General features: G+C 49.1%; 5 protein-coding genes across 14 annotated transcripts in view; 4 read left to right on the top strand and 1 right to left on the bottom strand.

Annotated features, from left to right (window-relative positions):
• ZNF10 (zinc finger protein 10) overlaps positions 1-53061 on the top strand; it is a 55514-nt gene extending 2453 nt beyond the window's left edge. For 4 of the 9 annotated variants that reach the window (XM_062182358.1, XM_062182357.1, XM_062182355.1 and 1 more), the window contains 4 exons: positions 34691-34782; positions 42465-42591; positions 43260-43355; positions 47630-53061. In XM_062182358.1, the coding sequence (XP_062038342.1) occupies positions 34691-34782; positions 42465-42591; positions 43260-43355; positions 47630-49116 (1802 nt within the window). In that variant the 3' untranslated portion in view covers positions 49117-53061. Of the gene's footprint in view, positions 1-16019; positions 16099-26318; positions 26402-27276; positions 27379-32879; positions 32999-34690; positions 34783-41663; positions 41820-42464; positions 42592-43259; positions 43356-47629 lie in introns of those variants that run through there. The other 5 variants (XM_062182364.1, XM_062182363.1, XM_062182362.1 and 2 more) reach the window with 5 other exon arrangements.
• Positions 53062-61693: 8632 nt separating this feature from the next.
• LOC133752080 (zinc finger protein 268-like) lies at positions 61694-74718 on the top strand. The gene is made up of 3 exons (XM_062182369.1): positions 61694-61734; positions 66041-66241; positions 74454-74718. Exons 1-3 carry the CDS (start codon positions 61702-61704, stop codon positions 74613-74615), a joined length of 396 nt encoding a protein of 131 aa, XP_062038353.1. The 5' UTR covers positions 61694-61701; the 3' UTR covers positions 74616-74718.
• Positions 74719-74740: 22 nt separating this feature from the next.
• Positions 74741-76211, top strand: LOC133752330 (zinc finger protein 268-like). Its single transcript, XM_062182823.1, has 4 exons — positions 74741-75154; positions 75205-75360; positions 75456-75890; positions 76044-76211. The coding sequence occupies exons 1-4, from the start codon at positions 74741-74743 to the stop codon at positions 76209-76211; spliced, it is 1173 nt and encodes a 390-aa protein (XP_062038807.1).
• A 9565-nt stretch (positions 76212-85776) lies between these two features.
• ANHX (anomalous homeobox) lies at positions 85777-100789 on the top strand. 2 transcript variants are annotated; one of them, XM_062182643.1, is made up of 9 exons: positions 85777-86025; positions 87726-87853; positions 91264-91387; positions 91928-92120; positions 92603-92723; positions 94056-94348; positions 98374-98518; positions 100259-100343; positions 100628-100789. In XM_062182643.1, the coding sequence occupies exons 1-9, from the start codon at positions 85777-85779 to the stop codon at positions 100712-100714; spliced, it is 1425 nt and encodes a 474-aa protein (XP_062038627.1). In that variant the 3' UTR covers positions 100715-100789. The 2 variants fall into 2 exon arrangements, with proteins under 2 accessions (XP_062038627.1, XP_062038628.1); XM_062182644.1 differs by lacking the exon at positions 94056-94348 and having other exon boundaries at positions 98393-98518.
• Positions 100790-123550: 22761 nt separating this feature from the next.
• Positions 123551-137704, bottom strand: PRDM7 (PR/SET domain 7). Its single transcript, XM_062182822.1, is given in 9 exon segments — positions 123551-123880; positions 126629-126908; positions 128631-128698; positions 129085-129356; positions 129900-130001; positions 131110-131266; positions 134053-134102; positions 137026-137133; positions 137356-137704. Coding segments are annotated over 9 exon segments (1716 nt in total).
• Between the last annotated feature and the right edge of the window lie 2938 nt (positions 137705-140642).

Below are 140642 nucleotides of genomic sequence, written 5' to 3'. Positions count from 1 at the left end.
GAAGATTTCCAATAAGCTGTTGGATATATTCTGTACAAGAAAAATGAGGTTAGGGGCCAGCGCCATGGCTCACTTGGTTAATCCTCCGCCTGTGGCGCTGGATCCCATATGGGTGCCAAGTTCTAGTCCCGGTTGCTCCTCTTCCAGTCCAGCTCTCTGCTGTGGCCCGGGAAGGCAGTGGAGGATGGCCCAAGTGCTTGGGCCCCTGCACCCGCGTGGGAGGACCAGGAGGAGGCACCTGGCTCCTGGCTTCAGATCAGCATAGCTCCGGCTGTAGCGGTCATTTGGGGGGGTGAACCAATGGAAAGAAGACCTTTCTCTCTGTCTCTTTCTCTCACTGTCTAACTCTATCTGTCAAATAAATTTAAAAAATGAGGTTAGAGATGCAGATATGAGACTTTTTAAAATATTTATTTGAAAGTCAGAGTTACACAGAGAGAGGAGAAGCAGAGAGAGAGAGAGGTCTTCCATCCACTGGTTCACTCCCCAGTTGGCCTCAATGGCCGGAGCTGTGCCGATCTGGAGCCAGGAGCCAGGATCTTCTTCCGGATCTCCCATGTGGGTGCAGGGGCCCAAGGACTTGGGCCATCTTCTACTGTTTTCCCAGGCCACAGCAGAGAGCTGGATCAGAAGTAGAGCAGCTGTTACTTGAACCAGCACCCACATGGGATGCTGGCACTACAGACAGCAGCTTTACCTGCTACGCCACGGCGCTGACCCCAGTGAGACTCTTATATTAAAAACCAAAAATTTAAACCATGAGAGTGAATGAGAAAAATCTCTGAAAGCCTTCTTCACCTTTGATTAACAAGGGAATTGTGGTGAAATTCTTTAGAAATAAATGACTGTGTTCCACCCTTGGAGATTCTGATATGGAAGCCCTAAGGAAGCCAATGAGCATTTCTGTAAGTCTCATGTAGTTGATTCTGAAGCAATTGTCCAGTGGTGATCCTCTGACCCTTAGAGAGAGCCTGTTGAGAAAAGGAGAAATATCTCTTTAAAACGTTGCAGCTTTAAAAGGACTTCCAAGGGAACAGGTGACAGGTCCCACTGGGCTCTGGCCTTAGAAGAGCGGTGGTAGTTAATGTCACATGCTACTAAGACTTCTAAGAGGATGCAGAGAGGGATTTGGAAAGAAGGTAATGATGTGGGCTGAAGTCAGGTAGAGCAAATACAAGGAGATTTCATTAAAGTGTGAGTGTAAGTTAAAGAAGAAAGATGTTATTTTCTAAAAATAAAAAATAGAAGAAAACCAGTGTATAAAACCCAGGCACAGGAGGCTGGTGCTGTGGCATGGTGGGTAGAACTGCTGCCTGCAGTTCCAGCCTCCCATGTGGGTGCCAGTTCAAGTCCTGGCTGTTCCACTTCTGATCCAGCTCACTGACACCGCCTGGGAGGGAATGGAGGATGGCCCAAGTCCTTGGCCCCCCTGTGGGAGCCTGGAGGGGGCTTCAGGTTCCTGCCTTCATATTGGCCCAGCTCTGGGCCATTGTGGCCATTTGGGGAGTGAGCTGGCAGAGGAAAGACTTCTCTGTCTCTCTGCTTCTGTAACTCCTCCTTTTGCATAAACAAATAAATCTTTAAAAAATGTACAAGATAAGTGAAGAAAAGGGAATACATGGAAAAATTGTCTCTAACTCCACTACTTTAATATAGCTCTTGGAATTTTTGTGTTCCTTCTAACGTCTTTTCTGGAAAACTCCTCTTGTTGTGAACTATCACAGATAGATACAAGTAACATAAACATAGAGTTCAACAAATTGCTATCATGCCAAACACATGTGTCCAAGGTCAGTAAACACAACAGTTCTTGGTCTCTGAGAGCTTTCTAGATGCTCAAGCCTATCCCCCTGTGCCCCTCCAAATAAAGGTTAAAAAAAAAAAGTAAGCTTTTCTTATGGGACAGGTTGAATATTCCTTACCTGAAATGGCTGTGACAAGAAACATTTCAGATTTTAGATTTTTTGGATTTTTGTAATGTTTCTATATACTTTACTGGTTGAACAGCACTAATTTGAAAATCTGAAATTCACCATAATTTGACACTTTTAAGATTAGGACATTTCAGGGGCTTGCGCTGTGGTGTAGTGGGTAAAGCTGGTGCCTGCAGTGCTGGCACTCTATAATGGGTGGCTGCTTGGAGTCCCAGCTGCTCCACTTCCAATCCAGCTCCCTGCTAATGTACCTGGGAAAGCAGCAAAGGATAGCCCAAGTGCTTGGGCCCCTGCACCCACTTGGGAGACCCAGAAGAAGCACCTGGCTCTGCACCTCTGGCCTGGCCCAGCCCTGGCTGTTGCAGCCATTTGAGGAGTGAACCAGTGGATGGGAGACTTCTCTCTCTGTGTTTCTCTGTCTATCTCTGTGTTACTCTGCCTTGCAAATAAATAAAATAAATCACTGTTTTTAAAAACAAAGAACATTTCAGTTTTGGATTTTGGAAAGAGGGTTGGTCAACCTCTAGTAACTCCCTTTTTTCTTTATCAGATGTTTGAGTCTTTGTTCCCAGTAGTTAAGCCCTGTATGTCTGTGGACTTCATATAAAAGGACTTATAATGTATGTATAAGTTTCTTATCTTTCAAAGTTACTTTTTAAAGATTAGTGCATTTTGCCTGTTATAGTAGTTTATTCCGTCGTGCCTGTAAGTATACCACAATTATCAATCCTGTTTCCTCTTGGTTGTTTGCAGTATAAGAGATATAGCAAACCATGTTGCTCTTGTACCTGTATTATGGTCCGTATTGGCACAGGTTTATTTGTGGTACATACTTAGGACTGGAATTGCTGGATTAAAGGATAATGTACCTTTTCCAAACTATTAAGTAATGCCAAAATGTTTTCCAAAGTGTTTTTACTAATTTACCTTCCTATAACCATAATAAATGAGTTTCTGTGAGGCTTCATAAATCGTAATTTATGTTAGGCATAATAATTTTATGTATCTTGAGGGTGTGGAGTGATAGATAGCTCATGGTTTAAACTTTTTATTTCTCTGATTATTGGTGGGGCTGAGCACCTTTTCATATGTTTATTGGACATTTAGTTATCCTCATCTGTGAAGTACAAATGCGAACAGTGTTAACACCTTTATGGTTTTTTTTTTCCTAAAATTTATTTATTTACGTGAAAGAGTTACAGACAAAGATCTTCCATCCACTAGTTCACTCCCCAGATGACAGCAATGGTTGGAGCTGGGGCACCAGGATCGTCAGGCTGAAGCTAGGCACCAGGATCATCATCTGTGTCTTCCACATGGGTGGCAAGGGCCAAGCACTTGGGCCATTTTCACTGCTTTTCCCAGACCATTAGCAGGGAGCTGGATCCGAAATGAAATAGCTGGGGCCAGCGCTGTGGCTAAGCCTCTACCTGCGGCACCAGCATCCCATATGGGCACCAGTTTGTGTCCCAGCTGTTCCTCTTCTGATCCAGCTGTCTGCCTATGGCTTGGGAAAGCAGTGGAGGATGTCCCAAATGTTCAGGCCCCTGAACCTGCATAGCTTCTGGCTCCTGACTTTTCACTGGCCCAGCTCTGGCTGTTGCGGCCATTTGGGGAGTGAACCAGCAGATGGAAGACCTCTCTATCTGTCCTCTCTGTCTGTAGCTCTACCTCTCAAGTAAATAAAAGTCTTTAAAAAAAATAAAGAAAAAAATGAATCAGCTGAGACTCGAAATGGCACCCGTATGGGATGCTGCCTTTGCAAGTGGCAGCTTTACCTGCCATGCCATAACACTGGCCCCCTTATCATTCCTAATGCAAGGTAAATGCTATGTAAATATTTCTTATACTAAATTGTTTAGGGAATAAAAACAAGGAAAAAAAGTTAGTACAGGTTCAATACAGGTGTTTATTTCCTGATATTTTTTTTTATTTTTATTTTATTTTATTTATTTTTATTTATTTATTTATTTATTTTTTTGACAGGCAGAGTGGACAGTGAGAGAGAGAGAGACAGAGAGAAAGGTCTTCCTTTTTGCCGTTGGTTCACCCTCCAATGGCCGCCGCGGTAGCGCGCTGCGGCCGGCGCACCGCGCTGATCCAATGGCAGGAGCCAGGTGCTTATCCTGGTCTCCCATGGGGTGCAGGGCCCAAGGACTTGGGCCATCCTCCACTGCACTCCCTGGCCACAGCAGAGAGCTGGCCTGGAAGAGGGGCAACCGGGACAGGATCGGTGCCCCGACCGGGACTAGAACCCGGTGTGCCGGCGCCGCAAGGCGGAGGATTAGCCTAGTGAGCCGCGGCGCGGGCCTATTTCCTGATATTTTTGATACATGGTAAATTGAATCCATGGATGCAGAATCCATGGATATGGAGGGTTGGCTGTGTTTTGTTTTTGAATTTTTTAAAAAGTTTTATTTATTTATTTGATAGAGTTACACAGAGAGAGGAGAGGCAGAGAGGAGTCTTCCATCTGCTGGTTCACTCCCCAGTTGGCCGCAATGGCTGGAGCTGCGCCGATCCAAAGCCAGGAGCCAGGAGGTTCTTCCAGGTCTCCCATGCAGGTGCAGGGCCCCAAGGACTTGGGCCATCTTCTACTGTTTTCCCAGGTCATAGCAGAGAGTTGGATCGGAGGTGGAGCAGCCAGGACTTGGAACTGGTGCCCATGTGGGATGTTGGCACTGCGGGTGGTAGCTTTACCTGCTATGCCACAGTGCCAGCCCAACTGTGTTTTGTTGAGACTTTTTACAGTTATGTTCATGAGAGATAGTGGCCTGCAGTTTTCTTTTCTGGTAGTATCTTTGGTTTTGGTATTAGGGTAATGCTTGCCTCATGGAATGGAATAGGAAGTATTCCTTCTGCGTCTGTCTTCTGAAAGAGATGGTAGAGAGTTGGTATAGATTCTTCTTTAAGTATTAGCTAGAAATCACCAGCAAACACATCTAGGTTTGGTTCTTTCTGTTTTGGAAAGTTACTGATTATTGATTTGATTGTTTAATTGCTATGAGCCTATTAAAATTGTTTCTTGTATATTTTGGCAGTTTGTATTTCAATAAATTGGTCCATTTTATCTAGGTTATCAAATTCTTGTGCATACAGTTTTTCATAGTATTCCTTAATATGTCCATGGGATCTGTAGTGAATACTCTTTTATTAATTTCATTGATTTCTGATCTAATTTTTTTATCTTTTCTTCTACTTAGTTGGATTTTTTCCTTTTTTCTGTTTTCCTAAGGTATAAGCTGGATGAATGATTTGAAAACTCCTTTTCTAATACAGTTCATATATTCATTCGATACTATAAATGTCCCTTTAGGCACTGCTGCATCCCATGAATTTTGATAAATGTTCATTTTCGTTTAGTTCAAAATAATTTTACTCTTTTTTAGGGAGAGAGATTTATTTATTTATTTGAAGGACAGAGTTACAGAGAGGCAGTGAGGGAGAGATGGAGAGAGAAGGGTCTTCTATCCACTAGTTCACTCCCCAGATGGCCTCAGTGGCCGGAACTACGCCGATCTGAAGCCAGGAGCCAGGTGCTTCCTCCTGGTCTCCCACGCGGGTGCAGGGGCCCAAGCACTTAGGCCATCTTCCACTGCTTTCCCAGGCTACAGCAGGGAGCTGGATTGGAAGAGGAGCAGCAGGGACTTGAACTGGCACCCATATGGGATGCTGGCACTGCAGGCAGCAGCCTTACCTGCTGCACCACAGTGCACCCCTACATTTTTGTTGATATTTCTTCTTTGATCTTGTTAGTGTTTTTTTTTTGTTTGTTTGTTTGTTTTTTTTTTTTTTTTTTTTGACAGGCAGAGTGGACAGTGAAAGAGAGAGAGAGACAGAGAGAAAGGTCTTCCTTTGCCGTTGGTTCACCCTCCAATGGCCGCCGCGGTAGCGCGCTGCGGCCGGCGCACCGCGCTGATCCGATGGCAGGAGCCAGGTGCTTATCCTGGTCTCCCATGGGGTGCAGAGCCCAAACACTTGGGCCATCCTCCACTGCACTCCCTGGCCACAGCAGAGAGCTGGCCTGGAAGAGGGGCAACCGGGACAGGATCGGTGCCCCGACCGGGACTAGAACCCGGTGTGCCGGCGCCGCAAGGCGGAGGATTAGCCTAGTGAGCCGGCGCCGCGGCTAATGTCTGCTGGTTTTTTTAATTTTTATTTTATTTATTTATTTTTATTTTTTGACAGGCAGAGTGGATAGTGTCTTTCATTTTATTTAAAAGCCAGAGTTACAGACAGCTAGGCAGCAGTGGGTATAGGATGGGGGAGGGGCTGAGCTCTTCAGTCTGCTGGTTCACTCCCAAAATGGCCTCCAAGGCTGGTCCAGGCCAAAGTCAGGAGTCTGTGGTGGCAGGGACTGAAGCACTTGGGCCATCTTCCACTGCTCTCCCAGCTCCATTAGCAAGGAGCTGGATTGGAAACAGAGACTTGAACCAGAGCTCCAATATAGGATGCCAATTTTGCAAGTGGTGGTTTTACCCACTGTACCACAACACCAACCCCTGAGGTTTGTTTTATAGCCCAGAATGTGGTCTATCTTGGTGACTATTCTGTGTGAATTTGAGAAAAATGAGTAATGTGTTGTTGGATGAAGTAAGTTATAGAAGTCAGTTATGGGGCCAGCGCTGTGGTGCAGTAGGCTAAGCCTCTGCCTGCAGCACTGGGCAGCCCATATGGCCCCGGTTTGTGTCTTGGCTGTTCAACTTCCAATCCAGCTCTCTACCAAGGCCTGGGAAAGCAGTGGAAGATGGCCCAAGTGCTTGGGCCTCTTCTCCTCTGTGGGAGACCTGCAGGAAGCTCCTGGCTCCTGACTTCAGATCAGCCTAACTCCAGCCATTGTGGCCATTGAGGGTGTGAACCAGTGGATGGAAGATCTTTCTCTCTGTCTCTCCCTCTCCCTGTCTGTAATTCTACCTCTCAAATAAGTAAATATTTTTTTTTAAAAATCAGTTAGGGCTGGCGCCGTGGCTTAACAGGCTAATCCTCTGCCTTGCGGCGCCGGCACACCGGGTTCTAGTCCCGGTTGGGGCACTGGATTCTATCCCGGTTGCCCCTCTTCCAGGCCAGCTCTCTGCTATGGCCCGGGAAGGCAGTGGAGGATGGCCCAAGTGCTTGGGCCCTGCACCCGCATGGGAGACCAGGAGAAGCACCTGGCTCCTAGCTTCGGATCAGCGAGATGCGCCAGCCGTAGCGGCCATTGGAGGGTGAACCAACGGCAAATAGGAAGACCTTTCTCTCTGTCTCTCTCTCTCACTACCCACTCTGCCTGTCAAAAAAAAAAAAAAAAAAAAAAATCAGTTAGATCCAGTTGATTAATGGTGCTATTGAACCCAACTATTTTGATGGATTTTCTGCCTGCTGGATTTTTTCTTAAGATTTATTACTTAATTTTTATTTATTTATTTATTTGAAAGTCAGAGTTACACAGAGAGAAGGAGAGGCAGAGAGAGAGAGAGAGAGGGAGAGAGAGAGAGAGAGAGAGAGAGAGGTCTTCCGTCTGCTGGTTCACTCCCCAATTGGCCGCAATGGCTGAAGCTGTGCCTATCCAAAGCCAGGAGCCAGGAGCTTCTTCTGGGTCTCCCACGTGGGTGCAGGGGCCCAAGGACCTGGGCCATCTTCTGCTGCTTTCCCAGCCCATAGCAGAGAGCTGGATGGGAAGTGGAGCAGCCAGGACATGAACCAGCGCCCATATAGGATGCCGGCACTGCAGGCGGTGGCCTTACCCGCTATGCCACAGCACCGGCCACAAGATTTATTACTTAATTGAAAGGCAAGAGATTCAGAGGGAGAGAGGCAGATTTCCCATCTATTAGTTTACTCTCCAAATGGCTGAAAAAGCTAAGCCTGGACAAGGCTGAAGCCAGGAGCCTGAAACTCCATCCTGGCCTCCATGTGGGTGGCAGGGGCTGAAATACATGGGCCATCTTCTGCTGCCTTCCCAGGTGCATTAGCAGGGAGCTGGATTAGAAGCCAAGAAGCTGGAACTGTAACTAGTACTCATATGGGATATGGGTGCTGCAGGCCGTGAACCCACTATGCCACAAGGCAGCCTCCTTTTAGTTCTTTGTACAGTATATAATAATTGTTGTGAACTATGATCATCCCACTGTGCTGTGGACTAGAACTTCTGTGTTTCGTGCCTGTTATCTACCTTCCCTCTTCCCCCATCCTTCCCAGCCTGTAGTAATCGTTATTTTAAGTTCCAATTGACTATTTTCTTAAAAAAGTTTTATTTACTTGTTTTAGAGGCAGAGTGAGAGAGAGAGAGAGAGAGAGGGAGACAGAGAGGTCTGACATTTGCTGGTTCATTCCCCAAGTGGCTACAACGGCTGGAGCTGGGCTGCGGATCCAAAGCCAGGAGCCAAGAGCTTCCTCTGGGTCTCACATGTAGGTGCAGGGGCCCAAGTACTTGGACCATCTTCTGCTTTCCTAGGCACGTTAGCAGGGAGCTGGATCAGAAGTGGAGCAGCCAGGACTTGAACTGGCCCCCATATGGGAGGCTGGAGCTGCAGGTGGAGGCTTAACCTAATGTGCCTCAGCGCTGGCCCCCAGCTTGACTGTTAAACTTCACGTAGGAGGGAGAACATGTGGTATTTGTCTTTCTGTATCTGGGCTATTTCACTTCATTTCTGTTTCCATCCATTTACCTACAAATGTCAGAATTTCATTTTTTAATGGCTGAAAAATATTCCATTTGTGCATGTATTACCTTTTCTTTACCCCTTCATCAAGGGACACCACCTAGGTTGACTGTATTTCTGCTGTTATGAGTAGAGCTGCAGTGAGGTACACAGAACTCAGTGAGCATGGAGTGCAAGTGTCTGTTTCATGTGCTGATTTAAATTCCTTCTGGGGCATCCCTGAGCGGGGCTAGCCGGGTCGTGTTGTAGATCTACACTTGATTTCTTTGCGGAACCTGCATGCTGTTCTCCATAATAGCTGTACTGATTTATATTCCCATCAACAACGTAAAAGGGTTCGTTTTCCCTATCTCTTCACCTGCATTTGTTGTTTTTTTTATCTTTTTGATAGTAGCTGTTCTCACTGGAGTGAGATAATTCCTCATTGTGTGTTTTTTTTAATGTGTATTTATTTGAAAGTCAGAGTTACAGAGAGAGAGAGAGATCCTCCATCTGCTGGTTCACTCCCCAGTTGGCTGCAGCTGGAGCTGAGCCAATCCAAAGCTAGGAGCCAGGAGCCTATTCCAGGTCTCCCACTTGGGCGCAGGGGCCCAAGGACTTGGGTCATTTTCCACTGCTTTCCCAGGCCATGCCAGAGAGTTGGATTGGAAGTGGAGCAGCTGGGACTCAAACTGGTGCCCACATGGGATGTCAGCACTGCAGGTGGCGGCTTTACCCACTGTGTCACAGCGCTGGCCCCTCATTGTGCTTTTGATTTGTGTTGCTCTGATAGGTGATTTTACACATTCATATCCTTTGCCTATTTCTTAACTGTATTGCTTTGTTGTTGCTATTGTTTTTTAAAAATTCCTGGGGGCTGGTGCTGTGGCATAGCATGTAAAGCTGCCGCCTGCAGTGCTGGCATTCCATATGGTCACCGGTTCAAGACCCAGCTGCTCCACTTCCAATGCAGCTCTCTGCTATGGCCTGGGAAAGCAACAGAAGATGACTCAGGTCCTTGGACCTCTGCACCCGCATAGAAAGACCCAGAGGAGGCTCCTGGCTCCGGGCTTCCGATTGGCACAGCACCAGGTGTTGCGGCCAGTTGGGGAGTGAACCAGAGGATGGAAGACCTCTCTCTCTCTCTCTCTCCTCTTTCTGTGTAACTCTTTCAGATAAATAAATCTTCAAAAAAAATTCCTTATAAATTTAGGATATTAATCCTTTATCAGATGAGCAGTTTGCATATATTTTCTCCCATTTTGTCAGTTGTCTCTTCACTGTTGATTGTCTTCTTTGTTGTGCAGAAGTTTCTCAGTCCTAAAGAGAATTACTCAGTTAATATCCCCAGGGCTCTTATTCAAGCACTCAGTAGATAAAGAATTCCTTTAGAAGAGATAAGAAGGGAATTTAAGATTTTCCCTTTATTAGCTATTTCACTGTTTCTCCATCTTAATCTTTCTTTCTTTCTTTCTTTCTTTTTTTTTTTTTTACAGGCAGAGTGGACAGTGAGAGAGAGAGAGACAGAGAGAAAGGTCTTCCTTTACCATTGGTTCACCCCCCAATGGCCACTAGGGCTGGTGCGCTGCGGCCGGCGCACCACGCTGATCCGAAGCCAGGAGCCAGGTGCTTCTCCTGGTCTCCCATGCGGGTGCAGGGCCCAAGGACTTGGGCCATCCTCCACTGCACTCCTGGGCCACAACAGAGAGCTGGACTGGAAGAGGAGCAACTGGGACAGAATCCGGCGCTCCAACTGGGACTAGAACCTGTGTGCCGGCGCCGCAGGCGGAGGATTAGCCTATTGAGCCGCGGCACTAGCCATGTTTTTTTTTCTTTTGCCTGCTATATAGATTTAGATCTTGATTATTTTCTGAGACAGATATTAAAGAAATATGAAGTCTGTTTACTTCTACGTAAAAACGTACAAAATGAAAATAAAAGATAATACACCCTCTAAGTGAAATAAGCATCAAAGCATGTTTTAGGGGAAAAAAATTTTAAATGTGCTATTGGAAGTAATTATAAGGCTGGTGCCGCGGCTCACTAGGCTAATCCTCCACCTGTGGCGCCGGCATACCGGGTTCTAGTCCTGGTTGGAGTGCTGGATTCTGTCCTGGTTGCTCCTCTTCCAGTCCAGCTCTCTGCTGTGGCCCGGGAGTGCAGTGGAGGATGGCCCAAGTCCTTGGGCCCTGCACCCGCATGGGAGACCAGGAGGAAGCACCTGCCTCCTGGCTTCGGATCAACACAATGCGCTGGCTGCAGCGCGTCGGCCATAGCGGCCATTTGGGGAGTGAACCAACAGAAGGAAGACCTTTCTCTCTGTCTCTCTCTCTCACTATCCACTCTGCCTGTCAAAAAAAAAAAAGTAATTATAAACTTAAAGAAAAATTACAAGAATATTACTGTTGCTGAAACAGAATGTTACAGAAGCTAGTAACAGCCACATGCTAAAATTTATTTGAGATGCAAGGCAGCTGATCAGGATCGACACCCCTTACCAGAGTGCAGTCCCCAGCAGCGAGTTAGACAGCTTTTATAGAATTCTGTCCACTAGGGCCCACAGTTTTGAAACTTGTCATGCAGTTACCGGGCCCAGGATTAGTTGTAAGATAAACGTGGTGAGGCACATTTATCTTATCTAAGGCAGAACACTGGGATGGGCCTTTTCTTGGTTCTTGGAATTGGCCCCATACATCAGTCCCTGGAATTTGCCCCAGTTTCACAAGATAGCCATTAGCAAGCAAGCAAGCCAGCAAAACTGGTCTTCACAGAAGTGGGAAATCATGCAGTTAGCTTTTAGCCACACTTACTCCATTTTGATTTTAACTCTGTACTGCAAATAATGCCCTTTGTCCACTTTCACCTTTGCTAGCATTTTATTCCATTTACCTTCTTGTTTGGTATATGAGTTTCTCTGAAACATTTGATATATATAGATTATGTATCTCATATATATGTATAAGTAAAAAGCAATATATATATATATATAACCTTTTACCTCTACATACTTATGCTAACTTACTAAGAATAAGAATTTATTATGTTTATTTATATATTTATTATATTTTTAAAAATCCTTAAAATACTGCCTGGGGAAAATTAGGAACCATGCTTATACTGTGAGGGTAGGCAATTGGCACAGTGGTTAAGTTGCCCACACCCTACAACTGAGTGCCTGGATTTGAGTCCTGACGCAGCTTCCTACTCAGGTGCACCCTGAGAGGCAGTAGGTGATGGCACAATTATTTAGGTTCCTGCCACCCACATGGGAGACCTGGATTGAGTTCTGGGTTTTAGGCTGGCTCAGACCTGGCTGTTATGGGCATTTGGGGTGAACCATCAGCAAGAAAGAACTCAGACATGAGACAGCAGTGGTAAGCTCGCTAGCAAGGTTTAATGGGGTCGGGCATCTCCAGACGGAATCTGAGAGAGAGCGTCCAGTCATTCAGACTGGGGAGAGCAAAGTGACATGGTTTAATGGAGAGCACACAGCTGACAGGCCAGGTGGGCAGCTCAGGAAAGAGCTGGGAGCTGAGTGTGCGGTCCGTGTTCAGACTGGGACTTATAAGGGAATGGGGTCTACTTCTTCCTGCCGTTTCTCCTTCCCCTCCCTCTTCTCCAGGACAGAGGGTTTGCTGAGTGTGAATTAGGTGACATTCACCCAAGGTTTCACTACGCAGTGCTATCATACTGGGTGGCCCGCCTGGCGCTGGGCAGAGGGGCTTCCCTTAGGTGCCTTCACGGGGGATGGCTGTGAAGGTTTGATTGTGCAGTGTTGTCAGGCCAGGGACCCAGCTTGGTGCTGAGAAGAGAGGGTTCTCCTGGGAGCTTTCCTGGGGGGAGGCTGAGCCCCCTGTGGTTACTGGGGTGTGAGCAGGACCTGGAAGTGGGAAACACTGCCCTGCTTCCCAGCCTCTGCTGATGCTCTGTTTCCCTCAGGCCCCTCTCACACCCATGGGCTAATTTCTAACTTCCTGCCTAACACTATAAGATGTCTCTCTCTGTCTCACTTTCTCTTTCAAATAAATCTTTTGAAAATTTTTATTCAGACTTACATTGTACCAGTGCTAAGCTGCATACAGTTCAGAAGGTAGAGTTAGACTGAGGATCATAGAAAATAGTTTTCAGAGAAGCTCCCTCCCCCACTTTTAATAAGTCGTTCTAAGATGTTTCAGGGCCCGATGCCTTGGCATAGAGGGTAAAACCGCCTGCCTGCAGTGCCGGTATCCCATATGGGTGCCAGTTCGAATCCTGGCTGTTCGACTTTGATCCATCTCTCTGCTCTGGCCTGAGAAAGCAGTAGAAGTGGCCCAAATCCTTGGGCCCTTGTACTGGTGTGGGAAGACCTAGAGGAAGATCCTGGCTTCTGATCCACACAGCTCTGGCCGTTGTGGTCATCTAGAGAGTGAGCCAGCAGATGGAAGGCCTCTCTCTGTCTCACTGCCTCTCCTTCTCTCTCTGTATAACTTTGACTGTCAAATAAATAAATCTTTAAAAAAAATGTTTCAAAGGTACTAAGTTAACAGAGTCTGATGTTTTTGTGGTATCTGATAGCTTGCAGTGTCTATTTTCAATATGCAGTTGCACTCTCTTATAGTGTTTATTAGCAGTATTATGAAATTGTCATTTTCCGTTAATTCTTTAGCAAATGCAGTTTGAGTGGAGGTGAGGAAAACTAACAACCTAACCCTCACAACTACTTCTCTTCTTGATAGTTCTATATTTCTTCCTATCGAAGTTATTTACATTTCATTTTTCTGCTTATTCACTCACATCTCTATTTGATCTATTCTGAACTTCCGGGCCTAGTACTCAAATTTCATAGTCATATATGACAGCTATGAAAGCTGAGAAATAGATAAGATTGTTTTCCTCAGTGCGAGTCTCTCTCTCTCTTTTTTTTTTTCTTTTTTTTTATTTGACAGGTAGAGTTATAGGCAGTGAGAGAGAGAGACAGAGAGAAAGGTCTTCCTTCCGTTGGTTCACCCCCAGAATGGCCACTATGGCCAGCACTGCGCCGATCCAAAGCCAGGAGCCAGGTGCTTCTTCCTGGTCTCCGATGTGGGTGCAGGGGCCCAAGTGTTTGGGCCATCCTCCACTACCTTTCTGGGCCACAGCAGAGAGCTGGACTGGAAGAAGAGCAACGGGACTAGAACCAGCGCCCATATGGGATGGCAGCACCGCAGGCGGAGGATTAACCAAGTGAGCCATAGCACCGGCCCCCCAGGTCTCTCATTTTAAAGAAAAAGAATGGCTTTTGTTTTATACAATATAGAAAAAGGAAACCTTTTTTTTTTCCCCCCAGTGTCGGAGCCAACTGATGAGATCAAGTTTTCTCCAGAAAATGTGATTTATGAAGGTGACTCATCCCAGTGTTTGATAATGGAAAGAATTCTAAGCCAAAACTCTGTGCATTCCAGTTTTCAAAGAGGCTGGAAATGTGAGGATGCTGAAATGACGCAAGGGAATCGGGGATGTATCAGGCAAGTGACAGTCTCCCATCAAGAAGCCCTGGCTCAACATATAAGTATTAGTACTGTAGAGAGGCCCTATGGATGCCATGAATGTGGAAAATCTTTCAGCCGACGCTTTTCCCTTGTGTTACATCAGAGAACTCATACTGGAGAGAAACCGTATGCATGTAAGGAATGTGGCAAAACCTTTAGCCAGATCTCAAACCTCGTGAAACATCAGATGATACATACTGGAAAGAAACCCCACGAGTGTAAGGACTGTAACAAAACATTCAGTTATCTTTCATTTCTCATTGAACACCAGAGAACACATACTGGTGAGAAACCCTATCAATGTACCGAGTGTGGAAGGGCCTTTAGTCGTGCCTCAAACCTCACTAGACATCAGAAAATTCATATGGGAAAGAAACAGTATCTGTGTAGGAAGTGTGGAAAAGCCTTTACCAGTGGCGCAGAACTCATTCGCCATCAGATTACCCATACTGGAGAGAAACCTTATGAATGCATTGAGTGTGGGAAGGCGTTTCATCGACCCTCACACCTAACTCGTCATCAGAGTATCCATACATTCAAAACTCCCTATGAATGTAATGAGTGTAGGAAGACTTTCCGTTGCCACTCCTTCCTTATTAAACATCAGAGGATTCATGCTGGAGAAAAGCTCCATGAATGCGATGAGTGTGGTAAAGTTTTCACTTGGCATGCATCCCTTATTCAACATATGAAAATTCATACTGGAGAGAAACCCTATGCGTGTGCTGAATGTCACAAAACCTTCAATAGGAGTTTTTCCCTCATTCTACACCAGATAACTCACACTGGCGAGAAACCCTATGTATGTAAAATATGCAACAAATCCTTCAGCTGGAGTTCAAACCTTGCTAAACATCAGAGAATACACGCTGTAGAGAATCCATATAATTGTGAAAATTCATTCAATTACCACTCATACCTTATGGAACACCAGTGAATTTGTACTGTAAAGAATATCTGTGAATGTATGGATTGGAAAAACGTAATGCCTTATTTGATCTCAGAGAACTCTTGGAAAGAAGCCTATATGAATGTGCTGGATGCAGAATTGTAGCCCATACCCTATCCAACATCCTGCAGAAAAATCCTAGGATTGTGTGAGGAGTGCCATAGTAGCCACTCATTTTTTTCTAATACCAGAAGATGAAACCAATATGGAGAAAATTCTTCATTATGTAGAATTCTCTTACTTTTGTCAGTTTCTCCCAGGAAAGAGTACATATCCAATAGATGTGAGAAAACTTTTATTTAGAGATCATTCCCTGATTCTGTTTCTGTTAGATCAACCAGGACAAAATGCATGGGTAAGGAAGACCTTTACAAAGGTGTGCTTTGTCTTGACATCAGAAAAATCATACATAAACAAAGTGGTATCAACACAGTGACTTGGGAATGCCTTCATTTACCATGCAATACTTATTAAATTTCAAAATACTCTTGTAGGAGGGAAAGCAACTCTAAATGAACCAACTTTCTACATTATATACAAGCTATGTCAGAGAATTATATTGGGGAAAAGCTACCATTGTTGAGTGCAACAAAATCTTAGACTTCTGAGAAGTCATCTTGGACAGAATCAGTGTGGAAAAAAGTTTCAGTTTAGAGGGAGAGGTTATTTTCAGTTAATTCAGAAAAAGTTTAAATAAATCTTTAGGTTTATATTAAGTTAATCTTGCTGATTTTTTCCCCCACAGTATATATGGTTCTAAAAATGGAATTATACAGTATAAGATAAACAATGAAGAGTAATATGCTTTATACTAACATAATTATAGAATATTTATAGATATTTTATGGTTTTCACTGTGAGACAAAGTTTGCATTTAAGGCTATGCTATGCTCACTCCTGTTTATCCTTGACTCTGAGTACAGACTTTTTTATTATGAAATAAATGTAAATAAGATGTATTAAAGGAAGATGTCAAGGTAGTTTTCCTCTTTTGTTCCATTTACAGTGAGAACAGTTCTTTTGTAAGCACATATTTAAAACTGTTCTGGCATTATCAGCTGCCCAGCTGGCTAAGTCACATCAGCAGGGTAAGTTTGCTCTGATTGGAAGGTAAGCAAATCTATTTTATAGAAAGAGAAGTGGAGAATGAAGAGGAGTGACTTTATTGGGCATTAATGTAGTGGCTGCATTGAAGGCACATCTATAGAAGATATTACTAAATAAATGTGAGTCATTTTGTAGGAGATGGAGCTTAGAAGAGTTTTAGAGTTTACTTTTTAAAAAAATATTTATTTTTAAATTGTATACCTTTTTTTAAAGATTATTTATTTATTTGAGAGGTAGAGTTACAGACAGTGAGAGGGAGAGACAGAGAGAAAGGTCTTCTTTCTGTTGGTTCACTCTAAATGGCCGCAACGGCCGGAGCTGCACCAATCTGAAGCCAGGAGCCAGGTGCTTCTTCCCAGTCTCCCAGATGGGTGCAGGGGCCCATTCTACTGCTTTCCCAGGCCACAGCAGCGAGCTGGATTGGAAGAAGAGCAGCCAGGACTAGAACCTGCGCCCATATGGGATGCTGCCACCACAGGTGGAGGATTAACCTACTGTGCCACAGTGCCGGCCCCCAAAAATATTTATTTTAAAAGCAGATTGACAAAGAAGAAACAGAGAGGGAGAGAATCATCCATCTGCTGATTCACTCCCCAAAGGTCTATAACAGCTGGGACTGGTACACGTTGAAGCCAGGAGCCCAGAACTCCCATCAGGGTTCCTCATGTGGGTGGCAGGGCCCAGGTACTTGGCCCATCTTCCACTGCTTTCCTAGGCACATTAACAGGGTGCTAGATTAGAAGCAGAGCAGCTAGGACTCAAACCGGCGCTCTGATATGGGACACACCAACCCTGGTAGTAAAATTTTAAATGCATCATCAGAAGGGTTGTATTTTCCCTCAGACATGCCATTCTTGGACACTCATTTTGAAGCTTCTCAACTTTCCATAGGAGTTTGAAAGAGGCTGGCTTATCTTAAAACAGCATAGTCTGACTGAAACACTGATTTGGTTTTCTAAGGTGACAATGGTGTGCATCAGGATGGAAATCAGGTTATCTTGTGTTGTCAGCTATATTATGGAAAACATGAAAATTCATTATTTATTTAAACTGATATTTACTGGGGCTGGCACTGTGGTGTAGTGGGTAAAACTGCTGCCCAGTGCTGGCATCCCATATGGGCGCCATTTGGAGTCCCGGCTGCTCCACTTCTGATCCAGCTCTCTGCTATGGCCCAGTGTTGCTGTGGATTCGTTCTGAGTGGAGGAGCGTGGTGGGGGCAAGAGGTGCTGAGTCACGACACAGACACCCAGATTCGGGTGAAAGCAGGCCACAGGCGAGCAGTCTGCACACCTGTTTATTTCAGTTGGTACAGCAGCTTATATTGCCAAGGCAACCAATCCAGTCAAGGGGTGCTTTATGCCTTAACCAATCACAGCCTGTTGCCAGGCAGGCTCCTTTGCCAGGTGGGTTCCAAAGCTATCCAATCACAGCCTGTTGCCAGGCAGGCTCCTTTGCCAGGTGGGTTCCAAAGCTATCCAATCACAGCCTGTTGCCAGGCAGGTTCTGTTGCCATGTGGTTTCCAAAGCCATTCCTGAGTAACTGACGCTTGCCAGCGGCTATCTTGGCATGGCCTCATTCCACCACAGCCTGGGAAAGCAGAAGATGGCCCGGGTCCTTGGGCCCCTGTGCCTGCGTGGGAGACCCAGAGGAAGCTCCTGGCTCCTGGCTTTGGATAGGTGCAGCTCTGGCCATTGCGGCCAATTGGGGAGTGAACCAACAGATGGAAGACCCCCCTCTCTCTGCCTCTCCTTCTCTCTCTGTGTAACTCTGACTTTCAAATAAATGAATAAATCTTTAAAAAAAAATAAACTGATATTTACTTAAGGGTAAATTGGATATCTTTCATTTTCTGCTGCAGATATGGTCTCTACTCCATTTTCTATAGGGTTTGACCTCTGAACTATACTAATCCCCATTTACCCATTTGGGCTACATTCCAAGACCTACACATCAGAAACCACTCAGTCCCATATCTAAGCACTGCAATTCCATGATAGCTGATCTGAATTACTAATAGGTAGGTAGCATATACAATGTGGTTACTCTAGACAAAGGGATGATTTACATCTTACACGTGGGATGGAGTGGAACAGTGTGAGATTTTATCACACTACTCAGAACAGCATGCAATTAAAAAATTATGGGGCTGGCACTGTGGCTTAGTAGGTTAAGCCTCCTACTGTGGTGCCAGTTTGAGTCCTAGCTGCTCCATTTCCGATCCAGCTCCCTGCTAATGGCCTGGGAAAGCAGTGGAAGTTGGTCCAAGTGCTTGAGCCCCTGCACTCACATGGCAGATCTGGAAGAAGCTCCTGGCTATTGGCTTTGGATTGGCTCAGCTCTGGCCGTTGCAGCCATTTGGAGAATGAACTAGAGGGTGGAAGACCTCTTTCTCCCACTCTGTCTGTTACTCTGCCTCTCAAATAAATCAGTCTTTTAAAAATTTATAAATATTTATTTCTGGAACTTTCCACATTTTTTTTTTTTACTTCACTGCAGGTAACTAAAACTGTGGAAGGTGAAAGTACACATATATGGGACTCCCTGTGTCATCAAACTACAACCCTTGGGCCAGATATCCATTTACATATTTCTGTAGCTGTTTACCATCTAAATATAAGATTTGAGTATATTGCCATCAAGACTAAAATATTTACTGTCTAGCTTTGCACAGAAAAATGTTTGCCAACCCCTGATTACCTCAATGGGCTCCTTTGTCTTCTAAATTTTGGTTAAGTGCAACTGATGTTTAGAAAACTTACTTTAGAGGGGTATTGGAATATCACAGTGGATATGCTTTGTGGATGGAGGTCATACATCTCCTGGCCTAGGAAAGGCCAGAAGATAACTCCTTCCAAGAAACTAAGAAACACATTGGTGAGGAATTATCATCCTTCAGCTCTGTGGTACCTGCCCTTCTTGGCTGTAAATGATGTTAAGAGATTCTATAATGAAAGTAGTTTCCCAATTTCAATGAAGATACTGGAATCTTGGCATAGTAGATGCAAGGCATAAATATAAGAATCCAAGAGATGGAATGGTAATCAGACTTTCAGACACAAGTGTATGGGAATGGAAAAATGAGCATGGAGTTCCTAGAGATAAAATATATGGATGGAGGGCCAGCCTTATGGCATAGCCGGTAAAGTTGTTGCCATCCCATGTGGGCACTGATTTGAGTCCCAGCTGCTCCACTTCCAGTACAGCTCCCTGCTAATGGCCTGAGGAAAGCAGCAGAAGAAGGCCCAAATACTTGAGCCCTGCCACCCACTTGGGAGACCCAGAAGAAGCTCCTTACTTGGGCCTGGCACAGCCCCTCGCCATTGTGGTCAACTGGGGAGTGAATCAATAGATGGTAGATCTCAGTCTCTCTCTCTCTCTCTCTCTCTCTCTCTCTCTCTCTCTCTCTCTCTCTGTGTATGTATAACTGTGACTTTCAAATAAATAAATACAAAGGTACTACTTGATGTACACAAGTGGAAAATTCTACAGTCTACTGGGTTGAGACCTACTGAAATCGCTAGAGTAAGGATTCACACCTTGACTTAGTTCCCAAACTATAGCTGATTCATAGTGCTAAAGCGTCTCAACTGAGGGAGAGGCCAAGTCCCTTTGAGGAAAATTGCTGCATTTGAGCACATATTATGTGTGAAAAGACTGCCCATCTCGGTTTCTATACCTAGCTAATCTATTAGAAAACTTGTTTCAAGAGTGGATATTTTGTGTAGTGATAAAGCACTACTTGGGACATAGCATTCTGTATTGGCGTGGCTTGTTGAGTCCTGGCTACTCCACTTCTGATCCAGCTCCCTGCTAATGGCCTTGGAAAAGCAGCTGAAGATGGCTCAAGTGTGGACCTTAAGGTAAGAGCTTGTGTTGGAGGCTTTTCCCCTGTCTCTGCATTCAGAGACTCTCTCCAGTGTGTGTTCTCTTGTGCACTGTAAGATAAGAGCTTGTGCCAAAGTATTTCCCACACTGGTTGCATTCATGGGGCTTCTCTCCAGTGTGAGTTCATATATGAGCCTTAAGAGTTGTTTTTTGATTGAAGGATTTCCTACACTGATTACATGCATAGGATTTCTCTCCAGTGTTTTTTTTTTTTTTGATAGGCAGAGTGGATAGTGAGAGAGAGAGACAGAGAGAAAGGTCTTCCTTTTTGCCATTGGTTCACCCTCCAATGGCCGCCGTGGCCGGTGCACCGTGCTGATCCGAAGGCAGGAGCCAGGTGCTTCTCCTGGTCTCCCATGCGGGTGCAGGGCCCAAGGACTTGGGCCATCCTCCACTGCACTCCCGGGCCATAGCAGAGAGCTGGCCTGGAAGAGGGGCAACCGGGACAGAATCCAGTGCCCCGACCGGGACTAGAATCCGGTGTGCCGGTGCCACAAGGCGGAGGATTAGCCTGTGGAGCCACGGCGCCGGCTAGCTTTCGTGAATCTTATTTTCACTCCAGTGCATGGTTTTTCACCCAAAATTTCCTGCTTAGAGGTTGATTCTTTGTTGTATTTTTTTTTTTTTTGACAGAGTTAGACAGTGAGATAGAGAGAGTGGTCTTCCTTTTCTATTGGTTCACCCCTAAATGGCCGCTATGGCCGGCACACTGCACCGATCCAAAGCCAGGAGCCAGGTGCTTCTCCTGGTCTCCTATGTGGGTGCAGGGCCCAAGGACTTGGGCCATCCTCCATTGCCTTCCTGGGCCACAGCAGAGAGCTGGACTGGAAGAGGAGCAGCCAGGACAGAATCTGGCACCCCAACCGGGACTAGAACCCGGGGTGCCAGCGCTGCAGGCGGAGGATTAGCCAAGCACCAGCGATTCTTTGGTTTTAAGTTGAATCTTCTATCTGGACAGGTGGCTTGGGAATTTTTTTTATCATAGTTATCTCTTCTTGATTCAATTGGGAGATCACAGTAGGCCTCCATAACTGATACTGCACTGAAGTGAGAAGCTCTTGGCTCCTGCCATCGGAACAGCGCGGTGCGCCGGCCGCAGCGCGCCTACTGCGGCGGCCATTGGAGGGTGAACCAACGGCAAAAAGGAAGACCTTTCTCTCTGTCTCCCTCTACTGTCCACTCTGCCTGTCAAAACAACAACAACAACAACCACAAAAACACTAACTGAAGTTTGAAAAACATGTTAAGCATTAAGGAGATATATTTTTCCCAAGTTAAAATATTAGAAGTTTATAGTTTTTCTTAAGTGTGTAACATGCTTATTTAAAGCATTTTTAGCTAGAAATTTATAAAACCAAAGGAAAGCCTCATTTGTAACTTCTGTGGTTTTAAAAAAAAATGTGTTTTGGGGCCGGCGTTGTTGTGTTGTGCTTTAAAGCCCTGAACTGCAGCACCGGCATCCCATATGGGAGCTGGTTTGAATCCTGGCTGATCCTCTTCTGATCCAGCTTCCTGCTAATATGCCTGGGAAAGCAGTGGAAGATGGCGCAAATGCTAAGGTCCCTGCACCCATGTGGGAGATCTGGAAAAAGCTCCTGGCTCTTAGCTTTGGATCGGCTCAGCCTCAGTCATTGCAACCATTTAGGGAGTGAACCAGTGGATGGAAGACGACCTCTCTCTCTGTGCTTCTCTCTATAACTCTATCTTACAAATAAATAAAAAATAAATCTAAAAAACCCATGTTTTTCAAATTGTGATGGCATTAAAATTCTATTCTAGAAATTCTAGATCTTAAAATGTTAAGAAATATACTGCCGGGGCCGGCACTGTGGCATAGCAGGTAAAGCCCCTGCCTGAAGTGCCAGCTTCCTATATGGGCACCAGTTCAAGTCCTGGGCACTCCACTTCCGATCCAGCTCTCTGCTATGGCCTGGGAAAGCAGTAGAAGATGGCTCAAGTGCTCAAGTGCTCCCACCTGTGTGGGAGACCTGGAAGAAACTCCTGGCTCCTGGCTTCATATCGGCGCAGCTCTAGCCATTGCAGCCAATTGGGGAGTGAACCAGCGGATGGAAGATCTCTCTCTCTCTGCCCCTCATTCTCTCTGTGTAGCTCTGTATTTCAAATAAATAAAGAAATCTTAAAAATATATATACTGACTGTTATATCTAGAGGATCTTATTAATCTAATCAATTATTTTTAAATTGATCTGAGTTGCACCACAATGCCTGCTCAATGTGCTTGGGGTTTTTAAGACTCGCAACAAATCACAAGATACTGCACTACTCTTGTATTTGTAAAGGTCTCATTTTTTTAAAAAAGATTTTTTTATTTGAAAGTCAGAGTTACACAGAGAGAGGAGAGGAGAGGCAGAAAGAGAGAGAGAGAGGTCTTCCATCTGCTGGTTCACTCCCCAGTTGGCTGCAACAGCCGGAGATGCGCTGATCTGAGGCCAGGAGCCAGGAGCTTCTTCTGGGTCTCTCACGTGGGTGCAGGGGCCCAAGGACTTGGGCCATCTTCCACTGCTTTCCCAGGCCACAGCAGAGAGCTGGATCGGAAGAGGAGCAGCCGGGACTAGAACCGGTGCCCATAGGGGATGCCGGCGCTTCAGGCCAGGGCGTTAACACGCTGCACCACAGTGCTGGCCCCAATTAAAAGCAATTTCACATTGAATGAACTGGATTTGGATTATGAGTTACCGAAGTTCTTTAAAAAAAATAAATAAAACATTGGGGTCAGTATTGTGGTGCAGCAGGTAAAGCTGTCACTAGCAATGCCACCATCCCATATGGGTACCATTTTGAGTGTCCCAGCTGCTAATGGCCTGGGAAAAGCAGTGAAATTGCTTGGACCCTACCACCCACATGGAAGATATGGATGAAGCTCTGGGCTCCTGGCTTCAGCCTGGCCCAGCCTCAACTGTTGCTGTCATCTGGTGAGTGAACCAGCAGATGGAAGATCATTCTCTTTCTGTAACACTTTCATATAAATAAATATAAGTCATAAAAAACCCATAAAGGTGTGAACAGTCCCTGTGTATAAAGGGAGGAAATATTGTTGGGGTCCAGCATTGTGGTGTAGCAGGTAAAGCTGCTGCCTGAGAAGCTGAGCTGGCATTCTGTATTGGCACCGATTCCTGTCCTGGCTGCTCCACTTCTGATCCAGCTCCCTGGGGATGACCTGGGAAAAGAGTGGAGGGTGGTCCAAGTGTTTGGGTCCCTATTCCCATGTTGGAGACACTGATGAGGCTCCTGGCTCCTGGCTTTGGCCTGGCCCAGTGCCAGCCATTGCAGCTATCTAGGGAGTGAACCAGTGGATCTGTCTCTCCCTCTCTCTAACTCTTTCAAATGAATAAATCTTTTTTTTTTTTTAAAAGAAACCACTGTTAATTTCGTAGCTATGGTTATATCCTGCTTACAATTTTTTAAAGGCGCTTTTACCAACCAGAGATAAATCTAATATATTTATAAATAATGTAAGTAAGATTTGCTTCAAAACAGTATTGTGTAGAAGGACTCATTATACTACTCCATTTGGGTATGCATTTGATTTACTTATTTGAAAAGCAGAGTTACAGAGAGGGAGAGCCAGGGGTGTTGGGGAGAGGGTGGCATTTTATTATAATGGGTTAATGAGCCACCTGCAATGCCAGCCTCTCATATCAGAAACTGCCTGCTCTACTTTTCATCCAATTCCCAGCTAATGCAATTGGCAAAACCCAGCAGAAGGTCTAAGTTTGTGGGCCCCTGCATCTATGTGGGAAACCTGGATGGAGTTCCAGGCTCCTGGTTTCAGCCTGGTTTTGCCCCAGTTGTTGCAACCATCTGGGGAGTGACCCAGCAGATGGAAGATATTTCTCTCTCTTTTTTACTTTTTCAAAGACTTATTTATTTATTTGAAAGGCAGAATTACAGAGAGAGAGAGGCCAACGCAGGAGCCAGGAACTCTGTCTTGGTCTCCCACATGGGTTTAGGGACCCAAACACTCAGGCTATTTTCTGCTGCTTTCCCAGGTGCGTTATTAGGGAGCCGGATCACAAGTGGGGCAGCCAGGACCCGAACCAGCTCTCACACGGGATACCAGCTTGTAAGGGGTGGCTTAACCCACTGTGTCACAGCGCCAGCCCAACTTCCATAAATTTAAGGATCGTAAAAGGTATTTCATCTATGAAGCAAAAATAGGATGTATGGGGGTTTTTGTTTATGAAATCATAAAATAAGAGGTTTTAGGAAATTAAAAAATTATAGCAACTTCCCTCCCCAACAAAGGTAAATGGCTTAAAAAATAGCTTTTCCAGAAAGTAAATTCAAAAGAAGTACATAAGCAATGAGTGGAAATTGTAAGCAAATTAATACAATTAATTTCCAAAATCCAACACCAGATTATTCAGACCTTCAGAAAGAAAAGTGTGTGTGTAGGGAGGAGGCAGTGCTGGTGTAGTGGGTAAAGCCTCTGAGGAAAGTGCTGGCATCCCACATAGGTGCTGTTTGAAGTCCCAGCTGCTCCACTTCCTATCCAGCTCCCTGCTAATGTGCCTTGGAAACGGTGGAAGATGGCCTAAGTGCTGGGGCCCCTGCCACCCATGAAGGAGACCAGGATGGGGCTCCTGGCTCCTGGCTTCGGCCTAGCTCAGCTCCAGCCATTGTGGCCATTTGGGGAGTGATGGAGGATACCTCTCTCTCTTTCTGTAATTCTGCATTTCAGATAAATAAGTTTTTAAAAAAGAAAATGGAAAATAAAGTCTTAATACTTAAAATCTAACAAAAACCTAAAAATTACAGTATCTAAGGACTGATCCATTAAATAGTTTTTTTAAATGTTTATTTTCATCAACTTGAAGTGGAGGGGAAGAAAAGGAGAGGGAGGGAAGAGAGGGAGGGGGAGAGAGAGAGAGAGAGAGAGAGAATCTTCCATCTGCTGGGTTATTCTCCAAATGCCCACAATAGCCAACAGTAACATCTGCCACTTGCAATGCCAGCATCCCATATGGGTGCGATTTCCAGCTGTTTCATTTCTGATCCAGCTTCCTGGCCAGGTCAAAGCTAGGAGTCTGGTGCGGACACATCCTGTGAGGTTCACACTGCCGGGATGGTAGCACCGGGGAGAAGTTTCGATGAACATGTTTGTTTATTAATAATCAGGCAGGTAGAGGGGACATAGCTAATTCAGGCAACACTAACTCTATAGGATAAAGGCGGTATTGGTGCCGCTATGCTTCTCCAATCAGCTTGAAGGCTTCCTGCTGGGCCTGGCCCATACTGGGAGCAGTTTACCTGGCGCTTCAACAGAAGGCAGGGGTGCGGGAGGTGTGCCTGGCTCCTGCGGCTGTCAGCAGTCAGGTTAACCTGCGTGGGCTAGGCAAGCAGTCTCCTAGCCAGGCACGGGATCACTCCCAGCCCGGAATTCCATCCCACATGGGTAGCAGAGACCAAAGCACTTGAGCCACGCTGGATCAGAAGCAGAGTAGCTGGGACTCTGATATGGGATGTAGGCATTCCAAGCAACAGCTTATCGTGCTGCAATGCCATGTCCACCCTGTGGGTGATTTCTTAAAATGGAACCGAGAGTGATGTGGGATGCAGGCATCCTAATGGATGTCAGTCTATGTCAGCATCCCCCCCCCCCCTTTTAAGATTTATTTATTTGCAAGTCAGAGTTACAGAGAGAGGAAAGGCAGAGAGAGAGAGAGAGAGAGAGGTCTTCCATCCTATGGATCACTCCCCAGTTGGCCTCAACAGCTGGAGCTGCGCAGATCTGAAGCCAGGAGCCAGGAGCCTCTTCCGGGTCTCCCACGCGGGTGCAGGGGCCCAAGGATTGGGCCATGTTCTGCTGCTTTCCCAGGCCATAGCAGAGAGCTGGATCGGAAGTGGAGCAGCCAGGTCTCGAACTGGCACCCATATGGGATGCCGGCGCTTCATGCCAGGGCATTAACCCGCTGTACCACAGCGCCAGGCCCAACCCCCGTTCTTTTTACTGAAATCACAATTCGCCAAAAATGGAATAGAAGTTTCCAAGAATTAGGAGATCTTAGCACAAAGATGAGATGAACAAATGGAGGAGGGGTACGGGTAGTCCTGGATGCCGGCATGGCGCACGTCTGCCTGTAACAGCTACCAAAGCCAAACCAGTCAGAACACGGGCAGGCTGGTTTGGCGAGGCCGCCAGTCCATCCGGAGCTCGGCGCCTGGATTCTGGAAGCTCCAGCCCCCGCCGGCCGGGGCAGTCCGGGGGCGGGGGTCACTGCAGGGCGCCGTTCTCGCCACAGGGAAGCGAACCTGCGGAGAGTGGAGAGGAGGCTCTTCTCAGACAAGTCAGTCAATGTTTGATACCAGGTGGTGCGAGCGGAGTTCTGCAGCCGTTTCAAGAGGAACTTTCCTGGAAGAACGCGCCCCTGAAGGTTGGGACCCTGCGGCGGACAGGCGGGACGGCGCAGCCTCCCGCAGCGGCGGACGGGGCGCGGAGGGCCGGGGGCCCTGACGCCGCACGGCCTCGCCCTGGGCCCCGCGCCCCGGCGGGACCGTGTCCGGGCCAGGCCGCCCTCCCCGCAGAAGCCCGCGTCCCCCGGAGCCCCCGTCAGGCGCCCGCACTACACTTCCCAGGAGACCCCGCGGCCTCGCTCGCGGGCGGGGCTGGCGCCGGCGGGCAGTGGTCGCCGCCCGAGGGCCGCGGCTCTGGCGTGGGCGGCGTGGGCGAAGACTGCGTGTGCGCGCGGCCGGCTGAGGGCGGGGCCGCGGCTCTGGCGTGGGCGGCGAGGGCGAAGACTGCGTGTGCGCGCGGCCGGCTGAGGGCGGGGCCGCGGCTCTGGCGTGGGCGGCGTGGGCGAAGACTGCGTGTGCGCGCGCGGCCGGCTGGGGGCGGGGCCGCGGCTCTGGCGTGGGCGGCGTGGGCGGCGAGGGCGAAGACTGCGTGTGCGCGCGCGGCCGGCTGAGGGCGGGGCCGCGGCTCTGGCGTGGGCGGCGTGGGCGAAGACTGCGTGTGCGCGCGGCCGGCTGAGGGCGGGACCGCGGCGCGCGCGTGGGCGGCGTGGGCGAAGACTGCGTGTGCGCGCGCGGCCGGCTGGGGGCGGGGCCGCGGCCCTGGCGTGGGCGGCGTGGGCGAAGGCTGCGTGTGCGCGCGCGGCCGGCTGAGGGCGGGGCCGCGGCTCTGGCGTGGGCGGCGTGGGCGAAGGCTGCGTGTGCGCGCGCGGCCGGCTGGGGGCGGGGCCGCGGCGCGCGCGTGACGTCAGGAGCGGCGCCGGCGGCGGCGTGGGCGGCGGCGTGGGCGGGCCCGCGGAGGCGCTGTGGGCCCGGGCTGGTGCCCCGCGGGCTCTGCGCTCCCTGCTGCCTTTGTGACGGGAGCGGTTTTCCGGCCGGACCTTCTGCTGGCTTGCTGCAGGTATAGACGATAGCGGCGGGTTGTGTGCGCGCCTCGTATCGGACTCGTGGCTGTGCTGACAGGACGCGGCCGTGCGTGCGCGCCGTCTTCGTGGGCAGCAGTGCGCGTCCGCGAGCGGCTTCGTCTCTGCCCCGCAGGAGCAGCTGCCACTAGGCACGGGTCCGAGCCGCCGGTGGGGTCGGGGCCGGGCAGGGGTCCGGGCCGCCCGGTGGGGTCGGGGTCGGGGCCGGGCAGGGGTCCGGGCCGCCCGGTGGGGTCGGGGTCGGGGCCGGGCAGGGGTCCGGGCCGCCCGGTGGGGTCGGGGCCGGGCCGCTCGGTGGGGTCGGGGTCGGGGCCGGGCAGGGGTCCGGGCCGCCCGGTGGGGTCGGGGTCGGGGCCGGGCAGGGGTCCGGGCCTCCCGGTGGGGTCGGGGCCGGGCCGCTCGGTGGGGTCGGGGTCGGGGCCGGGCAGGGGTCCGGGCCGCCCGGTGGGGTCGGGGTCGGGGCCGGGCAGGGGTCCGGGCCTCCCGGTGGGGTCGGGGTCGGGGCCGGGCAGGGGTCCGGGCCGCCCGGTGGGGTCGGGGCGAGGCAGGGGTCCGAGCCCCCTCATGGATTTGGAGCCGGGCAGGGGTCCGGGCCGCCCGGTGGGGTCGGGGCCGGGCAGGGGTCCGAGCCCCCTCATGGATTTGGAGCCGGGCAGGGGTCCGAGCCCCCTCATGGATTTGGAGCCGGGCAGGGGTCCGGGCCGCCCGGTGGGGTCGGGGCCGGGCAGGGGTCCGAGCCCCCTCATGGGTTTGGAGCTGGGCAGGGGTCCGAGCCCCCTCATGGATTTGGAGCCGGGCAGGGGTCCGAGCCGTCCGGTGAGGTCGGACCGGGCAGGGGTCCAAGCCGCCCGGTGGCTTTAGAACCGGCAGGGGTCTGAGTCCCCTGGTGGGGCTGGGAGGTGTTGGGAGTGCGGACGTGCAGGTGGAACCCGCGGCGCGTGCTGTCGGCGTTGGAGGCATTGGCAAGGTTGTCGTCCAGCTTCCCGGCGGCCGTGGGAGCGGCCGTGCCCCTGGTTCCGGACTCTAGTACGGAGTCCTGGGTTCGTGGGAGTCCACAGCACTCGCGCGGCTTCCAAAACGTGGCTTTTGCGTTCTGTTTACTGTTGTGTGACACATTCGTGGATGAAGTGGGTCTGCTTCTAACAAGTTTGTGGCAGAATGGACAGGAGAGTTTTTTTTTTTTTTTTTAACATTATTTATTTGAAAGCCAGTTATAGAGAGAGGATGAGAGCGAGCGAGTGAGCGAGCTGGCTTCCATTCGCTGATTTACTCCCAAACGGCCTCAAAGCCCGGAGCTGGGCCAGGCGAATCCAGGAACCTCGAACTGCACCTGGTTTCCCCCGGGGGTACAGGGGCCCAGGGACTGGGACCAGTGTCCACTGCTTTCCCAGGCACATTAGCAGGGACATGGGCGGGAAGTGGAGCAGCTGAACCGGCGCCAAATGCCAGCCCCAGCCTAGATTTCAGTTTCTTACCCTAATCTGAAAACATTCGTTAAGAAACTGCGTTTCTTCTTATTGAAGTTGTCTTTACAGGCTTTTTTCCTCAAAACTACCTATGTCATTAATATTTTTAGTTAATGTGAAGAAGGTTTGTGTGTGATCTTTTTTAAAAAGTCTGCGTCTTTAACTCTTAGCGTCCTCATTTTTTTTTAAATCTAATAATTAACTGAAGGTATTTGTGTATGTATGTGTTCTCGTATTTTCAAGGACATCTCGTAAGTTTAACTTTTTAATTTTTATTTTCCATTGTTACTGTGTTTAGTTAATCTAGTATGAGTGTCAAAGATAAGGTTAACATCGAAGTTGAATATGTGGTTCCCACTTCGAGTGTATGAAGAAGCTGGGCACTGGTTCGTGTCCCTGCTGCTCCTCTTCCGATTTAGCACTCTGCTTATGGCCTGGGAAAGCAGAACTCAAGACATACAGGATGAGAGACGGAATGAAGACAAATGAGTTATTTTCAAGACGAGACAACCGTGTGTGCAAGTCACGATCTGGGCGGTTTTGCAGAGGTAGACACAATTTTAATGGGAACAGAAGAGGAGCAGCTGGGACTTGAACCAGCACCCATATAGGATGCCGGCTCTGCAGGTGGTGGCCTTCCCAGTTACACTGCAGTGGCAACCCGCTCCCTATCCCTTTCAAAACCACCTCAACAGTACACTAACTTTTCTTTGTGTTATAACTAACATGCTCCTCTTCTGTTTTTGTTTGTTTGTTTGTTTGTTTTTAAACAGGCAGAGTTAGAGAGACAGAAAGAAAGGTCTTCATTCCGTTGGTTAATCCTCCAAATGGCCGCCACTGCCGGCACACTGCACCAATCCGAAGCCAGGAGCCAGGTGCTTCCTCCTGGTCTCCATATGGGTGCAGGGCCCAAGGACTTGGGCCATCCTCCACTGCCTTCCTGGGCCACAGCAGGGAGCTGGACTGGAAGAGGGGCAACCGGGACAGAATCCAGCGCCCCTACCGGGACTAGAAGCCGGTGTGCTGGCACCGCAGGTGGAGGATTAGCCTAGTGAGCCGTGGCGCTGGCCTAGAACATTCTTTTGCTTTCAGCTGCAGTACTCTGCAAGGTCTGGACTGAGCGTGGTAAAAGACTTCCTTTGTCTGTGTTAAATGTTTCTCTCACACTAACATCCAAGAACATAATTTTTGCCTTTTCCCACAGAACACCTCTTTGCTGCCTCATCTAACATTTTATCATGAGTTTTTGAGCATAAAGGCAAATTTAAAAACTATGCAGTGAATATTTAACACATCACCCATCTGGACTCTACTGTTAACATTTCACAATACTTAATTGTAATATATCTATCTGCCCGTCTTTACATCAGTCTGTCGTGTCTGCTCTGATGCATTTCAGAGTAAATTGTGGATGTCTATATATTTTCCCTAAAGCCTTCCAGATACGTAAGTATTACTATCTGGAATTTGATAGCAGGTTTTTCTTTGATGTAAAACTAATGTAACATGAAATGCATGATTCTTAACGTTGCATTTTCTGAGACACCATATCTTGAAAATTGCCATCTCTGCTGGCCCAGAATTTTAACTTTGTGGTTCTGGATCCTTTTTACTGATCATTTCTTGCCCTTTACACATGCCAAATACTCTTAAACTTGGAATTTGAAGAGATCCCATTTTTTATTTAAAATCATATGCTCCATGTGTCTGAGAGAAACACTTTCCCTGATGAGATTTTGTTCAAATCTAAATGCTGACCCTCAGGTACCGAGTCTGAAACAGATTCCTTAGAAAGCAGAGAAGTTAACTTTGTAGGTGTGAAGTATTGACAAATGCTGGAATGAATGAGTGTGAAGTACAAAGTAACTTGATTAGCTACGTTCTAGGATTTAGAGATCAATCCTAATTCTCTAGTGGTTCATTGTCTTAGAAGGGAGACAGATAGTTATAGTGCAGGAAAGTGTTGAAGTGCTGGAACAGAGGGAGTGCAGAGTGCTGTGTGACACTAACAAAGAGCCACTGATTGACAGGAGGACAACAGGAAGGATCATGGCCAAGGGGGCATTGAGTGAGTCTTGGAGAGTATGGAGCAAGGGCAGTGGGAATTCAGTTGAAGAGTTGTCAGGGCCCGGAAAGCCGTGAAGCCTGTACACTAAGTGATTTGATCAGGCTGGTTTGTGCTGAGTGCATGTGACTTGGAGAGTGACATTCATAGCTTTTCTGCTGATACTTGACGCTTCTTTTAGCCTATCTGTGCCCAGGGGGTAGATGAAAGATCCCCAGAACCTATCAATAGTTTACCTTAACTTGTACAAGGGAATTTGCGCTTGTGCTTCAACCAAGGACTTTAAGGGGGGGAAGAGATCGGACAGTTCTGGGAGGCTTAGGGCAAGCAGGTGAGAATCAGGGAGATGAGCAGGGGCACAGCCAAGGAATGCAGCAGCTGGAAAGGGCAAGGGAAGTGGGCCCTCCCCCAGGGGCTCCAGGAGGACCAGCCCTGCCAGCACCTGGGTTTTAGCCCACTGAGACCCATGGTGGACTTCTGAACTCGAGAGCTGTGTTGATGACAGCCATAGACAACCAGTGCATCTCTCCTTACTCTTGAATTTACCAAGGCAAAAATGATCTCCTGTCTCCTTGACTCTTTTGACTTTACCTTAGGAGAATAACAGAATGATGACAAAACAGTACTTTTTTTGGGTGGCCACATCTAGTAGAAGACACCCACTTTATTGTGATGTAGTGTTCACATGTTGAGTTAATGTGTTTCTCTACTGTAGGTTTTACCATGTGGAGTTTAAAAAACGGAACAAAAATCCCCCCCCCCTTTTTTTTTCTTTTTTAAGATTTATTTTATTTAATTGAAAGAGTTACAGAGAGAGATAGAGGCAGAGAGAGAGGTATCCCATCTGCTGGTTCACTCCCCAGATGGCTGCAACGGCTGGAGTGGTGCCGATCTGAAACTAGGAGCTAGGGAGCTTCTTCCAGGTCTCCCACGTGGGTGCAGGGACCTAAGGACTTGGGCCATCTTCTACTGCTATCCCAGGCCATAGCAGAGAGCTGGATTGGAAGAGGAGCAGCTGGGACTAGAACCGGCACCCATATGGGATACTGGCACTTCAGGCCAGGACGTTAACACGTTGTACCACAGCACTGGCCCCCAAAATTCCCTCTTAAACTTAATGATCATGATGTGGAATGACTTTTGTACTTTCTGATGCTTAACATTAGACCTCTTCTTGTATTATATGCCTTACCACTAAAAAAAAGGAGACAGTCATTCTTTTTTTTTTTTTTTAATTTTTTTAGACAGGCAGAGTGGATAGTGAGAGAGAGAGACAGAGAGAAAGGTCTTCCTTTACCGTTGGTTCACCCCCCAATGGCTGCTGCGGCCGGCGCATCATGCTGATCCGAAGCCAGGAGCCAGGTTCTTTTCCTGGTCTCCCATGCGGGTGCAGGGCCCAAGGACTTGGGCCATCCTCCACTGCCTTCCCGGGCCATAGCAGAGAGCTGGCCTGGAAGAGGGGCAACCGGGACAGAATCCAGCGCCCCAACCGGGACTAGAACCCGGTGTGCCGGCGCCGCAAGGCGGAGGATTAGCCTGTTAAGCTATGGCGCCGGCCGAGACAGTCATTCTTAGTTGCTCCTTGAATGTCTTTTTTTTTTTTTTTTCTTAGAAATCTCTCATCTGCTGCTGCATTTCCCAAATGCTTACAATAGCTCGTCTCTCCCTGCTGTCTCCCAGGGTATACATTAACAGGAAGCTGGAATTTAGGAGCAGAGCTGGGGCTTGAACCCAGGTACTCTGGTGTGGAATGCAGGTGTTCCAAGTAGTCTCTTGGAACATTAAATCATTAGGCCAAACACCTGCCCCTGAATGCCTTTGATCTTGTATACATCATAGAATTGTCCTGCCTTTCTTAGATGTGCCTTGTCTTACTGGGAAGGTTATTGGATTTGATAGCCCCAGGAATGCCATCTCTCTTCCTTTTGTTTCCAACACAGCAGTGACCAAATAGGAAGATGGGGTCTGAGCTCTCCATTTGACCCAGGAAAAGGGCACTGATCCCTAAAGGCCAAGATTGATGATGTTGCTGTGCCCAGCACAGGAAGAAGCGCTGGATGTCATTTGGTGGAGAATCTGAAATAGCTTTCCTTTGTGGAGTTGCTTTTTTCTGTTACCATTAAGTGAACTGAACCCACCTTAAGGCTCACAGTCTCTTAACATTCTCGCCTCTGGGGGCTGTCATATCACGGTGTTCCTGCCCTCTCTGAAACTCTCCTGCCTTCTGTTACTTCCTGTCCTGCTGGCTCTTTTGTATCCATAGTCTCCATACACTTTTGAAGTTCCCCTCAAATCAGCCCTTCCCTTCAGAGACTCTGCCCTGTGTCCAAAACTAGATCCTGTTGCTGACTGGATGCATCTCTTAGAAGCCTTGCTCACTTTCCTCGCTATGGAGTGCCCACATACAGAAATCCCAAACCAGGCTTTTGTTCCACTCACTGTAGTCCTGTTCCTCTGTCTCCCTCAATAGGGAGTGTTGCTGAAGAAAATCACAGCTGACAGATGCTCTGTCCACAGCCTCCACCTGTCTTTGTCAGCTGCTTTCGCTAATCCGTTGCTGCATGACTCAGTCGTTTATCACTGTCCTCAAAGATCACAACAGCTGTTGTTCCTCTCACCGTTAGCATACAGCCTTGCTTTCTATCTTGGGAATATTTTTGTTGAAATGCCTATTGACTTGGCATTGCAACTGTCTGTCTTCCAGGAGGAGGTGAGAGAGAATGAGTATCCTCCTCCTCGTGTACAAGCTGATCCCTTAATTGCAGCTTCTGACCCATCCCCTCCCTCTCTCCTCCTTGTGCTCCAACCTTCCGGGCTGTTCTTCCTTCCTCCGCCCACAGACACACACAGATCTCCACTTTGACCCCACCATCTCTTCTAGCTCTGCCCTGTTTTTCCTTCTTTCTCTACCTCCAAACTTTTCATCCTTATCATGGAGTTTGTTTCTTGTCTTCACCAGTGTATTGAAATTGGTCTCCCTAAATCATTAGTGAACCCTTATCTAACCAGCCCAATAAATGTCAACACTTAATTGATTAACTATTTTGATCATGCTCACCTTGAAATTCCCTCTACTACATATGTTCATTGTCCAGTCATTCTTTCTCTGCTGCCTTTGTTGGCATCTGTTTCTCTTCCATTTGAAAGAGTTAGAGAGGTCTTCCATCCGCTGTTCACTCACAAATGGCCACAAAGACCAGGGCTGAGCTGATCCAAAACTAGGAGCAAGGAGCTTCTTCCAGGTCTCCCATGTAGGTGCAGAGGCTGGAGCACTTGAGCTGTTCTCTGCTGCCAGGTACATTAGCATGGAACTGGATTGGAAGTGGAGCAGCTGGGACTGGAGCCAATGCCCACATGGGATTTCAGCATTGTGGGCTGCGGTTTAACCCACTTTGCCACAGTTCTGGCAGAGCACTTGTTTTCTTATCTCTAGTGTAAGGATAGTACATAATGACAAGTTTGTTTCTTCAAAGACGGGGAGTGGGACGGGGTGGGTATTTGTAGTGGTGGGTGTACCTCCATTAAATTCCAAGTGGAATTCAGCCTGGAAGCCTAGAGATTAAGGGGAGAGGTATAATTTCTGTACTCTTTTCTTCCTGGTCTTGGGGGGTTTCAGACATTGTGGGTTTATTTGAGGAATATCTCTGATGTTCTGTGTGGTGGGTATCTGTGTCATACACAGCTGGTCTGAGAGTTCATGCTGCCAGTTTAGAGCATCTCCCCTCATCACAAACTTCTCTCCTGTTTCTTTTTCCCCAGCTTCACCTTCTCAGGATTCTCTTGTTATTCAAGAAAGTGCCATCGAGGACAAGAAGGGCATGGAAGCTGAATGGCTAAGTGCCCGGTCCCAGGTAAGTTGGGCAGCTCTCTTTGTTTTCCAACTAAGAATCCCATTGCTTACAGCTTCAGGAATTTTATCTCTGATTCTTTCTTTTGAGAGATTGGGACCATTTTGTTTACTGTATTTATAGTTTCATTTCCTTTACTGCAAAAGAAACAACCCAGGTTTAACACTAATATGGGTGGGAGTCAAGTGAAGTGGTATCAAGGCCTCTTAGTGAAATGTTGCTTCATCCACAAAAAGAAATTGTATCAGATTTCTTCCAAAGAAGATAAGAGAACTGGGGATACTGGTGCCTTTTGAGAGTTTTTCTGGTCCCTGGCTGTGGTGCCATCTGTGCTAATTCCTCCACAGGGAGCCTCTGTTTGGAGGAGCTTAGGGATAGATTATGTCATTACCAAAAGGTTAACTCCTACCAAGAGGAAGGAGCTCCAACAGAACCTCTGGGAGCAGAGTGACTTGGGCGCATCAAGAGTGGCAAGCTTTGCCCCCTTGTGCCCTGTTCAGCTCCTCCTCCTGCAGGGTCTTTCCTGCAGGTCTGGGTAGGTGGGTTGAGTGCAGCTGAGATTCCCTGGCCTGATGTTCCTTGGTCTGTCTGAAGGGCTTGGCCTCACACTGGAGTTTCTGGACAGGTGTTTGGTGTGTGCCTTTAACACAAGGAGATTTAAATATTTTTAAGATTCGGGAGAAAACTTTGTCTAATGACATTTCATGCTGGGGCTGATGTTGTGGCATAATGGGTTAAGCCACTGCCTGCAACACTGCATCCCATGTGGGCGCTGGTTCAAGTCCTGGCTGTTCCACTTCCCATCCAGCTCCCTGCTAATGCACCTGGGAAAGCAGCAGAAGATGGCCAAAGTCTCTGGGCCCCTGCACTCACGTGGGAGATCCAGAAGAAGCTCTTGGTTCCTGACTTTGGCCTGGCCCAGCCCTGGCTGTTGCAGCCATTGCGGGAGTGAACCAGCAGATGGAATGTCATGCGCTCGCTCTTTCTCTCCTTCTCTCTGTAACTTTGCCTTTCAGTTAAATAAAAGAAATCATTAAACATTAAGATGACTTGGGATTGTCCAAATGAATTTTAGAGAAGTGGGTTTGTGAAGGCCCAGAATATTTTTGTTTGTTTTTAAGATCGAAAGGCAGAACAACAGAGAGAGTCGGGGGCGGAGAGAGATCTTTCCATCCACTGGTTCACTCCCCAAATGGCCACAGCAGCCGGAGCTGGGGCAAGCTGAAGCCAGGAGCCTAAAACCTTCATCCTGGTCTTCCACATGGGTGGCAGGGAAGCAAGTATTGAGGCATCTTCTGACGCCTTCCCAGTCATATTAACAGGAAGTTGATTGGAAATGGAGCAGCCAGGACTCCAGAATGTGATGCCAGCATTGCAAGTGACAGCTCAACCCTCTGCACCGTAGCACTGGCCCAAAGACCCAGATTTTTATTTGAAGAATCAGTTCCTCACTGGTAACAGGGCTGAGCAGAACTGAAACAAATACCAAGAAATAATTGGCAAGGTAGAGCTGATGAGCTTGCCAAGGAGGTGAGCAAGTTTTCTGGCTTCTGCACTGTGTGAATGTATGTATAAGACTCTGAGGTGGATGGTGCGTTACAGTTAAAGGGACTAACGTGGTGAAGTTGAAGAAACAAGCATCATTCAACACAAAATCTAATGTGTCCGAGCTAAGTTCAGGTCTGCCTGGTTTCAAACCAAGTTCTTAACTGGTGTCTCACACTTCAGTGGTGACACTGTTCACTGCTTTGTCTCTGTTTCTGCTAAAGGTACAGTGTATTTCCTACAGGAATGCTAAATGCACCAGTCCATAAATCAGATGACCAGTTATGTTAAAAATGGTAGCTTTCAGCGAGAGACAAGACGGTGAATGTGTCAAGAACCCTAGAGGAGAGCAATGGGGACACTTGAGTAATATGAGAATCAGGTGGGTGAATGGTTCCATTGCCACCAGGTCATAAGGGACAGGGTAAGTCCTGGGAGCAGACACATGATTCATGGAGACTGTTAACTGTCCATCATGGGAATGCACCTCTCACCACCGCCACATTTGGCATATCCAGCAGGCCATCTCCCTTAGTGAAATAAAGGCAGAGGTAAAGGAACCCTTCCTGGAAAAAGAACAAGCAGAAGATATCTTGGAAGTAAAAGAAAAGATACCTAGTTTGTAAAAATCTGAAAATTCCTTCAAAAATGTTTTGTGTTTGGCAGTTCTTTCCTTCTAGTATACAGCTGTGTGATTTCTGATAAATGCACTTAGTTGGGTAACCCCCATTTGAATCAACATAGAGAGTAGATCCATTCCCCCCAGACTCCCCACATGTGACCTCTCTATTGTTGGGCTTCTTTGCCCCTCGTCTCTGGTGACCACTCATTCCTCTCCAATCCGCTGGTTCACTCTGCAAATGGCTGCAATAGACAGGGCAGAGGCAGGCTGAAACCAAGAGCCGGGAGCTTCCTCCAGGTCCTCCACATGAGTGCAGGGGCCCAAACATTTGGGCCATCCTCTACTGCTTTACCCAGAAATCTACTTAGCAGCAAAAAGGGCCACCATTGTGGCATGCAAGGTAAAGCTGCTGACCACGATGCTGGGATCCCATATGGGCACCAGTTTGTGTCCTGGCTGCTCCACTTGAGATCCAGCTCCCTGCTAGTGTGCCGAGGAGAGCAGGAGACCTCTCTAACTCAGAGAAATGGGGAGAGAGAGGTATTCCATCCACTGGTTTACTCCCCAAATGGCCACAGTAGCTGGTGCTACACCAGGCTGAAGCCAGGAGCCAGAAGCTTCATTTGGGTCCCACACTTGGGCCATTCTCTGTTGCTTTCCCAGGTGTGTTAGCAGGGATCTGGATCAGAAGAGGAGCAGCCAGGGTGTGAACCAGTGCCTCTATGGAATGCAGGTGCTGCAGGTGGCGGGTTAACCCGCTATGCCACAGCACCAGCGCCAATTAAACAAATCTTAAAAAAATAATTAAAAATGCTTATGATAGTTCTTTTTATTTATTTATTTATTTTGACAGGCAGAGAGTGAGAGAGAGAGACAGACAGAAAGAAAGGTATTCCTTTTTGCTATTGGTTCACCCTCCAATGGCCACTGCGGCCGGCGCATCACGCTGATCCGAAGCAAGGAGCCAGGTGCTTCTCCTTGTCTCCCATGCGGGTGCAGGGCCCAAGGACCTGGGCCATCCTCCACTGCCTTCCCGGGCCATAGCAGAGAGCTGGCCTGGAAGAGGGGCAACCGAGATAGAATCTGGTGCCCCAACTGGGACTAGAACCCGGTGTGCCGGCGCCGCAAGGCAGAGGATTAGCCTGTTAAGCCACGGCGCCGGCCTATGATAGTTCTTTTTTTTTTTTTTAACCTGAGATTGAGATGTATCTTTTTTTTTTTTTTTTTGACAGGCAGAGTGGACAGTGAGAGAGAGACAGAGCGAAAGGTCTTTCTTTTGCCGTTGGTTCACCCTTCAATGGCCGTCGCGGTAGCGCGCTGTGGCCAGCGCACTGCGTTGAGCCGATGGCAGGAGCCAGGTGCTTCTCCTGGTCTCCCATGGGGTGCAGGGCCCAAGTACTTGGGCCATCCTCCACTGCACTCCCGGGCCACAGCAGAGAGCTGGCCTGGAAGAGGGGCAACCGGGACAGGATCGGTGCCCCGACCGGGACTAGAACCCGGTGTGCCGGCGCCGCAAGGCGGAGGATTAGCCTAGTGAGCCGCAGCGCCGGCCCTATGATAGTTCTTAACCTAAGATTTCACATTGGACTTGTTTTTGAATAGACCAGATCCCACAAAAGAAATACTCCTAGAATAAATTCTCAACTGTCCTCTTGCATTGCTGCAGTGCTGTTAACCTAAACTCCCTTGGTTTTGATTTTTGTTTGTTTGTTTTGAAAGAATAGAGATTTGCCTGACTCATGGCTGTGGAGCCCGGGAAGTCCAAGAGTGTGACGCTGACATCTATTCCACATTGGATAGGCGCCTGCCTGGGAGCAGTGGTCCAGTCAGCATTTGGTACCCACTCTGTCTCCTCTGCTCTGCCCCCGCCCCCAGAGTTTCTGCCCCCGGTGCAGCCAGCCATTCATGATGAGAGATTCTGGGGCATTTCTCTCTCCTCTGTGTAGGTGACGGTTTGAGTGGTGAAGAGATAGCTGACAGTGCCAAAACCTTTCTCCTGGACCTTGCCAGGGGTATCAGAGGCTCCATTTGGGGTATCTGTACCATCTCAAAGCTAGATGTTCAAATCCCGCAAAAGAGGTGCAGCACTTAAGAAGGGTAAGCAGCGTCCTAGCACAGCGGAGAGCCCAGAGTATGGGACGGAAGTCGGAGTGAGCACTTACTGTTAGAATTTTCCAGTGATGTGCTTGGAATGGTGGAGGATTCTGGTTCAGTCTCCTCCTGTCTGATCGAGTGTTGATTCCTGTGCATCAGTCAGAACAGCCTGCATCACTGGTGATCCATCACTACATGGAGATGTTTGATCATGTGGTGGAATTCTTTCTCATGTCAATTTTCAGGACTCTTTGGGTGCTCCCCTGTTCGTGCTCAGCAAAGTTATGAATGCCGTTTGGTTTCAGAATATAGCTGACCGGCATTTGAGGTGTCAGGGAGAAGTCTCACCACTTTCCTAGTGTGAGCGCAGTCATTGCTGACATGCCCTTCAAGCTGTAGCTGCACGCTCCTCTCCTCATCCAGGGATGTTTGTGAGTCTCTTTCCCATCTTTCTGGGATTTTTTTTTTCCCAAGATTTTATTTATTTGAGAGGTAGACTTACAGGCAGAGAGAAAGGTCTTCCTTCTGATGGTTCATTCCCCTAACGGCCATAACTGCTGGAGCTGGGCTGATCAGAAGCCAAGAGCTTCCTTTGGGTTTCCCATGCCGGTGCAGGGACCCAAGCACTTGAGCCATCTTCCACTGATTTCCCAGGCCATAGCAGAGAGCTGGCTCAGAAGAGGAGCAGCCAGGACATGAACCGGTGCACATACGGGATGCCAGCACCACAGCAGAGGCTTAGCCCACTATGCCACAGCACTGGCCCCTTCCCATCTGTCTTGTTGGTCAGCTGGTTAGTTTCCTGCATATGTCCCTTCTCCACTGCCTGTTTTGCTTTGCACATCGCTGGCTCAGTAAAGGATTGAGACGCAGTGGGTGTCTAACAGAAAGGGACCGGGACGCAGTGGGTGTCTAACAGAAAGGGACTGGGACGCAGTGGGTGTCCAACAGAAAGGGACTGAGACGCAGTGGGTGTCCAACAGAAAGGGACCGGGACGCAGTGGGTGTCCAACAGAAAGGGACTGGGACGCAGTGGGTGTCCAACAGAAAGGGACTGGCCTTGCTACTGTGGGTTTGGCGTACCTTTGGCTCTCCTTGCAGCAGTGCGGTCCTTACACATCAGTGGGTGCCTCTTCTCAGTCCTCTTTGCTTTACCCATTATCAGTGCTGACGAAGCGAAGACCCCTGGAAGAGCTTATCCTCCAGTTGCACCTTTTCTCCTTGGGGAAGCAACAGTCCCCACAGTCCGCTGTGAGCAGCTCAGCCTCTGCAGAGAAGTTCTCTTTACCACGTCTGTCTCCGCCAGACGGAAGGCTGCTGCGGGCCATTGAATCACCTGCCATCGATGGGGATGGTGGGATTGGAAGGAGGCCAGGGCAGCTTGCTCTCTGATCAACTCCCTGACTGGGGAAGGCAGGACTCACTCTACCAAGGGCCCTCTGCATGTTTCTTCTTTCTAAGGAGCTGGAATTTTTGCCTCTGGTGCACACAAAGCAGAATTTTCTTAACCCAAGGTATAGATTTTTAACACCCCAGTGGGTTTGAAAGAACCACAGGGTTTTCTGCAGCTGTTTTCTAGTATTTGCCGGCCCCTTGGACTGACTTGAATACTTTGTTTTTTTCGCTGTGTGATTGACCCTCCCACCTCTCGCCTTCCTGCTTTCTACCACCCTTGCATGAATGGGATTTGTAATTCTAACTGTTGTGTTTTGTGGATTTGTTGTTTTTGTTGTGTTTCTAGGAAGCACATGCATTGGATGTGGGAGGTAAAAGAGAATCTGTGTTGCTCCTGCTAACTCTGTTTATAGCCATCACTGTTTCTTTAATATTTTATTTATTTATCTGAGTAGAGTTACAGACAGTGAGAGGGAGAGAAAGAGAGAAACGTCTTCCGTTCACTGGTTCACTCCCAAGTGGCCACAATGGACGGAGCTTGGCTGATCAGGAGCCAGGAGCTTCTTTTGGGTCTCCCACACGGGTGCAGGGACCCAAGCACTTGGTCCATCTTCTGCTTTTGAAGGGCATAGCAGAGAGCAGGATTGGAAGTGGAGCAGCTGGGACTAAACTGGTGTCTATATGGGATGCTGGCACCACAGGTGGAGGATTAACCTACTACGCTACAGTGGCAGCCCCGCCATTGTTGTTTCTCATTTGAGGTTAAGTTTTGTCTTTCTTGCTCCACTGTAATAATTAATATATAGGCAGAAGATACAGATAGAGGATGGATAGATAGATAGATAGATAGATATGGATAGAAAAGACAGATGGATAGATAGATAGTCTGAAGAGATGGGACAGGAGGAGGAAAGACCTTACAGCCAGGTCTGTTGGGTTTTGAGGAGTGGTTTTCTTTCTTCCCCTTGAAGGAGACTGCTTTTTTCATGGTGCTTTGAAAGCTCCCTGGCTGTGAGGAGGTAACAGTTCTAGACGAGTGCCACCACAACACAGAATGCTCAGAGAACCTGAACTTTTCATCTCTGGAGGACTGGAATGCACAGTTAGCCACTGCTGGGTCTGTCTGCTAGTTCAGAGGAATGCTGGGTGCTGCGAATAGGAACTGAAAGGGTAAACTTGCTATACCCATGAAACCTGTGATTGATTGGCGTTTTCCTGTCATTTTAAGAGAAATAAAACATGTGAGGACATGGGACAGCTGTCGGACCACTTGTACACTTTAAAATAAAAACGTCATAGTGAAATGTGAGCTGATTTCCCACCCAAGGAAAAAAAATAGCCTTCCTGCTGCACCGTAACGTGGCAGAGGGCATCACAAGGCAAGGTAGGGCCAGTGTGCTCGCTTGTGTTTTCCTTCCTCTTCATCATTTCTTTTTATTTTTTTAAAAAGGCTTTATTTATTTATTTGAGAGGTGGAGTTACAGAGGGAGAAACAGAGAGAGATCTTCATCCACTGGTTCACTCCTCAAATGGCTGCAACAGCCGGAGCTGGGCTGATCTGAAGCCAGGAGCCAGGAGCTTCTTCCAGGTCTCCCAGGTCTGGGCCGTCTTCCACTGCTTTCCTAGGCCATAAGCAGGCACCTGGATCGGAAGAGGAGCATCTGGGACACGAACCAGCACCCACATGGGATGCTGCCGCTGCAGGTGGAGGCCTAGTGTACTGAGCCACAGCACTGGCCACCATTCATTTTATTATTTTTTAAAATTTATTTACTTGAAAGGCAGAGTTACACAGAAAGAGTGAGGTATCTTCCGTCTGCTGGTTTACTCCCCAGACATTACCAGGGAGCTGGATTGGAAGTGGAGTGGCTAAGACTCGAACTGGCACTCTCAGGAAATGTCCTCATCACAAGCAGCGGCTTCACCGGCTGTGCCGCAGTACTGGCTCTGACTTCCCTCCTTCAGGACTCCGGAGAGGAAAGCCAGGTAACACAGCTGACTGGATACACAATTTATTTTGACGTTGCAGACACTGGTGACCTTCAGGGATGTGCTTGTGGACTTCACCGAGGAGGAGTGGAAGCTGCTGGACACAGTTCAGCAGATGATATACAAGGATGTGATGCTGGAAAACTATAAGAACCTGCTTTCCTTGGGTAAGAGTAACCTCTGTTTTTCCTTTTTTTAATTTTAAAAAGACTTATTTATTTGAAAGGCAGAATGATAGGAGAGACAGAGAGAAAGAGATCCTCCATCTGCTGGGTCACTCTCCAAATGACCATGATGGTTGAGATTGGGCCAGATCGAAGCCAGGAGACAGGAGCTTTTTCTGGGTCTCCCACATGGGTGCAGGAGCCTAAGCAGTTGGGCCATTCTCCCTGCTTTTCCATGCACATTAGTAGGGAGCTGGATCAGAAGTGGAGCAGCTGGGATTGGTATTCTGATATAGGATGCTGGTGTTGCAGGTGGTGGCTTAACCCACTGTGCCATGTCAGCCCCTCTAACCTCTGTTTTTGAAGATAAACTTACCCTAGTGGTTTTGGTTCCTGCTCAAAACATAAAGCATAATTTAGGGTATAAGCTTGGGGTTCTGTGACTTAATTTCTTTGAGGCACAGAATAGCATTTTTCTACTACTTTTGTGGAAATGTTAATTATTTTTCACGGTAAGTTTCCTTTTCTTCCTCTGCAGCCTCACATATTCAGTTTTTCAGACCCTCTGTGGTACTCTGAGAGGGCTGGATACTTTACTCTGGGATACTTCTTCATGTCGTCCCTGAGCTTCCCCAACTCTTACCCAGTTCTTTGTCTTTTCCTGGGAACAGGGCATCCACTTCCTAAGCCAGACGTGATCCTTCGGCTGGAGAAAGGGGAAGAGCCCTGGCTGGTGGAGAGAGGGTTTCGTTACAAGGCTCATTCAGGTAAGGACCAGACAAGAGTTGCCCTGGGCAGTAGCCCAGATGACCCACCAAGGGGCTGAACTGCTGCAGATAGTGACCCCACTTTTCTGCATGGCTCCTGTTCCTGAAGAGACAGTTTTTCTGCTTCTGTGTCCACAGTGCCAGTCTTCCTTCTGCAGTCCAGTCACACTGCGTTTGCAGTCAGGTGCTCTGATGTCTTGCTGCTTCATTAAAATTACCTTCTTATCGATATGCTCTGTGTCAGCCCTGTTCATGTTGCTTTCCTCATTGTTACCACTAACTCGAGCATCTCCATTCTCTCATTTATCACAGAATCATTGACCTTGCTACTTTTCTTTTTCATGTTGACCCTTCCCATAGGCTCAGTTCTCTGACAGGAGATGGGAGTCTGTCACCTGCCACTGTACTGAGACTTTGTTTTCTGCTGGTTAGAAAACCGAGGGCTGCCAAACTCCTTGTTGGCTTACTTGTCCGTCCTTCCCAGAAGTGTAGTTCTCAAAAATACCTGGTTCTCTCACTGTGCTCTAGTTATTTATCTTTCATTCCATTCATTCCTGTTTCAGTTTAATGTTAATATTTACAAGATGCACATTGTAATTTTGTTTCCAAAGACAATTCCTTCTCCCTATTTATCTGTATATAAGGAAATATTTACAGGGGAGATCGTCTTTCATAGTAAAAAACAGAAAGTTTTCTTTCAGCTTCCCACTCCTTTATTCTCTGTGTTACTTTCTCTGGCCTTTTTACCTGAGCGCGATATTCCAACATGTTCCTTTTTTCTAAAGATTTATTTATTTGAAAGAGCGAGACAGGGAAGACAGAGATCTTCCATCCACTGGTTCACTCCCCAAATGACTGCAATGGCCAGGGCTGGTCCAGGCTTAAGCCAGGAGCCAGGAGCTTCCTCTGGGAATCCCACGTGTGTGCAGGGGCCCAAGCATTTGAGCCACCTGCTGCTCCTGTCCCAGGCACATTAGCAGGGAGCTGGTTCAGAACCGGATCAGAGGGGACTTGAACGCGCCCATATGGAATGCCAGTGCTGCAGATGGCAGCTTAACCTGCTGTGCCGCAGTGCCAGTCCAGAAATCTTCCTTCTTAGCCATCTTAGGTGTTGTGGTCTAAATCAGCGCAAATAACCTCCTTCTTACTGTGTAGAATGGCCAAGACCCTTAGCATTGATTCCATGCAGACTAATATGGGGACTGTAGCCTCCCAAGCCCAGTGCAGTGCAGTTCCAGCAAAACAACCTGCAGTCATTTTTCTGTTCCTCCAGTACCTAGCGCACACACGGATCAGGCATTTCACTGAGTCTTGGGATTTGAGTGGGATCGCAGTTCTGGTTTTCACTATGGAACCTTTAGTGACTCCTCATTGAGTAGAAGTCCTTTCTTTTTCTGACCTTCCACTTAGTTTAAGTGTGTACTCAGAAATATGAACTGTTTTTGACTTTTTAATAATTCCTTGCTAGATGCTTGTAAAAAATATCATGTCTTGGGGCTGATGCTGTGGCGTAATGGGTAAAGCCACTGCCGCCTGCAGTGCACCACGGAGGAACTGGATGCAGCCATGGGCACAAGGCCACATAAGGTAATGGGAGAGTTGGAGAACCAAAAAGGACTGCATAAAAATAAGATTCTCCAAGAGATTATTTCAAACAGTATGGGAAAACTGAAGTGACTGAGATACTGACTGACCCAGGCAGTGACAAGAGGGGCTTTGCTTTGATGACCCTGACTCTGGATACGATTTTCACTCAAAATACCATCCTGTAAATGGTCACAGTTGTGAATAGCGGGAGTCCCTGTTGAAGCAGGAGATGGCAGGTGCTTGATCTACTCCAACAAGTTGAAGTGGGGGCCAGCATTGTGACATTGTGGGTTGAGGTGATGGCGGCATGCCATATGGACACCTGTTCAATTTCAGGCTGTGCCACTTCCCGATCCAGCTCCTTGCTAATGCACCTGGGAAAGCAGCAGAAGATGGCCCAATTACTTGGGCCTCTACCCACATGGGAGACCTGGATTAAGTTCCTGGTTTGGGCCTAGCTGCTGTGATCATTTTGAGGAGTGAACCAGTGGATGGAAGTTCTGTTTCTCTCTCTCTTTTTTTTTTTTTTTTTTAAAGATTTTAACTCTTTGAGATACGGAGAGAAGGAGAGGCAGAGAGAGAGAGAGAGAGGTCTTCCATCCGCTGGTTCACTCCCCAATTGGCTGCAACAGCTGGAGCTGCGCTGATCCGAAGCCAGGAGCCAGGAGTTTCTTCTGGGTCTCCCACACGGGTGCAGGGGCCCAAGGACTTGGGCTGTCTTCTGCTTTCCCAGGCCATAGCAGAGAGCTGGATCGGAAGTGGAGCAGCTGGGAGTCAAACCGGCACCCATAAGGGATGCTGGCACTGCAGGCGGTGGCTTTACCTGCTACGCTACAGTGCTGGCCCCTGTCTCCCTTTCTGTCCTTGTAACTCTGCCTTTAAAATAAATAAATAAATCTTACAGGAGGTAGAAGAGGATCTGGAAGCTTGTGGTCATGGAGGTGGTTTTGGTGGCAATGACAACTTTCATCGTGGAGGAAATGTCTGGTTATGGCCTTGGCAGCAGCCAAGATGGTGGCAGTGGGGATAGTTACAATGGATTTGGTAATGATGGATGTGGTTTTGAAGGTGATGAAAGGTACAGTGACTTTGGCAGTTACAACACTCAGTCTTTTCTTTTTTAAGATTTATTTAAAAGGCAAAGTTACAGAGAGGTAGAGACACAGAGAGAGATTGATCAGTTTTCCATCCATTGATTCACTCCCCAGATGGCCACAATGGCTGGAGCTGGGATGATCTGAAGCCAGGAGCCAGGAGCATTCTCTTGGTCTCCCACGTGGGTGCAGGGTCCCAAGCATTTGGGCCATCTGCTGCTGCTTTCTGAGGCCATAGCAGAGAGCTGGATTGGAAGTGGAGCAACTGGGTCTTGAACCAGCGCCTGTGTGGGATGCTGGCATTGCAGGTGGTAGCTTTACCGGCCCCACAGCAATCAGTCTTTAAATTTTGAAGCATTGGAGGCAGAAGCTCTGGCCCTTATGGTGGTTGTGGGGCCAGTAGTCTGCAGAACCATGTAATCAAGGTGGCTATGGTGATTCTAGCAGTGCCAGAAAACAAAACTTAGTAGGAGAGGGGGCAGAGAAGTGATAGGGAAGCTATGCAACAGTGTGAACTCAGCCGAGGACAGTGTTGGCAGGTTCTCACTGTTACAAGAGAAACATGTTTTAAACAATACTCATGTGTATGGGCAAAACTCTAGTCCATTTGTGTGACTAATTGTGTAACTGATTATTTTAGTTTCTGTTCTGTGGAATGCATTCCAACAAAGGAGGTTTTAATGTGGTTTTTTTTTTTTTTTTTGCACTCATGTTGTTGATTACTAAATGTGATAGTCTGATCATGACATTGAATAAATGTGTGTTAAAAAAAATGAAAAAATTAGGACTACGGTGGAGTTGTACAAAGAAGTCACAGGACCTTGCCTGGCCCAGGGATTTTTTACCAGGTGTGCTAGTTTCCTAGGGCTGATACAACAACACGCATGTTGAGCATCGCTAATCCAGAAAGCTGAAATAATACCAAACCCAAAACTCTTTGATCTTGTATGTTAATGTTTGGACGAGAAAGTGGGAGTGCAGTCCTTTCTGTGGAATTCTTACTGCCCCCTGCACAGCTGACTGTCGTCATCACATTTGTCATGTTCAGTCCTCTGCTTCTCTGTACTTTCTGTTCCTTGTATGTACTGTCTAGCCCAGTGCCTTTGTGTTTCCTCTTCCCTTTGTCATTCTCTATTGAGGGTATAAAGCCATATTTGAAAATAATTCCACATGTGTCTTATAGTCTTCGTCTGTATGTACATCTTTCCATTCTCACCTTAATATGTAGTTACGCTGTGGCTCAGTAGGCTAATCCTCCGCCTGCGGCGCCAGCACCCTGGGTTCTAATCCCGGTTGGGGTGCCAGATTCTGTCCCAGTTGCTCCTCTTCCAGTCCAGCTCTCTGCTGTGGCCTGGGAGTGCAGTGGAAGATGGCCCAAGTCCTTGGGCCCCTGCATCCACGTGGGAGACCCAGAGGAGGCTCCTGGCTCCTGGCTTCGGATCAGCGCGGCACACTGGCCACAGCAGCCGTTAGGGGGTGAACCAACAGAAAAGGAAGACCTTTCTCTCTGTCTCTCCCTCTCTCACTGTCCACTCTGCCTGTCAAAAAAAAAAAAAAAAATGTAGTTACACAAAACTTTATTTTTTTTTTCAGATTCTGAGACTGAAGTTGAAATTAAATCATCAGTTTCCAGTAGGAACATTTCTAAAGATGAGCAATGCTGTGACATTAAGATGGAAGGAACATCAGGGGATGATCTCTGGTATTTATCATTAGAAGAAGTCTGGAAAAGTGAAGACCAGGTGGACAAATATCAGCAAAACCAAGAGAGACATTTGAGGCAGGTGGCATTCACCCAGAAGAAATTACTTTCTCAGGAAAGAGTATGTGAAAGTGGTAAATATGGAGGAAACTGTCTTCTTCCTGCTCAGCTAGTACTGAGGGAGTATTTCCATAGACGTGACTCAAATCCTAAAAGTTTAAAACGTGATTCAGTTTGTAGTGGTCATCAGGAAAGCCCTGCAGGTCACAGTGATGAATGTGGTCAAACCTTCTGTCAAAACATTCATCTTATTCAGTTTGCAAGAACTCACACAGGAGAGAAAGCTTACGAATGTGCTGATAAGGATAATTCTCTGAACCATGGTACATCTCTTGGTATAACGAAGGTCATACATAGAGAGAAACCCTATGAATGTAAGGAATGTGGGAAATGCTTCAGCTGGCGCTCTAATCTTACCAGGCACCAGCTTATTCATACTGGAGAGAAACCCTATGAATGTAAAGAATGTGGGAAGTCTTTCAGCCGCAGCTCTCACCTCATTGGACATCAAAAGACTCATACTGGTGAGGAACCTTATGAATGTAAAGAATGTGGAAAATCCTTTAGCTGGTTGTCTCACCTTGTTACCCACCAGAGAACTCACACTGGAGACAAACTATACACCTGTAACCAGTGTGGGAAATCTTTTGTTCATAGCTCTAGGCTTATTAGGCACCAGAGAACTCATACTGGAGAGAAACCCTATGAATGTCCTGAATGTGGCAAATCTTTCAGACAGAGCACACATCTCATTCTGCATCAGAGAACTCATGTGAGAGTGAGGCCCTACGAATGTAATGAATGTGGGAAGTCTTACAGCCAGAGATCTCACCTTGTTGTGCATCATAGAATTCACACTGGACTAAAACCTTTCGAGTGTAAAGATTGTGGGAAATGCTTTAGTCGAAGCTCTCACCTTTTCTCACACCAGAGGATCCACACTGGAGAGAAACCATATGAATGCCACGATTGTGGGAAATCCTTCAGCCAGAGTTCTGCCCTTATTGTACATCAGAGAATTCATACTGGAGAAAAACCATACGAATGTTGTCAGTGTGGGAAAGCCTTCATCCGGAAGAATGACCTCATTAAGCATCAGAGAATTCATGTTGGAGAAGAGACCTATAAATGTAATCAGTGTGGCATTATCTTCAGCCAGAATTCTCCATTTATAGTACATCAAATATCTCATACTGGAGAGCGGTTCTTAACATGTAATCAGTGTGGAACAGCACTTGTTAACAGCTCTAACATTATTAGATATCGGAGAAATCATATTAGAGAAAATACTAACATCATGAATATAGAAAACTCATAAGGAGTAATCACTTCATTTTGTGTTGCTGATCTTATGAAGTGAGGCTGTACAAAGGGGATCCATGTGGAAATGCTTTGAAATTTGTCACTACCCTATTGCACACCAGAGTTGGTCTTGGAGAGGGGAACTATACAGATATTTCAGTACAAAAATATATCAGATTTTCTTTCCATAAATTCCTAATAAAGTAATTGGGATGGGATTGTTCTCGACTAAACTTTAAGTTCTACAACCTGAGAAGGAACCAGTAAGTAGGTGAAATATTGAAATACAACACACTGCATTATCTTATTCAATAAGGTAAATGAAAAAATATGCTACTGAAGAGAGTGTTACTGAGAATTAATAAATTAATGACTGTTACTGCACTAAGAAAAGGAAAAGTAGTAATCCAGTGAATTAGTATGACATTGTTTACTGGATTGTGGCCCTCTTCCTGGGATACTTAGTGCTTAGTATGTTTTATGTGTCTTGTATAAACTACATTTTGATTAGAAACATGGGAAATGCTTATAATGTAACTTAAACATTTTGGGGAGTGGACATTTGGCATAGCAGTTAAAACTCCAATTGGGCTACCCACATCCTATATCAAAGTGCCTGGCTTTTCTCCCGGTTCCAGCTTCGTATTGGTGCATACCCTGAGAAGCTGGGGTGATGGTTCAAGTAGTTGGGTCCCTGCCATTCATGTGGGAGATCTGGATTGAGTTCCTGACTCCAGAGGATTGAACCAACACATGGAATCTCTTCCCACCTCTCAAATATATTTGCATGTGAGCAAGAATTCAAAGTATAGAGAATTGAGTTTTAGCTGATGAGATTACAAATTTTATAGTCTAGTGTTGATGTAGTTATTTTAAGACATTTTCAAATACTCAGAAAGGTTATCTAGTATTGTCTATGCTATTAAGGACTCTTGAGGACCACCTGCTGGCAAACTTTCCTTTTCTAAGTTGTCTGGGGTCACAGAGTTCCAGTCTTTGAGACCTGGTGTGAAAGGATCTTGAAGCATAGAGGGGTATTCAGCATGTGGATGGATCAGGGAGAGTCTCAATTTGAGTGGGATTTGGTGCTTGAGAGTATCTGTCCAAAGACATCCTTTCTCTCAAGGAATTCTTATATTTATGAAGGAAACATGGGCTGAGAGCATAGACCTGAGTTGGAATACTCAAGTTTAAATCCCACCTCTGTACCCGACTAGATGAGCCATTTTGGGCATGCTGCTTAGTTTACTTGTGCCTCACTGAAACTTTCCATAAATTAGACAATAATTATACTTACTCATATGATTGTGGTGGGAGTAATAAATGACTAGAGCTCAGATTAGTACCTGATACATAGAATGACATTATCATTAGTAGCTGCACTGGTGGTTATTGCCCCAGTCCAGTGTCTGTCATTTAATTTAAACTTGCTTGCATACTTTTGTGTCCTTTTTTTATGCTTTCTCACTTCCAATCGTACATGGTTTTCCCTTTTGCCTAAATCATAATTTGACAAATAGTGATGTCTGATTTCATTTTTGAGGAACAGTAAACAACTTTGAATACTGTCAGTAAAATTGACCTGTTTGTATGAGGTTTTTCCATTCTAGGTAGAGGATCCTGATCTTCAGGAAGAGGATCTGTTGTAACTTTCTTTAATTCAATGAATGAATCCCATGTGTAGGGACTGAGCATGATTTGCCATTTTTCTAGCGTATGTACTATATGTTCAGTAGATGTTGAATGATAAATGAATAGTGTTACTGCTTCCTGGAAAGAAATCTTGATAGATCACCCAGGAAAAATCTAGAAATGGTGGCTGGGATCATGAGCTATAAGGTTGTGATGAGGCCATCTAACTCATACTCTTAGTAGTATGGTTGAGATACAGTGAATAGGGTTGTCAAATTTTCAGTGAAGTGAGATCCAGCACTAGATCCTAGGTTCCTCATTTCCTACTCTCAATACTTAAATACTCAAAGTGTATAACATGTTCTGCAATTTTCATTATAACCAGTGGTTCATTCTAAGAGTATCCTCATAAGAAGGTATCAAAATTTCTGATAACTTATGGCTCATTTTCCCCAACTGTATGACAGGGATACAACTAATAGCTATTTCAGAGGGTTATTGTGTAGATTAAGTGAAATAATTTGGATAAAGCACTTTAAAAAGTGCCTGGTTCAGAGTAGGTGCTATGTGTGTGAGATACTAATATTGTTAAGACCCTATGTGGGGGGGGGGGGGCAGTGCTGCAGTGCAGCAGGTTAAGCCACTGTCTGTGACACTGATATCCCATATTGGCACCAGTTTGATTCCCAACTGCTCTGCTTCTGATCCAGCTCCCTGCTAATGAATTTGGGAAACAGTGGAAGATGGCCCAAGCACTTGTGGGAGACCCAGAAGAAGCTCTTGGCTTATGGCTTTGGTCTGGCCCAGCTCCAGCCATTGCAGCCATTTGGGGAGTGGACCAGCGGGATGGAAGATCAATCTTTCTCTATCTCTCTTCTCTCCTCCCTTCTCTTATCTGTAACTCTGCCTTTCAAATAAGATAAAAGATTTTTTAAAAGGACTCTAAAGGTTCCTAACCTGTAATGTGGACAGAGATACATGTGGGTTATCATGGAACTTTTGCTTGTAAGTGCATTTCCCCCCAAAATGTAATGATTTATGGCATATCCGTTTAGTGATATTTTGCAGACATTAAAATTGCATTTGATAGCATAAGTTTGATTACATATGAAAAATGGTGGTGTCAAGTGTTGTGAAGAAAGCATAGTATAATTGTCAATATGGAGTAAGCTCAAATACGTAGACTTAAATCCATTGTGGGGGAAAAAGTTCAAAACTAAGTATACACAATTATCTGACAAAGACTTGTATCCAGAATATATAGAACCCTTACTAAGGAGACATACCGATTTTTTTTTTTAAGTCTAGTGGATTTTAAAAGATGCTTGGCACACAAGAAATTCCTCCAAGTGGCCATTAAACACGCAAAAAGATGTTCAACGTCATTAGGGAAATGCAAACTAAGCCCCAGTAGCATGGCTAAGAGAAACTTACAGAATGCTAAGTGTTCAGGTTGGAAAAACTAGAATGTACACATTGCTGGTGAGATTGTATATGTTGGAAACCAGACTGGCAGATCCTCAAAATATTAAATATACAGTTACCATAGGATCCTTTAACTCCAGTAAGTTATATGCCCAAGGGAAATGGAACCATATTCATGGGAAACCCGTACAAGAGGGGTGGACGTTGTGCGACATCTGGTTAAGCTATGGCTCGGGATGCCTGCATTCCATATGACAGTGCCTGTGCTCAGGTCCCACCTTCTGATCCAGCTTCCTGCTTACCCACCTGGGTGGGGGGGAGGCAGATGATGACCCAAGTTCTTGGGCTCCTGCCACCCACATGGGAGACCCAGATGGGATTCCTGGCTCCTAGTGGCAGCCTGGCCCAGCCCTGGCTCTTGTGGGTGTTTGGGGAGTGAACCAAGCAAAGGAAAATCTCACTTCTGTTCTGCCTTTCAAGTGTGAAAAACAACAAAAGTGCATAAATGTTCAACATTATTCATAGCCTGAATGCACAGAGATGTGTTTGATAATTTATGAGATATGAATGGCTAGTCAGATTGTGGTATAGTGCTACAATGGGCGTCCTACTCAGCAATAAATTACAGCAAACTATTGATGTAAGCAACAAACAGGATGGGCACATCTTGAAGAGGAAGAAGTCAGACAAAAGAGTACGATCTGTGTTCCAGTCATAAGACTAAAAAGTTGGTTATGTGGTAGGTAAACCAGTGGTTGAGACTGGGGATGGGAGAGCTGTTGGCTGCAGAGACCATAAGGGAACCATTGGAAATGATCCACATATTGGTTCTGGTGGTGTTTACCTCACTTAATTTGTCATACTCACTGTGAGTAGATCCAGTTTTATGTAAATTTTCTCTCAATAAAGATGGTATCTTGAAAAATGTTCAGAAACTTGGGATTACTGAGGAGCAAGAAAAAAAGTCTACAGTGCCAAATGAATGCTAGTACCACTGGTGGTAATTGGTGATGTTTGTAAGGTATCCATGTGCTAAGTCATTTCATGTTTAATTTGACATGTCAACCGTATGAGGAAATTTGTGTTCCCAATTCTGGATCAAAGGGAATTAGGTTTTGAGAATTTTTAGTAATTTGTTCAAATTCACATAACTTGTTAGTGGTGGATCTTCATTTTGTGGCAGAGATCCAATAACAGGGCCTGGCACTTCATAGGGTCTTACAAAATTAGCTACCCTAAGATAAAGAAAATACTACTCACTGAGACATCCCTCAGTGTCCTCTGTCTCCCTTCTTACAGTTATTGTAGAATAATGCAAACTAAAAATGGCATATTGAGGGGTCTCTGTTGTGATGCAGCAAGTTGAGCCAGCAGCTGCAATGCCGACATACTGGAGTGCCAGTCCTGGCTGCTCTGATTCCAGTCCAGCTCCCTGCCAGTGCACCTAGCAAAGCAACAGAAGATAGCCCAAGTGTTTGAGCGTCTGCCACCCACATGGGTGGCTCCTACTGGGTCCTGACTTCAGCCTGGCCCAGCCCAAATGTAGCCACTTTGAGGGGTGAACCAGTGGATGGAGGATATCTCTCTTGTCTGTCTCTCTCTAATTCTGCCTCCCAAATAAGTATTTTAAATACTAATTGAAAAAAATACATTGAAATGTAAATCAGAATCTAAGTGGAATTGAAAAAAATTTTAAATGACACATTGGAAGTATAAAAAATCTAAGAAGGTGAACTATGTTGAATTAATGACATGGCTTCTGATTAAATGCACCATCTCATTTATAAATTTCTTTCAATTCTATTCCTCTGTTTTAACAAAATGACCCAAAGTCGAACAGTAAGAAGTGGAGGAGCTGAGGTTCAAACCTGAATCACTGGCTTTGTTTCTGTGTTCTGCTGTTCCTTGCTGCTACACCTGGTTAGAGAGCATGGCAGTTACCCGGAAGATAATGAAAAAGCAGAGGAATTTAAAGCAGGGTCCTAACATCAGTTATCAATGCCATAGGCACATGTGCGGTCGAACTATCTTAACATTCACCCTTGGGTAATGCACACATTGATTTTACTATGTGTCTTGTGCTGTCCAGGCATAAAGTTAGTCTTAGAATGACTTAGAGACATGCCTATCTTTTCATAAAATCCTGGCCTGCTTATTTCCAGAACTCCAGTACTTCCATTGCCAACTCACTGAAAACCTGAGCTAAAATGGTAGCAGTAATTCTAGTAAAGACCATGTAGGGGCCAGCATGGTGGTGCAGCAGGTGAAGCAATGGCCGGAGCTGGGCTGATCTGAAGCCAGGAGCTTCTTCCGGGTCTCCCACGTGGGTGCAGGGGCCCAAGGACTTGGGCCATATTCTACAGCTTTCCCGGGCCAAAGCAGAGAGCTGGGTCAGAAGTGGTGCAGCCAGGTCTTGAACCAGCACCCATATGGGATACCGGCACAGCAGGCTGAGGCTTTGCCTGCTCTGTCGGAGTGCTGGCCCTAATTTTAAAAAAATTGAGAGGAAAAAATAAGAACTGGAATCTAAAGGCAAGAGAAAGGTGATGGATTTTGGCTACAAGACGTGCATGTATTTAATGCCACTAAAAATTAAGGTCAGGGCAGGCGTCTGATTCAGTGGTTGAGAGACTGGGACTCCAGCAAATCGTTATCAGAGTGCCTGGATTCGAGTCTTGGCTCTGCTTCTGAGGTCAGCTTCCTGCTAATCTCATTCTGGGAGGCAGCAGGTGATGGTTCAAGTACTTGGGTCCCTGCCACCCATGTGGGAGACCAAGATTGAGTGTCCATCTCCTGGCTTCAGCCTACGCCAGCCTTAGTTGCTGTGTGCATTTGGCGAGAGAACTGGCAGTCGAAAGATGAAGATAAATATATATATTTCAAATAAAACAAAAAATTTTTTTGACAGGCAGAGTGGATAGTGAGAGAGAGACAGAGAGAAACGTCTTCCTTTTTGCCGTTGGTTCACCCTCCAATGGCTGCTGCGGTCGGCTCATTGCACTGATCCGAAGGCAGGAGCCAGGTGCTTCTCCTGGTCTCCCATGCGGGTGCAGGGCCCAAGGACTTGGGCCATCCTCCACTGCCTTCCCGGGCCATAGCAGAGAGCTGGCCTGGAAGAGGGGCAACTGGGATAGAATCCAGCGCCCCGACCGGGACTAGAACCCGGTGTGCCAGCACCGCAAGGCGGAGGATTAGCCTGTTAAGCCACGGCACCGGCCTCAAATAAAACAATTTTTAAAATATGGTAAACATTGTTACAAGAATTTTTCTACAGTTAAAAAAAAAAAACAACTGGGCAACCCAGTGGGAGACTGCAGGAGAATTGGAGCCCACACTGAGGGCAGCAGAGATTCCCTGTGTGGTCCTTGGGAAAGAGCTTCCAATCTCTGGCTCCTGTGGGTATATCATTTGCCTGCTAACTACCTCCAATTACGTTCAGCTGTGCGGAATTACTTCCCTTTTAAATCAAAAAAAGAAAGAGAGATTTACCACACCTAACCTGGGAGTGTCATCCTTGACACACCCTCAACCCTGAGGAACCAAACACAGCTCTCAGTCCACACACATCTCAAGCCTCTAAGGCTCCACTGAAAGCAGACAGTCCACTTAATATAGAGCTATAGTGTAACAAGAAAAAACACCACAGTGAAGAAACCAAATATCTCCAACATGCCAAACAACAAACGCAAAAACCAAGCTAACAAGAACAAGGAAGAAACTATGACGCCCCCAAATGAAACAGACACCCCAATTCAAGATTATGAAGATGATGAGATCGAAGAAATGCAAGAAGCGGATCTCAAAAAATTGATAAGAACATTAAGAAGTTCTCAAAAACAAATTCTTGAACTACAGAAATCCTTCATGGACAAGATAGAAAATCTCTCTCGTGAAAGTGAAATATTAAGGAGGAATCAAAATGAAATGAAACAACTAGTGGAACAAGAAACTCTGATAGTGACTAGAAATCATAATGAAATGAAGAGTTCAATAGATCAAATGACAAACACATTAGAGAGCCTTAAAAACAGAATGGGCGAAGCAGAAGAGAGAATATCAGACTTAGAAGACAGAGAACAGGAAAGGAAACAGGCAAACCAAAGAAAAGATGAAGAAATCAGAAATCTAAAAAATATTGTCGGGAATCTACAGGATACTATTAAAAAAACCAATATTCGGGTTCTAGGAGTTCCTGAAGGCATGGAGAGGGAGAAAGGATTAGAAGGCATTTTCAGTGAGATACTAGCAGAAAATTTCCCAGGTTTGGAGAAGGACAGAGGCATCTTAGTACAGGAAGCTTATAGAACCCCTAATAAACATGACCAAAAGAGATCCTCACCACGACATGTTGTAATCAAACTCACCACAGTGAAACATAAAGAAAAGATCCTAAAAGGTGCAAGAGAGAAACGTCAGATCACTCTTAGAGGATCTCCAATTAGACTCACAGCAGACTTCTCATCAGAAACCCTACAAGCTAGAAGGGAATGGCGAGACATAGCCCAGGTACTAAGAGAGAAAAACTGCCAGCCCAGAATACTATATCCTGCAAAGCTCTCATTTGTGAATGAAGGTGAAATTAAGACTTTTCATAGCAAACAGAAACTGAAAGAATTTGTTGCCACTCATCCTGCCCTGCAAAAGATGCTTAAAGATGTCTTACACACAGAAACACAGAAACATGGTCACCAATATGAAAGAAGGTAAAGGAAGGAAACCTCACAGCAAAAGATCACAGGAAGCTCAATTTCTCTTTGACATAGAATTAAACTCTGATGCTCTGTTAAAGCAATGTGTTAAAGTAATCTATTATATTCTCTTGATGTCTGTTAAATTCTAATTGTTCAAAAACAGCTGAATTTTTATTAAGAGCTATGGGTTATTTAAATATGTGCTTTTTTCAAAAATTTGAATAATCACCTTGTAACAATGATCAAATTTGGTCTATGTTATGTCATGATTTTAAGAAATCTTATTTCAACCAGATAGTTTGGATTTTGAGCCTTCTTGGCATTCTTGACAGGCATTCAAAAAATCAAAGTTTCAAACAATCTGGTCTCTAAAATTTCCAGTAAATCCTGGACTTTGGTTTTTCCAGTTTGGGCCCAACTGAAAAAATCGAAGGACCTATGTCTCTCATCTTATAGAGACACCAACTAATCAGTCTATTTGGAGTATATTAGAAGGACTGTCAAGATGTGATGTGGTACCAGACTTTAAGTTTCTATAATGGAAAATGCTATTAATACAAATGTTTGAGAATTAAAAAGTCTAATGATCTTGTGTTACTAGACATGATAGTTATCTTAATGAGAAAGCCCCAGAGGCTTAAAGGGTTAAATACTTGTAAAATCCTACAGGTGCTTTCAAAAATACTGTGAAGTAAGCAAGTGCCTCTTGTTGGTTGATGAGTTTATAATTTTAAACATGGCGACTTAAAGTCTTTTGTCATCCACAGTTATATATGATGTGCTGCTCATAAAACTAAAGCGTTGTTGGTTCTGTGTTTAGCTGTCCTCCTATAGGTTCCTATGGACTTTTTCCAGCCACTTTTATTGTATTCAGTACTTTGGGATGGCTCTGTAAACAGATGAAGCCAATAATGTATTAACAGTACCAAATGAGAGAAAGTATGGTTAACTGAGGTTACTAAAAAGAAAAAGCAATTCAAATCAATTGGCAATCTACAAAAAGAGTTAAAGATTTTAAAAGCTATTATTAAAATTGCTATATTGGTCTATAAAAAAAAAAAAAACAACTAAGGGCTGGGTCCTGTAGTGTGGCATAATGGGAAAAGCTGCTGTCCGCAATGGCGGCTTCCCGTGTAGGCACTTGTTCGAATCTCAGCTGCTTCACTTATCCAGCTCTCTACTAATGCACCTGGGAAAACAGCAGAAGATGGCCCAATTCCCTGGACCCCTGCACCTGTGTGGAGACTCAGACGTAGCTCCTGGCTCCTGGGTTTGGACTGAAGTAACACCTTGACACCTGAGACTCCATTCTGGGAAGGTGCCCCCCTACACCGTGAGACTGGTCTGAAACTATGATCTAAACCAGCTGAACAGTAGCAGTCCACTACATCACACTTGGCAGAGCATAGAAACCCCCTAGCATGATCGCTCAAGCTTGGAAGTGGATAGACTGCACCTGGGTTAATGATAAAAATGTAATTTGCCTATGTCCTACATATGATTAAAACCAACACCTGGATTAATGTCATGATTATAATTGGAATTGTTAAGATTGTAACTGGTATTGTCAAGATTATAATTGAAACTAGTTTCACATAGGTTTTAGGACAGCTTGACCCCAGTAACCATGTATTCCCCCGATCCTAGCAACCATATATTCCCCTCCCAATTTTGTGCTTTTTGCCTTTATAAACCCTGTGCTTTGGGCTTCAGGGTCGAGAGTTCTTTAGGGCATGAGCCCACTCTCCACCGCCGGCGATAAAGGACCATCAAATTTTATCAATGTGTGGAGCCCCTTTGTTTACACTCAGGTACAACAGGACCGGCCCAGCTGCATCCATTGTGGCCATCTGGGGAGTGAACCAGTGGGTGGAAGAGTCCCCCCTCCCGCCCCGTTTCTCTCTCGCTCTCTGGCTCTTTCAAATACAATTAAAAAATTAAAAAAGTATGGCAGCTGTGGAAATGAAGTATGGTTGGAATAAGAAAAAAACCTAAGGGATTCTGGTGGAGGGAGTTGTGCTAGTGCAGGGTTGAGGAATGCTCAGAGGTTCTGTAGTGTTCACAAGGCCCAGTTGCCTGTAAGGAGACAAAATTGCTGTGGTTAAAAATTGAATACATTGTATGTACATAAAATTTGACATTCTTTTGGATTCTGTATGGGCCATCTTTGTAACTCTATACAGAAACTCTAACATGGAGCCCCAGTTTGTCTTTTATAACATAATGGTAGTAACATTTAGGATTTTTAAAATTTATCTTTTTCATTTTGTTTTTAAGATTTATTTATTTGAAAGGCAGAGTTAGAGTGCCAGAGACAACGAGAACCTCGTCTGTTGGTTTACTCCCCAGAAGGTTGCAATGGCAGGGACTGGGCCTAGCCAAAGGCAGGAGCCTGGAATTTCATCCCGGTCTTTCACATGGGCGGCAGAGGTCCAAATAATTGCAACATTTTCTGCTGTTTTCCCTGTTGCATTAGCAGGGAGCTGGATCAGAAATAAGGCAGGCAGGACTCAAACTGGTGCTCATACGGGATAGTGGCATTGCAGGCTGTGGCTTAACATGCTGTGCCGCAATGTTGGTCCCGCCATTTAGGATCTTGGACCCAAGGTGAAATGATCAGATGTGTCTTAGACTAAAAGTGACACCCAAGGGCTCCGTGCCGTGGCAGCTGCCTGTTGGAATCATTGTTTTCAGTCAGACTCGAATAACTGCAGTCACAAGGAAGTCATGCAGATGACATTGAACTGATGAGTGGGTTTTCCTCTCCTTTTTTCTTTTCCAGAATGCATGATGTAGGGCTGTGGGTGCAAAGCAAAGAACTTAGTAGAGCCATGTTACCCCCAGTCTTCACGCAGGAACGTGTCACTGAGGGAGCTGCAGCAGAAGGTACTGGAGCACTGCTGGACGCGCGCGTTCAGTGCTGTACATGCACCCTTCCTATCAGCACCAGGCTGTCACTGTTCCTGCCGTCATGCTCCTCCCTCGCTACGTCCCCACTCCAGAGTTCCCAGAGCAGCAAAGTGATAGAATGAACAATTTCATCATGCAGCTTTTCTCTATTTCAGGCTTCTAAATCTGGAAACTGAGAGTACAGGTGGTGTGGGGGTGGATGTTTGGTGCTGATTGGGATGCCCACATAACCATAATGGAGGGCCTGGGTTCAAGTACCAGCTCTGCTTCCAGACCCTGGGAGACGGTGAACTGATGTTTTCCAAATGGCTAATGCATGATGTTATAAAATTATGCATAATGAAAGAATTCAGGGGCTAGCATTGTGTGTAGCGGGTAAAGCCACTGTGCAGTGCCGGCATCCCATAAGGGTGCTGGTTGGAGTCCCAGCTCCTCCATTTCCAATCCAGCTCTTTGCTATGGCCTGGGAAAGCAGCAGCAGATGGCCCAAGTGCTTGGGCCCCTGCACTGAAATGGGAAATGGGAAGAAGCTCCAGGTTCCTGGCCTCAGATTGGCCCAGTTCCAGCCATTTGGGGAGTGAATCAGCGGACAGAAGACCCCCTCCCTCCCCCCTCCCTCCCCCTCCCTCCCCTCCTCCCCACCTGCCTCTCTCTTTCAAACACATAAATCATAAATACATAAGTCAGTCTTTTTTAAAAAATGCAAAACACAAAAAGACCAATACATTTTGTTTTGTTTATTTATTTGAAAGGCAGAGTTACAGACAGGCAGAGGCAGAGCGAGAGAGGGAGAGAGAGAGAGAGAGAGAGAGAGAGGAAGAGAGAGAGAGGGAGAGAGAGAGAGAGGTCTTCCATCCTCTCCTTCACTCTCTGGCCGCAATGGCCGGAGCTGAGCTGAGCTGATCAGAAGCCAGGAGCTTCTTCCAGGTCTCCCATGCGCGTGCAGGGGCCCAAGGACTTGGGCCACCGTCTACTGCTTTCCCAGGCCCTAGCAGAGAGCTGGGTCGGAAGTGGGGCAGCCAGGATTAGAACGGACGCCCATATGGGATGCTGGCCCTGCAGGCGTCGGCTTCACCTGCTAGCCGCCCTGACCAATGAGTAAACGGAGGAAGAGTAGAACCAGCCTACCGCTGCGGTCTCACGTTGTACTGTTTCACCGACTCCCACTAAAACAACAGGGCAGCAGACTGGGGGCACAAGCGAAAGAATTCAGCTGGTTTCTGTTACGCCAGACATTGAAAAGCGCCCCCCAAAATGGGAATCACCAATTTTTTTGAAAAGATTTTTCATTAAAATATTGCTTGTAAGCGATCTTCGGTTCATTGCAGAGTGCATGACGGCCACTTCGGAGATGCAGAGGCTACAGTGCTTGTTCCTCAGACCTCTGCGCTACTCAAGCTTTTCACTATTTCTCTCCAGTGCGCAGCCTCGAACTGCCGAGCCGCGGGCGCCCCGCACGCCCCGCGCCTCAGCCGCGCCTCCTGGCGCAGAGCCTTCCGGGAGTTGTAGTCCCGTCTGCCGTCGGCTTGCGCTGACGCATTTTCTGTGCGCCCGTCACGACCGTCATTGCTCGGCGAGGATGGAGAGCGGTTGGGCCCGCGGGGTCGTCCTCTCCATGTTGGGGCCACCCAGTCACCCCAGTGTGGAGGCGGCCGGCCTCGCCCGATCCACAGGCCGTGGCCGAAGGACCCGGGCGAGCGCCGCGGAGTCCGCAGCGAGGACCGAGCCGGCCTGGCGGCGGATCCGGGAGGCGGCGGCGGCGGCGCCGTGCGGCTCGGTCCCTGTTGGGGGGTCGAGGGGCCGGCCGCGGCGGGAGCGCGCAGCGCTGAGGTGGCCTCTGCCGCCCGCCTCCGGAGGGCGCGGCTGATGGGCGTCGGAGGCGAGGACCGCTGGCCACAGCAGGGAAGGGTCTGGGCTGCGGGGAGGGCCGCCAGGCGCACACGATGTGCACGAGGGGCCGGACGGCCTCCCTCTGGGTAAGTCGCCGCCTTCGTGCCGCCGTGGGGCGCGCGGGGTCCGGTGGCCTCAGCCTTCCTGGGCGCCGTCAGTCTCGGTCCGGTTGTCGGACTTCATTTCTCCCTTTTCTTTTCTTTCTTTTTTTTTTTTTTTAAGGGTTATTTATTTGTTTCAAAGGCAGAGTTACAGAGAGGGAGAGAGAGAGAGGGAGGGAGAGAAAGAGAGAGAGGGAGGGAGGGGGGGGAGATCTTCCATCCGCTTGTTCACTCCCCAGATGACCGCAGCAGCCAGAACAGGGCTGATCCGAAGCCAGGAGCCAGGAGCTTCTTCTGGGTCTCCCACGCGGGTGCAGAGGCCCAAGCACTTGGGCCATCTTCTACTGCTTTCCCAGGCCATAGCAGAGCTGGATGGGAAGCGCAGCAGCCGGGACTCCAACCGGCTTACGACTGTGCCTCTTTTCTGCCAAGTTTGCATTCTGGACTTTGAATTAAGCAAAGCACAATCATCTGTCCTCAATTTTTTTTTTTTTCAACCAGTACTTACTGTCTCCTGTGTGTAACATCTTTGAGCCCCACTTGGAAAAATACATGCTTGTTACATGATTTAATCAACAGCATTGTTTATCATGTTCTGTTGGCTGGACCTCGAGGCCGGTCCTAAGTTTAATGATGAATTGATCATTGTCCTAATAGGTGCTCTGAGAGTGGGTGGCGGTAGTGTATGGTGGACATGGCAGAGGTCAGCTTGGGAAGTGAAGACACCCAACATTCTCGGACATTAGGGGGCCGGTGCGGTGGTGCAGTAGTTTAATCCTCCACCTGCAGTGCCAGCATCCCACATAGGTGCCAGTTCAACACTTGGCTGCTCCACTTCCCATCCAGCTCTCTGCTGTGGCCTGGGAAAGCAGTGGAAGATGGCCCAAGTCCTCGGGCCCTGCACCCACGTGGGAGACCGGGAAGAGGCTCCTGGCTCCTGGCTTCGGATCAGTGCAGCTCTGGCTGTTGCCCAGCTGGGGAGTGAACCAGCGGATGGAAGACCTCTCTCTCTCTCTTTGCCGCTTTTCTCTCTGTGTAACTCTCTGACTTTTGAATAAATAAATAAAAATTTTAAAAAAAGAAGGGTGATATTAAGAAAGGGAGCAGTTGGGGGCTGGCACTGTGGTGTAGTGGGTGAAGCCACCACCTGCAGTGCCAGCATCCCATCTGGGCACTGGTTCGAATCTCGGCTGCTCCACTTCGGATCCAGCTCTGGGAAGGCAGTGGAGGATGGCCCAAGTCCTTGGGGACCTGCACCTGTGTGGGAGACCTGGAGGAAGCTCCCAGCTCCTGGCTTCGGATCGGCTCAGCTCTGGCCATTGCGGTCAAATAGGAAATGAACCAACGGATGGAAGACCTCTCTCTCTCTGCCTCTCCTTCTCTCTGTGTAACTGACTTTCAAATAAATCTTTAAAAAAAAAAAAAAAAAAAGGCAGCAATGTGACCTGCTTAGGATTTTCAGAGACCCTTCTGCCTGAAATGCTGGCATCCCATACGGCTGCCAGTTCAAGTTTCAGCTGCTCTACTTTCCATCCAGTTCCCTGCTAATGCTCCTGGGAAAGCAGTGGAAGATGGCCCATGTGCTTGGGCCCCTGCACCCACATGAGAGACCTGCTGAAGCTCCTGGCTCCTGGCTTTTGCCTGGCTCAGCTCCGGCCGTTGTGGCCATTTGGGAGTGAACCAACGGATGGAAGACTTCTCTCTCTGCCTCTGCCTCTCTGTAATTCTGCATTTCAAATAAATAAAATGTTTTTTAAAAAAAGAGGCACTAGAGAGCTGGAGGATATTTGAAGATAGAGTTCTCTCTTCTAAAAAGCAGTGTATGCTTTTTATCTTGATGGTTGCCATTTTTTAGAATTGTTTATTTCGTTAAGTGTTTACATATATGTGTATATATATGTGTGGTTTTTTTTTTTTTTTTTCCATTTTAACCAAATCTTAGTGCTCAGTGTTCATCTCTGATTTCTGTGCTAAATGTGTACTAGGTGTTAGCACCTTGAAACCTCACAGTAGGCCCTGGCAGTGAGCATCATCATTCTTCTTGGATGGTCAGGATACTGAGGCCCAGAGAGGCAAATCGGAAGTCCATGTTGCACTCCTGCTCAATGCAGAGCCAGGACTTGAATCCGGTGGTGTGGTTCTACATCAATTTCGCTGTTGTCTCTGGATATAGAATGAGGATTTCTCCTGGGCCTGATGGGTTACCTGTGAAGGTCATTTTTCAGCTCCCTGACCTCAAGACCAAGTAAAAGTGACAAAGCAGGCCCAGGTCAGTACCTTGTTGTGTCCACGTGGGGTGTGTAGTTGCCCCGGATGAACAGAGAAGGCTCTGAGAGGTCAGCTGCTGTGTTCCAGGGAATAATCTAAATGTCTGTTAACTGGTGAACATTTGAACAGAGTGAAATACGCTTCAGCTGAAGAAGGAGGGAGCTAATGATACAGGCTATAATAAGAAAAAAAAAAACACTAAGCAAAGTGAAGATAGACACAAAAGACTAAACATTGTATGATTCCACTTATGTGTTAGATATACACATGTATACATATGTGCTGTCCCCCCTTGTCTTACACCAAAGTTAGCTTTTTTAAAAAAGAATCTATTTAACTTATTTGAAAGAGAGAGAGACAGAGGTCTTCTGTTTCCTTGTCTACTCCCCAGATGTCCACAATAGCCAGGGCTGGGGCAGGCCTAAGCCAGGTACTGCCAAGAACTCCGTTCGGATCTCCTACCTTGGTGGCAGGGACCCAAATCCTTGAGCACAGGGTATGCATTGGTAGGAAGCTGGAATTGGGAGCAGAGCCAGGACTTGCACTCTGCTATGGGATGAGGACATCCCAAGTGGCGTCAAACTCACTATGCCGAACAGCCAGCCCCCAAAGCCAGCTTTCTGTCCATCACGCTCTTCTGGTTTTCACCTGCCGTTGGCTCTCACCCTACCCGGGTCTCATTTTCTCTTAGTGACTGTGTGACAGGGCATGTGTGGATGGACCATGGTTTACTTAGCCAGTTTTCTAGTCATAAGTGTCTGGGTTATGAAAAATGCCTCTGTGAACAACCTTTTCATGTGCCATTTCATTCATTATTTTATCTTTCCCTTGAATTTTTTATTTTTTCCTTAGGCTTTCTCCACTTTTTACCTGTGTTCTCTAGCTTGTGTGGCCCTTTTCTATGTTTCTGCTAATTCAGTCTTCATTTCTAAATTTTTTTCCACTTCAATTCTGAATTCTGGTTATTTCTTATTTCACATTTTCAGGTTGTATAGGTATCTGCCTTGTAGGCTCTTTTATTTATCATATATTTGTCCTTTCAAAGTTTTGTTTCTCTGATTTCTTTTAGTTCATTTTGACATAATAGGTTACAGTTTGTGTATGTGTGTGTATGTGTGGCCAGGTATTTTGTATTGTTTATCAAAACCTCATTTGGTTTTTACCCCCTCAGTACTGTTGCATGGGGCTTTTTATGGTTTCAGAATTTTCTGTTTGGGGCTGGGACAAGCTTGGGATATCTTTCTCTGCCATCACAGTTTGGGGTTCCCGCCACGGTCGTCAGCAGGGAAGGCTGGAATCACAGCCTGTTCAGCCTCATCAGGAAACCTTGTTTCTGCCTCTGAGCCTCTGTTTGCTGGAGTCCAACAAGCGTTGTTTTCTAATGTTTTCCTCATGTGTGCATGTTTTATTTTGTGAAAATGAACTCCTGGTGCTTCATTCTTACTATCTCAGCCTTCTCGCTCCACTCCCTCATCTAATAGCGATTTTCTCCTATTTTCCTCCGCTTTTCTGTTCCTCTGTGTCCCTCTGTCTCTTACCTCTCGCTGCCCCTGCATCTGCTCTCTTGTGCTGATCAGTTTGCTTTCTGTGTCCAGCAGCTTTCCTTCAGAGTGAGAATCCGTGTTTCTGGAAAGATCTGTTTGCTGATTGTTTCTCAGGACTGGTGGTCTCAGCTGGCCGCGGACAGCAGGCTCAGAAGTGAAGTGAATTGTTCCAGACATCTGGATGTTAAGCGTGAGATGTCATTTCATTCCAGATTTCACACTGGTGTGCGTCATCTCATTGAAGTGGCTGCCAGGGTTTGTTTAAACATCAGGTGGATTTTCAGGGTTCCTGGGGGCCTGTGCAGGGTTTGGGTGGGACTGTCATTCATTTGCCAGGCTCCCTTTATACGCTTCATCTTTGATCCTGCAGTGGCACCAGCCACACCACAGAACACCCAGCTCAGGCTCCCTGTGCGCGTGATTCACCAGCCAGAGACTGGAAGTGCATCGTTGAATTAAGCTTGCTCTCGAGTCCACAGGTTCCACCTCTCCAGGAACAAGCTGCTTCATGTGATCGGATCAGAAAGCTGCAAGGTCAAGAGTGCATCCTGAGCAGAGGGACCTCTGACCGGAAACCCTTTCCTGGGGTCCCCAGGGAGAGGCAGAAAAGTCACACAACAGAGCAAGTCCTAGAATGGTTGTTTGTTTCCCAAGAACAGCTGAAAGTCAGCAAGTCCTGGGTGAGTTCCTTGAGTTTATTCCCTTTTTTTTTTGGTTTAATAATTTGACAAGTAGTGACTTGGTTTTAACATTTAAGAGTCAAAGTCAGAATTCTAACCCTAACCCCAGCCCCAGCCCCAGCCAGAATTGTTGTTAATGAGGATTTATCTGTGGTGACAGTTTTATTTTTAGAGTGTGTTGTATAAGATACATAGATTTGAGAGGCCATAAGAAGATGAAATTTAAGACACATAAATATATTTCAACAAGAGTTCAGGCAGGGGCTGGCATGTAGAGTAGCAGGTTAAGCTACCCTCCAGCTGCTCCGCTTCCAATCTGCCTCCCTGCTAATGCACCTGGGAATGCAGCAGAGGACGGCCCACATGCTTGGGCCCCTGCCACCCTGTAGAACAGCTGACTGGAGTTCCTGGCTTCTGGTTTCAGCCTGACCCACCTCTGGCTTGCAATGGATGGAAGATATTCTCTCTCTCTCATTCTCATTCTCTCTTTCTGTGTGTGTGTGCGCATGTGCCTTTCCTTTTTTTAAAAAAGGATCAAAAAATAACATTCAGCGTTCTATTCTGAAATGAAACTACTCCAGTAACAAACTAATGCATTCTGACATACTCCTTCGGATAAGATCCATAAAAACTATGAAATATAAAATAATTATCTTTTTTGTTACTTTCAACTCTAGTTTTCAAGGTCTAGTATAAAAGATAGCCTGAATAAAAAAGTATTTAAAAGCAGTTAAATGTCAACTCATAGTACTACTCAGGTTACCACTCAGGATATTCCTACCCCTGTCAACAGAATTCTTGCAGGGAGGAAACCTATGTGCCTTTTTTTTTTTTTTTTTTTTAAGATTTATTTCATTTATTTGCAAGTCAGAGTTACACAGAGAGAGAAGGACAGGCAACGAGAGAGAGAGAGAGAGAGGTCTTCCATCCACTGGTTCAATCCCCAGATGGCCGCAATTGCCAGAGCTGCGCTGATCCGAAGCCAGGAACAAGGAGCTTCTTCCAGGTCTCCCACATGGGTGCAGAGGCCCAAGGACTTGGGCCATCCTCCACTGCTTTCCCAGGCTATAGCAGAGAGCTGGATCGGAAGTGGAGCAGCCAGGACTTGAAACGATGCCCATATGAGATGCCGGCACCGCAGCCGGTGGCTTTACCTGCTACGCCACAGCGCTGCCCCCACTACATGTCTTGAACAAAAAATAAACCCTTCCCCCTTAACAGCTGTGTAGAAAGACTTGTCAGTTACTGACAAGAATGTCTTTAATGGAAAACATCTTAAATTTAGAAAAAGAGGCATCAAAGCAAGACACAAGAATGTTATCACCCTGCCCAGGTGGGTGGGTATTTGGGATGAAGCCAGCGGGAGATGTGCTGCTCGGAGTGGGAGGGAGTGTGGGAGGGAGCTGGACTCAGGTCCCAAAGCTGCAGGGTGTGTGCGCTGCGGCTTATCTGCTCAGCTTGATTCTCTGCATTCCGCCGACATTAACAAAAAGACGCAAATCTAGAAGACAGTTCTTAAGCAGGAAATGGTAGCTACACTTGTGTAAGTATCTTTTCATATGCTTGTTATTTATGCTAAAGCTCTGGCAATGGTCAGAAATGGTCAAAGATTATGTGCCTTTTTACAAGTTTTTTTTTATGTATTTTATTTATTTGAAAGGCAGAGAAATACATCTCCCATCTGCTGATTTACTCACCAAAAGCCCACAACAGCTGGGGCCAGGCTAGGCCAAAACCAGGAGCCAGGAACTCCATCCAGGTCTCCCACTAGGTGGCAGGGACACAGCTACTTGAGCTGTCACTGCTGTTTCCCAGGGCCTGCATTTGGAAGCTGGATCTGGGACTCACACCCAGGCACTCCAGTAGGAAATGTGGGCAGGCCAGCAACATCCTCACTGCTATCCCAAGTACCCATGCCAGTGCTCCAAGTTTTAATGAGCCTTCTGTTGCATTGCTTGCTTCTCTAGTGCTGTCTCACAGATTGCGCTTGATACTGTCAGTGTAGCATGGATTCCTTCCTCCTTTGTGACAGTGTTCTGTTCTGTTATCCTGTCCTCTTTGATTCCCATGTCTTTAATTCTGTTTGTCTATACAGTGCTGACGTTTTCTTAAAGATAGGACCATATCTCATCCACACCTAGTACCTAAAGGTACTTGGTACCTAAAGGTCAGTACTGTGTGTGCAGGGTCACCAGCTGGCTTTCTTTGCCTACGACTGACTTGCTTTTCTGTTTTTTTTTTTTTTTTTCCTTTTTTAAAGATTTACTTTATTTGAAAGTCAAAGTTACAGAAAGAGAGAGAGAATCTTCCCAATGGTCACAGTGGCCAGGGCTGGGGCTATGCCAAAGCCAGGAGCTTCCTCCAGGTCTCCCATGTGGATCAGGGGCCCAGACACTTGGACCATCTTGTGCTGCTTTTACCAGGCCATTAGCAGGGAGCTGGATGGCAGGTGGAGCAGCTGAGACTCAAACCAGCGCCCAAATGAGATCCTGGCATTGCAGGTGGCAGCTTTACTCGCTGCACCACAATGCTGGCCCCAACTGTCCTGCCTTTATCACTGAAGATTCTCTGTTCAGGAGCTCCTGTGTAGATGGTCCCAAGTCAGCTTAAAACCGTATTTTTTTTTTAAATATCGATTTATTTATTTAAATGCAGAGTGACAGAGAGGAGAAGGAATGTTCCATCCACTGGTTTACTCCTGAAATAACTGCAATAGCCAGAGCCTGGTTGATGCCAGGAACCTGGAACTCTGAATCTCCCACATGGGTGACCAGGAGCCCAAGTACTTGAGCCGTCCTCTGCTGCCTTCCTAGGTGCATTAGCAGGGAGCTGGGTCAGAAGTAGAGCAACTGTGACTTGAACCACCATCCAGTATGATGGTGGCTTAACATACTACACCACAACACATGCCCCAGCTCAGAACTTTACAGAGAGGCTATCCCAATTCCCATGTTGAAAGAAGAGATGACTGGGGCCTGTGCTGCAGCATACATAGCCGGTAAAGCCACCACCTGCAGTGCGGGCATCCCATATGGGCACTGGTTCGAGTCCTGGCTACTCCACCTCAGATCCAGCTCTCTGCTATAGCCTAGGAAAGCAGTAGAAGATGGCCCAAGTCCTTGGGCCCCTGTACCTGTGTGGGAGACCCGGAAGAAGCTCCTGACTCCTGGCTTCGGATCAGCTCAGCTCTGGCCATTGCAGCCATTTGGGGAGTGGACCAGTGGATGGAAGACCTCTTTCTCTCTCTGCCTTTCCTTTTCTCTGTGTAACTCTGACTTGCAAATACATGAAATAAATCTTAAAAAAAAAAAAAAAAAGAAGCGATGACTGATATGGATGTTTTCAATACAATCTTTGTTTTTCCTTATTAAAGATTATTTATGTAAATGATCAATACCCTAGATAGCATATTGTTTTCTATGAACTCAGTAAAAGAACTTGAGATTGGGGCCAGCACCATGGCTTAACAGGCTAATCCTCCGCCTTGCGGCGCCAGCACACCGGGTTCTAGTCCCGGTTGGGGCACCGGATTCTATCCTGGTTGCCCCTCTTCCAGGCCAGCGCTCTGCTATGGCCCGGGAAGGCAGTGGAGGATGGCCCAAGTCCTTGGGCCCTGCACCCCATGGGAGACCAGGAGAAGCACCTGGCTCCTGGCTTCGGATAAGCGCAGTGCACAGGCCACAGCGGCCATTGGAGGGTGAACCAACGGCAAAAAGGAAGACCTTACTCTCTGTCTCTCTCTCTCACTATCCACTCTGCCTGTCAAAAAAAAAAAAAAAAAAAAAAAAGAAAAGAACTTGAGATTGGATGAGAATATTTTATTTCAGAGACCATTGTCATTTGTGGATGTGTTTGTGGATTTTACCTGGGAGGAGTGGAAGTTGCTGGACCCAGCTCAGAAGCACCTGTACAGGAGTGTGATGCTGGAGAACTGTAGCCACCTGGTGTCACTAGGTAAGCGCTACAACCCTGAGGAGGAGTGTGTGTGATCTTTAGGCTACACCCCATCCCCCCAACCCTTGGCCTTCGTTATGAAAGCTGAGGTTCTTCCATAAAATACTTCACATACTTAGGCTGTCATCTGCTAATTTTCCAGACACATGAGCAGGAAGCTGGATTGGAAGTGGAGCAGACAGGACTTGAACTGTCATCATATGGGATTAACCCACTGTGCTACAACACCAGCCCCAGGACACATTTTCTTAGTCCCTGTTGACATCAGAATACTCCAGTTGATTAGTCGATTACTATGCCAGAGTACAAAAGCATGCTATCTCTAAGCTAGATCTTTCTCAATCCTCAGAATCCCTGAATCCCAAGTTTAGTCTTGGTAGTCTGTGATTTTCTGTTTATAGGTTATCAACATGCCAAACCCAATGTCATCTTCCAGTTGGAATGAGTAGAAGAACTGTGGATGATGCAGACCCAAATCCCAAGTCGGGGCCATCCAGATGAGGGTTAAAGACGTTGAGATCTTTCCCCTAATTCAGAATCAGTGTGAATTCTTTGCATTTTCTTGATCTTATTTAGAATCTCACCACCTTCCCTTTTCATCTCAGTTTCCTTTTTACTTTGTTGGCAGTGAGCTCATTTCATTATTCATTTAACCAAGTTTTTCTTCTTTCTCTCACCTGAATTGAATTTCTTTTTCTTAAAATTGTACTGTTAAATCCCTTACACTTAAATTCCACAACTACAGTCCCAACTTCCATCCTTCTTTTTGATATTTGTTAGGGAGTGTATGTCTTCCATGCTAAGTGTGTTCGTGTCTTCATTTTGCCCCTTAAACACATTCTCGTGCCGTTTCATGATGTCCTTGACCCAGCCTGAATCCCCTGCCCTCCCTCACGTGTGTGTTCCCCAGTGAACCTGCCTCACTGTGCCACGTGGTGATGATTTCCCTTGTGCTCTCCTGGCTTCTCTTTGTCTTCCTTCTGAGTCCGAAGGGTCTTTGTTGAAATAGAGATATCCTGAAAAAGATCTTCTATCCATTGGATCACTCTGCAGATCCCTGTAACAGTTAGGGCTGGGCCAATATGATGCCAGGAGCCAGGAATCCCACGTGGGTGACAGAAGCCCAAGTACTTTGGCCATCACCTGCTGCCCCTCAGGGTGTGCATTCGCAAGATGCTGGAATCAGAAGTGTAACCAGACTCAAGCCAGGCACTCCAGCTGTGAGCTGCCAGCCTCTGAGTGGCAACTAAATTGTTACACCAAACATTGTTTTGTTTTTTTATATTCATCATTGTTTTTGTATTTACATTGTTTTTATATTCACCATTTTCTTCATATATTGTATCTTTAAAAAACAAATTTTTAAAAAAGGGTTAAAAAAGTATATGTTTGAGAGACAGAAACAGACAAGGGCTGGCGCTATGACATAGCCACTACCTGCAATGCCGGTATCCAGTATGGGCACCGATTCATGTCCTGGCTGCTCCACTTCCAATCCAGCTCCCTGATAATGGCCTAGAAAGAGTAGTGGTGTTTGGGCCCCTGTACCCATGTGGGAGACCTGGATGAAGCTCCTGACTCCTGGCTTTGGCGTGGTATAGCTCTGGCCACTGTAGCCATTTGGGCAGTGAGCCAGTCGATGGAAGATCTCGCTCTTCTCCACCTCTCTCTCGGTAACTGACTTCAAATAAATAAATAAATAAATCTAAAGACAAACAAACAGACCGAATTCTCATCTGCTGGTTCATTCCCCGAATGCCTGCAATGGCTGGGCTGGAGCAAGGCTAGAGCCAGAGCCAGGAGCAAGGAACTCAGTCTGAGCCTCCCATGTGGGAAACAGGAACTCAGTTACTTGAGCCCATCACTGCTGCTTCCAGGGTCTGCATTGGCGGGAAACTAGAATCAGGAGTTGGAGCTGGAATTGAACTCAGGTACTCCTGTGTAGGCATGTAAACCACTAAGGTAACCGTCCACTCCACATGGGGTAACTTTTCTGAAACTTTAATCACTGTAAAAAATTTTTTTTAAATTAATTAATTTGTTTGAAAGGCAGACTTACAAGGAGAGAGAGAGAGAGAGAGATCTTCCATTGGCTGGTTCACTCTCCAAATTGCCATCATGTCCAGGGCTATGCCAGGCTGAAACCAAGAGCCCAGAACTTTTCTTTGGCGTGGGTGCAGGAGCCCAGGAACTTGGGCCATGTTCTGCTGCTTCCTCAAGTGCATCAGCAGGGAGCTAGATCGGCAGCAGAGCAACCAGGATTTGAACTAGCAGCCGTATGGAATGCTGGCGTTACAGACTGTGGCTTAACCAGCTGTGCTACAATGATGGCTGCTCCGAAGCTTTTTATTTGTTAAAGAGGCCAGCATTGTGGTGCTGCAAGCTAAGCTGCCTCCTGCAATGCCTGTCTCCCATGTTAGAGCGCCAGTTTGTGTCCCCACTGCTCCACTTTGAATCCAGCTCTCTGCTAATGTGCCTGGGAAAACAGCAGAGGATGGACCAGGTACGTGAGCCTCTGCCGCCCACATGGAAGACAATGCATGAAACTCTGGGATCCTTCAGCCTGGACCAGCTCCAACTGTTTTGGCCATTTGGGGTTTCTGTCTCTCCCCTTCAAATAAGCCAACTTTTTTTTCTCAAGACTTTTTTTTTCTTTTTTTTTTTTTTTTAATTATGTATCTATTTGAAAAGCAGAGTGAAAGAAAAGGACAAAGATCTTCCATCTGCTGGTTTGCTTCTCAAATGGTCACAACAGCCAGGGCTGGGCCAGGCTGAAGCCAGGAGCCAGAACTCCATCTGGTTTCCCACAAGGGTGGCAGGAACTCAAGTACTTGAGCCATGACCTGCTGCTTTCCAGGCACATTAGCAGGGGACTGGATTGGAAGTAGAGTAGCTGGGTCTTGAACCAGCACTCCTGTATGGGATATAGGCATCTGAAGCAGCAGCTTCACCTGCTGTACAACAGTGCTGGCCCCAAAAGACTTTAGTTCATTTGAGCTTCTGCAATGTGGGTCATTTATAAAGAACAGAAATATATTTCTCTTAGTTTTGGAGGCTGAGAGGCTCATTATCAGGCAGGTTTGGTGTCTGACGAGAGACTGACCTCTAGCACTTTAATGGCTGATTCCTCGGTAGGGAAAAGGAAGAATGGCAAAAAGGACCTAACCTAGTTATCTCCAGCCCTTTTATAAGGCACCACTCCGTGAGACAGATACCTTATGACTTAATTCTTTTCACAAGGACTTTTAATACTTCCACAATGGGATTATACTTCAATGTGAATTTTGAAGGAAACACAATCAAGCCATAGCAACTTCCATCCTGAAAATTTAAACTCTTTTTCTTCTAGTGGAATTGATATCCACACCCACTTCTCATCTGCCTTTTTTGTCCTCGGTTGGATCGATACACCAGAATCTTCCCTGCATGGGCCACTGCCTGGCCTCGTTTTCAGAAAGTGGAATCTTCTTTCCTACTGCACTGTCTCCCACTGCCTTGTCACCTTTCTCATATTCGTTCTACTCAATTCTTCATACACTTGGTTCTCCTTTACAATGCAGTTCCCTTTCCTAGTCTTGCTATAGTTTTATTGATTGATTGATTGATTTTTATTTATTGATTTTTAAAAATTTATGTATTTATTTGAAAGAGTTACAGAGAGAGAGAGAGAGAGAGAGAGAGAAGTCTTCCATCCAATAGTTCACTCCCAAATTGGCTGCAACGACCAGAGCTGTGCTATTTATTTATTTTTTAAAGGTTTATTTGTTTATTTGAAAGTCTGAGTTACACAGAGAGAGGAGAGGCAGAGAGAGAGAGAGAGATCTTGCATCCGATAGTTCACTCCCCAGATGGCCGCAATGGGCGGAGCTGCACCGATCCGAAGCCAGGAGCCAGGAGTTTCTTCCAGGTCTCCCACGAGGGTGCAGGACCCCAAGCACTTGGGCCATCTTCTACTGATTTCCCAGGCCATAGCAGAGAGCTGGATCAGAAGAGCAGCCAGGACATGAGCTGGCACCCATATGGGAGTCTGGTGCCACAGATGGATATGCCATAGCACCAGCCCCACCTGTTTTGTTTTTATTTTGCTTTCTTTTCTCCAGTTTCCAGTAGTTTGGGTACATTCACACCTTTTTTTTTAACGTTCAGATCTAATATCTGAAACTATCTGAAAAACCTCATGACATTCAATTTAAGTTAATGTTTAAGTTGTGCTAATATCACATTATGATTTATAACATGGAATTATGTTCATTTCTAGACAAAGCCTGGGAAATTGATGAACATTTGGAAAATCAGGACAAACTGGGAAGTATGGCAAAAAGCCTTGAATGTACTGCATTTGGAAAACTATGTTTTAGTACAGATTACATTTATTCAAGACAAAATCCTCATAAAAGTGGGCTTAATAAAAAGAGTTTGAAAGATAATATAGATTTCACTACTAATTATGATGGGGAAAATCCTATTGGGTTTCCTGTACATGGAGAATCATTCTTCATTCTAAACGCGAGCAGACTTTTATTGGAATAAAATATTGTGAAAGCAATGGATCTGGGAGAACTCAATAAGAAGTCACAACTTACATGCCAACAAATGTTTAGGGGAGAAAAGCTCTTTGACTGCAGTTACTGCAAGAAAGCATTCGGTAGCAAGTCACACCTTCTGGTTCATCAGCAAGCTCCCAGGCAGGAGAATCCCTATGAATGCTGTGAATGTGGGAAAGTCTGCAGTAGGCGAGATCAGCTCCTTTCACACCAGCGAACTCATCTGGGACAGAAACCCTATGGGTGTGATGAATGTGGAAAAGCTTTTGATTTGAAATCACAGCTTATTATACATCAAAGAATTCATTCAGGAGAGAAACCATATGAGTGTTGTGAGTGTTGGAAGGCCTTCAATACAAAGTCAAACCTTGTGGTACATCAAAGAACCCATACAGGGGAGAAACCATATTGTGTGGTGAGTGTGGAAAAGCCTTTATGTTCAAGTCACAGCTTATTGTACGCCAGGGTGTTCACAATGGAGGAAAGCCGTATGCGTGTCTTCAGTGTGGAAAAGCATTCAGTTTGAAGTCACAGCTCATTACACATCAGAGAAGTCACACCGGGGTGAAACCCTATGTGTGCAGTGAGTGCAGCAAAGCCTTCAGGAGCAAGTCCTACCTCGTTATACATAGGAAGACTCATATGGAGAGAAGCTTCACGAATGCAGGGATTGTGGGAAAGTCTTCAGTTTTAATTCACAACTCGTTACACATCAGAGGATTCACATAGGAGAGAACACCTATGAATGCCATGAGTGTGGGAATGCGTTCAGACGTAAATACCAGCTCATCTCACATCAGAGAACTCATGCAGGGGAAAGGCCTTATGAATGTAGTGACTGTGGAAAAACTTTTGGTTTGAAATCACAGCTTGCTGTACATCAGAGAACTCATACAGGAGAGAAACCGTATGGGTGTAGTGAATGTCAGAAAGCCTTTAATACCAAGTCAAACCTTATTCTACACCAAAGAACTCATACAGGGGAGAAGCCATATGGTTGTATTCAGTGTGGAAATGCCTTTACATTCAAGTCACAGCTCATCGCGCATCAGGGAGCTCACACTGGAGTAAAGCCCTGTGGATGCAGTCCGTGTGGAAAAACCTTTAGTTGGAAGTCTCAGCTCATCGTACATCAGAGAAGTCACACAGGGGTGAAACCATATGGATGCTGTGAATGTGGAAAAGCCTTCAGGAGCAAGTCCTACCTCATCATACATAAGAGAATGCATACGGGAGAGAAGCCACACGAATGCCGTGAATGTGGGAAATCCTTCAGTTTCAGTTCACAACTCATTGTGCACCAGAGAATTCACACAGGAGAGAATCCTTATGAATGCAATTTATGTGGGAAAGCCTTAATAGGAAAGACCAGCTCATTTCACATCAGCAAACTCATGCAGGAGAAAAGCCTTCAGGAGCAAGTCCTACCTCATCGTACACATGAGAACACATTCAGGGGAGAAACCGCATGAATGCAGTCAGTGTGGGAAGACCTTCATTTGGAAGTCACTACTCATTGTCCATGAGCGAACTCATACAGGGGAAAACCCTTAAAAGTGCAGTCACTGTGAGAAGCCATTTAGAGGGAAATTACAGCTCCTTGTGCACCAGAGGACACACAGGAGGGGGAAACCCCATGGATGCAGTGAGTGCCAAAAAGCCTTCCTTAGGAAATCTCAGCTCAGTGTACATCAGAGAACGCCTTCAGGAGAGAAACCCTATGGATGTAACGAATGTGGAAAATTCTTTTCTCAGAAGTCAATCCTTAGTGCACACCAGAGAGCACACACAGGAGAGAAACCCTGTAAATTCACTGAATACGGTGTAGCCTTTGCTGGAAATCACAGCTCATTATGCATCAGAAAACTCAAGCAGATGAGAAACACATTGAGGACTCATGTTAAGAACTTCCTCTCGAAAGTCGTGTCACAGAAGATGCAAGCCAAATAGTATGAAAGAGAAACTGGAGCCAGAATCACTGCACACTGAGCAGAATACAGAGGCATCCACAGCTGTTATTTACATACGGGCACACACACAAAGCAGAAAATAGAGGCGCTCTGAATTCAGCCTCCCTATGAAAGCTTTCAGCCAGCAACAAGTCACACTTTTTAAAAACAGCTATAGAATCAAGGAAGCATCTGAGTGTAACGGATGTTGGTCATTTTATTAATTACATAAAAATAACAAAGAGGAAACCATGGAGTAAATGAAGATATAATTTATTCCTTTGAAATTCATAATTTATTAAACATTAGGATTTTACCGAGAGCCAGTAAAATGGCAGGATTATCAAAAGTGTTAATTTTTAAAAGAGATTTTATTTGAGAGGTAAAGTTACAGAGGGAGAGACGGAGAGAAAGGTCTTCCATCTGTTGGTTCACTCCACAGATGGCTGCAGCTACCAGAACTGGGCTGATCCGAAGCTGGAAGCCAAGAGCTTCTTCTGGGTCTCCCAAACGGATGCAGGAACCCAAGCACTTGGACCACCTTCCACTCCTTTCCCAGGTACATTAGCATGGAGCTGGATGGGAATCGGAGCAGCTGGAACCTAAATGGTGCCCATGTGGGGTGCGGGTGCCACAGGAGGCGGCTTTACCCACTATACCACAGTGCCAGCCTCTTGTTAACATTTTTTTTACAGAAGCTCATATCTTAGACGACCCATGTTTATATTATGGAAATTCTAAAAATGACAGACTTCCAGGGGGAGGAAAAATAGAATATGGATGGTCTGTGAATAAATTAAGTAATAGTAGAAAGAGTACCTCCATAAAGTATCACAAGGTTTACTCTAAAAATATGTATTATTGTAATTGGAAAATTAATTTCCCTCAAAAATTTCTTTTAGAAATTATTTTAAGATTTTATTTATTTGAAAGGAGTTAGAGGGAAGGAGAGACAGAGAAAGGTCTTCCGTCCATTGATTCTCCAAATGGCCGCAACAGCTGGAGCGGAGCCAGTCCGAATCCAGGAGCTTCTGGGTCTCCCACGTAGCTGCAGGGGTCCAAGCACTTGGGCCACTCCACTGGTTTCCCAGGTGGTAGCAGAGAGTTGGAAGAGGAGCAACCCGGACAGGAACCAGCACCCATATGGGATGTCAGCACCACAGGCAGAGGCTTAGCCCACTATGCCACAGCACAGGCCCCATAGAAAGTATTTTATGGGGAATTCTGTTCCAATTTTCCAGAAAAACATTGGAGAAAAAACTAAATTGTAATAGAATGTAATTCTGTTTTTTAGTGTGAAAAAAATATGATCAGGGTACCAAGAAATAAATCCTAAGACAGGGATATTTAGATAGCCTTGTGTGTACTATATTATGAATTGTATACAGTTTGGCATTCTGTTTGTGAGTGCCATATGTGAAAGGCTAATTAGATAACAAATACAGTATCTTCCCCTAGGGATTTCCATCCTGCATAATAACATTGTTTGGTTTTTTCTTAACATTTTTAATGCAGTTTTATGGCTTATTAAAAATGATTTAAGTACTAATTACCAACATTTTTGCTATTATTTTCTGTCCTCTGTAAGGAGTCCTGTGACAGCTACCTTGTTTGTTACAGAAATAAACATAGTGCACAGCTCATGTGTTTGTATTTCCTGGAATCTGTTCAGCCCCCAGTAGTTAGATTATCTTGGTTTCCATTAAGAGAACTGACCCCCAAGGTGTATGTCATCATCACAGGATGTGCTGCCAAGGACTTGGTATGTTCACTACGGGCAGCTGACAGGTGCTTTGAGCTTTAAATTTTTACTGGACTACTCAAGTACAGAAAAGCAAAGCTTTTTTTCTGTGGTAGCATCTTGATGTGATTATTAGTATTTAGTTCTTTCTGTATAGATTTTCAAAAACCACTGTAGTTATTGTCTTTTTTTCTTTCTTTTTTTCTTTCTTTCTTTCTTTTTTTTTTTTTTTACAGACAGAATGGATAGAGACAGAGAGAAAGGTCTTCCTTTTTGCCGTTGGTTCACCCTCCAATGGCTGCTGCAGCCGGCGCATCTCGCTGATCAGAAGCCAGGAGCCAGGTGCTTCTGGTCTCCCATGCAGGTGCAGGGCCCAAGCACTTGGGCCATCCTCTACTGCCTTCCCGGGCCATAGCAGAGAGCTGGCCTGGAAGAGGGGCAACCGGGATAGAATCCGGTGCCCCAACCGGGACTAGAACCTGGTGTGCCGGTGCCGCAAGGCGGAGGTTAGCCTGTTAAGCCACGGCGCTGGCCTATTGTCTTTTTCTTAACCTAGTTCATTTATCTTAACCTAGTTCATTTATTTATTTATTTATTTATTTTAAGATTTAGTTATTTGAAAGACAGAGAGGTAGAGGCAGAGAGAATGATCTTCCATCCATTGGTTCATTCCCCAAATGGCTGCAATGGCTGGAACTGTGCCGATCCAAAGCCATGAGCCAGGAGCAGCTTCTGGGTCTCCCACGCGTGTGCAGGGGCCCAAGGACTTGGGTCATCTTCTGCTCTCCTAGGCCATAGCAGAGAGTTGGATCAGAAGTAAAGCAGCCAGGACTCAAACCAGTGCCCATATGGGACACCGGCACTGCAGGTGGCAGCTTTATGTGCTGTGCCACAGTGCTGTCTTTTAGTTTTGAGTTATTTGGTATCCTTTTAGCTCATTCCTTAAATTGTGTTTTTCTTTTTTTTTTTTTTTTTTTTTTTTTGACAGGCAGAGTGGACAGTGAGAGAGAGAGACAGAGAGAAAGGTCTTCCTTTGCCGTTGGTTCACCCTCTAATGGCCGCCGCAGTAGCGCGCTGCGGCCGGCGCACCGCGCTGTTCCGATGGCAGGAGCCAGGTGCTTCTCCTGGTCTCCCATGGGGTGCAGAGCCCAAACACTTGGGCCATCCTCCACTGCACTCCCTGGCCACAGCAGAGAGCTGGCCTGGAAGAGGGGCAACCGGGACAGGACCGGTGCCCTGACCGGGACTAGAACCCGGTGTGCCGGCGCCGCAAGGCGGAGGATTAGCCTGTTGAGCCACGGCGCCGGCCAAATTGTGTTTTTCTACTGCCTACAGCTTAGTAACTTGGGTTGCTTCAGAAATGGGTGTTAGAGAGTGAGGCGTAGGCAGACGCTTGCCATGATATGTAGATACTTGGAAATGTTTTCCCAGACAGGATGGAGGATTTTCAGGTCTCCTACTTCATGGAGGGGAGTTGACCCATGACACGACATATAACGGATTGTTAGATCCTATGGCCACTGAGGCTCAGGAGATGGGGTAGTTGCTACCATTGAAAAAATTGTAGGAGGAATGCTGGACTGCTCAAAGGGGAGCTGCGTTTGTCTTTTTAATTTGCAAGGCAGAGTGACAGATCTTTCTCGTGCTGGTCCATTCCCCAAGTGGCCAGGGCTGGGCTGGGCAGGATCCAGGAGCTCCATCTAGGTCCACCACATGGGTGCATGGGCCCAGGAATTTAGGCCATCCTCTGCTGCCGTCCCAGGCACATTAACAGAGACATGGATTGGAAGTGGAGCATCCAGGACTCAGGCTGGTGCCCATATGGGATGCTGGCATCACAGACGGTGGCTTAACCTGCTGTACCACAATGCCAGCCTCAAGAGAAAGTCTATGTTTGGTTTACTGCTACCCAGGATTAGATTTCAGTTTTTTGTATCATCAAATACAAATGCAGCCTTGCCTGGTGGGAGCCAGAAATGTTGGCATAATGACAAGGCTAGCAACCATACTGTCCTTTCCAGAATGCTGGCCAGGGAGGCATTCCCCAAAAGACTAGCTCTTTAATTCTGTGACCCCATGGGAAGGGACCAAAGGATGGGTCCCCAACAGCTACAATACTTTAACATGCAGATGGATACTTAACAAATCTGAGAGGTTCAGGATCCAGGATCATCAAGATGCCCTCATGGCGCAAGGACTCCCTCAGGAGAGCCCCCAGTATGAAGGTCATTCCGTGGAGGGAGGCAGAGGTTCTTCGGAGGCCAGTCTAGGTGGGCTTTGAGCTGTCTCTGTTAGAATAAATATATATCCCATCCCCCAGTTAATTCCACAGTGAGGGAAGGTGCAAAGATTCCTGGGAATTTCCTGCAAATGGAAATAAGGGGAAACACCAGAGTTTGAAAGTACATAGGAAACAAAATGATGAAAAAGATACCTTTTGAGTATTGACTGTAATCTCAATTCCATAAAGAAAGAAGTCTTATTACCACCCCATGTGCTTTTATTATTATTATTTTTATTTATTTATTTGACAGAGTTATAGACAGAGAGAGACAGAAAGGTCTTCCTTCCATTGGTTCACCCCCCCAAATGATTGCTATGGCTGGAACTACGCCGATCCGAAGCCAGGAGCCAGGTGCTTCTCCTGGTCTCCCCTATGGGTGCAGGGCCCAAGACTTGGGCCATCCTCCACTGCCTTCCCGGGCCACAGCAAAGAGCTGGACTGGAAGAGAAGCAACCAGGACTAGAACCTGGCGTCCATATATGGGATGCTGGCACCACAGGCAGAGGATTAACCAAGTGAGCCATGGTGCCGGCCATCCATGTTCTTGAAGAGAGAAAAGGAATAGCATCAATGAATTGTGCAAAGTCACACAGCTGTAACATAACCAAACGGGGAGTCCTTTAGGTTCCAGGAGAAAGTGGACAATCTAGAAACAGTGGTTAAGTGTGCTTTAGGATGCATTATGTGGTGATGGTTGCATTCTCATTTCTCATTAGGGAGGAGTGGAGGAAAAGGAGAAAGAGACTACTTAACAGTAGCATGCAGGCCAGCGCTGTGGTGCAGCAGGTTAACGCCCTGGCCTGAAGCGCTGGCATCCCATATGGGCACTGGTTCAAAACCTGGCTGCTCCACTTTGATCCAGCTCTCTGCTATGGCCTGAGAAAGCAGTAGAAGATGGCCCAGGTTCTTGGGCCCCTGCACCCGCCTGGAAGACCTGGCTCCTGGCTTCGGATCGGCACAGCTCTGGCTGTTGCAGCCAATTGGGGAGTGATCCATTGGATGGAAGTCTCTCTCTCTCTCTCTCTCTCTCTCTCTCTCTCTCTCTCTCTCTCTTTCTCTCTCTGCCTCTCCTCTCTGTGTAACTCTGACTTTCAAATTAAAAAAACAAATAGGCATTGGCTAATTATCTTTTAGCACTGCCTTGTGATTGAAAGGACTAAAAGATTACAGTAGTTTTTAAAAAATATTTATTTATTTACTTGAAAATTGGAGTTACACAGAGAGAAAAGGAGAGGCAGAGGCGCAGAGAGAGAGAGGTCTTCATCTGCTAGTTTACTCCCCAATTGGCTGCAATGGCCAGAGCTGCGCCGATCTGAAGCCAGGAGTCAGGAGCTTCTTCCGGGTCTCCCACATGGGTGTAAGGGCCCGAGGGCTTGGGCCATCTTCTGTTTTTCCAGGCCACAGCAGAGAACTGGATCAGAAGTGGAGCAGCTGGGACTTGAACCAGCGCCCATATTACAATAGTTAAATGGTTTTTTTCCTGATTAAACAGTGAAGGGCTGAACTTAAGGATGTAGGCTTTTGAGTCAGATGCTGCACAAAGGCCACTAATGGTTGGAGAACCACTAGAAATGTTTTAATTTTTTTGAAAGATTTATTTATTTATTTGAAAGTCAGAGTTACACAGAGAGGAGAGAGAGAGGTCTTCCATCTGCTGGTTCACTCCCCAACTGGCCGCAACAGCTGGAGCTGCACCTATCCAAAGCCAGGAGCCAGGACCCTCCTCTGGGTCTCCCACGCGGGTGCAGGGGCCCAAGGACGCTGCTTTCCCAGGCCATAGCAGAGCTGGATCGGAACTGGAGCAGCCAGATCTCTAACCAGCACCCATATGGGATGCTGGCACTGCAGGCGGCGGCTTTTACCTGCTATGCCACAGTGCTGGCCCCTAGAAATGTTTTTAATGTCATTCAGAGGGAGGTTTGGAGGTTTGAATGACATCATCTTTGCAGTCAATAGCCTTTTACCTGGGGCGCGCTGAGTGTTCATCACATTGCAAACAAAGCAAGCCTATTTTACATGAATTAAGATCGTAAAATTTGTTCATGTAAATTTTTTAAAATATTTATTTATTTGAAAGAGTTATACACAGAAGGAGGGAGGGGGGAGAGAGAGAGAGAGGTCTTCTACCCACTGGTTCACTCCCCAGTTGGCTGCAAGGGCTGGAGCTGTGCTGATCTGAAGCCAGGAGCCAAGAGATTCTTCCGGATCTCCCACGTAGGTGCAGGGCCCAAGGACCTGGGCCATCTTCTACTGCTTTCCCAGGCCATAGCAGAGCGCTGGATCAGAAGTGGAGCAGCCAGGTTTTGAACTGGCGCCCATATGGGATGCCAGCATTGTAGGCAGCGGCTTAACCCGTTAGCCACAGCACCGGCCCCTGTTCATATAAATTTAGTATGACAGGTAGTTTGGCATTTTAGTTCCATTGAGTTTTTGCTTATTGGTGCTTATGGGAGGAGAGCGATCAGGAATATTTTCATTGACTCTGGTGCTGTGCGCTAGAGGAAGAGGCTGTGACTGTGTTCCCAGCAAGGCTCTGCTGTACAGGGCAGGCTGTGCATGTGGTCTGTTCATCACCTCGGGGGCCTGGAGCCTCGGTCCGCGCTGCTTCCCCGGCCCTGTTATTTTCCTTTTCTATTCCTTGGAAACAAATTTTATAATACAAAACCGGACAAGTGTAATTTTATAGTAACACCAAGGAAATATGGATGGGCAAAAGAAAAACTTAATGATTGTGTTTCCCAGGGGCAATCAGGTGAGCAGTTTGGCGCACAGCATTTCATCCCTATGCCAAGAACAGCTGTCTGGCGACTGCGACCATCGGCCGAAGCAGTGATCTCTGCCACCTGCCCGGAGCCCACCGTGCGCTGGCAAACGTTGCACCAGGAGCTTGGATCCATTTCCAGACTGTCACTCCAGCACATTTAAGTTTTTGCTTAAGGCTTGCATAAGCCATGAAACCAAAGAAGGTTTTATTTCCCAGTTAGACCTTGCCAGCCATTAAAGACGACCTCAAGCTGTTGGTCTCGGTCTCCGTGCATCCTCAGAGTTCACAAAACCACGAAGCTGCACCGCGGGCCAGACCATGGGGATTTCCCAACCTTCTGACCCTGCACCTGGGAGAACCAAGGGTCTTTCTGTTGTGCACCGAGACCTGGGCGCCCAGGATGCGGCGAACGCGGCCCTGGGGTCGGTGCCCCTCTGCCCAACCCCCGCCCCCGCCCACAGCGTGCAGCCGCTTTCTAGACGCTCAGGACGCTGTGGGTCCAGGTTCGAAAAGCGCCCTCCTCTCCGGGCTCTAAAGACGGGGTGTGGGTCTCGGCGCCCCGCGGAGCCACGACCCGGCCAGACCTCTGCTCCGTGGAGCCACAGGGCGCGCGGCGTGGGGTCAGGAACGGGTCGCCGCTTCCTCCCGCCCACCCTCCACGGAGAGGGGTTAGCGGCCCGGGCCAGGGCAGCCCCACTGCTTCCGGTGGCGGGGCCGCGCGAGGCCAGCGTCTGCCGCGCCCCCGCCCTGGCGCCGCGGGGCGACCCCAGCTCTCCGGGCCTCGCCGGGATTGGCTGCGGCGCGTATACTTTGTAGCGACCGCGCCCTCTGCTCTGCCCGGCGGCGCCGTCGCGGCGCCTCCGGCTTCACCGAGGTGCGCTCCGAGCACATCCGCGGAGCGGAAGCCGGGAGCAGGCGGCGGGTGCAGGTGAGTTGGGGGGGGGGGTGGCTGGGGTGGGGGCCCTGCAGCGCTGAGCCTGGGGCGGGCGCCTTGGCCTCCGCCAGAGCCCCGCGCTCGGAAAGTAGTGGCTCAGGACCACGAACTGGGTGCCGCGGCCGTCGGTAGACTCAGAGCGACCCTGTCTGCCCCACGCCGGGGCCGACTCCCCAGTGTGCAGGCCCCTCCTGGCTGGAGCCCACCCCTGGCCACCCTCCTGCGCCCCCCTGAGGCGGGAATCCCAGGCGTGAGAGGCGCCCCCCCACCCCGTCCCTGTCCTCCATTCCTGGGGCCAAGGTGCCACGAAGGACCGTGGGTCCAGGGGCCGCCGGCCGACTGTGGTTGCGGGGAGCCCGGAGCCGGGACCCGGGAATGCGGCGCCGGGCACCTGGAGGCAGCAGTGCTGCGCGGAGCGCGTCCCTTAGCGGGGGACCCGAGCGACGACGCAGAAGAACCCAGTCCCGGGCCACACCTCGTGCGGGGCTGCGCGCGGGACCGCCTGCAGGCGCGCGGCGAGGCCGTAGTGCGCCACGCATAAACCTCCCTTGCGGGGGCTTATTCGGCAGAAACGAGCCCAGTTAAGGCTGTGTCGCTGAGGAAGCCGAGGCAGGCTGGTGGCGGTTTGCCCTTCTCGGGGGACGCTTTGCGGGTGCCGGCTTTGGCTGGGATTCCTGCTGTTAGAAGTGGGCGTGTTGGCGGCTGCGGGTGCACGAAGCACCCAGGGCCCCTTCCCCGTGGAACTTGGACAGCAATGAGAGGATGCAGAACCGCAGTGCCCTCGGGCTGGACGAGAGGGAGGTAGCAGGGGCCAGTCTTGGCCCTCACAGGGAAGGCTCTGCTGGGGACCTCCGCATGTCACATCAGAGTGCCTGGGTTTGCAGTTGATGGCTCTCTGGGAGGCCAGCAGGTGGTGGCTCAAGTGCTCGGGTCGCTGCCACTCACGTGGGAGACCCAGACTGAGTTAGACCCAGCCCAGCCCTGGCTGCTGTGGAAGTTTGGGGAGGGAACCAGCTGGTGGTGTTTTCCTTCCTTTTTGTCTTCCTGCCTCTCCGATATAGTAAGTAAACAATAATTTTTAAAAAGTGAGATGAACTGTGGTAGGCAGCACCCAACACTTGGCACAGTCAACCTCAGGCGTGAGTGGGGGCAGGGGTTAAAAGGAAACTACAGTGTGTGTGATACTCCAGCCTTTCTCAGGTGAGCCCTTAGTAGTCCTCCGTGGCAACTGACCACGGCCCAAGTGTCACAGTGTGACCACGGTCACAGTGTGGCCTGCTTCACAGAGGGGTTGAGGCTGTGCTCCGTGTTGGCTGCTCTGTGACTGTTGTCTGTGTTGGCAGAGTGGCCCTGACCTGACGAGGGATGCAGAGCTTCCTGACGCTGCTGAGGGAGCATGGGGGTGCCTGCCCGCCCCCAGCAGAGCTGGTCACCCTTACAGGCAGGCTGTGCCGTGACCTCCAGGACGACCTTGCCCAGGTGCAGCCTTTGGTTGCTGCCATTCTGGACAGCCAACTCCGCCTGCACCTCCTGGACAATGCAGACGTGGCCCTGGTGTGTGCCCGTGTCCTGGCCCAGCAGGAGCAGCAGCAGGCGGCCTGCCGGCTTCTGGAGGTAGGAGTGGGCTGTGGGGTTGCAGAGAGGTGTGGGGACTCCTCCTGAGCAACCCTCCGCTCCCAACATGACTGAAGTGCCCAGGAGTTAGCAAGGAGCTGCTGGCCCCAGGCTCACACACCAGCCCCTCTGGCATGCCTGGGAGAGGTATTTTATAAGCTTGGTCCAAACCATTCTGACTTGACCAGGTTACACATGGTTTGGCAGTCTGAGTTAAAACTACCCACTCACCACGTCTGTATTTGAGTGGTGATTTTGTGCCAAGCGTGGTGCCTACTAGTGAATACAGCGAGTGGAGTAAAACTTGAATCTGGCTTTGGAGAGCTGAAATCTGATCAGATGGTCAGACAGACCCAGGAGCTCAGTCCCCAGCCATGGGTCCACAGTGGAGAACTCTGAAAGTGAGAAGCGTCTGTGGCTCATCTGGTGGCAACTTGAACCTCCACTCATTTGGCATCAAAATCTGACCTGCGTTGCTAGGAAGCGCTTTATGATCTTCACCCACCTTGGTGACTGCTTGCACCTTTTGCTGCCTAAATAATGCTGTGTTTGTGCAGAGGGTGCTGGCCCAGGCTGCCCTGGGAAGCTGCATGCTCCCTAGTGTATGCCTGTGTTACGTTCTGAACTCTGGGAAGTGCTTGATTCCAAAGAACATCTGGCCCAGGGGTTTGAGTTCACCTTCAGGGTACCCAGTTCCTTCTGATGGTCCTTATCCACTGTCCCCGCTCCTCAGAGCTATCATGGAGTCTTCCTGCTGTCTCAATCTGTTATGTGCTTGGCAGCCAGAGTGACAGATGAAACCTTGGTGTGCACCCGGGCAGCAGCCCGCAGAGCCCGTCTGCCCCTCACACCCGGGCAGCAGCCCGCAGAGCCCGTCTGCCCCTCACACCCGGGCAGCAGCCCGCAGAGCCCGTCTGCCCCTCACACCCGGGCAGCAGCCCGCAGAGCCCGTCTGCCCCTCACACCCAGGTAGCAGCTCACAGAGCCTGTCAGCTCTCCAGGCTCCTGTCCACCTGCCCCTCCTCAGCTTCCTCTAAAGCAGTGTTGTTGGCTTCCTTGTTAACCCTAAAACTCCAGAGATTTCTCTGTCTCAGGACCTTTGAATGTGTCATTGCCTCTGCAGGAGGCTGGAGCCTTGCTCTGTGCGGTCGAAGCCCTCTTAACCTTTTGGTTTCTGCTTTAAATTTCAGCCACCAGCTAGTGCCCCTTTTATTTTCCTGTTTAGCCCCTCATTCCTTCTCCTCCTAACCAGGGGTCCACCCCTTTTGCTGTGTGGGCAAAGGAAAACCACTGGACTTCCCCTTACCTTGTACTCCTTACCTGCAGCTCACTGCTGTGGGCATCTGCTGTCTCTCGGTGGGGGTGGGGGTGGTTTGAAGAACTCAAAAGTTGGGGTGGGGGAGGGGAAGCTGGCCCATTTGAGTCTAGACTGCCCAACTGCCACAGCCTGTGAGGTGACCTGGATGGCCCAGGGTCCCACTGCAGGTCCTGGTGGGGATGGAACACTGGTGGTCTGGCTCAGGTGCTGCTGCTCGGCCGCAGCAAGCTTTCTAGTCAGTGGATCGAAACCCAGACCCCTGTTCTTCCAGCAGACATCATGCCTTCCCAAGATCTGGTTGGTTTGGGTGGCAGACACAGGTTCCCACAGAGCCCCGGGGGTGGCCGTGGGTGGCCAGAGCTCAGCAGGCTCTTCTTGACAGGGTTGCCGTGTGCCAGGAGGCAGCCACGAGCTGGTGCGGCTCTGGAACGACATCCACTACGGTCTGGCCATGCGGAAGCTGGGCGTGGCTGCGCTGACCCCGGTGCAGAAGTTCCGCTGCAGGAAGAGGTACCCGCGGGCTTCACCTGTGGTGCTTCCAGGGGCTCCTGAGGGATTAGGTACATGGGCCGACGCCGGAGGGGCTGAGGTGGGATGGGCAGGGAGAAAAGGGCAGGAAGGCAGCCAAAGCAGTAACAGGCGCAGCGCATTGTGCTTAATGACTTGAAAGTCTTTTTTAAAGGTTTATCTTTCTTGTTTGAAAGGCAGAGTTGGGGCTGGCACTGTGGCGCAGCGGGCTAACTCCCTGGCCTGAAGCGCTGGCATCCCATATGGGCGCCGGTTCAAGTCCCGGCTGCTCCACTTCCAATTCAGCTCTCTGCTGTGGCCTGGGAAATCAGTAGAACATGGCTCAAGTCCCTGGGCCCCTGCACCCATGTGGAAGACCCAGAAGAAGCTCCTGGCTTCAGATAGGTGCAGCTCCAGCCATTGCGGCCAACTGGGGAGTGAACCATTGGATGGAAGACCTCTCTCTCTCTCTGCCTCTCCTCTCTTTGTGTAACTCTGACTTTCAAATAAATATATAAATAAATAAAGGGCAGAGTTACAGAGAGGCAGAGAGAGAAGGAGAGGTCTTCCATACGCTGGTTCATTCCCCAAATGGCCACAACAGCAGGAGCTGAGCCGATCCAGAGCTAGGAGCTTCCTCTGGGTCTCCCACATGGGTGCAGGGGCCCAAGGACTTGAGCCGTCTTCTACTGCTTTCCCAGGGCATAGCAAAGAGCTGGATCAGAAGTGGAGCAGCCGGGACTCCAACTGGCGCCCATATGGGATGCCAGCACTGCAGGCAGTGACTTTACCTGCTTTGCCACAGTGCTGGCCCCTTAAAAGTGTCTTGCCCTTGCTGTGTGCCTGTCACTGAGCCCCCTCAGTCAGGTGGGGTTGGAAACACGTGTCCATTTGATAGAGGGTGGCATCCTGACCCTCTCCTCCACCTCCTCCTCACACCCCAAACCTGGGCCTGGCTGGGCCAGGGAGCCTGTGGGCAAGGACAGTGGACATGCAGGGGCAGGTGGGACTACTGGACACGTGTGCTTCAGGTCCCGAATCCCTACGTCTAGGCTGAGGTGGCACTTTAAAGAGATACAGGTTTTAGAAGGAGTCATGCAAAGTGCGCATGTGGGCACACGATGGGCAATAAGTATATGTAATTGTCATTGTCACCATTGTCAGCACCAAATAAATGTTCTTACTAGCGACTGTTATAATTATTGCCACTGACACCACTGAGGGACCAGAGAACTGAGGCGTGGAAAGGTTAAGTCATTGGCCTAAGATTTCACAGGAGAGAGATGCAAGGCCAGGATCCCAGCCAGACATGGAGACTTTAGCGTCTTTATCCTTCGTCATGCGTGTGGAGCCAGGCAAGGGCCGCAGGCCTTGTTCTGAGCTCCCTGCAAACCAAGTAATGAGAGCTTCTGAGCCCCAGGAGTGGCCAGTGGAGGAAGACGAGATGGATTCTTTTTGTACCACAGAGATGCAGAGCATGGTGCTTGCTACCTGGAAAGGGGGTATGAGACAAGTCCTTAGGAGGCCGGAAGCTGGCCAGCTTTGGGGTCTCTGGGGCTGCTGACAGCCTGCCAGAGCAGGCTCAGCACAGGCAGTTACCTGGGGACCCGCATGGATGGTGGATCCTGTCCAGCTGGTCGGGAGGCAGCTCCCGCATTCTGGGTGCTGGGAAGTGCTGGGATGCCTAGGCTTTGCATCCTGGAGCTCGCACTGAGATGTGAGCACGGATGACAGACAAGAAAACAAAGTGGGTCCCATCATCGGGGTGAGAGGCGCTGTGCAGAGAGCATGCTCAGAAGGGGACTCCCATGTGGTGGGTCTTTGCCCTGGGGAGGGGGCTGTTGCAGACAGACCTGTCCTAGCCTTGGAAGAGGGTTCTGACCCTGGGGGAGGTGGTGGCCTTGTGAAGTGTTTCTGGCAGAGGGAGCCAGAGTTCAAAGGCCTGGGCTCAGGAGGCGTTCATGCCCTGGGGGGAAAGGGCATGTGGAAATGGTCTTAGCCTGTGGCCACAGGAAAAAGCGGCTGGATTTTCCCACCCAGCCCTAGAGGACCCCCAGCAGGCTGGCTGCCTGAGCAGCTCAGAGCCCTGGGCTGTGTTCTGACGGCGCCATCGGGAGGGTTAGGGTTAGTGGTGACATCTCAGTTACAGCAAACCAGAGGCAGGAAGTTCTTGGGGGATCAGGGTGTGGCCCAGGACCCACACTGTGGCTCGAGAATGTGTAGACTTGTGTTCAAGTGGAGACAGAGCCGGGGCGGTGGGGTCTGCTGCCAGGGAGCAGCTACTGCTGGAGGTGCAGTAGAGAACAGAGCCGACTCCAGGGCTCTCGGCCTGAATGGGCACCCCCGGGCCAGGGTGGTTTCTCCTTTAAGATGCACAGGGGCTGGGAGGGGGAGGTTTAGAGAGGACGTTCCACTTTGGATGTGTGAGGTGCCAGATGCATTGTGGGTGTCAGTGCAGGCATTGGGAGACGAGAGCTTCAGCTGGAAGGTGGTATTTGTTCTTAGTGGGAGAAGCGCGAGTCCACAGCGGTAGGCAGAGTGGCGTGACGGCTGAACACCTCCCTTGTCCAGCTGCGGTGGTGGAGAACCCATCGGTTGTTGTGGTACTGGAGACGCCCTGAGGCGCAGAGAGAGGGAGGTGTCCCCCCGGGTCAGGACCCACACCTCTAGCTTTGCAGCCTAGAGAAGGGGGCAGCGAGATGAGAGGAAGTCCAGGCGAGAGCAGGGCTGAGGAGTGACTCCTGGGCTTGAGGTGCCGGCTCAGGGCCCTTCCATGGAGCGGAGAGGAAGTGGCCGCAGTGGCGCTAGACCCATCGTGGAAGAGTTGCTGGCGTACACGGGGTAGCAACTGCAGGGGAGACGTGCAGGAGGCTTAGCAGCTCATGAAGTGACTGCCCAGGAGGAACAAGTTTAGGAGCAGAAGAGGTGGGAGCCCGAGTCAGGCATGGCTGGGCTCCTCCAAAGGAGCTGGCGCCTCCACTCTCCCGGGGTCCCTGCGGGTGTGGGGCGTGCAGTGGGCCGGCAGGCGGGGGAGGGCACACCCGACAGTCTTGGTGGGGGGGCTGCTGGAGGGGAGGAGGCAGGGGCAGGGGGCGGAGCCACGCAGGGAGCTAGGCTGGAGGGCAGAGTGTGCGGCCTCACCCGGAAACAGGACGGGGTGGGGGAACACTGCGTGGAAATTTCACCCAGGGTGGGCACAGGTCCTGGGAGCTCTGCGGATGCGTGCGCGGGAGGGGGCCTCCTGGAGGGGGCTGCTCCCTGCTGCCTGCAGGACTGCAGGGCGCACAGGGGTCGCCCCAAGCCGAGGCGGCCCTCGCCCAGGACGGGCCGCGGGATGTAGACGCCTCGGGCGTCGGTCCAGGCTCTAAGCGGAGCGCGGGTGTGAAGGTCCCGTTTCCCCTGTCCTCGTCCAGGAACCCCCCGCCGCCCTGCCTCTGCCCCGACGGCCTGAAGAGCCGAAACTTCCCCAGCGCGGTCCGCCGGAGGCTCCGGGACTTTGCCTCGGGCGTGAGCAGCCACCCCAGCAAGGCCGAGCGAGTAAGAACCACCTGGCTCCCTCATCGCCCCGGGGGACCGTGGCCAGTCGGGCGCTCCAGGGCCCCGTCAGGCGCCCGGCCTGGGCCGGGAGGATGGAGGGGATGGGCGCGCAATGTCTGGGCCGCTCGTGGAGCCTGGGGTGTCTCCCTCCGCGGTCACCCTGCAGTCCTGGGCGTGCTCCTGCGAGCCTTCCCAGCTCACTGGCCGGCTCTCCGCCTCCCGGGGTTCTGAGCTCTGGCCCTTGGGGGTCATAAGGTGGTTTCGGGCTGTGCTCAGGGGTCCTGATACCACAGACCCAGCCCCTCCGGAGTTCAGGGTGTTCCCAGTCTGCCCTTTGGTCCGCTCAGGGTCGCCTGTGGTGCGCAGACCCCTGGCCGGGAGTGGGGCTCAGCCTGGGGTGTCTGCCACCATCGGAGAGGTTGGGCTGGACTCTGAACCCCCTTCCTTGGTGGACGCTGGACGCGAGCTTTTGGACCTGGACCCACGTGTGGGCAGCATGGCCCAGGGGTTGGAGACAAAGCTAATTGTGTTTGGGGGCAGGAGAGTTTGGCTTTGGAGACGAGCCTGACTACAGAGCAGATCTACAACTGGTTTGCTAATTACCGGCGGCGCCAGAGGACCCTTCAGCAGCGCCTGGAGCCAGCCCAGCAGGTGGCCGCGGAGGATCCCAGGGCAAAGGAGAGGCATCTGGACCTTCGGTCCTCTGGGTTCCTGCGCAGGCCTCAGTGGTCAGGTGGGTGAACCCGGGGCCCCAGCGTCCTTGTGACTGGAGACCGATTTCTGATGCGCGCTCTCACTGGGTCCCTTGTCTGGGGCCTGGCCAGTACAGGGTCACTGTGGTTACAGGTACAGCCTCCGCCCAAGTTCAGCCTCACCTTGCGGGCACTAAGATCCTGAAGGCGGAGTCAGTCTGTGCTCAGGATTGGCCTGTAGGTGCCCTACTGCAGTGGCCAGGACCTAGGAGTCCTGCTGGAGACGGGCATCTGTGCGGCCAGAGGGAAGGGATCAGGTGAGATTCGGGACATCAGTCCAGCTCCAGGATGTGGAGAAGAGTTCAGAAGTGGCCGTGATTCAGACCAAGGACAGAGCAGGAGACGGAACTTTGGGATGCCCCAGTGGCAACAGCTTTCCCAGCCAGCAGGCCTGCTCTTACCTGCCGGGAGGGAGGCTGAGACTCGCCGCTCTCATCTCCCCTCCCGTCTGGTCTGTTTTCAGCAGCACGTGGGGAGACTGGGCACCAGCAGTCCCCAGAGACCATCCAAAGACCCTGGGAGGCCCTGGCCCTGGTCACGGACATTCCTGGAGATGGGGTGATCTCAAAGCCTCTGGCTGCCAGGTACTGTCACCCTTGTGGGCCGTGGGACCATCTCCCCTGTTCAGTCTGCCTCATCAGCTGAAGACCCGGGTGTGGAGTGGGCGTGGGTTTGCTGGGGCTCCAGGTCAGTGACTGCTGATGTTCCGAAGGAAGGGGAAGCCGCCAGCAAGGAGCCCACATCAGGGACAGAATCGGGGCAGCTCCTGACCGAGTCTTGTGCCCCCAAGCAGGAAGCCTGGCCTGAGCTCATGTGTATTTTTAGAAGGGAGGAGGTTGACTTGGAGGGAAAACATGCAGCTCTACCAAACCCAGCTGTCATCGTGGTTTGTAAATGTGTTGTATTTTGTCTGTTCTGCACTGTGTTAGCATGTTCCGCTGTGCAGGTGCCCTGTGAGCGCTGTCTGTGATGAGGCAGGAGCCTGGGTTAAGTGTTGTAGGAGTTGAGAGATGGAAGGTGAAGACAAGGTGCAGGCTTTTTTGAACCTGAGATAATAAATTGAGTGATGGTCACACAGACCATAAGTATAACCAGTTTATTATAGGAAAGGAAAGCACACTTTTTAATAAGATTTATTCATTTGAAGGACAGTTACAGGGAGAGAGGGAGGTTAGTTTTCCATCCACTGGCTCATTCCCCAAATGACCACAGTGGTGAGAATTGGGCCAGGCCAAAGCCAGGGAAGCAGGAGCTCCATCCGGGGGCCCAAGCACTTGGGCCATCCTCCACTTCCTTTCCAAGTGCATCAGCAGGGAGCTGGATCAGAAATGGAGCAGTCGGGACTGGGACCATTGCTCCAATCTGGGTGCTGAGAGTTACAGGCCACAGCTTAACCCGCTGCACCACAACACCAGCGCTGAGAAGGTGCACTTCTGAGAGAGTAGATGTAAAATAAAATAGTGCTATTGTGGAGGTCAGGGAGGGGCTTACTAAAGCCCACGTGACACGGTGAGCATGCCTGGGATATTAGTGCTTTTTTTAAAATCAACTTCTGCCTCATATTCCTTTAAAAATCAGCCATCATTCATTCATCCAAGGATTAGGCTCTTGCTAATCATTTTAGTGCTGCAACACTTGATTGAAGCTCACTGTAAATAAACTAGCGCACTTCATGTTTGTTCTGTATTAAGTGTGTCTAGAACCCAGGTCTGTGAGAACCCAGCCCTTGCTGTGGTAGCCACAGGGGAACAGTGGAGGCATGGTGATGGGTGCTGTGCTGGGTCCCACAGCCTCATGATTGAGCCAAGACAGGAGCCTGCAGTCTTGACCTTGGCTACAGTTTCCTCCCAAACCCCACTGCCCTTCCCTGAGGGAGCTTCTGTCCACCAGGGGACAGTGTGTGCTGTGTCTTCCAGGTCTCTGCAGGGTGGTGACATGCACCAGGAAGAGCCTGGCTGTGATCCTGTCTCCATCCCCACCATCTCCCCTGGCTCTGGTCTCTGCCCTTTGCCTACTGACAGCAACATGGTGGAGCCCTCTCTGGCTGCCCCCGAATCGTGGCTGATGTCCCTAGCGCTGACGTCCTCCAGGGAAGTTTCATTCCAGACTGGACAGCTGGTCCCAGGATACAGGCAGGACTTTGGGATGCACCCTACAGATGCTGCTCTGGCTGTGTCTGTCACTGCCCTAAGCGATCCCAGCCCTGCAGGTAGGTCTACTTTGAGCAGACTGTGAGTTTCTACAGCTGGTGATGCAACTACTGGGGTCTCATTTGAGGGGATGGAAATGTCAACGGGTAGAGCCATGATTTTCTGCTGGAATTTGTGGTGCAACCAGAACAGAGACTCTTCCTACAGACATCCTAGACTGTTTTCTTTTCTGAAAAAAGTGTGCACAAGACAGAAACAATAAAGTTTCCAGAATGGAAATGAACTGGTTGCCACTCTGCACTGCCCACTTCAGTCCACCTGACTTCCCTGGGGGCACCTGACACCTCTTAGCCTCCGCTTCCACCCTCAGCCTGTGATACAAGTATGGTTGGCTTAGTCTCTTAGTTACCGTCGTAGCTGTCGATACCTGAAAAGAATATCTGCTGGCCGGCGCCACGGCTCACTTGGCTAATCCTCTGCCTGTGGCGCCAGCACCCTGGGTTCTAGTCCCGGTTGGGGCGCCAGATTCTGTCCCGGTTGCTCCTCTTCCAGTCCAGCTCTCTGCTGTGGCCCGGGAAGGCAGTGGAGGATGGCCCAAGTGCTTGGGCCCTGCACCCGCATGGGAGACCAGGAGGAAGCACCTGGCTCCTATCTTTGGATCGGCCCAGTGTGCCGGCTGTAGCGGCCATTGGAGGGTGAACCAATGGAAAAGGAAGACCTTTCTGTCTCTCTAACTCTGCCTGTCAAAAAAGAAAAGAAAAAAGAAAAAAAAGAATATCTACTTAGATGCATATTTTTTGTTGGACGCAGCAGAATTTTGCGAGTTCCTACCTTGTGAGTCACTTTGCATTCACCTACATTTCTTAATATTCCGTGGGTACATCTTCTCAGTTTTAAGAGTATTGATTTGAAAGGCAGAGTGAAAGAGAGAGAGAGCGCTTCCATCCATTGTTTCACTCCCCAGATGGCCACAACAACCAGGTCTGGTAAGGCCAAGAACCAGGAACTCCATCCGTGTCTCCCACATGAGTGGCAGGCTGGGTGGTGATACGGGGACCATATTTCAGTGCCTTTCCAAGCTGAATCAGCAGCAGAGCAGTCAGAACTCAAACCGGCGCCCCAGTATGGGGTGCCAGCAGGCGTCACAGGTTGCACCTACTGAGCCACAACACTGGCCTCAGCTTCCTGGCTTCTTGAAGTTACTAATTGCTTTCGTTTTTTCTCACATCATCTGCTTTTGTGACAGAGATGCTGTGTTTCAAGCATCCCATTTCAAAACTTACTGCTGGGAGCCTTCTTTTTTCCTGTTCCTGGTCAGCTGAATTCTCTCCACAGGGCTGAGTTGGAACCATCATCCCCAGAGCTCCCTGGTTGCTCCAGTACCTCCTAAGTTGCAAGTCTGTCTGTTTTTTTGTTTGTTTGTTTGTTTTTTTTAAGATTCATTTATTATCTATTTAAAAGAGTTACAGGCAGAGAGAGAGGGAGACAGAGATCTTCCATCTGCTGACTCACTCCCCAAATGTTCACAGTGGCTAGGGCTGGGCTGAGCTTCATCCAGGTCTCTCACAGGTGCAGGGGCCCAAGCACTTGGGCTTTCCCAGAGCATTAGCAGGGAGCTGGATTGGAAATGGAGCAGCTGGGACCCAACCGTACCCACTGCTGCACAACACCTGTCCCCAAGCTGCAGGTTTTGTTCTCTCTCTTTTTTTTCTCAGCTCCCTTGTTAACTTTATAAGAATGGCTGCCTTCAGGAGACGTTTTCTGAGTCCCTGCTTGTTATAAAAATGCCTATAACATGCCTTCACAATTTATTAACAGTTTGGTTAATAATTCTGAGGTGAAATACTTTTTATTCTCAGAAATTTGAAGGTGTTATATCAATTTTTGCGGCATTCAGTGTTGTCCAATCAGATATTATTCTGCAGGTAACCGATTTTTTTCTTTTTTACATTCTTTTTTTCCCTTGCTGTTCTGAAACTTCGCACTGATGGCCCCAGGTATGGGTCTTTGTAGCTCTTCTTGCTGTGTAGCCTTTTAGCTTAAAGAAAAAGGTCAGGGCCGGCACTGTGGTGCAGTGGGTTAAAGCCCCAGCCTGCAGCACTGGCATCCCATATGGGTGCTGGTTCATGTCCTGGCTGCTCCACTTCTTATCCATCTCTCTACTATGACCTGGGAAAGCAGTGGAAGATGGCCCAAGTCCTTGGGCCCCTGTGCCCTCATGGGAGACCCGGAAGAAGCTCCTGGCTCCTGGCTTCAGATCAGCTCAGCTCTGTCCGTTGCGGCCATCTGAGGAGTGAACTATCGGATGGAAGACCTCTCTTTCTCTCTCTGGCTCTACTGCTCTCTGTAACTCTGTATTTCAAATAAATAAAAAAAGTGTTCTTTGTTTTTTGTTTTTGTTTTTTTTTGACAGGCAGATTGGATAGTGAGAGAGAGAGACAGAGAGAAAGGTCTTCCTTTTTGCCGTTGGTTCACCCTCCAATGGCCGCTGTGGCCGGCGCATCTCGCTGATCCGAAGCCAGGAGCCAGGCGCTTCTCCCGGTCTCCCATGCGGGTGCAGGGCCCAAGCACTTGGGCCATCCTCCACTGCCTTCCCGGGCCATAGCAGAGAGCTGGCCTGGAAGAGGGGCAACCGGGATAGAATTCGGCGCCCCGACCAGGACTAGAACCCGGTGTGCCGGCGCCGCAAGGCGGAGGATTAGCTTATTAAGCCACGGCGCTGGCCTAAAAAATGTTTTTTTTTTTTTTTAAAAGAAAAAGTTCTTCTTAAGCTCTGGACATTTTAAGTAATATTCTCTGCCCCACGCTCCAGTCCCTGTCAGGCACCGGTTGCTGTGCGACTACACTTACATCCTGATTGCAGAACTCCGGTGCTGTGTTGGTGACTTTTCAGTTCTCTGTCTCTTAGAGAAAATGTGACCCATCCCTCCACCATGCCTGAGCTGGAGTGTCCAGATCAGTGCTTAGACTTTGTCTCCTCTACCCAGAGTTTCCTTACAGCTTGGCATGGAAGAGCAAATATCAGGAAGTGGGAGTAGAGTCATACTCCAGATGGTCTGGATGGTCCCGGGCACACAGCCACCTTGGTGAAGGTGGTTGCTCTTGTGGACAGGAGGGAGAACAAAGGCAGCCTCACTTCAGGCCTGGTGTTCTCTGTCTTAAGCTGGGGCCACCTCCAAGCCACCTGATAGACTCATGGCAGAAAGGAATCTGTTTTCTCAGGCCTCTTCTCTCCTACATGGGTATCTACCCTCAACTGACCAATCCATCATAGCCATCTTTTGTGTGTGTGTGTGTTTGTTTTTTAAAAAGATTTATTTATTTGAGAGGCAGAATTACGGAGAGACAGAGAGAGAGGTCTTTTTTCTGCTGGTTCACTCCCCAGCAGTTATGATGGAGCCAAAGCCAGGAGCTCCATCTCAGTCTCCCACGTGGGTGCAGGGGCCCAAGGACTTGGGCCATCATCTACTGCTTTCCCAGGTACGTTAGCAGGGAGCTCGATCAGAAGTGGAGCATCTGGGACATAAACCGGTGCTCACATGGTATGGTGGCATCGCAGGCAGCAGCTTAGCCAGCTGTTCCACGACACCAGCCCCTTTCCTAGCTGTCTTGAAAAATGAAAGATACAAGATACTGTGAGATCGTCTCTGAAACATTTTAAGTAGTGGAGAAGCCAGGAGCAGGGCAAGGTTGTGACAGCCCCACACCTTGGGGAAACCACACTGAGACCTAAGGTAACCGGTGGAAAACAAGCTTGGAAGGGCTGATGGCTGAGCGTTTCATGAACCAGTGTGAGAGGAGACAGTGAAAAGGAGCCCTGAGCAGACCCCGGGGCTCAGAGATCTGGGATGAGAAAGTACAATGTGCAGCCAGCAGAACTCAGCTGTGTTTTGCTCTCCGGAAGGCTAATGAGACTGTTAAGATCATGGCTGTAATGTGCTTCCTTGGGGAAGCTGAGGCTCGGGGACAGTGGCCTGATTGATGCAGCACAGCTGTGTCTTGCTGCCTACTTCAAGGTCTTGGTGGTCCTCCGTGTGGGCTGTACTCCCACTACCAGTGTGCTGTGGAACTTGTTTGCTTGCAGGATTTGCTGACCCATCCAGTGGTCATCTCCAGAGTGTGTACCTGGAGGAGGGCCCAGGCCCAGGCAGTGGACGGGCAATGCAGGTGGGCGGTTTCCTGGTGACACAGTCCCTGCTGCAGGCTCCTGAATTCAGCCTCCCCCAGAGGTAAGCTCCATAGAGTCCCGGGTTGAGACGATGCTTTCGGTGTGTAGAGGGGTAGAGCCTGGCCTGTAGGTGCACTGCCTTAGACTGTGCCAGTGGGGTCCTCTTCTACAGTGCCCCCAGCCCGCATCTACCACAAACAGGGTCCTGCAAAAAACAGGACTGAGAACATCCGAGCAGGGTGGACATTGTGAAATTTGCACAGTGCTCTTGGCTCACCCCTTCCCTGAGTCCCAGCAGCCTCTTTCTGTTGTTTTCTTTTCCCTAAGCAAAGACTGTCAGTTTCCAAGCAGGCACAAGATCCCGATTTCATTTTCTAAATTGTCATTTTAAAGGGACCTGGCGGCGGGGATGGGGGGGAGAGGGTGGCATGTTGGACAACCCAGGTGGGAGTTTGCTGTTGGTGGCATCAGTGCTGTGGCCTGATGGGAATGCAGAGAACAAGGTACCAGGGCCAGGACAGGGGCCAGGAGACACAGATGGGAAGATGGAGGACAGTGACAGGGATCTGGGGTCTCTGGTGGAGGGAGCACCGCTGCCCTCCCCATTCCAGGGGGTGTCAGCCACCAGGACAGGTCCTCAGGGTACAGGTTCTCTAATCTCAGAGACGAAGGCCAAGTTGGCTCACAACAGGCGACCAGTGGACTCACTTTCCCACTCACGGTTGGGAGCTGAGTTGTGGCAAATGTTGCCACCGCCACATGTTCCTCTTGGCTCATGTCTGCATGGCCACTGTGACCCTTCCTCTTGCTCCTCTGACCCCTTGCTCCTTCCTGATCGCCCTTGCTCTCATCTGAGGACCTTCACTCCTCCCCTGAGATGTGCTTGACACCTGTGTAGATGCAACGATGCAGTTTTCCCAGTGTGACCTCCGTGTCCACCACAAAGCCACAGCACTGATGAAGACCGGAACTCTTGCCTTTCTCGTGCTGTCCCTGGACCACAGGTCTGTTTCCTTCAGTGAAGAGTAGGCTTGTTTTGAAGACTTTTAGGTAAATACAAACATACAGACACACAGCTTTCTCGCTTATTTGGGTTTGGCCTGGCTCACTGAATGTAACTAACTTGAGATTCACCCTGTTGTCCGGGGCACCAACAGTCCATCCCTTTCTGCTGCTGAGCCCTGCGCCGTGGCACGGGTGAGCCTGTTTCTTGGATCGATTTTCCTGCTCTGAACAGACCTGTGCCAGTTACTGTGTGTTGGCTTTTATTTCTCCAGGAGTTCCTGGGTCTGTGATGGCTGGGTCCCGTGCTAGGCGTGTGTTGTCGCACGTGGGAGTGCCAGTTCATTCCCTGCTCAGCTCACGTGGTTGGAACCACTGCCTGTCGTCCTGAACGGCTGTGCCGGTTGCTTGCCCAGATCACCCTGTAGGCGTGTGTTGCATATTTAAGATCCTTGACCATTGTGCCGGGTGACTGCACCTGTCCCTTCCTGCCCTTCCTCCTGCTCTCTTGGCTCCTTCACGTCCCAGGTCTGCTCCTGTTCCACCTGTTCTTGTGCTCCCCGGCTCCGTCTGCAGGAGCCTGTTCTGACACCCCTTGGGACCCACTGAGCGACCCTGTTTGATGGGAATCACGTTCTCTCAACACTCCACAGACAAGAGGGCCAGTGGGAAGAGTGTCAGTTTGTGATCGGTATATCCAACACCTAGGACAGCTCTTGAAGGGGAGAAGGCACAGCTGGGTAGATTTTTCTCACTTGTGCCCTTGAGACAGAACCTTTCCTTACACTGCCTGTTCCAGCCCTCCAGAGCTGCTGCCGGCCTCGTCCACCTCCCTCGACCCTGGGTCTGCCATGGAGCTGAGTCAGCACCTGCCCTCTAGCCAGGTGAGGCCATCTTCCGAGTACCTGGTGATTGCTTCTGAACTCTGGATCTGCATCTCATGGCTAACAAGAGCTCAGCTAGGGCTGTTGGTGGGAATTACCAGTGGGCAAAGATGACTCGTGGCTGGTAGTGGACCAGGAGCTGGGGTGTGGCATGGCCATGGGCGGGGTTCCCTCTTGAGTTCATCCTGCGGCTCTGCACAGTGTCAGGGAGTGCCAGGAGGGAAGCACGTGTCAGAGTCTGGCAGAGGCAGTCTCACTGTGTAACTTTCTGTTGGTTTTTCCAGGTGCAGTGGTCCAGTGGCCAGGCTTCCTGCGATGCCTTCTGGGGAGCCAGGATGCTCCTGGAGTTCTCAGGAGGCAGCCTGGGATGAGCTGTCCCTCGGGAGCCAGGCCAGCACCCCAGGAGGATTCGGTGTGGGGTGTCTGGCTGCTCAAGACCACCAGCTGCCAAGCTTTGTGTTGGATAAAATTCTCAGGTCCCCAGAGGTCCCTGAGTGGCTCTGCTGAGAAGCGCTGAGAGCCTCTTAGCCTACAGCCATATTTGGACAGTTTAGTTGGCAACTCCCTGTATTGTGGAATGCATCTGAGAAATGTTCGTGTGTTCAGACGTCAGAGGCAGATCTGTTCCACTCAGGCAGGGATGGATCAGAGTCGAGGTCCCCCTGAGTTTGCAGAGAGAGGAGGGTGGTCCACGGCTACTGCCTGCACAAGGCCACACTTCCCTGTGCAATCCACTTGGAGAGGGAGGCCTGGGAGGTGAGTGTGCTGGCATTTCTGTTGGTGGGCTTCTCCTTGAGTGCTGAGACAGACATGGTTGGCATTGCCCTGCTGGGCACAGTAGAGTGGTTTTCCCTTCAGGTTGTAATGCATTGTGTTTGTTTAACAAATGTTGTGTTCAACCAAATTAAAGTTTAATCTTTTGAACTGCCCGTTTTCACCAAAACTCTGCATCCTGACAGGTGTGTGTGTAGAGGTGTAGCAATTAACACCAGTCTTTCGTACCTGGCTGACATTTCATGGTGGGTTCCTATTACCTGATGTCTCATTATCTGACTGATGGACATATGGGTTGCTTCCAGTGTCTCTTATAAGGAGCTTAGGGTGGGTATCTCCTCCTCTGCGCTTTGCTCCTGGTATGCTTATTGCTCAGTAAATTCCTGGAAGCGGAATTTCTGAGTGATCCTGGGAACCCCAGGTGTGGATGTTGGCTGGGCTGGGCTCATCTGCCTGTGTGCCCATATCAGAGGGGAGCTGTGTTTGGCTGGGCTGAGATTTAGACCCTGGCCTTCCTCTCAGAAGCTCCCAAGCTGATCTGTGAGAAAGACGAGGCACAGAGACCTCCCTGTGAGTCCGTGCGTGTGAGAATGAGGAGCCACAGGCTGGGAGCCCCAAGGGTAGAGGGTCAGGAAGCAGGAAAAACTTGACTGAGATTGGAACAGGGCGTGTGGGACATGGAGAAGGAATGGAGCAGCAAAGACAAGAACAGGAGCCTTGGGGTGTTCCGCCCAGAAGCCATCACATTGCTCCCCTGTGACCCAGCGTGACCTGGCCGTCCTCAGGCCTGGAGGAGATGCTGGCACATCCTCCCAGGACGTTGAGCTCAGAGGAGATTCGGCCGCACAGTGTGGGGTCGGGGACAGCCATTTGCCTCCTGTTGCAGGAGTGGCAGGCCCCCCACGAGTCCCATGAGGCTGGGTCCCCTGAGCTGAGCAGCACCAGTGGCTGCTGTGCTTTGGAGAATGTTGAGTTTGGTGGGGAGGAGGGAGAGGTGTTCTCTGAGCCCATTCTGGCCTGAGTGAGAGCAAGGAGGTGCCTCTCTGGTAGGTGGTCTCAGGTAAGACCCTGGCAGCCCAGCTGCATTAGGGCCTCCAGGACATTTTGCCCCCTCCTCTCCCGATCCTGCTATGGGTTCTGTCCTCAAGAGTCTTGAGCCCTGACTCCGCCGCCTGTGTTGTGCCCGTTTTCGGGACAATGGACTGAAGTCTCAGGCTGGTCCTTGGCTGGGACCAGACCTCCCAAGAAAGGCACCTGTGCAGTGTGAGACGGCATCCCTGCTCAGCTCACCAAGTCTCTCCCCTCTCTCCTTTCTGGCTTTGTTCCTAGCCTTTCTGAGAGGAGGGTTGTGGGGTCCTCAGCCTGTTCTGCCCCACACGTTGGGGACACAAGTGAGACGCCCTGACTAGGTGCAGCCTGGCGCCTTTGTGAAGCACCTCTTCCGCTGAGACTACAAAGGGTACCTGGCTGTTCCAAACTGGATGTCTGAGAGGAGGCCAGAGCAGGTTTCTGGGTGGGTGTGACCCTTCTGGGGCTTTCTGGGCTCCAGGAGCAGCATGATGGTGGCTCAGTGACCAGCTCCAGGAAGGCTGACCCCCATCCCTATGTCCTCATCCTCCTGTTGGACCCAGGAGGGAGAGAGCTACAGGTGCTTGTGTTTGTTTCCTGTGTTGACCGGCACAGTATCACAGTCTGGGTGGTTCAGAGCAACAGATTGGTCATCTCCCAGCTCTGCAGCCCAGCGCCTAGGATCAAGTTGTTCCCAGAGCTGTACTCCCCCTGCCAGTATGGCCTCTGGTAGTTTCTCTGCCTGTGAGAGCAGAGCGCCAGTCTTCACAGTGTTCTTGTAAGGCCGCCACAAAACACACCAAACACCAGAGTTAGAGGAAAGGTTTATTGGGTGAGGGAAACCCGATGGGTCAGGGGGAGAGGATGAGAGGATGAGAGAGAGAGAAGAGGAGAGTGTAAGAGATCAAGAGAGAGCGCATGTGTGCTGGAACAGGTCCCGTTAAACCTTTGCCTGGAGGTGGGCAGGGAAGTAGGGGCAGCGAATCCAGTCAGGGTGGGGGTGGAGCTGACACTGATGGTTGGGCCATGGGGCTTAGGGCCCAAGCCTGCTATGCAGGGTGGTGACAGGGGCCAGGGCCTACGATGGCATCTGGGGCATGGATGGCGCCACAGATAAGACTGCGCCATTTTACTAACAGTTCTCCCTGTGTGTGCTTCTGTGTCCAGATTCCTCCTTTTATAAAGACACAGTCATAGTGGATTAAGGCTGGCCCTGATGACTTCATCTTGGTGCTCTGCAAAGATACTGTTTCCATATGAAGTTACAGTCACAGGTCATGGGGGTTAAATTTTTAATAGCAGAATCTGGGGGACAGAATTCAACCCAGGACAATGTCCCTGGCTCTGGTAGGCATCTCCATCTTCTCTTTGTGGGGCCTGGTGCTGGTCAGTGGGGGTGAGGCGGGCCCCAGAATGCATTTTAGGCATCTAGAGAGAGGGAGGGGTATGGGCAGAAGGGAGTGCATGTGTGCCCAGCTCTGACAAAATACAGACTCTTAGTGTGAATCCTGCAGCTGGCTTCTGGGGAGCCCTGGGTCAGGGTGGGCCAGGCTAGTGAGGCTTCGTGTGGGCCCACTTCAAGATTAGACAAGTGAGCCGCACAGCAGTGTGGCCTGGACACATGTTCATTTGACTCGGAAGCGCTTGCTGAGTGGCATCTGGATACCTGGCTCTGAGCTGGAGTCCGAGTGTGAAGCCCAGGTTGAGAATAGCCAGGCACAGGAGGCAGCTGATCCCGCAGAGAGAGGGTATCTTAACAGAAACCACCCTGCAGGTTCTCCCTGGAAGGTGTGCTGGTGTTGTCTCCAGGCCTGAGATAACACCCGAGGAGGTGCTGTAGGCCTGGGTGTAAATCTGGGCTTTTGCCCTCATCCTGAAGTAGCCCCTTCATCTGTGCCCAGACTTAACATTTGTGCCTACAGGTGTCTCCATGCCACATTCACTTTGGCCTGTGGGCAGGTCTGAGGGTAAGGGCAGGTCAGGAGGAGTCAGATCCCAGGACCCCCGCTGCATGGGTACCCTGATCCCTTCAAGTATTTGGCCACTGTGAATAGAACTGCCTGCGGTTGTATGCACAGCAGTTTGCATAACAGGCATCTAAACTCTTAGGATGGGGCCAGTGTTGTGGCACAGTGCATTTAAGCTGTCACTTTCAATGCCAGCATCCCATATGGGTGCTGGTTTGAGTCCCGGCTGCTCCACTTCCAATCCAGCTCCCTGCTATTGCGCCTGGGAAAGCAGTAGAATTCTGCCCAAACACTTGGGTCCCTGCACCCATGTGGGAGACCTGGGTGGATGGAGTTACAGGCTCCTGTTTTCTGACTGGCTCCAGCAGGTGGAAGATATTTCCCTCTCTCTCTCCCCCCTCCCACATTCCTCAACTCTGTCTTTCTAATAAATAACATGAATCTTAAGAAAAAAATTCTTAGGATCATGAGTGTTGGGTCATATGGTGAGATCATGTTCAGCTTTGAAAGAAACTGTCAAACCATTTTCCAGAGTGGTAAATTATGATGCATTCCATCGGCAAGTGAATGAGCCCTTATCGTCCCACATCCTTCACAACAATTGATGTTACAGTTCAGAAAATATTTTATCCATTGTATTAATTTGTTTTTAATTTGTTGGAAAGGCAGAGAGAGATAGACATCTCCCATCTACTGGTTCACTCCCCAAATGCCAAGCCAGACCAAAGCAGTAGCCTAGATCTTAATCCAGGTATTTAATGTGGGTGGGAGAGACCCATACCCTTCAGCCAGCGCTTGCTACTTTCCAGAGTGCATAAACAGGAAGATAGAGTTAAAAGGACTTGAACCCAGGCATTCCAATATGGATGCTGACATTCCAAGTGGCATCTCAATTGCTGTGCCAGATGCCTGCCCCGGATTTTAGTCACGTTAGTAGGCATGCAGGGCTCATTGTTTTAATTTACTTTTTACTCATGAAAATTACATTAAGTGTTATTTTGCATCCTCATTTGCCACCTGTATATAATCTCTTATGAGGTATCCGAATCTTTACCTGTATGTAAAATTTAAAAGGGAGGCAGAAAGAGACAAGAATGAGAGAGAGCACCCACAACAGCTGGAAGTGGGCAAAACAGGCTGGGACCAGAAACCCAGTCCAAGGCTCCCATGTGGGTGGCAGGGACCGACCTAACTGGGTCATCAGCACTTGCTGCCTCCCAGGGTGTGCACTAGCAGGAAGCTGGAAGTGGAAGAAGAGCCAGGACTCTGATACGGAACACAGGTGTCCCAAGCATTGTCTTAACCACCAGGCCAAAAGTTCTACCCTTTAACCACTTTTGTTTTTGTTAAGATTTTATCTATCTATCTATCTATCTGAAAGAATGGCAGAGAAAAGTAAGCTGCTGGGAATTTGGTTGGAAACTTGTCCAGTTTGAAAGAATTTTTATCTAAGTGGTATGGAATCTGCCAGTCCTAAACCAGGAATATCTGCACTTATTTTCATCTCATTTGATTTTCAACTGTGTTTCAGGTTGGTATGAAAGCATATTTGTGGCCGGCGCTGCAGCTCACTAGGCTAATCCTCCGCCTGTGGCCCCGGCACACTGGGTTCTAGTCCCGGTCGGGGCACCGATCCTGTCCCGGTTGCCCCTCTTCCAGGCCAGCTCTCTGCTGTGGCCCGGGAAGGCAGTGGAGGATGGCCCAAGTGCTTGGGCCCTGCACCCGCATGGGAGACCAGGAGAAGCACCTGGCTCCTGGCTTCAGATCAGCGCGGTGCGCCGGCAGCATCGCCCTGGCCGCAGCGGCCATTGGGGGCTGAACCAACGGCCAAGGAAGACCTTTCTCTCTGTCTCTCTGTCTCACTGTCCACTCTGCCTGTCCAAAAAAAAAAAATGATCAAAGAATTGGGAATCACTGAGACAGAAAATAGGTTTGCGGGATCCACTCTTGCAGGTTGAACTGCTGGCTTTTCTGTGAAGCCAATTAAAGAAAACTGTTACGGGAGTATGTGTCTCCATTTTCATTCCAAGTTCTTGCCCAAGCAGAGATGAGACTTCAAAGCACAGACATAAATACAGCGCACTGTGACAGCAGGACTTCTTTAAAAGTGAGAGTGAGTATGCATTCACACGTGAGTGTGGGCAACCCCACACGGAGAGATAGCATCCTGAGAGGGCCAGAGAGTTGTCTATGAGGAGAGAGCATGGGAGGAGGGCAGAGAAGGACATAAATGCAAGGGCCAGTATCCAAAAAGCTAATAAGCCACTCCCTCATTAACAGTCACTGTTATGGGCTAAGGGGTGTTACCCTCATTGAATATACAGAAGGGGTGGAGGCTGAGCAGGGCTTAGTGTGCCTGAGACTTTCTGGGAGTTTAATGGCACCTGCACGTGGAGCTTAACTTCCATGCAGCCATAATGGCGTCTCCTTCCTGGTCACAGACGAGACCCCAGTGTATCATGGGAAAGTGGGCATACTGTCTTCTCAGGTAAAGGGTGAAGTTACAATGCAGGGCCAGAGGCAGAAGTTATTCGGAGCATCTTCCAGCTCACCTATTCCCACCTAAACTTCCTGCCTATCTCCCTCAGCCTGGCGACTGCCCTATTGGGGGATGGTTTCATGGAAGGTCCCTGGTTATAAAACCACTTTGCTGTTTGTCTGTGTTTGTCTAAGATTGGTTAAGAATATATTTTAGGGGCCGGCCCTGTGGCATAGTGGGTAAAGCCTCTGCCTGCTCAACCGGCATCACACGTGGGTGCCAGTTTGAGCCCCGGCTGCTCCACTTCTGATCCACCTCCCTGCTGATGCACTTGGGAAAGCAGCAGAGGATGGCCCAAGTGCTTGGGCCCCTGCACTCAGAGGAAGTTCCTGGCTCCTGGCTGCAGAATGGGCTCAGTGCTGACCATTGTGGTCTTTTGGGGAGTGAACCAGTGGGTGGAAGATCTCTGTCTCTGTCTCTGTCTGTCTCTCTCTCTCTCTCTAACTCTGCCTTTCAAATAAAATAAATCTTTTTTTAAAAAAGAATATATTTAAAATGCTTTATTTATTTATTCCAAAGGCAGAGTGACACAGAGAGAAAGAGATCTTCCTTCTGCTGGTTCATTCCCCAAATGTCTGCAATGGCTGGGACTGGCTCAGACTGAAGCCAGGAGCTGGAACTCCACCCTGGTTTCCCTTTGTGGGTGGCAGGAGCCCAAGCACTTGGACCATCAAATACTGCACTCTGATAAGGGATTCTGGCATCAGAATCAGCAGTTTAACCTGCTGTACCACAGTGCCAGGAAGCTGGATCAGAAGCGGAGTAGCCAGGACTTGAACTGGCACGCCAGGATGTGGTGTGGGCATTGCAGGTGGCAGCTTAACCCACTGGCCCACAATGCCAGCCCCCATCATGTCTCCTGGGGCTCTTCCTCGCTGTGATGGCTTCTCAGACTTTCCTTGTTCTGCTGATCTTGACGGTGTGGAGGAGTCAGGCATTTGTTTGGTAGAATGTCTCTCGTTGGGACTTACTGTCGATCTCCTCCTCACAATCACACCAGGCTGATTGTTTTGTGTATCCAATCACAGAGGCCAAGTGCTGTTTTCCTCACCTTTGCTCTCAAGGTTAATTATCACTGTTGACATTAACTTTGATCCTTTAGATGAGGGTGTGCAAAGTTACTTTTTCCTATGTATTTAATGCATTGTTCCTTTTTAACAGTGTTGTTCCAGGCCAGAGGTTGTGAATATATATATTTCAAGGCTGTCATGGATATATATATATATTTCTAAAATTTCATGGAAAATATGTAAATCTTTAAATTTCAGTTTTCTAAAAACTTTTTGAGGGGCCAGTGCTATGGTGGAGTGGGTAAAGCCACCACCTGCAGTACTAGCATCCCATATGGGTGCCAGTTCAAGTCCTGGCTGCTCCTCTTCCTATCCAGCTCTCTGCTGTGGCCTGGGAAAGCAGTGGAGATGGCCCACGTGCTTGGGGCCCTGCACCCATGGAGACCCAGAGGAAGCTTCTGGCCTCTCTTCTGCCTGGGTCAGTTCTGGCTCTTGTGGCCTTTTGGGAACTGAACTGGCAGGTGGAAGATTCTCTCTCTCTCTCTTTCTCTCTTCTCTCTTCTCTCCTCTCTCTCTCCTCTCTCTCTCTCTCTCTCCTCTCTCTCTCTCTCCTCTCTCTCTCTCTCTAGCTCTCTCTTGGTATTTATGCCTTTCAAATAAATAAAATGCTAAAAAGAAAATTTTTAAAGCTATCTCATATATTGTCTCTGCTTCCATTTCTTGGTGCAGAACTCCTAAAACCCTTATAATTTCCTGACTGGTAAGGATTCTGGAAGCATCTTTTTTTTTCCTAGTATTTTCTCCTTGATCCTGATTTCTTCTGGAGTACCTAAATCCCTTGGACTGTCTCTGTTGATGGGAAAGTCTTTTACTGTAATAATTACTCCTGGTGGGCTCCTGGATAACAGGATGAAGGGGGCTGGCAATAGAGACCAAACTATGAATAGAATCTTGGAACTTTCAGCCCCGTGCCCTGTGTTTTAGGCCAAGGGGATGGAGATTGAGCTAGTAATCACACATATGATTCTGTAAGAATCAGTAAAAGATGTGTTTCAAGGACCTTCTGAATGGATGAGCACCTGAGCTCTGTGGGAACAGAAGCTCCTGTACTCAGAACAATAATGTATTGCCCATAGTTCTGGAAGCTGCACCTTGGTTCTGGCATACTTGATGTCTGCTGAGGCCCTGCTCTCCTTGGATGCTACCTTCAGCTGTGTCCTCACAAGGCAGGATGAGGAAGGACGCTCTTTCTAGACGCCTTCAGAAGGCTCTGGTCCCATTCATGAAGATCTAATCACCTTGATCACATTGCCTTGGGGTTATGCTTTTTTAAGATTTATTTATTTATTTGAAGGCAGGGTTACAAAGAGGTAGAAGCAGAGAGAGAGAGAGAGAGAGAGAGAGAGAGAGAGGTTCACTTCCCAGATGGCCGCAACGGCCAGAGCTGGGCTGATCTGAAGCCAGGAGCCAGGAGCTTCCTCCAGGTCTCTCACATTGGTCCAGGGGCCCAAGGACTTGCGCTATCTTCTACTGCTTTCCCAGGCCACAGCAGAGAGCTGGATCAGAAGTGGAGCAGCCGGGGCTTGAACCAGCACCCATATGGGATGCTGGCACTGCAGGCAGTGGCTTTACCCGTATGCCACAGCACCGGCCCCAGCCCCTGGGGTTATGTTTTAGCATACAGATGTGGGGGTGAGGACCCAAGCATTCAAACCATTGTAACTGGTACACATAATTGAGTGGCTCCCTGGGTCCCCTGTGTCATCATTGTAGCTGATGGCACAGGTGGTGGAGATGCAGAAACTCCAGTTATAGCCAAGTCACAAAGAACTGTGAGTAACCTGGGGCCCAGTACCTGTGAGGTGGGGGGCAGTCGTGTCCTACTGAGCCCTGAACCTGGTACCAGGTTGGTATATGGAGAGTTGTTGAACTGGTTGTTGGGGGAACCTCTCCCTGGCATCTGGTGTCAACACTGAAGTATTAAGAGTATGGAGGAGAAGCGGGCAGTCTTTTACTTTTTTTCCCTAGATACAGTTGTTTTAAGATGAACTGTTACTGCTGTGAGAAAGAACCTTTTGAAGTCACTTTTATGTACAGTACATTGTGCTTTTGGTCCACAGATCATTTCCAGAGTGACTCAGGTCAGCAACTGTTACCCAACTGCAGGGAGGTTTTCCACATATTTGCTACACAGTTCGACAGTCCCACTCTGCATTTGATCCTTAGAATTCCCACATTCCAGTTAAGTTAATCTGAATAGATTGTGGTGTACTCTTTGGGTTGTAAAATAATAAGGATTTTATCAAACTCCTAGGGTCCAGTATTCACTATTAAAGTGTCAGACAGAAAACAGCAAGCCCCATTGTAGTGGAATGAGAAGGCCATGCCAAGGTGGCCACTGGCAAGCGAGCGTCAGTTAGTCAGGAATGGCTTTGAAACTGCCTGGCGACAGGCTGTGATTGGATGGCTTTGAAACTGCCTGGCGACAGGCTGTGATTGGATGGATTTGAAACTGCCTGGCAACAGGCTGTGATTGGATGGCTCTGGAAACTGCCTGGCAACAGGCTGTGATTGGTTGGGGTATAGACCGCCCCTTGACCAGATTGGCTGGTCTTGGCTATATAAGTGTTGTATCAACTGTAATAAACGAGTCTGCAGGCTGCTCGCCTCAAGCCTGCTCTCACCGGACTCCCGGGGTCTGTGTGTTGACTCCGCGCCTCTTGCCCCCACCACGCTGCTCCTCTCAGAAACGAACCCACTGCAACATTGTGGAGAAATCAAAAACAACATCTGGCGCGCCAACGTGACTGAGAAAGAAACAGCATATCGGACTCGGCGAGGTCCCCCCTGGATTTGGCAAGTAGGCCCCTCGGTGTTTGGTGTGCTGTTCGGTTCTGTGAGGGTGAGCACAGAACCCCCTCCTACGCCCCTTTCCTTGTCCTTGTCCTCGGTCTAAGTGACCCCAGGTTAGCACACACTGCCCAGAAGCGTACGTCGCTTCTCGGCTCCTCCTTTTACTTTCGGTTCGCCCGGCGAATTCACATAAGGGACTGATCATCCCAGAATTCGGAACCAAGTCATCTTCCCTCACTCGAGAGAGGTGACGCTCCGGAGACACCGTGTGGGCATACGGCCTTGACCTAACGAATCAAGGAAGTCCCCCACTAAGCACAGGACATACGTACGATCTGATACACCACTATCTGTTTGTCTAGCATAGGGAAACCTCCTACAAAATGCCATCCACAGTTGAGGTGCTAGGAATTTGCTTTGTTACGGTAGCAGTGCTATACGTGTCTTTCCTCTGGCTAGAGTTGGCGTACCGTGCCGCTCTTAAGCGCTCAGACATGGGAAAGATACCCCCCTCTCAGAATCCTGTGCAGATTATCAAAGATAGTGAATCTGTGAGTGATAGGAGCCTGACACTCCAGGTCCCTGTCTCACAGAAAATGGTTAATGACTTAGGGAGAGAGAACTCCAACAGTGAAAAAAACAACGTAGCAAACAAGGTAGCAATGCCTAGTCAGCTACCCCCCACATACCCGTGGGATGAATTAAGAGGACCTCTAGACAATAACTCATGCGAGGTCATCCCATCCGCACCCAGTGAGGATCCCCACATTTGTGGCAGTCCTTGGGTACCCCAATATCTCAAGGCAGCCGCTAGATCCCATGCCATCAGCATGTTTGCTGCTAATGTCGAAGTGTACGCAAAATTCAGGCCCTGGATTCCAACGCCTGTAAAAAGGCTTCTATTAACCAAGGGTCGAGGATATGCTTGTGTCTTTCCAGAGAATGCAGAACAGCCCATTTGGGTACCAGCCAGAAACATCAAGCCTGCAACTGACAGCCAACCAGAACCAGCTGAACAAGACCGAGACTACGCCTTGTTAGCAGATGCACCTGCCCTATCATCCTACCCTGAGAAACTGCCCAAAGCCACATCTGTTACCATTGTGTACCCCACTAGCTCTGGTCAGCCACTCCAATGGCCCACAGCCTGTGTGCGGTCATGCCATTCCTGATAACCATTATTCCTCATTCCTACCCCTATCTGAGCAAGCAATCCTGTGGTCTCTCGATTTGAGCGCTGGTTAGTCAATGACGGGTAAGATCCCCTGGGGGACAACCTAAGACAGGCACAGCTGCGTACGGAGACCACATGGAAACGGGGTCAACAATGGTATGGCCAAGAATCATGCCTCCCGTTGCTCAAAAATAAACGAAGAGGGGGAAATGTAGTGGAATGAGAAGGCCATGCCAAGGTGGCCACTGGCAAGCGAGCGTCAGTTAGTCAGGAATGGCTTTGAAACTGCCTGGTGACAGGCTGTGATTGGATGGCTTTGAAACTGCCTGGCGACAGGCTGTGATTGGATGGATTTGAAACTGCCTGGCGACAGGCTGTGATTGGATGGCTCTGGAAACTGCCTGGCGACAGGCTGTGATTGGATGGATTTGAAACTGCCTGGCGACAGGCTGTGATTGGATGGATTTGAAACTGCCTGGCAACAGGCTGTGATTGGTTGGGGTATAGACCGCCCCTTGACCAGATTGGCTGGTCTTGGCTATATAAGTGTTGTATCAACTGTAATAAACGAGTCTGCAGGCTGCTCGCCTCAAGCCTGCTCTCACCTGACTCCCGGGGTCTGTGTGTTGACTCCGCGCCTCTTGCCCCCACCACGCTGCTCTTCTCAGAAACGAACCCACTGCAACATTGTGGAGAAATCAACTGCAACACCCCATCTCATGTGACCACTGGCCTGTTCATAATCTGTAGTTCTGCCCCTTCTAGAATGTTGTATAAGTGGGGTCTTCAGTCTGATTGCCATTAGCAACATGCAAGTAAGCGCCACTCCTATCTTATCAGTTAATTCCTCCAGTTGCTGAGTATATCTCGTTATGTGGGTGTGCTCCAATTTGATCATGCATTCCGCTATTGAAGGACATTTTAATTGTGTTAAATGAACCATTATGAATAGATCTGCATGGTGATTTCTCTCTGTGCAAATTCTCAAAGCAGTTACAGACAGTTTGGGGATGTACATGTTGTATTATAAAGTGAGACTTGTTTAGCTTTGGAAAAACCTGCCAAACTGTCTTCCACAGTGGCTGTTCAGTTACACAGTGCCAGTGGTAAATGAGAGTTACTTGTGTTCCTCGTTTTCCAGTGATTGCTATTGTTTTTGTGTTTGTTTTACACCTTAGCAGTGGACAATCCTCTCGTCGTTTCACAGTCCCCTACCTGTATGTGATGCTGAGCATGTTTTCATCTGAATATTTATGTCTGATATCTATTCAGATGTTTACCCATTTTAAATTGAGTTGTTTGTTATTATGTAGTCTTTTTGTTTTGAATACACTTTATCATTTATGTATTTTGTCAATTTTTTCTTTGTGACCTGTTTTTTGGGTCTCTGCACATGATCTTTCACAGAACATGAAATTTTTATTTTATGAAGTCCACAGTATTGGCTTTTCTTTCTTGAATTAGCTTTAGGTGTTGTGTGTTAAAAGTACCAAATGTGGGGCTTGCTGCTCCTCTTCTGATCCAGCTCTCTGCTATGGCCTGGGAAAGCAGCAGAAGATGGCACAAGTCTTTGGGCCCCTACACCCAATGAGAGACCAAAGCCAGGAGCCAGGAGCTTCCTCTGGGTCTCAAACCGGTGCCCATATGGATGCCAGCACTTCAGGCAGCGGCTTTACCTGCTACACCACAGCACTGGCCCTACACTCTACCTTTTTATTCTCTACACATGATCTATCACACAGAAGTTTTACTTTTATGAAGTCCACAATTTCAATTTGTTACTCTGGGAATTGGATTTTGATGTTGTGTGTTACACATTATTCAAGCTTTAGGGCCGGTACTGTGGCGCAGTGGGTTAGGCCACAGCCTGTGATGCTGGCATCACATGTGAGTGCCTATTTGAGTGCTGGCTGCTGCACTTCCAATTCAGCTCACCGATGTTGCATCTGGGAAAGCAGCTGAAGATGTCCAAGTACTGGGGCTCCTATCACCCATGTGGGAGACCTGGATGGAGTTGGAGACTCCTGGCGTTGGCCTGGCCTGTCTTGGGCTGTCGTAGCCATTTGGGAGTGAACCAGCAGATAGCAGAGCACGCTCTCTCTAACTCTGCCTTAATAAATAAATAAATTTAAAAATCATCCAAGGGGCTGGTGCTGTGGCTCAGTGTGTTAACACCCTAGCCTGAAGGGCTGGCATCCCATATGGGCACCGGTTCTAGTCCTGGCTGCTCCTCTTCTTGTATTTTCAAATAAGTATTCAGTCACCATTTATGGAAAAGACACAGGATAATGGACTTCATTTCAGTCGCATGCCAAAAATTGTGACATTGAGTAGTCTTGAGTACAGGGCTAAATATCCTTCATTTCCTAGGAAAGCCAGGAGGGGGCGCCATCGCACATGTTCTGCTCCAGGTCCTGGCAGCCGCGAGAGGGTGCACAAACCCACCTTTTCTGACTGACCACAGCCATTGAGGTTGTGAGAAGTGTACCAGCTTCCCACCAAGGACAAAATCTCAGATCTGCACCCTGTAATGGTGCGTAAAAAGCCAAGAGTCTCTTCCTGGTCTCCCACATGGTGTAGGACCCAAGCACTTGGACCATCTGCTGCTTGTCCCAGGCCACTAGCAGGGAGCTGTATTGGAAGTGGAGCAACTGGGGCCCACATGAGATGATGGTGGAGCCAGCGGCTTTACCTGCTAAACCACAGTGTCGCCCCCTCTTCTTCTTCAGTCTTATGTCATCTATTCTAGGATTTTAAACAGTTTGTTGGCATCTTTGCTGGGAATTAGATTGGCATTCCACTGAATCTCCAGGTCAAATTAGAAGGGCTTGTCCGGTCTTAACACTAGCCACTGTTCTGCTCCTATATTAGGAATATCTCTTTACTTTTTTATATTCCTTCTTATTTTTCTCCAAGTGTTTCTTTTAAAAAAAAAATTCATTTGTTTATTTGACGAGCATATTTATGAAGAGAGAGAAAGGGAGACAGAAATCTTCCATCTGCTGGTTCACTCCCCTAATGTCCCCAGTGGCTGGGGCTGGCAAGCCAGGAGCTTCATCTGGGTTACCCACGTGGGTAACAAAGGCCCAAGCACTTGGGCCACCTTCTGCTGCCTTCCCAGGTGCATTAGCGAGGACTCAAACTGGAGACTTGTGTGGGATGCTGGCACTATAGGTAGTGCTTGACCTGCTGTGCCACAGTGCTGACCCCTCCCTATCATGTTTCAAGGTTTCTGAGTGGATATGTATATATTTTGTTACATTACACCTTAGGACTTCAGTTTTTATGGTGCTGTTGAAAATTCCAATTGCATAGTGTCAGGGATCCACCATTAGAATAATCTACGGCTTCAGTGGGACCATGGTGGGTGGGCATGGTCACCACTTTGTTGTGTTACTGAGCAATGTGTAGTGGTCTTTGGGGACCCCAGACGCCAGCAGAGGGCACATGACTCCACTCTGCCTGAGACTGCCATGCCAGATGGAGCTCCTTGGCCATGCTACACCTGGAGCCTCCTTCCCCTGGGAGAATCCAGAGAGTCTCCATCTGCCAGTTCACTCTCCAAATGGCCACAATGGCTGAGATGGGCTGATCCAAAGCCAGGAGCCAGGAGCTTCTTCTGGGTCTCCCATGTGGGTGCAGGGGCCCAAGGACTTGGGCCATCTTCTGCTTTCCCAGGCCATAGCAGAGAGCCGGATTGGAAGTGGAGCAGCCAGGACTAGAACCGGTGCCCAAACGGGATGCTGGCACTGCAGGTGGCGGCTTAACCCACTATGCCACAGCGCCGGCCCCAGGGCCTTTCACAGAAGACAATTTAACTTTATGAAGTCCAAATTCTCAACTTTTCGTTTGTGAATTGAGTGTGGTTAGAACTCCCTACCAAATCCGAGACCACATAGATTCTGGTCTACATTTTTCTAGAATTTCTGTGTTTCTGCACTTCAATTTTGAGTTGATTTTTGTTTAAGAACTACACTCGTATATTCATGACATCCCTTATAGTTTGCAAAGAATTCACAACAGTAATTGCTGCATCCCAAATGCCAAACAAGGGCTACTGCGCCCCCTTTCGGTGTGAATGACGACATGGAGGCCTTCAGTCATCTGAGTACACCCAGGAAAGCTAGGCTGGAGCCTGCGAGCGGTCTACGCAGTCCTGGCGGCCACGAGAGGGCGTGCGGACCCGCTTCTTCTGACCAACTTCAGCCTGCGGGGGTGGGGGACAGTCCGCCGCTGGGCGACTGCCGCGGGGACCTTTGGGACACGGAGTCTGAGGCGGGCACCCTGGGCGATGGGATCGGAGGCGGCCGCCCGCAGGGCACTGTGGGAGATGAGATCCTCTGACGTGCGACACCCCCCGGAGGCCTCTGGGAGACCCAGTCCTTTGAGTCTTGTGCTCGCTGGGCTCTGGGAGATGGAGGCTGAGGCGGCCGCCCGCGGGGCACTGTGGGTGATGCGGTCCTCTGACGCGCGACGCCTCCGGGGGCCTCTGGGAGATGGAGGCTGAGGCGGCCGGCCGCGGAGCATTGCGGGCGATGAGGCCCTCTGACGCGCGACGCCTCCGGGGGCCTCCGGGAGATGGAGGCTGAGGCGGCCGCCCGCGGGGCATTGTGGGTGATGCGGTCCTCTGACGCGCGACGCCTCCGGGGGCCTCTGGGAGATGGAGGCTGAGGCGGCCGCCCGCGGGGCATTGTGGGTGATGCGGTCCTCTGACGCGCGACGCCTCCGGGGGCCTCCGGGAGATGGAGGCTGAGGCGGCCGCCCGCGGGGCACTGTGGGCGATGCGGTCCTCTGACGCGCGACGCCTCCGGGGGCCTCCGGGAGATGGAGGCTGAGGCGGCCGGCCGCGGAGCATTGCGGGCGATGAGGCCCTCTGACGCGCGACGCCTCCGGGGGCCTCCGGGAGATGGAGGCTGAGGCAGCCGCCCGCGGGGCATTGTGGGTGATGCGGTCCTCTGACGCGCGACGCCTCCGGGGGCCTCTGGGAGATGGAGGCTGAGGCGGCCGCCCGCGGGGCATTGTGGGCGATGAGGCCCTCTGACGCGCGACGCCTCCGGGGGCCTCTGGGAGATGGAGTCTGAGGCGGCCGCCCGCGGGGCATTGTGGGCGATGCGGCCCTCTGACGCGCGACGCCTCCGGGGACCTCTGGGAGATGGAGTCTGAGGCGGCCGCCCGCGGGGCATTGTGGGTGATGCGGTCCTCTGAGCGCGACGCCTCCGGGGGCCTCTGGGAGATGGAGGCTGAGGCGGCCGCCCGCGGGGCATTGTGGGTGATGCGGTCCTCTGACGCGCGACGCCTCCGGGGGCCTCTGGGAGATGGAGGCTGAGGCGGCCGCCCGCGGGGCATTGTGGGTGATGCGGTCCTCTGACGCGCGACGCCTCCGGGGACCTCTGGGAGATGGAGGCTGAGGCCGTGGCTGGCTGGGCTCTGGAAGACGGAATCAGGCGGGCGGCTGCACTCGGCCAGGGCGGAGCCTGCCCAAGGGTTTTGGGTCGCGCCTGAGGCGCTCACAGTTCCGTGACGGCGAAGCCACAGCGTGTCCCTCAGTCGTGAGTGACCTGGGCGGAGCACGTGGTTCAGGTTTCCTGTTCTGGCGCAGTGAAGTGAGGCCGCCCCCTTGGCTCCCTGTGAGATTAACTCAGCTAACTGAGCCTGGCGACCTCGCCAAGGGTCCCTCTGCGAATCCCCCTCCCCAGTCTTGTGTTAATGCTACAAGTGAGTGTACAGGCGGGCTCCGAGAAAAGCAGCCGTGTTTTAGGGTGAAGCTCTTGCTTCCTCTTGGTGTTGCGCAGACATCGTGAAGAAAACCTGCAGGTTTCCCTTGGGGCCCAGCCTGACTCCCCTCTTCCAGCTCAGATGTCTTACGCTGACGGAGCACTCTCCATCCAGTCATGTTCAAGTAACCTCTTAAAAAAAGATTTACTTATTTATTTGAAAGTCAGTTACAATGAGAGAGGGAGAGACATAGAGACAGGAGAGAGGGAGCTTCCATTCACTGGTTCACTCCTCCAATGGCTGCAACAGCCAGAGCTGGGCCAGGCAAAGCCAGGGGCCAGGAGCTTCATCTCTTCCAGGTCTCCCACGTGGGTGCAGGGGCCCAGACACTTGGGCCGTCTTCTGCTGCGGTCACAGGTGCATTAGCAGGGAGCTGGATTGGAAGTGCAGCAGCTGGGATTCAAACTGGCACCCTTATGGGATGTTGGTTTAACTTGCCGCACCACAGTGCCAGCCCCCAAATAACTTCTTCATAACATCACTTTAGGGGTTGGATTTCAGTGATGAATTGTGGGGAGACCAAAACATTCAGAGAATTCGTTTTTATTTTTATTTATTTATTTATTTTTTATTTTTTGACAGGCAGAGTGGATAGAGAGAGAGAGAGACAGACAGAAAGGTCTTCCTTTTGCCGTTGGTTCACCCTCCAGTGGCCGCTGCGGCTGGCGCACTGCGTCCAGCGTACCGCACTGATCCAATGGCAGGAGCCAGGTGCTTCTCCTGGTCTCCCCTGTGGGTGCAGGGCCCAAGCACTTGGGCCATCCTCCACTGCACTCCCAGGCCACAACAGAGAGCTGGTCTGGAAGAGGGGCACCGGGACAGAATCCGGCGCCCCGACCGGGACTAGAACCCCGTGTGCTGGCGCCGCAAGGCGGAGGATTAGCCTAGTGAGCCGCGGCGCCGGCTGAGAATTCGTTTTTCTGAGTTCTGTGAACATCATAGCAATGATTGAACATGAGTAGGGAGTGATGTGAGCCCTCTGTCTGTGGCCATCTCAGAGAGGAGCCTCTGTGACCTGGGGACCTGCTGCTCGTGACGGTGGGAGAGCCAGGCTTGTGATGGGCTGCTCTGCCTTTTACTGACACCTGGGTGGTGTCTGGAGATCTGGAGACTCGGCTGATGTGGGAAGCTTCCTCCTGCTTTTGGTGTTGGGGGTCCAGTGTAGAGCACAGAGAAACAGCTTCTGTTCTTGCAGACGTGTGGCGAGTGCACTGTGCATGGAGTACCCCAGTTCAGTCACGCATCACTCTGCTATTGGAGGAGTCCTATTACCGTAAGTCTGAACAAATTTACCTAGTGGTGAAGAAATATTAAAGATAGTAGACCCCCCTCTCCCTATTTCGTAAGTTTTACTTTTTGATTTTACCCTTCATTTTTAGAGCAACCTTTGACCTGCTTTCTAATTTCTGGCTCAAAGGGGGTCGAGGCCTGCTTCTACTGACCAGGCATAATGGAGCCAAGGCAGGAAGAGACAACATCGGAATGTGGGAAATGGCCCACCAAAACCTGTTTACCTCTACAGGTGCCCGGTTGGTGAAACACAGGAGCAGCCTCCTCTCTGTTCTTCGTGTCTGTTCCTAAAATGTTTAACTTAGGATTTATTCAGCCTTGGGAAATGTAGGGTGAGAGCGACCCCGCCCTACCCTGTTGTAAATCTTGTCTTTGCCTGATGTTATCTGTACTTTGCATATGTATACCTTGTCACCTTGTGCTTGTAAAATGCCCTTATCTCCTTTGTGAACCTAATGGATTAGCTTGAAAGGCCCCAAGTAACTATAAAAAGCTGATGTAAGTTGTACTTAGGGTCACTCACTCACATTCATGACGCTGCGACCCCAGCATGCTGGTGAATAAAATACTCTACTTGCTTTTCGCATAAGAGCCGGTCTCTTGGTGTGTTCTGCTCCGGCACAGCCATAACAGGTTCACTCCCCAATTAGCCACAACGGCCAGAGCTGCACCGATCCGAAGCCAGGAGCCAGGAGCTTCTTCAGGGTATCTCACATGAATACAGGAGCCCAAGGACTTGGGCCATCTCCTACTGCTTTCCTAGGTCATAGCACAGAGCTGGGTCGGAAGTGGAACAGCCGGATCTCGAACCGGCACCCATATGGGATGCTGGCGCTTCAGGCCAGGGCATTAACCTGCTGCGCCTCAGCGCCAGCTCCAGACAGATCTTTCAAGTAGAGTTGTTGCAAAGAGGAGATAAGCAGCTGAGGGCACCGTGTCAAGAACATTTGAGAGGAATCAGGTAGGTTATCTTGCGACGGGAGTAACCCAAGCGGGGAACCTGGGGATGTGAGAGGCAGATGAGGTTCCTGCGGCAGCACCTTGAGTAGGTGAGGAAGGCTTGGCTTCCTGCCCCAGGTGCAGGACTGGCTTCAGATGAGGTCAGCTCACGGCGAGGTGTGGAGGACAGCTCTGGTGCAGCAGGTGCCAGGCCACCGGCTGACGGAGGAGGAGAGGAACTGTTGGCAGTTTGAGGACAGAAGTGAGGAATGTGTGACAAGCAGTGAGGGTGAGGGGAGGGACATCACAGGCCCCTTGTCACTGGAGCTCAGGCCACATTTTTCTGTAGGGGTGCTGGTGCAGGATAAGAAGAGAACTGTTTCTCTGTTTTTTTTAAGATTTATTTATTTGAAAGAGTTACAGAGGGAAGGAGAGTCAGAGAGAGCGAGAGCGAGCAAGAGAGAGAGGTCTTCCATCCTTTGGGTCACTCCCCAATTGGCTGCAATGCCTGGAGCTGGGTCAATCTGAAGCCAGGAGCCAGGAGCTTCTTCCAGGTCTCCCATGTGGGTGCAGAGGCCGAAGGACTTGGGCCATCTCCTACTGCTTTCCTAGGTCATAGCAGAGAGCTGGGTCGGAAGTGGAGCAGCTGGGACTAGAACCAGCGTCCGTATGGGACGCCGACACTGTAGGAGGTGGCTTTACCCACTACGCCACAGCCCTGGCCCCAGAACTGGTTTTAAGCAGTGTGGAAAAAGGCAAAGTGAGAGAGGCAGGGGAGTTAAGGGCTATTCTAAAAAACACTGGAAACTTTTACAGTGTGAAACAACCACCATCCACATACCCTTGATTCTCCAAGTTGGCTATTTGGTGCTTCTGGTCTGGGCCAGGAGATCTCCAATGGGGCTGGTCACAGACAGCTGTGCCGTAGCTTGGTCATGGGCAGCTTCACTGGTGGTCTGCTTGTGGATGTCAGTCGGGACAAGAGCCCATGATGGGGCCACAGGACTCTCATTATCTGGCACACGACCCTGTGCTTACCCTCCTGCCCTGCAAGTAGCTGGGAGCAACAGGTGGATCCAGCACAGACGCTTGCCTGGGCTGCAAGGCCCTGGTGCAGGCAGAGGAGGAGTCTGGGGTCCCTGTTTACTGTGAGCTCCCAGTCATGCTGAAGGGTCCTGGACACCTCCTCCTGCAGGTCCCTCAGGCCCTACCCCAAATGGACTCCCGGCTTCCCTGCTTGACAAAGTCCACTGATTCGGGACACTTGCTGGCCCCTCCAGACTCTCCCTGCCTCTCCTGGCCCCCAGCCCTAGCACCTTCCCTGGGGATATTTTGAGTCCTTATCCTTTTTCCATGAAGACCACGTGCTAGAGGTGGCAGGTGCCAGGAGTGATCTGGAGCCACCCCCGCTGAAACCCCCCCTGGTAACACAGTCCAGGTTCTCTGCTGGTGGCCAGGGCAATGCCACCGCCCCCCACCACACCCCACTTCCAGCGGTGTTGCCTGGGACAGACCCTGGAACTGGCTGCTGCTCTTCCCTGGTTTTCCACGCCTCTCATGAGAGCAACCATTGTCCCCACACTAATGCACTGCCTGCATGCGTGGATTCATGAGTTGGGGACAGGGCTACCCACAAGCTAGTGGGCCTCTCCTCACTGACACTCCCCAGCCCCTATCAGCACAGCTTGGGGCTAAAAGGGGCTAAAAGACCCTGTCGGGGTCTTTTCTGTCCCAGGACCCTTGGCCCCTCCTCCACAGGACCCAGAGGAAGGGGGTAATAAATGGTGCCTCCAAGAGGACACACAAATACTTGTGCACAGGGACACATGCACCCACACAGACATGCAAGGTACAAACATGCAGACGTACCACACCTGCACTCCCCCCCCCCCCAACACACAAACAAACATGTCTGGCTTTTGCCTCTGAGGGTACAGAGGCTGGAGACAGCAGGAAAGGAGCCAGGAGAAGCTGAGGTAGGAGGATCTCAGAGTGGAGGCCAGGCAGAAGCAGCCACACTCCAGGAGACAGACAACCCCTTCCTGGCCCTGACTGTGTATTATTTCCTGGGTTTCTTTCCCAGGGCCCTGAGCTGATCCTCCAGTAATTTAGCCAGAGTGACTGCAGGCTCACAGCTTTTCAGGGATGAATTCCTGTAGAGACCTGGGCTGGAACTCTTGTCCTTAGTAAGAGCAGAATAAGGCATGTGCTTGGGCTTCAGATTTGCATGGAGACAAAATTTATTAGAAGAGACCAAGAAATAAAGAAACAAATAAAACAAAACGGGATTGGTGTGGGAAACAAACACAAGTCAACATCCCATGAACACTCAGGCAACTCTCCCATTTTTCTAACTCATCTCTTATAAAAGTGGAGGGATGTTGAATCAGTTATTTCTGATCTCTGCACTATTGAGGAAGGTAAGGAGTCAGCAGACTTTGGAAGACCTCTCTGAGCTGCAGTGTGGAGGAGTGTGGTGGCCACACTTGTCCCCCGGTGGTTGTTGAAATGTGTTTTTCCCCCCCTGATTTACCCATCCACCCTGCAAGCATAGGGCTTCTCCCCTGTGTGTGTCCTCTGGTGCCTGATGAGGTGTGACTTTTGTGTGAAGTCTCGCCCACACTCCCTGCAAGCATAGGGCTTCTCCCCTGTGTGTGTCCTCTGGTGACTAATGAGGTATGACTTCTGTGTGAAGCCTCGCCCACACTCCCTGCAAGCATAGGGCTTCTCCCCTGTGTGTGTCCTCTGATGAGTAATGAGCTGTGACTTCCATGTGAAACTTCGCCCACACTCCCTGCAAGCATAGGGCTTCTCCCCTGTGTGTGTCCTCTGGTGCTTGATGAGGTCTGACTTCTGTGTGAAGCCTCGCCCACACTCCCTGCAAGCATAGGGCTTCTCCCCTGTGTGTGTCCTCTGGTGCTTGATGAGGTCTGACTTCTGTGTGAAGCCTCGCCCACACTCCCTGCAAGCATAGGGCTTCTCCCCTGTGTGTGTCCTCTGGTGCTTGATGAGGTCTGACTTCTGTGTGAAGCCTCGCCCACACTCCCTGCAAGCATAGGGCTTCTCCCCTGTGTGTGTCCTCTGATGAGTAATGAGCTGTGACTTCCATGTGAAGCCTCGCCCACACTCCCTGCAAGCATAGGGCTTCTCCCCTGTGTGTGTCCTCTGGTGACTAATGAGGTATGACTTCCGTGTGAAACTTCGCCCACACTCCCTGCAAGCATAGGGCTTCTCCCCTGTGTGTGTCCTCTGGTGCTTGATGAGGTCTGACTTCTGTGTGAAGCCTCGCCCACACTCCCTGCAAGCATAGGGCTTCTCCCCTGTGTGTGTCCTCTGGTGAGTAATGAGGTTTGACTTCTGTGTGAAGCCTCGCCCACACTCCCTGCAAGCATAGGGCTTCTCCCCTGTGTGTGTCCTCTGGTGCTTGATGAGGTTTGACTTCTGTGTGAAGCCTCGCCCACACTCCCTGCAAGCATAGGGCTTCTCCCCTGTGTGTGTCCTCTGGTGACTAATGAGGTATGACTTCCGTGTGAAGCCTCGCCCACACTCCCTGCAAGCATAGGGCTTCTCCCCTGTGTGTGTTCTCTGGTGCCTGATGAGGTATGACTTCTGTGTGAAGCCTCGCCCACACTCCCTGCAAGCATAGGGCTTCTCCCCTGTGTGTGCTCTCTGGCCATTAATGAGGTGTGACTTGTCACTGAGGCCTTGCCTACAATCTCCATACTTGACTCCTGCAATTCTTGACAGCCCTGCCCTCACAGATGATCTGCCTATGTCCTCTGGATTCAATTCTTGGCCTATTCTAGGCTCTTCCTCTATCATTCTCTCACCCTCTCTTGAGGTCTCCACTTGTCCTTTGGGAAGGCTGGAAAAAGCCCTTGAGATCTCCTTCTGCCTTGTCCTTTTGGATGAGAATTTGGACTTTTCTTTGACGTCTTGACCTTCGGTTTTGCCATTCCAGCTCTGTGGATCAGACAGCTTCTGATGCTCTTTCCCTTGACAGGGATTTGCTGGTTGCAGGTGATTTCTTGCAGGTGCTCCTGGGAAGATCTGAGAGGAGTGACCGCGCTCCATGTGTTGACTGAGGAACTTGTGACTGGAGAAGGCCAGAGAGCACGAGGGACAGGGATGGATTTCTGGCTTTGGCTCTGCCGAAAGAGGAGGTTTTTGGTTAGGGCAGAAACAGACAAGCAGGCTGGCCATCTGCATTGCTGTGAGTGAGGCCTGCCCCACTATTTGTTCTGTACATGTTAGCAACCCAAGCATTCCTGTATGGTGTATTTTTTTCATTCTATTTTTCTCTACCTCTTCAGATATCCAGAAAGCCCACATCAGAGGCCTTTTCTACGTATCGGCCAGACTAAGGGCTTTTTTTTTTTTTTTCAAAAAAAGACTTATGCATTTATTTGAAAGTCGGAGTTACACAGAGGGAGGAGAGGCAGAGAGAGAGAGAAAGGTCTTCCATCTGCTGGTTTACTCTCCAATTGGCCACAATGGCCGGAGCTGTGCTGATCCGAAGCCAGGAGCCAGGAGCTTCCTCTGGGTCTCCCACATGGGTGCAGGGGCCCAAGGACTTGGGCCATCTTCTACTGCTTTCCTAGGTCATATCAGAGAGCTGGGTTGGAAGTGCAGCAGCCAGGTCTCGAACTGGCGCCCATATGGGATGCCGGCACTGCAGGCAGCAGCTTTACCTGCTACGCCACAGTGCCAGCCCCAAGACTAAGGGTTTTCAAGTAGCATCCTGCAGCTTCACTGTTTCATAGCTGGGGCTCCAGAGACCTCTACCCACATCCCAGATGTTTTCTTCACTGGACCCTCCCTGATCATCTGCTGTACCTTCCTCCGCTCACATGGGGAGGTCACTTTTCCTGACATGTCTGTGGCTATTTTATTCTGTTGAGAAACAACTACACTGGTCCCTTAGGGTGGATTTTCTCTCATGACATTCCTGTTGAAGAAAAAGGGATCTATTAAGTTGGGAGTCACTCACCCTGGAGACACACAAATGTGGAAGTCACATAGTGTTTAAGAGAGCACCTGCAAGTAGATCCGTGTTTGAGTCTCTCCATTCAAAAAGAGGGCTCACGTGCCTGATCTCACTGGGAGGCAGAACTCAGGCTGGGCAAGAGAGCATCCAGGTTCCAGGGACTGAAGGACTCTGGGTATTGCTGCCTCAACTTTGTTAGTGCTCCGCAAATCACAAAGTGAAAACATGTCCTCAGGCCTCACGCCATTCATTCCTAACTTATTTTATTCAGCATTTGCCTATTTCCCATGCAGTATGAAGTCCTGATTGAAAAATACATCTCGTATCAGACTTCTAGCCTCTCTGATCCCAACTTCACTCACACACACGCTCTGAAGGGGTCACCCACAACACTCTGTTTTCTGAAAGCTGACTACAGCATCATCCGAGAACACAGAACTCAAACCTCCACAGCTGTCTTCATCTCACTCAAAAAAATCTAGGGGCTGGTGCTGTGGCACAGTGGGTTAAGCCATGGCCTGCAGTGCCGGCATGCCATATGGGTGCCCGTTGGAGTCCCTGCTGCTCCACTTCTGATCCAGCTCCCTGATCCTCCCATCTTTCCACTGGGAAAGCAGTGGAAGATGGTCCGAGTCTCTGGGCCCCTGCCACCCATGTGGGAGACCAAGAAGCTCCTGGTTTTGACCTGACCCAGCCCCAGTTATTGTGGCCTTTGGGAAGTGAACCAACAGTTAGAAGCTCTGTGTCTCTCCATCTCTCTCTGTAACTCTGCCTATCAAATAAATAAATAAATCTTTTTTAAAAAGTTCAAGAACATCTAGGGGAAGCTCCTGGCTCCTGGCTTCAGATCGGCGCAGCTCTAAACATTGTGGCCATCTGGGGAGTGAAGCAGATAGAAGACCTCTCTCTCTGCCTCTCCTCTTTCTGTGTAACTCTGCCTTTCAAATAAATAAATAAATCTAAAAAATAAAAAAAGAAACAGCTAAAAGAGCAGAAGAACCTTCCTTGATGAGAGAGCTGGCAGGTGCCAAAGAAGTACTTTTTGCCTTGGACACTTTCAACGCAGTGTGCTGTAGGACATTTTATGCATAAAGTACTTAAAATATAAAAACAGAAAAAAATTCGAAATATAACAGTTGTTTCTAAGAGTCAAAGACATATAAAATGAAGTTTTTATATTTATTTAATTGAAAGGTAGAGTTATAAAGAGACAGAGGCAAAAGCAAAGAGAGATCTTCCATCCACTGGTTCATTCCCCAAATGGCCACAATGGCCAGAGCTGCGCTGATCTGAAGCCAGGAGCCAGGAGCCAGGAGCTTCTTCCAGGTCTCCATGTGGGTGCTGGGGCCTAAGCACTTGGGCCATCTTCTACTGCTTTCCCAGGCCGTAGCAGAGAGCTGGATCTGAAGTGAAACAGCTAGGTCTTGATCCGGCGCCCATAAATGGATGCTGACACTGCAGGCTGTGGCTTTACCCACTACACCACAGTGCCAGCCCCATAAAATGAATCTTTAAATCTGTAAGAGCTGGTGTTGTGGCACAATGGGTTAAGTTGCTGCCTGCAATACTGATATGCTTGCTGGTTTGAGTCCTGGTTGCTCCACTTCGTCCAGCTCCCTGGCAATGGACCTGGGACAGCAACGGAAGATGGCCCATGTGCTCGGGGCTGTGCACCCCCATGGGACTCCGATGGATTCCAGGCTCCTGGCTTTAGCCTGGTCCAGCCCCAGCTGGTGCAGCCATTTGGGGAGTGAACCAGTGAATGGAAGATCTCTCTCTCTCTCTCTCTCTCTGTCTCTTCATCTCCTTCTCTCTGTAACTTTACCTTTCAAATGAACAAATAAATCTTCAAAAAAGAATCCTTAATTTAAAAAACACCTGATGTGAAATTTGACTGACTTTATATTACATTTGATCTATTTAGAGTTGAACCACAAAAATTCTCATGAAGAATGCTTCTTTTCTTTCATTTTAAAGAACAATAGTGCTGCCTACCTCTCCCTGCTGTGAGCTCTTCCTTCCACTTGCTGCCCCACTTGATCCCCAGCTCCTGGCCATATTCGTCCCCATACCAGACCAGCAGCTCACAGCCAGGCTTGATGACCTGGCAGGTGCGGTAGAATATCTGCTTGTGGTACTGAAAGGCCACCAGGTTCTGCTCCTCGTCGTTCCGGGCACAGTTCACATACCTGAGGTGGAGACAGATGCTGAGTTCCCATTCCATGTCAGATTTGAGTCTAACTCATCACATGATGGCCAGGCCTCCACCCTCCCCCTTGGTTCCCTCCACCCCCGCCCCAGGGAGAACCTTCTGTTTCTGCCCAGGTCTCTTCCACAAGGTCAGTGAGTTCCCTGTTCCAAGTCCTATTTGTACCCAGGGAGAACCTCCTGTTTCTGCCCAGGTCTCTCTCACAAGGTCAGTGAGTTCCCAGTTCCAAGTCCTATTTGTAGTGCTCATCCTGCCAAGCATGCTTTTCTCTCTTTCCTAATTAACCATTTAAAAACCCAGTCCAGACTTCCACTTTGGCCACGAAGTACAGTGATGCCTAGCTTCTCCAAACTCCAAACTAACTTCTGTTTTGTGCCACAGAACGTGCCGTGTGAGCCTGCTCTTTGCCTCCAGAGAGGCACTGGCTGAAGACTGCCTTCCTTTAATCTCCTCACAGTACCCAGATACCATTCCCCTACCTTCCCAGGTTCCCACAGAAACAGCCAGTGTCCTCGTTATTCATATTCCCTATCCCCTGATGAAGGGGGAGCCCCTTACAGAGCAGAGCAGGGCTGGGGCACTCGGCAGAGACTCAGGGCCCTGCCACAGCTCACTTCTCTGGATTCAGAACCCCATCCTTTAAAAAATATTTATTCTTATTTATTTGAAAGGCAGAGTTATGGGTGGGGGGGAGAAAGAGAATGAGAATGAATCCGCTGGCTTACTCCTCAAATGGCTGCAACAGCCAGGGTAGGTGCAGGGGTCCAAAACCTTGGGCCATCCTCCACTGCTTTCCTGGGTACATTGGCAGGGAGCAGGGTGGGAAGTGGAGTAGGTGGGATTCAAACCAGCATTCATGTGGGATGCTGGCATCACAGGCAGTGGCTCAACCTGCTGCACTACAACACCAGTCTCCAGAATCCAGTTTTGATTTCACTGTGGCTGGGAAGACTTCCTATGTTTTTTTTTTTTTTTTGACAGGCAGAGTTAGACAGTGAGAGAGAGAGAGAGAGAGAGACAGAGAGAAAGGTCTTCCTTCCGTTGGTTCACTCAACAAATGGCCGCCACAGCCGGCACGCTGCATCGATCCAAAGCCAGGAGCCAGGCGCTTCCTCCTGGTCTCCCATGCGGGTGCAGGGCCCAAGCACTTGGGCCACCCTCCACTGCCTTCCCGGGCCACAGCAGAGAGCTGGACTGGAAGAGGAGCAACCGGGACAGAACTGGCGCCCCAACCGGGACTATAACCTGGAGTGCTGGTGCCGCAGGTGGAGGATCAGCCTAGTGAGCCGCGGCACCAGCTGACTTCCTGTGTTTTAAGTTGTTCAGGCACTGTGCACTTCTCCAAATAATGGGAAAATTATAGTTAAGGATACAGGTTTCATGGTCTGTCCAGGTATTGAAATCCATTTTCCACACAGGAAGTGCTTAATAAATGTTGATTAGACAAAGGGTGAGTAGCCAGTAGATCTAGGCTCCTCAAAGCTTATCCCCAGTTTTGTGTAGCATATAGATTTATGTTTTGATAAAAGATATAGTATTTATATCTTATATCTTTTTAAAAATGGCCATGATATTGAAGAGCAGTGTCTGGAGAAAACCGAGGAGCATGGGGTCACTGAAGGAGGCGTAAGGAGAAGGAAAGGAATCTCAGCTTGTGAGAGAGAAGCGTCCTTCCCAGAACGCAGCTTGCTCTGGGCCTTACCTCATCCAGTTGGCCCAAGAGCTATCCTTTCCATCCACATACTCATAGCAGTTTCTCCCCTTGGTGATCTGAATTTCAGAAAAATAAGTTAAACTCTCCCTGGAGTGGGAAGAATTCAGAATTACTTTACTCAGCTATCATCAGTACTCTTTGGGCTTACACGGATTCAGACACGAGTTGTGACCACATGTTGTGCTCCTGGTCATCAGTAGACATCTGAGTTGATTTGTATAAGAGCAGAGGACCACAGGGAGGACACCTGCTTTGTCTCTTATGGCCCTGCTCTGTCGTAACCTGCCATCTTTACATAGGAGTTCCACATCTGTGCAAAGACTGCTGAGTGAGCTAATCACGTTGTCCCCATCTATGTCCTAATATGCGGGAGGAGACATCCCACCAAAGGCACAGAAGGGATGTGGGGAGCCAGAAGACAGGCAAGGGAAGCACTTCTCACCAGCCAGGAATACCCGCTGTTGGCTGCCTCCTCCTCTTCTGTGATCTGGCCCTCGTAGGGACCAAAGTGCAGGCCCAGTGGCAGATCTGATGCCTCGTTCCATACTCCAAGCCCAGCCTCAGGGATGCCCGATGGTCCAATTCTTAGCCCAGGGGGCAGGCTGAGGACTGAGCGATTGGGATGCCCCTTGTCCACTGCACTGTCCTTTACAAATATGGGTGGTCCGTGAACAGCACAGCTGTCAAGGAAGAAGTTCTGACACTTCTCACAATCTGGAGAGGAGAGCAGCAAGGATTAGGAAAGGTATACTGCTTGTTGCTGGGTATAGAGAGCTTCAGGAACAGCCCAGCACTCACATCATTTAGCCTCAATCTTCTATTTATTTATTTATTTATTTGACAGGTAGAGTGACAGACAGCGAGAGAGAGACAGACAGACAGAAAGGTCTTCCTTCAGTTGGTCCACCCCCCCAAATGGCCTCTAAGGCAGGTACTATGCCAGGAGCCAGGTGCCTCCTCCTGGTCTCCCACATTGGTGCAGGGGCCCAAGCACTTGGGCCATCCTCCACTGCCTTCCCAGACCACAGCAGAGAGCTGGACTGGAAGAGGAACAACCGGGACTAGAACTGAGCACCCATATGGGATGCCAGCGCTGCAGACAAAGGATTAACCAAGTGAGTTATGGCGCCGGCACCCAGCCTCAATCTTGCACTCCAAGTCATAAGAGGAAGGGGATGAAGTGGGGCCAAATGATGAGATGAATTTTGAGTCAGGACATAGGAGCTTTGAGTGTGAGTGGGCCAGAGGGTCACTTACAGAGGTAGTCGTCATCCTGAGGCTCACTGCACTCTTTGTATGCCTGACTCTTTCTTTTTCGAAAGCTGTACATCTTCACTTCAATTTTCTTTCTTCTAAGTCCTGAGTTGGAGAGGGTAGGTGAGTGAAGTTAGGAGTATAGAATGTTCATTCCTGCTTTATCTGAAAATGTGAAACCTCCTACCATCAAATTATCACCTATGCTTTTACATATCTTCCCTCTACCTCATTTCCTGCCCTTAAATATTGGCTCAGAGAGACCAAGGCTCCACACTTACCAAATGACAATGTCTAACTGAATTTAAGTTTCTAACTGTTCCCATCAGCAGATTTAATCTCTCAACATTTATACTTATAAAAATAGTTTGTTCATTCATAAAATATTTTTGAGGATATAGTACATGTTAAGTATTGAACAGAGGCCTAGACATATCTCACTAAGAAAATGTGGTTTGTATCATCAAAGGTCAATTTATTGGCCACCTTGCATGTATCAATTATTTTATTTTTTAATGCTTTCAAATAATATGAAGTGTCTTCAAAGAGTTCACAAAAAAACTGCATGGATTTAAAAAATGGTTTTTCACTAAAATAAACTTAGGTTTTAATTCCTTTTCCATGAACTTTTAAAAAATTGTTTATTTAAGAGGCAAAGAGAGACAGAGAGAGAAAGTGAAAGGGCAAGCTGCCATACACTGGTTCACTCCCTAAATAGCTGCAGTAGCAGCCAAAGCTGGGAGCAGGGAACTCAATCCAGGTCTCTCACATGGATGGCAAGAACCCGCTCAGTTGAGTCATCACTGTGTCCCGGGGTTATATCAGCATGAAGCTGGCATCAGCAGCAGAGCCAGGTCTCCTATGGGACATGGGCATCTTCACTACTAGGCCAACTGATTTGCTGTCTGGGAAATTGTTGTATATGAGCTACGTATCCCTATCCTCATTTTGCATATTAGCACTCAGGAGCTCAGAGAAGTTATGATTTCCCAAAGGCTCCAATACTTTTGTGTAGATTATAGCCCAAGTACGTGAATTCAGAATTAATGTGTTCACTTGCTATTCAACATTACAATCAATTTTTGATCTCCTAGCTTAATCCAGCATAAGTCCAGACCCATTCAAAGTATGCCCCACATATCTCAATCATCCTCATCAGCCTTCATCCAGAAGGCCTGGAGGGACTGAAGTTGCCAAAGTACTTTCTCTTTACCCAGTTTTCGTGTGGAGTGCTGTCCAGACGTCCTCGTTTCTTTAGGAGGGAACGATGGTTTCTGGTCCTCCTCTGGGCCAGCTGTGTTCAGCAAATTTGCTATTCCTGACGATTCCTTCAAACTAGATTCATTATTTACAGGCAACCTGGGCATCCCCTTTAATGTAAGGGTCACATTAAAAAGATAATTTTCATTTCTTTAGTTCCTTAGGGCTTGCAGTGTGTTTTCACACACATGACTTTATTTAGTGCTTCATCGTCTCTGGAAATATCTGATGTGTGAATACATGAGGGAAAAGCAACATCTAAGTGGGTGTTTTTAAGTATTTATTTGAAAGTCAGAGTTACACTCAGAGAGAAGGAGAGGCAGAGAGAGAGAAAGAGAAGTCTTTCATCCGCTGGTTCACGCCCCAGTTGGCCGCAACAGCCAGAGCTGTGCCAACTTGAAGTCAGAAGCCAGGAGCTCCCTCCAGGTCTCCCACATGGGTGCAGGGGCCCAAGGACTTGGGCCATCTTCTACTGCTTTCCCAGGCCATAGCAGAGAGCTGGATTGGAAGTGGAGCAGCCAGGACTCAAACTGGTGCCCATATGGGATGCTGGCACTACAGGTGGCAGCTTTACCTGCTACACCACAGCGCCAGCCCCCAATTCTTCTCAGAGCCATGAAGAATCTCTCACTGAATCCAGGGCTAGAACCTATGCCTTAAGGCTCTTTCCCTCCATCTGGTTTTCAGTTTCTTCTGTACAGATGCAAGTGAGGGAGAGCAAATACTTGGGAAGATGAGCTGGAGAACAAAGTCTGTGAAAGAAGGCAGGAAGGGCTTATAGAGAAAAGGAAGCTATCTTCCATAAACCAGTCAACATCTGGTGGAAGGGAAAATGTAGAAGAGCAGAGAGGCCATAAAATAGGCCTGGAACATGAGTGTGCATCAGTGAGGCTGGGAAGACGTGGAAGCAGTGAGACTGGTGGAAATGGAACATGGTGTTCAATTTGCAAATTGCAATATCCTGAGAATAATATTTGACTTTGCAATTCATGGTTGCCTGTGTCAATTCTGTTGAATCAGGGTGTACCATTAGTTAATTATCTTCAGTTTTTTTTTTTTGACAGGTAGAGTGAACAGTGTGAGAGAGAGAGAGAGAGACAGAGAGAAAGGTCTTCCTTTACCGTTGGTTCACCCTCCAATGGCTGCTGCGGCCGGCATGCTGTGGCCAGTGCACCGTGCTGATCCGAAGCCAGGAGCCAGGTGCTTCTGGTCTCCCATGTGGGTGCAGGGCCCAAAGCACTTGGGCCATCCTCCACTGCACTACCGGGCCACAGCAGAGAGCTGGACTGGAAGAGGAGCAACCGGGACAGAATCTGGTGCCCTGATCGGGACTAGAACCCGGTGTGCCGGCGCCACAAGGCAGAGGATCAGCCTATTGAGCCACGGCACCAGCCTCAGCTTCTTTTCTTGATCTGTAAACTGATATACATGTTATATAGTAATGTTCATTATGAGCTACTGAATATGGCATGAATGTGAGATTAATAATTTTTCCTACAGTCCTGTTATCAATTTACCTATTCAATAATCTTTAAAGTTGAAATCTGACTCAAAGATTTTATCTTCAGCATTCCTTGGACCTATTACTACTTGTTTAATTAGTAAAATTTTGAATCAGTCTCCCAGAAAATAGTGAGAGGTTATTCATGGCTCTGAGAAGAACTGGGGGCTGGCGCTGTGGTGTAGCAGGTAAAGCCACCGCCTGTAGTGCCAGCATCCCATATGAGCACCAGTTTGAGTCCTGGCTGCTCCACTTCCAATCCAGCTCTCTGCTATGGCCTGGGAAAGCAGTAGAAGATGGCCCAAGTCCTTGGGCCCCTGCACCCATGTGGGAGACCTGGAGGGAGCTCCTGGCTTCTGACTTCAAGTTGGCACAGCTCTGGCTGTTGCGGCCAACTGGGGTGTGAACCAGCGGATGGAAGACCTCTCTTTCTCTCTCTCTGCCTCTCCTTCTCTCTGAGTGTAACTCTGACTTTCAAATAAATAAATATTTAAAGAGAGAGAGAGAGAAGAATTGGAATGAACTGAGCTCTCAACTCATAATGCAGAGGCAACAGGCCAAATAAATGATTCCAAACAACAAAAAAAGTTGCCTAAATAGAGCTCAGAGGAAGAGGCTGTCATTTCCTCCTTCAGGAATGAGGATTTGAAATTAGTTGTAGAAGTTACATTTCTACTGAATATATGAACCTATCTGAAACTTGAAGTCATTATCTTACTTGCTGCTTCTCAACCAGGAAACCCAGAACTCCTCAGGGCTTGGAACTGCTTCCTCTTATCAGAACAGGTCCCTTATGAGGTGGGGACCCTCTCTCATTCTTCATCTGGACCACTCACAGTACAAATTGCCTGTATCTTTATAAGCTTCCTTTATTCAGACTGCTTAATGCATCTCTCACTTTACTACGGCAGAGAAAAACAGACCGAGATAATCAGAAGAATGATGTAAAGATGTGTGATTAAAACAGCACAAACTTTGCAAAGCTACGAAAGTGCTAATGAGCTTGGAAGTGCTCTAGACGAGGAGTTTTGGGTTGGATTATACAACCACTCACTGTAATCTCAAGCACATAACTCAACATTTCTGTGCCTCAGATTCCTCATCTGTAAAACTAGTATATTTTAGTACCTGCCTCACAGGGTTGTTGGAAGGTTTAAGTGGGTTTATTCACGAAAATGCTTAAAAATAAGGCCTGAAATACTATGAAAACAAAACAAGTGGTAGTGGTTATTTTGCCATTCTTACTTCCTCTCCATGATGCTGTCAGACATTATGCTACAGAGACCCGGAGAGGAAACGGCAGCTCCTAGTATACGCTGTGCCTTCTGCTTCTCTTGCCCGTGATGGGCTCATGAGGAAAATTTTTCCAGTGAATGGGATCTGGGAGATACTCACCTTCTGGTGTTTGCTGTGTTCCGTTCTGAAGGCCATCCAAGGAGGTTTGACTGGAAGGTGACAACAAATCAGTGTTGGTTGGTAAATGTTTCAAAACTTTGGAAATCCTCATTAGAGAAAGAATTCTGAGCCAGAGAGTGGAGTGATGATTCCAAATAGGATCCAGATGTGATGTAACAATGTTTTCTGTGGCCATTTGGGGAGTGCATCAGTGGTCAGATGATCTCGCACTCTCCCTCCCTCCCTTCTGTAATTCTTCCTTTCAAATAAAAAATAGCAATAAACAAATCTTTAAAAAAACTCAGTTGTGTTTCTGTACACTAACAATGAAAAATCCCAAAAGGAAATTAAGAAAGGAACCTCCTCTTCAACAGCATCAAAAAGAATAAAATACTTAAAAACAAACTGAACTGAACCCGGGTTGATACTGAGGGATGACTGTACAAAAATTAATTCAAAATGGATTGAGGACTTGAAAGAAATCTTGCCACATGCTACAACATGGATAGATCTTGACATTTTAGTAAGTGAAGTAAGCCCGTCACAAAAAGACAAATAGAAACAGAGTAGAGTTGTGTTTTTAAGGGTCTTGGATGCAGACTTGAGCGTGAAAGGGGGCTGAAGAGGCCTAAGTCATCAGGACGCTGTCTTTGCTGCCAGGATACCATGCAGCTTTTGAACTATGACCCAGGAAAATCTGCTGTAACTTAAGCAGGAGTAAGCCTTCTGTTTTAGGGCCTTTGTAGGAAAAATAATTAACAAAAGCATTGTTTGCCTCTCCCTGCATGGAGGCAACATCAGAACCTGAGACTGTAGTGTGCTCCCTTAATAAAAAACCCAGACTGTAACTGTTACTGTATCTCTCCTTGATTTTTAAATCTGATTGGTAACCATGACATAAATCTATTTTGTTTAAACCCTACTCAATGCACACACCAGCCCTGTAAGACATGTGTAAAATTTGTAGCCAAACAGAAGTTTGTGTGCTTGAATCCTCACTTTGACTTTCTGATTCGCCAACACGTTTGCTGATTTCAGTCCATAGGGGAAGGAGGAAATGGGGGTGGTTATTCAAGTACACTTTTTAAAGCTCTGTTGCATAATAATGTACATATAATTAACAACACTGAACACTTAAAACTGTTAAAACCATTAGGGTACATTTGTGTTATGTGAGTTCTCATCACATGAAAAAAACAACAACAACAACAAATTGAGTAGTAAGGTGGAAGCTTTCTGAGTCCAGATAAAGATGCACAGATGAGTGGTAAACCATGGAGGTGTGTTACCCACTAAAATCTTTCTTTTCACGTTGAAATCTTTGTGTGCAACCAAACAGTGGGCTTTCATACCTCTTACTCTACTCTCGACAGCCTAAGGAATCTGAAATCCATAGATGGGAAACCATAGACCTAATCCAAGTTGGCTTTCTCCAGTTCAGAAAGATCGACTTTATCTTCTAAACTGTCCTGCCCAAGCAGTAGAAGAGGAAATGAACTGCTCACTTCTATATCAATTACGCATCTTTTTATTTCCAGGATGCCTACTGTGGTGACTTGTTGGAAAGACCAGGGAAATTAAACAGCTCTCTCAAATCTTTTCCAAGAATGAAAACAGGTTCATTCTTAGGTGACAGTATGAGGTGGTGTGATTAAGTATACATGAATAGATTATATATTATGTTACTTCTTTTTTTTTTTTTTTTTGACAGGCAGAGTGGATAGTGAGAGAGAGAGACAGAGAGAAAGGTCTTCCTTTTTGCCATTGGTTCACCCTCCAATGGCCGCCGCATCGCGCTGATCTGAAGCCAGGAGCCAGGTGCTTCTCCTGGTCTCCCATGTGGGTGCAGGGCCCAAGCACTTGGGCCATCCTCCACTGCACTCCTGGGCAACAGCAGAGAGCTGGCCTGGAGGAGGGACAGAATCCGGCGCCCCGACCGGGACAAGAACCTGGTGTGCCAGCGCCGCTAGGTGGAGGATTAGCCTAGTGAGCCACAGCGCCAGCCAATGTTACTTCTTCTAAAACATTTAATTCAGTATTCAAACTATTATGAGATTAGTCTTAGGAAGCTTTTGGGAGGATGTGCAGTTTAAGATTTCTTTTTTTAATTTTTTTTTTCTTTTTGACAGGCAGAGTGGACAGTGAGAGAGAGAGAGAGAGAAAGGTCTTCCTTTGCTGTTGGTTCACCCTCCAATGGCCGCCGCGGCCAGCGCACTGCAGCCAGCACACCACGCTGATCCGAAGCCAGGAGCCAGGTGCTTCTCCTGGTCTCCCATGCAGGTGAAGGGCCCAAGGACTTGGGCCATCCTCTACTGCCCTCCCGGGCCATAGCAGAGAGCTGGCCTGGAAGAGGGGCAACCGGGACAAGAACCCGGTGTGCCAGCGCCACTAGGCGGAGGATTAGCCTAGTGAGCCACGGCGCCAGCCAGTGTTACTTCTTCTAAAACATTTAATTCAGTATTCAAACTATTATGAGATTAGTCTTAGGAAGCTTTTGGGAGGATGTGCAGTTTAAGATTTCTTTAATTGCCTCTTGATTAACAATGTTGAATAAAAACAAGTTTTAAAATAAATGTGTTAAATTTTAAACACAGAGAAAATAGAGAGTGACACTGAAAAATCTATGCATCCATCACCATTCAGGCTGCTTTAGATACTTTTATCTTCATTTCAAAATCGAAAAACAAAATTCAAAATGAACAAGCAAAAAACTAACCAACTACAGTGAAGCCACCTGCCAGTCCATCCTTCTAGTAACAAAACTGTCCTGAATTTGTTAGTTCATGCACACTTTCAGATTTTCATACATGTACCACTTATTGCCTCTATATAACACAGCTGCTGATCTACGACGTCGTCTCTAACTGCAGTGGTGTTTTGCTGCACCCTGTGCTGAAGGTAACAGGTGTCCTTTGTTCCCTTCGGAATATTGCTGGGCCTGATCCCTAGACTGGTTTCCCTCCTGGCGCTCACCTTGCTGCCTAGGCGTCCATTCTTCGTCGGAGTCCTCAGTGTCACCCGCCCGGGCTCTGACTGCCAGCCTTCGGTGACACATGAAAGCCGGTCGAGGGGCTCTGAGACCTGGAAAGAAGCAAAATCTTCACCCTCAGAGGGCAGAGCTGGGAGGAGGAACGAAAGGGGGTGGCAGGACAAGCACCCCGAAGCCTGCTGGACTGGGAGAGTCCAGGTCCAGATGCGAGCTCTGTACGGCCAGACTGCAAAACTCCGCGTCCAGATTCGTCCCCGCGCAGAGGGGAACGGTGGGCAGAGGCAGGCACTGAGGGGTTGACGCCGACCGGGTACCTATGGCTACCAGCGCGCAGTAGTTCCTTTTCACGTTCCGGTAGCGGGTCTTCTCCCACTCGCCCATCTCTGCCCACTCTTCCTTGGAGAAGTAGATGGAAATATCCCGGAAGGCATCTTGGACCTGAAAGACGCCGGATCCCCTGGGCGACGCCGAGTCGCGACGGAGCGCGGAGCCAGCCTGTCCTCCCGCCCCGGACGCGCAGCTCGGCGCCGCCCGCCTGGAGCGTCCGTTGGGCCCTCCCCGCCGGGCTGACCCCTGCGCGGCCTGGGCTCTCACCTCCGGCTTCCCCCGCGCCTGGCCTGCGTCTGCCCCTGGGCTGGGCTCCGCGCGAGCCGCGGCGCTCATGGTCCGGGCCCCGCACAACTCCAGTCTGCGTCCAGGGCTCCTGCGGGAGAGAAGGCGCTGAGCCAGGCCCGTCTCGGGCGGAGCAGCGGGCAGCCCCGGGGCTGGCGGGTGCAGGCCGCGTCCCTCCTGCCCCCTGGCGCTTCGTGGTGCGGGGAAGACGCGGGGCGCCCGAGGTCGCGGGGTCAGGGACGCGGGGCCGAGACGGGAGCGCTGGACCCGGGGGGTGGTGCGGCCCTGTGGACCGCCCAGGCCCCGCCGGTCAGAGGGGGGGACGTCCCCACGGGCGGCGGCGGAGTGGGGTCCCTCAGGCCGAGGTCTGGGGTCTCGGGCCGAGGATTTTGGGGTCCCTCAGGCCGAGGTTTGGGGTCCCTCAGGCCGAGGTCTGGGGTCTCTCAGGCCGAGGTCTGGGGCCTCGGGCCTCGGAGTTTTGGGGTCCCTCAGGCCGAGGTTTGGGGTCCCTCAGGCCGAGGTTTGGGGTCTAGGGCCGAGGAGTTTTGGGGTCCCTCAGGCCGAGGTTTGGGGTCCCTCAGGCCGAGGTCTGGGGCCTCGGAGTTTTGGGGTCCCTCAGGCCGAGGTTTGGGGTCCCTCAGGCCGAGGTCTCGGGCCTCGGAGTTTTGGGGTCCCTCAGGCCGAGGTTTGGGGTCCCTCAGCCCGAGGTCTGGGGTCTCGGGCCGAGGAGTTTTGGGGTCCCTCAGGCCGAGGTCTGGGGTCCCTCATGAGGGGTTACTGGGGCCTCGGAAGCCGCAGGGTTGTTTCCAGGCTGAGCGGCTCTCGCGGTGGGGAAACCGGGTCTCTGGGGTGAGGGCCTGGGGGTCCCCAGGCTGAGGGGTTTGGGGTGCCCGCGGTCCCCGGCTGAGGGCCTTGGGGGTCCATCAGGTTAGGGGGTGGCAGGAGTCGGGGTCCCCGGCGGAGGGGATGTGAGGCGCTGGGCTGGGGGTTCCAGGGTTTCCCGGCTCCCGTCGGTGCCTCCCGCCCGCCTCACGCGCTGTTCGCCCGGCCGCGCCCTCTGCGAGCCCCTCGGGTTGGGGAGGTCAGACCCGCGCAGGGCGCCCCGGGAGGCGCGGGCCGCCGATTGGTCGGGGAGCTACTGGGGCGGGACAAGGGGCGGAGCCATGCCTGTCCGTCACCGGTACCTCAGGCCCTGGCAGGCTGGGCAGCTGGGCGGGGCCGAGGTTTCCCGCCCCTGAGCGGAGGGAGGGAGGGAGGGAAGAATCATTTTATTCTTATAATTGTATCTATGAATCACGTGGAGTCTGTTTTCTTTTTGTTAATGTCACATTAATATGAGAATTGTGTTGTAGGAATTATTCATTTTCTGTAACCCTGAGAATCTGATATTAACCAATACCTTTAAAAATAAAAAATAAATAATATTAAAAAGGGGGAAAAAGAAATTACACTGCCAGAGGAGAAAAAAAATGAATCAGAATAAAGCAAGCATTTATGGTATAGTGTCAAAAGAGCAAACATGTGTATTGAACTCTTGGAACTCCAGCTGGAGAAGAGGATGATAAAGAATTAAAGAAGCTCATTTTTTAAAAAAACACAAATCCTTTGAATTTGGAGAAAGATATACATTTGAATATCTTTGTCTTGGTTAATAAAACTCACAAAATTTCAGCTAAACAGAATAAATAAATTCGAGCTCCAAGTACAGTTAATTATAGTACATTTTATAATTTTTTAAAAATGGGAAGGTAGCACACAGAGTTGGAGACCCATTTCTGTCAAGTGCCCAGAATATATAAACAACTTTTATAGGATGGAAACAAAAGTACAAGCCTCACAATCATTTTTTGTCAGAATGTACACAGGTTTTCACCAAGCATGTGAAAAGCTGTCTACTTAGGGGAGTGAAAATCAAAAACCCAGGGAGATACCACTTCACACCCAGTTGGAGACTGTGAAAGGGAAAATCATTATTGGAAAGGATGTGAAGATGTTAAAGCCTTAATACGTTACAACCTTCATACATACATAGCTAGCTGCTATGAAAAATAGTTTGGGATTTCCTCAAAAAGTTAAATACAGAAATACCTCATGGACCGGTGTCCCACATCTAGAAATATTAACTGAACAATTGAAAGCAAGTGCACTCATGCGTTGCTGAGTGAGAGTTTTTGTGTCCTGAGAAATCCACCATCGTGCAGCTTTGGCTGTGTAAGCGCCATATGCTGTGTACTACAGAACTAAGATGGTACAGCGCGCCTCGGCGGTACGGGCCGTGAGGTCACTGTGTAAGCGCCATGCTGTGTACTACAGAACTAAGGTGCTACAGCGCGCCTCGGCGGTACGGGCCGTGAGGTCACTGTTGTGTCTGGGCTCTCACTGACTGAAACGCTGTGCAGTGCAGGCTGCACTCAGATGTGCTGTGTATCCGTAGACCCACTGTTCGTCATAACCGAAACTGGAAATCCCCTGAATGTTCATCAGTGAGCGAGCAGGTGCACAACTTGTGGTGTATCCATACGAGGACACTTCAAAGAGCTCATGGAAAATGAAGTTAAGGCCGGTGCCGCGGCTCAATAGGCTAATCCTCCGCCTGCAGCGCCAGCACACCGGGTTCTAGTCCCGGTCGGGGCGCGGGTTCTGTCCCGGTTGCCCCTCTTCCAGGCCAGCTCTCTGCTGTGGCCCGGGAGGGCAGTGGAGGATGGCCCAAGTGCTTGGGCCCTGCACCTGCATGGGAAACCAGGAGAAGCACCTGGCTCCTGCCTTCGGATCAGCGCGGTGCACCAGCCGCAGCGGCCATTGGAGGGTGAACCAACGGTAAAGAAAGACCTTTCTCTCTCTCTCTCTCACTGTCCACTCTACCTGTCAAAAAAAAAAAAAAAAAAAAGAAGTTAAAAGATGCTTATTTTGCTGCCAAAAATGTATGAAGTCTATGCACATTTTTTCATAGCGCACTTTCTATGAGCTTGTTGATTCTCTCACACAGTGG

This window comes from Lepus europaeus, chromosome 23 (assembly GCF_033115175.1).
Source record: "Lepus europaeus isolate LE1 chromosome 23, mLepTim1.pri, whole genome shotgun sequence".
NCBI classification, from domain to species: Eukaryota; Metazoa; Chordata; class Mammalia; order Lagomorpha; family Leporidae; genus Lepus; species Lepus europaeus.
This window is presented reverse-complemented; position numbering and strand designations above follow the sequence as displayed.

Excerpts from the sequence above, each read along its gene's own strand:
- LOC133752080 (XM_062182369.1), top strand. The coding sequence starts at position 61,702 with ATGTGCACGAGGGGCCGGACGGCCTCCCTCTGG. Across the intron at positions 61,735-66,040 it reads GCCGGACGGCCTCCCTCTGG|GTTCCACCTCTCCAGGAACA; the intron begins GTAAGTCGCCGC and ends TCGAGTCCACAG. Across the intron at positions 66,242-74,453 it reads TGAAAGTCAGCAAGTCCTGG|ACAAAGCCTGGGAAATTGAT; the intron begins GTGAGTTCCTTG and ends GTTCATTTCTAG.
- LOC133752330 (XM_062182823.1), top strand. The coding sequence starts at position 74,741 with ATGGATCTGGGAGAACTCAATAAGAAGTCACAACTTACATGCCAACAA. Across the intron at positions 75,155-75,204 it reads GGGAGAAACCATATTGTGTG|GGTGTTCACAATGGAGGAAA; the intron begins GTGAGTGTGGAA and ends ATTGTACGCCAG. Across the intron at positions 75,891-76,043 it reads ATCAGAGAAGTCACACAGGG|AGAATTCACACAGGAGAGAA; the intron begins GTGAAACCATAT and ends ATTGTGCACCAG.
- ANHX (XM_062182643.1), top strand. The coding sequence starts at position 85,777 with ATGCAGAGCTTCCTGACGCTGCTGAGGGAGCATGGGGGTGCCTGCCCG. Across the intron at positions 87,854-91,263 it reads AAGTTCCGCTGCAGGAAGAG|GAACCCCCCGCCGCCCTGCC; the intron begins GTACCCGCGGGC and ends GTCCTCGTCCAG. Across the intron at positions 92,724-94,055 it reads TCAAAGCCTCTGGCTGCCAG|GTCTCTGCAGGGTGGTGACA; the intron begins GTACTGTCACCC and ends TGTGTCTTCCAG.